At 37.2% G+C, this 144,179-nt stretch overlaps 8 protein-coding genes across 11 annotated transcripts in view; 2 read left to right on the top strand and 6 right to left on the bottom strand.

Annotated features, from left to right (window-relative positions):
- The window catches only part of LOC119788665 (protein LEG1 homolog), a 3,463-nt gene extending 1,385 nt beyond the window's left edge, over positions 1–2,078 (bottom strand). The window contains exons 1-4 of the mRNA XM_038293226.1: positions 1,661–2,078; positions 1,482–1,568; positions 1,329–1,402; positions 1,144–1,248 (exon numbers count right to left, since the gene is read on the bottom strand). Coding sequence (XP_038149154.1) covers positions 1,144–1,248; positions 1,329–1,402; positions 1,482–1,568; positions 1,661–1,958 — 564 coding nt within the window. The 5' untranslated portion in view covers positions 1,959–2,078. The remainder of the gene's footprint in view (positions 1–1,143; positions 1,249–1,328; positions 1,403–1,481; positions 1,569–1,660) is intronic.
- A 3,486-nt stretch (positions 2,079–5,564) lies between these two features.
- stx7l (syntaxin 7-like) lies at positions 5,565–15,898 on the top strand. The gene is made up of 10 exons (XM_038293311.1): positions 5,565–5,717; positions 9,347–9,439; positions 9,545–9,614; positions 9,759–9,849; positions 9,959–10,096; positions 11,500–11,540; positions 11,656–11,746; positions 11,849–11,921; positions 14,402–14,484; positions 14,873–15,898. The coding sequence occupies exons 2-10, from the start codon at positions 9,355–9,357 to the stop codon at positions 14,966–14,968; spliced, it is 768 nt and encodes a 255-aa protein (XP_038149239.1). The 5' UTR covers positions 5,565–5,717; positions 9,347–9,354; the 3' UTR covers positions 14,969–15,898.
- A 45,669-nt stretch (positions 15,899–61,567) lies between these two features.
- On the top strand, positions 61,568–64,153 carry LOC119788691 (CCN family member 2-like). Its single transcript, XM_038293283.1, has 5 exons — positions 61,568–61,833; positions 61,949–62,165; positions 62,261–62,512; positions 62,601–62,812; positions 62,914–64,153. The coding sequence occupies exons 1-5, from the start codon at positions 61,771–61,773 to the stop codon at positions 63,208–63,210; spliced, it is 1,041 nt and encodes a 346-aa protein (XP_038149211.1). The 5' UTR covers positions 61,568–61,770; the 3' UTR covers positions 63,211–64,153.
- A 2,631-nt stretch (positions 64,154–66,784) lies between these two features.
- Positions 66,785–81,082, bottom strand: chga (chromogranin A). The gene is made up of 8 exons (XM_038293230.1): positions 80,792–81,082; positions 80,503–80,552; positions 77,379–77,472; positions 71,181–71,249; positions 70,970–71,056; positions 68,985–69,233; positions 67,971–68,386; positions 66,785–67,489 (listed from the first exon to the last, which is right to left on the bottom strand). Exons 1-8 carry the CDS (start codon positions 80,835–80,837, stop codon positions 67,406–67,408), a joined length of 1,095 nt encoding a protein of 364 aa, XP_038149158.1. The 5' UTR covers positions 80,838–81,082; the 3' UTR covers positions 66,785–67,405.
- A 6,101-nt stretch (positions 81,083–87,183) lies between these two features.
- On the bottom strand, positions 87,184–95,541 carry si:dkey-177p2.18 (phospholipase B1, membrane-associated). Of its 3 annotated transcripts, none has more exons than XM_038293289.1 (16): positions 95,426–95,541; positions 95,187–95,251; positions 93,124–93,214; positions 92,946–93,004; positions 91,346–91,413; positions 91,174–91,217; positions 90,961–91,081; positions 90,737–90,788; positions 90,572–90,652; positions 90,420–90,485; positions 90,244–90,335; positions 89,387–89,468; positions 88,874–88,975; positions 88,564–88,659; positions 88,213–88,284; positions 87,184–87,550 (listed from the first exon to the last, which is right to left on the bottom strand). In XM_038293289.1, the coding sequence occupies exons 1-16, from the start codon at positions 95,478–95,480 to the stop codon at positions 87,434–87,436; spliced, it is 1,263 nt and encodes a 420-aa protein (XP_038149217.1). In that variant the 5' UTR covers positions 95,481–95,541; the 3' UTR covers positions 87,184–87,433. The 3 variants fall into 3 exon arrangements, with proteins under 3 accessions (XP_038149217.1, XP_038149218.1, XP_038149219.1); XM_038293290.1 differs by having other exon boundaries at positions 95,187–95,291; positions 95,426–95,533; XM_038293291.1 differs by having other exon boundaries at positions 95,187–95,261; positions 95,426–95,523.
- Positions 95,542–96,376: 835 nt separating this feature from the next.
- On the bottom strand, positions 96,377–106,087 carry sel1l (SEL1L adaptor subunit of ERAD E3 ubiquitin ligase). The gene is made up of 21 exons (XM_038293267.1): positions 105,544–106,087; positions 105,362–105,399; positions 104,742–104,928; positions 103,926–104,093; positions 103,657–103,762; positions 102,879–103,041; positions 102,726–102,779; positions 102,577–102,636; positions 102,406–102,487; positions 102,143–102,297; positions 100,935–100,991; positions 100,769–100,837; positions 100,457–100,534; positions 100,289–100,351; positions 100,071–100,158; positions 99,826–99,974; positions 99,576–99,741; positions 99,410–99,484; positions 98,989–99,161; positions 98,079–98,207; positions 96,377–97,924 (listed from the first exon to the last, which is right to left on the bottom strand). Exons 1-21 carry the CDS (start codon positions 105,653–105,655, stop codon positions 97,652–97,654), a joined length of 2,445 nt encoding a protein of 814 aa, XP_038149195.1. The 5' UTR covers positions 105,656–106,087; the 3' UTR covers positions 96,377–97,651.
- A 1,359-nt stretch (positions 106,088–107,446) lies between these two features.
- arhgap18 (Rho GTPase activating protein 18) lies at positions 107,447–131,475 on the bottom strand. Its single transcript, XM_038293293.1, has 18 exons — positions 131,102–131,475; positions 122,168–122,396; positions 119,277–119,406; positions 118,603–118,682; positions 118,316–118,480; positions 115,341–115,395; positions 114,783–114,907; positions 113,890–113,961; positions 113,682–113,775; positions 112,302–112,393; positions 112,011–112,088; positions 111,747–111,906; positions 111,584–111,666; positions 111,077–111,283; positions 110,799–110,933; positions 109,262–109,383; positions 109,129–109,184; positions 107,447–109,013 (listed from the first exon to the last, which is right to left on the bottom strand). The coding sequence occupies exons 1-18, from the start codon at positions 131,221–131,223 to the stop codon at positions 108,922–108,924; spliced, it is 2,097 nt and encodes a 698-aa protein (XP_038149221.1). The 5' UTR covers positions 131,224–131,475; the 3' UTR covers positions 107,447–108,921.
- Positions 131,476–135,652: 4,177 nt separating this feature from the next.
- On the bottom strand, positions 135,653–141,262 carry fkbp6 (FKBP prolyl isomerase 6). 2 transcript variants are annotated; one of them, XM_038293234.1, is made up of 10 exons: positions 141,229–141,262; positions 141,016–141,082; positions 140,054–140,171; positions 139,879–139,968; positions 139,598–139,800; positions 139,205–139,324; positions 138,923–139,120; positions 138,643–138,752; positions 138,420–138,517; positions 135,653–135,951 (listed from the first exon to the last, which is right to left on the bottom strand). In XM_038293234.1, the coding sequence occupies exons 2-9, from the start codon at positions 141,073–141,075 to the stop codon at positions 138,436–138,438; spliced, it is 981 nt and encodes a 326-aa protein (XP_038149162.1). In that variant the 5' UTR covers positions 141,076–141,082; positions 141,229–141,262; the 3' UTR covers positions 135,653–135,951; positions 138,420–138,435. The 2 variants fall into 2 exon arrangements, 1 of the variants encoding a protein (XP_038149162.1); XR_005281500.1 differs by lacking the exon at positions 141,229–141,262 and having other exon boundaries at positions 138,386–138,517; positions 141,016–141,178.
- Positions 141,263–144,179: the final 2,917 nt, after the last annotated feature.

Raw genomic sequence — 144,179 nt, 5'->3', positions numbered from 1 at the left:
AAGGACGCACATTGACCATTAATGATGAACAGTACGGCTCATTAACTTAAAATATCATCATCAAGCTTGATTTATTTAAGTAGCTCAAAGATTAAAATTTAACTCAATACATTTATATCAATACATTCCATACATGTATTTCTGTATTTACTTCTGATCATTGCTTACAGTGGATTTTAACTCAAACAAAAAAGCAGTGTAAATATGGAAGGAGTGTTTGAGAGTTTTCCCCTGAAAAAACAGGGTCAGTTAACCAGAGATGGGTCTTCAACCAGTGCTGCATCCATGCACTGTGGAAAGCTTAGTGGAAGGAGAATGTGGGTTGAAAAAGCTGCTCACCACAGAAACAGGCATGACAAAATTGTGAAGCAAATTCAAGTGTTTTGAGGAAATAGATCAACTGTGATCGGGCCTCTAATGTTAAGCTACTCCTAAATAACAAATAACATCCAAAACATAGGACTGGACATCTGATCGGTTGTCCAAAGTTCATTTAGTTTGCTAAGCCAGCACCTGGTGTTTGTTCACTCTACTGACATATAGGCAAAAATACCGAATAACCTGATTTAAAGGCAACAATATCACTGTGCTTTATTGGCCAGTGAAACTAGACCCACACCTCAGACAAAGTCTATAGGATATTTTAGAGGTGAAAAAACACCAGATCCAACTGTGCAGATGGGTTGAAGGAAGGTTCTCAGAAACCTGAACTTCCATGAATCCTCAGCTGAGCCACAGGGAAGTTTCCACCATGCCACACTGCACTGATCTAGTAATTCATGCAAAGGAGCCTCGACTAAGTAATGGGAGCTTAGACTGAAGGCTAACATTTATATACTGAAGATAAGTTTTTGTAAACTAAGCCAATAACTTTCAGTTTTCATAGCTGTTAGCCAGAATTATCCAGAAATAATAGCTTTGAATGTGTCCCTTTGTCTTCATGGACGACCCTGTCTGTCATATACAAGTTTGACTTTTTAATTAAATCAACAAAATCGATTAACTGTATATTTATTGTCAAGTGGGAAATATCTCCATTAATTTCTGTCTGAGACTAATTCCCTTTATTGAATTTGAAAAACAAATCTGTCTAAAGTGTAATTTTTGATCATGTATAAAGTGGTTCCAGAGGGCTTTAAATACCTGGAAAAATGCATCCCACTTGGCCATTGCATCAGGGTAACTGGTTGAACATCCAGCATAGGTAGTACAAAAACCCTCTGCACCAGCAGGTGCCTGCATCTGGACCTGGTAACATTATAAGAATCATTGCAGTTAGCCTTATCAATATGCATGCATCTTGTAAGATAGCAGAAGATCAAAATAACCTGAATGTTTTCTCCCAAGAAACCTTGTTGTGCAGCAGACAGGAAGGGAAGTGATGAGGAGAAGTAGGTCATGCCTGAAATAAAAAAGGCCTAAAGAGTTAGCAATCTCTTCTGTGAGTGCTCTGAGTTGCAATGTTTATCAGAAACACTTACAGCCCCACAGGCTCTCAGGTGAAATACACATAGTGTCTCCTGTTTGCAATCCGCAGGTTGTTATACCAGTTGGGTCACTAAGGCGACCTGCAGAAGCATAACATTTAAATTATATTTTGAACTATTTGACACTTTCTAAATAGTAAAAACAGGAAATAAAAGACAAATTGCCAACTTACCTGAGGTTAGCATCCATCCAAGCTGCAATGGTAGTCCCCACATGGGATTCTCATTGGGGTTGGTTCCCAAGTAGCCAATATAGGGGTCTGTAGCACCAATCATCAGACGGTACAAACTCTGGCGGTTCAGATAATTCCAAGGATTCGGATTCACAATCCCATCCACCATAGGTAGTTCATTGACTTGGCTGGCTGTTTGTGACCAAAGGGTTGGCATGCCATTTTCCAGAACCACTGCAGAGCTGCTTAGAGTCACTGCCAGAGCAAGGAGGAGGCCAAGGGTCGCAAGACGCAACATTGTTGTCCTCTGTGATGGAGAACAACTGAGCCGGGAAGAGTGCTCTCAGGACTGAGAATAGTTTAGGATGACAGGGTTTATGTACTCTCTCTCTGCTTACATTTCTATGGCCTCAACTACCACGAACAAGCACGCATACAATCACTGTAACGGTCCTGTCTGATGGTTTGTGGTTCAATGGACTCTAACCCACAAAAAGATAAAAAGTTCCAAGTGCATACAGGTCAATACTGTCCAAATATACAGCCTAGTGCAAAGTACATGTGGCCATAATGAGTCTTTTTGATCCTTTTAGATACAACATTTTATGAAAACAGCATTTAAAAAAGTTTAGACCACAAGCTTTTAGGAAACCCATTTGGTCAACTAAAATAAGACAATTATAAAGGCAACCCAGAGCTGTTCTGTAGGAAGAAAGGACAAATGAAAAAAACCAATCTATCGATCCGCCTCAAGCTGTCAAAACAAAATTTGTTTGGATTTAAAAGACATCAAAGTATGTCAGAGGTTATAGAGTCCTGAAATGCAGACGGATCCATTGATTCGTTAAACTCCTTGAACTTTACAGCGCTAACTCTGCACCTGCACTAAACTCAGACCACACGTTTATTAAAATATACAAATACTTTATTTAACAAACATTAATTAATCTGGACACAAATACAAAAAAAGGAAGAAAACAACTTAAAAACATTTACCTTTAACAACTTATTTCAAAGATTGGTTTAATCATTATTTATTTATTTCATTTGAACTAACTTGTTTGTTTTGTTCCCAGGACAGTAGCCTACATAGGAGCACTAATAGCTTTATTTGGTCTGTTCCTGTTTGGCTGTGACGCCATCCTGGAGAAAAATATCAGCTGTGCTGCTACCATCAACACTTTTGTTTATAGAAGTTGGAGCTCGGCCTTTTTTTCAGTGTAGTCCTGTTTCTCTGGCTGTCACTAACTGTATGTCCTCTCTTCACATGAGAGCTTGCTTTGAGCTCTTCTGTCTGGCTGTATGTTTCCTGGACAGGGCCGGCTGTGGAGCTGGTTTCCATTGCCTTCTGTATCTCTGCTTCTGTCTCCTTGAACCTCAGGCGACCTCGGCAGATGACCGCTAACACTGATTCCAATTCTGCTGGAGGTTTCTTCCTATTAAAAGGGAGTTTTTCCTCTCCACTGTCCCGACCAAGATGCTTAGTGTGAGGGATTGCCTTTGAGTCAGTGAGTTGATGCAATCAACTGGTTTTCCTTAGATGGAAAACTTTGAATAAATTTGACTGTATGATCTGGTTTAATTGTATAGTGCGTTGAGATGACATGTGCTGTGAATTGGCGCTATATGAATAAACTGAATTGAATTAATACTAACAATATAAAACTTCAATCTGTGCCTCCATTGTCTTCAAATGTTTCATATATTCAGTTTGATATTTTATTTTTTATTGACCACAGGTTTGGTTTTATTATAACTGAATAAACATGTTTATATTTTGTGTATTTTAAACTGTATTTCAAAAAACCTTTTTTTATCTTATTCATCACTTGTATGACATGTTTTCTCTTCTCCTTAGGCTGTTTTCTAAGGAAGAGGATTAGAGCCACTGAAAAAATAATAAAAAAGGAAAAAAGTTGGAATTCTAACTTTAATCTCAGAATTCTGACTTTAATCTCAGAATTCTGACTTTTTTCTCAGGGTTGTCAGAAAGAAAGTCAGAATTCTGAGTTTAAAGTCAGAATTTGAGATTAAAGTCAGAATTTTGAGAATAAAGTCAGAATTCTGAGAAAAAAAGTCAGAATTCTGAGATGAAAGTTAGAATTCTAAGATAAAAAAAATCTGAATTCTGAGATTAAAGTCAGAATTCTGAGAAAAAAAGTCAGAATTTTGAGATCAAAGTCAGAATTCCTAGAGAAAAAAAAAATCAGAATTCTGAGATCAAAGTCAGAATTCTGAGAAAAAATAGTCAGAATTTTACGGGGAAAAAAATCAGAATTCTGAGATTAAAGTCAGAATTCTAAGAAAAAAAAGTCAGAATTCTGAGATTCAAGTCAGAATTCTACGGAGAAAAAAAAATCAGAATTCTGAGATTAAAGTCAGAATTCTTAGGAAAAAAAGTCCCAATTCTGAGGAAAAAGGTCAGAATTCTGAGATTAGTCAGAAATCTAAGAAAAAAAAGTCAGAATTCTGAGATTAAAGTCAGAATTCTACGAAAAAAAATCAGAATTCTGAGATTAAAGTCAGAATTGTGAGAATAAAGTCAGAATTGTAAGAAAAATAAGTTAGAATTCTGAGAAAAAAAAAGTCAGAATTGTAACATTAAAGTCAGGATTGTGAGAATAAAATCAGAATTCTAAGAAAAAAAGTCAGAATTCTGAGAAAAAATAGAATTCTGAGATCAAAGTCAGAATTTTGAGAAAAAAGGTCAGAATACTGAGATTAAAGTCAGAATCCTAAGAAAAAAAGTCCGAATTCTGAGATTAAAGTCAGAATTCTATGGAGAAAAAAAATCAGAATTCTGAGATTAAAGTCAGAATTCTAAGAAAAAAAGGTCAGAATTTGAGATTAAAGAAAGAATTCTGAGAAAAAAAGTCAGAATTTTGAGATCAAAGTCAGAATTCATAGAAAAAAAATCTGAATTCTGAGATCAAAGTCAGGATTCTAAGAAAAAAAGTCAGAATTCTGAGAAAAAAAATCAAAATTCTGAGATTAAAGTCAGAATTCTAAGAAAAAAAAGTCAGAATTCTGAGATTCAAGTCAGAATTCTACCGAAAAAAAAATCAGAATTCTGAGATTAAAGTCAGAATTCTTAGGAAAAAAAGTCCGAATTCTGAGGAAAAAGGTCAGAATTCTGAGATTAAAGTCAGAAATCTAAGAAAAAAAAGTCAGAATTCTGAGATTAAAGTCAGAATTCTACGAAAAAAAATCAGAATTCTGAGATTAAAGTCAGAATCCTTAGAAAAAAAAGTCAGAATTGTGAGATTAAAGTCAGAATTGTGAGAATAAAGTCAGAATTGTAAGAAAAATAAGTTAGAATTCTGAGAAAAAAAAGTCAGAATTGTAACATTAAAGTCAGGATTGTGAGAATAAAATCAGAATTCTAAGAAAAAAAGTCAGAATTCTGAGAAAAAAAAATAATTCTGAGATCAAAGTCAGAATTTTGAGAAAAAAAGGTCAGAATACTGAGATTAAAGTCAGAATCCTAAGAAAAAAAGTCCGAATTCTGACATTAAAGTCAGAATTCTAAGAAAAAAAGGTCAGAATTTGAGATTAAAGACAGAATTCTGAGAAAAAAAGTCAGAATTTTGAGATCAAAGTCAGAATTCATAGAAAAAAAATCTGAATTCTGAGATCAAAGTCAGGATTCTAAGAAAAAAAGTCAGAATTCTGAGAAAAAAGGTCAGAATTCTGAGATTAAAGTCAGAATTCTGAGATAAAAGTCAGAATTTTAAGAAAAAAAGTCAGAATTCTGAGAAAAAAGGTCAGAATTCTGAGATTAAAGTCAGAATTCTAAGGAAAAAAAAGTCAGAATTCTGAGATTCAAGTCAGAATTATGACTTTTCCCCTCATATTATACTGAAATAAAATTTTAAAATAAGTTAACTTTTTTTTCCAGTGGCCCTAAACCTCTTGTGTAGTTTTCGGATCTCTGACACCTTGTGTTTGATCATTGAGGCCGGGCAGACGGCCTGCAGCTACAGCTGCAGCAGGCATCATGTGACAGGGGAGTGGCTGGAAATCAGGAAACACTCTGCTGCTGAGAACCTCAACAAAGGTAAATTGCGAAACTCGTCCGGGACCGAACCGAACCTGACAGTGACAGGGCTTCACACGTTAGATGTAGAGCGAGCTTAGATAACCGCAGCTCACTGCGGCGGAAAAATCCGAAAAACCCCGCAGGTTGCTGGGATTTTACAACTCGCTGACTCGCTGTTGGCTACATGTTCGTACCAGCTGTTTTAACTGACATAGTTTAGACATAACTACCTGGTAATTAATGATATATTATGTTTTTTATTTAGTTGAGCAGAGAAACTCCTCGCGTCATTTCCGCATTCCCGTCGCTTCCATAGGGACACATGACAGAAAGAGCCTAAAATATGGCGCAAATAACAACAGAGCTGACATTTTATGGAAATCAGTATCATAAAATGCATTTACAGGCTGTGACAGGGTAGCAGATGGGGCCTTACAGGCTGGTTCGGTCCTTATAAGTTACAGGAAGTGTGCATGGCTGGCCCACAGTATGACTCCTCCTGGCCAAACCCTGCCTACTGAAAACTAATTCATATTTGTTTTAATTCTTGGAGCTCCTCTCCAATGGGCGCCATTCAGTCTGCATTTTTAATCTACCTTTAGTTTAGTTTAGCTACCATTTTAAACCTTTTATAGGGCACTCAGTGAAAGACATAATATCTAAATTAAGTAATTTTCTCTTAAAATAAGTGAATTTTTTCTTGAATTGAGCAGGTAAGTGGGACACTGCAATTGGAATAAGAACATTTACATTTAAAATAAGGGGGAAAAAAGTGCAGTCTCCTATTTCAAGTGCATAATATCAAATAATCTGATTGGATAAAAATGCTCCTTCCACTGGGAGATTTACTTATTCACCTACTCAAATTAAGGGTAAATACACTTATTTTAGGACATTTTCACCAATTTTTAGATTTTTTTATAGTGTGTTATTGGAATCCAGGACAATACCTTATTATCTTTATAACATTCCAAAAATTTATATTTTGAATGCAAAAATTAATATTAATGTAATAACAAGAAACACCAACTTGCCTTATTAACCCTTTAGCTTTACTTTCTAACTTTTTCATTAGCTTTTTACCTTTTTTTGACTTGTTATTCTTTTTTCCAACTTAATTTACAGTAGGTAATATATCATTCAAAGGCTAATCTAATTGGTCAAATGCCAAAATAAGATGTACAGCCATGTAGCAGTATCTTTGCTGAATGGCTGGATATAGATCTTGTACTTCTAGACCTCACTGAGGGACAGGGGGGGCTCCAAAAACGATAACTTGCCTTATAAAGGGTTAAATACATGTAACTAGGTTTTGATTGTTTATTTTAAAGTAAGTTCCTTTTACTGAGTGAAATTGTAAGGGTTAATAATCTGCTGTTGTTCTGGCTCATACTGATATCAGTGTTTATCAAGGTTGCAGATATTTATTTTCATACCTGAGTGAATTAGGTGATGAACAGAATAAAATGGTGATTGGATGGAATGATCAGGTTTCACCATGGGATAATTGCAGGAAGCTGTAGTTTTTACCCAAACAGAAGATAAAGCAGTTACGATATCATCACAGTTGAGTTCATTCCAGTTTTTCTGATCTTTATCTGACATTGTTTTTCAAATATATACAGCAGTAGTGAATTAGAGTACTGGTATGTGCTGGGTGGAAAAAAAGAGGAAGAAGTTAATGTGTTTAATGAACGAAAAGACATTGTGAAAGTGCTTACTCTGACTATTTTATCAAAAGACAGCTGGCCAACTTCAATGATAAAATGTTTGCCTGATACACTGTTATTTTTAAGTTGTAAAGATTATCAAATTTCCTTTAAGATGTTGTATCATATAGAAGGTAACAGGAAACAAGCATTAGTAGCCCAAAACATTCAAATGAGACTTCCATTGTTATCTACACTGACATCTAGTTGGGATTCTGTGGATTAGGCATAGGTTACTATGAGATTATAACAATTTGATTACCATGGGGAAAAATACCTCTGCTTCAGTCTATCCTGGTTTTTATGCAAATATTTACCACAAGATGTTGTAACATGATCTTATTTCACATTTAGCCACTAGGGGCACTAGACCTGTAACAGATAGTCTCTCTCTTTATTTTAGAATCTGATATTTGGGTCAAAACTTGCACAATGTTGCTTTATTGAGGTTGTTCCCAACAACCTCAATAAGTTGTTTTATTCATGCTGATTTTGCAGTTTTTATCTTATTCATTTAGATAACTGTTGTCATTTTGCACATCTCTGATTTTGCTGCTATTTTAAAAAATCCATTACTGTAAAAATGTCCATAGCGGTGTATTTCTTATGTATAAAGGTGCACAGTATTTATATTGTTAAAACACTTTACAGTATAGTATTTTATTAATTATATTTTAAGTCTTCACTATTATGTTATTCTTATATACTTTTCTAAGGTCTGCATTTCTGTGACCATTTTTTTTATAATTCTATTGCTGCTGTAGATACCAAAATTTCTCCATTGTGGGACAATGAAGAGATTTTCTATTCTATTCTATCCCTTTTAGCTGAAGCCAAAAACAACAAATCTTCCCTTGGTAGCATAAATTACACTATATGTTGTTTTTTTTACAAATAGATTTAATAAAACATTAAGAATAAATGATTTTAGTCAATTTAAGAAATTACTGAATAAAGCAGTGGTCCTCAGAAACCTTATCCTGCACATTTCAGGGGTTTCCCTGCCTGCACATTATTACCTGATTTCTTTTTACCTTTTTGCCCGTTTTAGAGCACCAAATGCAACCCAAAGCTTGCCAACAGTGGGCCTGGTTTTTATGGGCGACAGTGGCGTTGGATGGAGGAGTTTGCCCTGTAATCGAAGGGTTGACGGTTCAAGCCCCGACTCCGACTTTCATTGTCGTTGTGTCCTTGGGCAAGACACTTCACCTGCATTGTCTACTGATGGTGGTCAGAGGGCCCGGTGGCGCCAGTGTACGGCAGCCTCGCTTCTGTCAGTGAGCCCCAGGGCAGCTGTGGCTACAATGTAGCTTGCCACCATCAGTGTGTGAGTGTGTGTGTGAATGGGTGAATGAATGTAGTGTAAAGCGCTTTGGTCAAGTCTCCTAACTTGAATAAAGGCGCTATATAAGTACATGCCATTTACCATTTACCATTTAAGTCAGGACTATGATTTCCATGTCTGGAAATGCTTCCAATCAGCTCAATCTTGTAAACCTCTCTAAGTCAGCTGACCACCACTTTGCAGTCAGAAGTAGGTAGAAGGGTAGTGGTGCTTTGCGCTTATTTAGCTGAAGAAAACTGATTTCTATTTTTTTTAATCAACTTATTAAAGTTTTAACATACTCAAGGAATATCTACTGTTGCTCCAATGGCTATCTTTACTGCTGACAGAACACAAAAGCCTCCATGGGTATTTCATATAAGACTAATATCTTTCTAGAAGCCTCATCTAATAAGTTTCTTGCAAATAAATGCTTACGATATCTAAAGTAACAGCTGGTATTAAACCAGAATAGACACTGAAATGCATTGCACAGATATGGCTACATGTTAAACAACTGTCATGTGTTAGTCATGAGATTACAAGAGTGTGATCACTATGATAATTGGCTCTCAGCATGACTTAATGAATGAACTCTGCCTGTGCCTTTGCAGCTTTCACCATGGCGTACTATGCTGGGACTCCTGAGGATCCCAATGCTTTGGTCCAGAACATCAGCTCCAACATCCAGAGGATCACGCTTCTGAGTAATGCAGACACATTGTGATCAGCTGTACTAATATTTAGTTAACAGGCTCTTTGCTAAAACTCTCTATATAAATCATAATGTATTTCCCCTCCTTCTTGCACAGCCTCAGAGCTGCAGAGAGCAGTGCACCTGCTGGGTACTGACCAGGACAGCAGCCAGCTCAGACAGAATCTGTGAGTTTATTTAGGATTTGTTGGAGTTTCTTATCTGAATATTTAACAAAAAAATAGCTTAGAAGTATATTAGACCTAATAGTTTACCAGAGTACCATGACAAAAAGACACATCTTGAGAATATGAATCCTTTTTGTGCATCAGTCAACAGAAGCAGCAGCAGGGTAACCAGCTGGCAAAAGATACTGATAAACTGATGAAAGTCTTCACTTCTCTTCCAATTGGCCCAGACCAGGTATCAAGCTTCTGAATTCCTCTTCACCATCTGCTTTTATCTGTAATAAATAACAGAGACAGTGTCTTCATTCTGTATTGATATTCATCTGTTTATGGGGGGATTTTAGCGGCAAAGGAAGCTACAGAAAGAGCGACTTCTGAACGACTTCTCCGCTGCTCTAAACAGCTTGCAGAAGACGCAGCGGGAGGCGGCCGACAGGGAGCGGGAGTTTGTGGCTCGAGTCAGAGCCGGCTCAAGACTATCGGTAAGTAAGTGGTCTTCTCACTGGGTGGCCAGCTGAGATGATGGAGCATCAGAGTTTTAGAGAATCTTGGTGGACCAACCTCTCCTCTAGAGATTGCATTGTTTAAAAAAACCCATAAAACTACTGTATATCAAAATAAATGTTTGCCATTTTATGCTCCTTTTCACATCTTTGCACTGCCAGGCTTTTGATGAGGGTATGCAAAAAACAAAACAATCGGAATGCCCCTCACAATATCCCCCTCTTATTCAGTTCAAGTCATTTAAAATCTCACACTCAAAGCAGCACAGAGAGGTTTTCTGTACTGATACAATTAAACATTACTTAATTAATTGAAACGGTGAAAAAATTTAATTAGATCTTCTTTACATTGGCTTCAAAATGGATCACAACATAAAAAATCATCTGGAACATGAATGCTCCCTAATGAGTCCACTACATGTGATGAAGTGTGGGAGGGCTTTGTGATGAGATTGATCTGGGTCTTGGGATTTTCTTGTTGGTCCCTTTGCAGTAGTCAATTCTACATGAAATGTGGCTGAATATTTGCAGATAAAACCCGTAACTGGCCCCAAGTCCTGGAGATAAGGCTTCAAGCTGTAGTAAAGGCCCTTACCCCCCCAAATTATACATTAAGTAACTGGAATACCAAGGAAAAATGTGAGTTTTTCTTCCTGCAGTTCAAATGTCAAAGGAATATTTTGCTCTGTGAGCGAGAATTCATGTCTCAATATTTAATAATAAAGAGATATTTCTATAGAGGAGAGGACAAAACTGTTCAGTGTTCATTCTGGATGAAAAAAACCAGGTTAAAAATATAGAAAAAGTGCCTGATTTCTTCTAAGTGAAGTCTTTGTGCGCTGGTAAAATCATACCAAAGGACGTTGCCACTTTGCTGAGGTGTATTGTTCTCCACAGTAAGCTCTAAAACTGATGGAGGTGCAGAGGCCACTCACAGTTCCAGGGACTATCTACTCAATTCCATCCTGCTAGAAGCAAAAATACTTCTGCTTTTCTACATTCCCTAATAACCTTTCTAATAATGGCATATAATACCGGATGTATTATATCTTCAGGGTTTATCATCAGCTCTTGTATCACTTTGCATCATGCAATAAGGCATCTAGGGTTGGATTTCCTTGTGGGAGCCAACTTGCTTAGCAACTCTGTTCCCGCTTTGCTTATCTCACCAGAGAGAGAAGTCTCTGTACAGATTTGGTTCATTTATCCAAGTAGAATCAGTGACTTTCTGCTTTAAATAGCTCTTTAGGGATGATACCACTGTTACTGAATAAGGGTATATCAGATTAAGTTTTACACGGATAATAAACTTTGTACTTGTTAAATCATTGTTTGGCTTAAGAAAAAAAAGATGTAAAATCTGCACTTTTGTCTTTCAACAGGGAGGTCAGCCTGATGACGGCTTTGGAGATGTACCTCAAAGGTCGAGTCAGAAGCTTTTAATGATTTTTGTTTTAGATTTTAGTAATGCTACGTCTTCTACTTTTATTATAGTAGTGAAAATTGAAAGTAAATTTTCTTTGTATGCATTTATAAAGTTATACCCAGGTGCAGGCACAGACTGAGGCCATCACTGAAGAAGATCTGAGACTGATCCAGGAGAGAGAGTCTTCTATCAGGCAGCTGGAGGTAGGAGCCACAGATTAAGCTGGAATAACTCTTCTGTTCTGTGACTCTTTGGTCGGAAATATGAGCAACACCTGATCCCTCCTGTTCTTTTGAAACTTTTAGTCTGACATCACAGACATAAATGACATCTTTAAGGACCTGGGCATGATGGTTCATGAGCAGGGAGACATGATAGGTGAGTGTTAGTCATTCTTTTTGCTGATTATCTTCTGTTATTCATCTTCAAGGTTCAAGAATAACTGAGTGCAAGAGAAAGAACCACTTGAGATTTTTTTAAAGATAAATTTAGGTTAACTATATATAAAGATTTCAAAAATGGCATATCGTGTCCTAGTTCTACTGATAATAGTAAGGTTTACATAATAACATAACCGGTTCTGCCAGAAAAATTGTCTCATCTGCAGGGCCTCAGATTTTCCACAGAATTTAGGTTTAGGGACTGAAATGTTTGTAGAACTCATCAGTTTATTGAAGTAAGCCACCTATTATGTAAAAAAAGCTCTTGTGACTTATGTTGTTTGATTAAATTACTTTCAGACTCTCATTTATTAGCTGTGTGTTAGGTCAACAAATAAAAGTATGATTTGAGATCAAACCAAGGTCAAACATTAAACTCTTCACACATATGGCAAAAAAATCCTAACTTTCAATCAAAATGTAGGAATATTGCTGTAGTTCAGTTCGTACTACAGTATGTGCTTTTCATGCTGGGTCTAATGGAGGTACAGTTTTGTGTTTTTCTTTTTTGTGTGTTTTGAATGATCATCAAAATCATTTATCAATCAAAAAATATCACAAAAATAAAATATAAGAATTTAGTAAGAAAAATTGTTCAGCTCCATGTCGAGGGTATTTCATTTAAAAAGTCTAAACAAAGCTAAACTGAACTAAGTCACTCTGTACACAAAGACAAAAACAAATTAAAATGGTTGAAAATCTTAATAAATATAATGATGCAATGATATCATATGGCACAGATTTTATGTTTGAGAACGAAAGTTTTCCTAGAAGACTTTGGATTTACATTTTAACTAATTGGATTTGTTCAAACCAAATCACAAAATGAATCAAAGTGAAATATAAAGCATTATTTCATAAAATAATACTTTACTGAATTATTTCCTTCACCAGAAACCAATAACTTTTTCGATATTTGATTCTTAACCTTCTGTAATTTTTCATTCAAAGAATAATTGATAGTTTTTTTCAGCTTCTTGATTATTAAGACAATGGAGATAATAGGTAGCAGCAGTGGAAGCTGCTGCTCTCTGAAACAAGAGAGACTCAATGGTGCTAATTAAATCCAAACGTCACATATTGGATTAAAAAATATTGATTGTAAACTCCAGAAATCACTAGAAGAACAACTGAATGATCACTTTTCCCTCTGGACTCATGAGGAAAACCTCCTTGCCGTCTGGCCACTGTCTGTCAAAAACCCTTTAGTATGTTTGCCAATCTGCATCGAGCAGCCAGTTTCACAACCCGCCCCCTGCTCCATAGACCACCTAAGAGTTTTAGCTTCACTGGAAGTGACATATTTTGGTGTCTTATCCAATCAGAGCTCTACTTTCTTGCTGCTTACCTCAATAGACCGAGGCTCAAACCTCTGCAGGGATTTCTCATAGAGGCTGACAGGCAGCTTCCAGCTGCTCCTCAGCGGAGGGGAGATCATGTCTTAGAACGGAATATACAACTGGTTAATGCTAAACTACTACATTTAGCATTACTACTAAATGTAGTAGTTTGTCTTAAAGGGCTCATAGTTATGGTTTTAGCAATAAAGGTTAATGAGCATATTAGCAAATGCATAAACATTCAAACCATGTTAGCGTTAAAATCCTTAGTGAAATAAAGTTTGTCTTAACTTCATAAACAGCAGCAGCTCCAAACATGTTAGTATTGGGTTGGGCTACCATGTAGCTTGCTTTAGGCTAAAATAAACAATCGAAATGTTCAGAAACTCTCAAAAACTTATTTTTAGCTGAAAACTCTTTCCTTTACTTTGCCAGACATGTAACCTCTGTTGATTTTTGTTTTGGAAGGCAGAGAAGTCTTCAAATTTCAGAAAAAAATAGCTTAGATTTAGAGTTTGATGATTTAGCTTGGAGGCTAGTGGGATCCTTTTGGTCTTCTCCCATGTCCTGGATCCAAATCTGGGACTTCTGAGTAACTCCTGTAGATTCAGAGAGAATGTTCCAGTTTGTTTTGCAGCAATTTGTTTCTGGCATAGCCTGCAGATAACTTAAAAAAAACAACAACAAAAAAAACAACAACACCCAAATCCTCGCTAACAATGCTTTTGGAAAACGACATGCCCTTATTACTACAATTTCTATTGTTGATGGATGGTGTAATATATAGGGGGCCTCATCTGGAATGGTGGCCCTTTGGTTTTCAATTCTTTTGTGTCACATTTAACTTGTCGTTATGGATTATTAATACATTTTGTTTTAGAATAACACTAATAGTTTAAGTCACATTTAAAAAGTTATTGTCACATGGTTTGAATAGGTATTACACTAGTATTACACTAATGAAATTTAGTGTATTTGCAAAGAGCAGAGATGGTTCATTGGTAATGATTGAGACCAGCTCTTATACTCTGTATTATTTATGAAAGTGGTATAAACCTGTTACTTCTATGCTTTTCAGACAGTATAGAAGCCAATGTGGAGAGAGCAGACACCCACGTCCAATCTGGCACACAGCAGCTTGCACGAGCAGCAGACTATCAGGTAAACTATAAAACAGTTGAAGGACAGATGTAGCAGAAATAAATTCAGGAGAAGAAAGTTTAACTAAAGAAAGCAGAAGTTTGATCATGACAAAGCCATTCGGAAGCATGATTCTCCTTTCCTAACAGCATGCCCTGCGTCACGAAACACTATTAGTCAGCTCGATTTCATATATAAGACTTAGTCACAGTGTCCTGACTCATAAGTATTGTGGTACACCTTTCCTCAGGGTTCCTATGCAGTCTTGAAAAGTAGGGAATTCAATGTTATTACTTTTCATATCTAGATGATGATCTTTATCTTTGATTCCTGCCTTAAAGACTAAACCTAATTATTTGTTTGATATAATCCCATTTAAGATCAAATTTGTTTTGTTATTTTTTCTTAGCGGAGCTCCCGTAAGAAGATATGCATCCTGATGATCGTGTTGGCTGTTGCTGCTGTTGTAATAGGACTTGTCATCTGGGGAGCCGTGAAAAAATAAAACCTTCTTCTCATCGCTGACATAGAGAAACACGATTCCTCTTATCTGTAATTATCCTCTTAGCTCACCTTCTTTGACCCACCATGAAATGAGTCTGCCTTATTTTTGATAATTTCATTGTGGATTCAGTGAATGGTTTGTCTAATTTCGATGATACGGTTTTGTTTTTTTATTGACTCAACCACAACTTTTGTCAGAGTTTCCCTTCAAATTAAAAATTAGTTTTTAAGATTAGAGATGTCTCATTGCAGTAATGCAGTATGGAGATTAATTATCCTTGTAGTTCTTCTCCCCATCAGTTTTAAATGGATAATACACACAAATCAAATTCGAATTATAATCTAATCTCTGTTATATTCCAGAAGAAAAATTCAGCTACTAAATTCATATACAGTAGAGAATGCATAAGTAGCACATTAACCTAAAATGAGCTTATTAAATCTAAATAAAAAGCTGCCTAACACTCCAGACATTAGGGGACAGATTTGATTGTTAGGTTATTTGTGTTTTTTTCCCAAATGATAAGGTTTTTAAAAGAATGTTGTTCTTTTTTGTCAATCAAACAATGTACATACTCTCTATCTTGTACATAATTCACCTGGTAACGGATTAGTCATTCTATGAGATGCGTTTTTATACGTGTGTGTGGTTTATTGTAACCTACGTACATACGACGCGCCTGTACATCTTTTCAATTATATGATTTCTATTTGCAGGTTTAAGTTCAGATTACAATACTGAATAAATTACAGAACAGAAAAAAAGCACTGGTTGTCTTTTAATAGATGCAAGCGATGTACAAAGGGATAAATTAAAAAAATTGTGAAAAGGGTTTAAAGGTTATTTTCACCCAGGACAGGAATATACAAAACCCAAAACCAGAAAAGTTGGCACGTTGTGTAAATCGTAAATAAAAACAGAATACAATGACTTGCAAATCCTTTTTTTTTTAACCTATATTCAACTGAATACACTGCAAAGACAACATACTTAACGTTCGAACAGGTAAACTTTGTTATTTTTTGCAAATATTAGCTCATTTGGAATTTGATGCCTGCAACATGTTTCCAAAAAACTGGCACAAGTGACAAAGAAGACTGAGAAATTTGAGGAATGCTCATCAAACACTTATTTGGAATATCCCACAGGTGAACATGCTAATTGGGAACAGGTGGGTGCCATGATTGGGTATAAAAGCAGCTTCCTTGAAATGCTCAGTCGTTCACGAACAAGGATCGTTGAACAGTTTAAGAACAACATTTCCCAACAAGCTATTGCAAGGAATTTAGGAATTTCATCATCTACGGTCCGTAATATCATCAAAAGGTTCAGAGAATCTGGAGAAATCACTACATGTAAGGGGCAAGGCCGAAAACCAACATTGAATGCCTGTGACCTTCGATCCCTCAGGTGGTACTGCATCAACAACCGACATCAGTGTGAAAAGGATTTCACCACATGGGCTCAGGAATACTTTGCTTTGCAGGGCCCGAGCTCATCTAAGATGGACTAATGCAAAGTGGAAAAGTGTTCTTTGGTCTGATGAGTCCACATTTCCAATTGTTTTTGGAAACTGTGGAGGTCTGGACCAAAGAGGACAAGAACCATCCAGACTGTTATAGGCGCAAAGTTCAAAAGTCAGCATCTGTGATGGTATGGGGGTGCATTAGTGCCCAAGGCATGGGTAACTTACACATCTGTGAAGGCACCATTAATGCTGAAAGGTACATACAGGTTTTGGAGCAACATATGCTGCCATCCAAGCGACGTCTTTTTCATGGACGCCCCTGCTTATTTCAGCAAGACAATGCCAAGCCACATTCTGCATGTGTTACTGTACAATAGCGTGGCTTCATAGCAAATGAGTGCGGCTACTCCCCTGGCCTGCCTGGAGTCCAGACCTGTCCCCCATTGAAAATGTGTGGCGCATTATGAATTGTATAATACGACAACAGATACTGTTGAACAACTTAAGCTGTTCAACAGTACTCTCAAGCAAGAATGGGGAAGAATTCCACCTGAAAAGCTTAAAAAATTGGTCTCCTCAGTTCCCAAACGTTTACTGAGTGTTGTTAGAAGAAAAGGCGATGTAACACAGTGGTAAAAATGCCCTTGTGCCAACTTTTTTACAATGTGTTGCTGCCATTAAATTCTGAGTTAATGGTTATTTGCAAAACAAAAAGAAGTTTCTCAGATCGAACATTAAATATATTGTCTTTGCATTGTATTCAGCTGAATATGGGTTCAAAAACATTTGCAAGTCATTGTATTCTGTTTTTATTTTCGATTTGCATAACATGGCAACTTTTCTGGTTTTGGGTGTGTGTGTGTGTGTGTGTATATATTTATATATATATATATATATATATGTAGATATATATATATATATGTAGATATATATATATATATATATTTTTTTTTTTTCTTTTCTTGATAATAACTTGCATTTAATGAAAACCTGAATTTCTGTTAGAGAATTTGAATTTTTTTTATAAGATCATGAAAATGCATTTATCCAGAGCACAGTAACAGGGAAGTGATCAGACCCTTCAGGTCTCATTGTTTAATCTGGTGTTTCTTATTTTTCTATTGACAGTTCTCAGTAGTTCCTCTATCAGGTTCAGATCAGGTCAGTGTTCTGATCAAGTAAACAGCAGCAGCACAGAGTGTTTTGGTATCTTTGGCATTGTGGGCCGGTGCCAAAGTGCCTCAATGAACCAATAGTCATAGCTGATATGACATCCCAAATCACTTTACAGCTTAAGCGGTGTAGCATCTGTGCCTATTCAGTCTCCCTCCAGACTCCGTGGGTTATATTTTGCATGCCAGGGTACCTGGCTATAACTCAGCAATGACCAGGACAGCATGCACAATTCACATGGAATACCTGAATTAAAAACCACAAGATTGTTGATTAATGTAACGGCTTTGTTCTCAGATGATAAAAGTCTACAGTAGTTTCTTTAATAGAATCAGTTTTTCCCAAGTTTATTATTAATAGGTCAACCAATTAAGTTGGCAGTCATTTCTGTTCTCTTTATGAACAGAAGTGTCAAAAGTATTCATGTTTATTACTCAAGTAGAAGTGTAAATCCTACTGTTTATAAACAGTTTTGTAGAAGTTAAGAGTATCAGCTTAAGCTTTTTACTCAAGTAGAAGTACAATATTTTAAACTAATTACTATGTAAAAGTAATGCATTAAAAAAAATGTTAGACGGAAGCTTTGCTGCACTACCATTTAAAGGAAAAAAATTAAATTCTACACTTCTGGATGATAACTTCCATATACTTCATTTTCTTAGTTTTATATCTAATGGTAAAAATGTCAGATTTAGCATCATCTTGAAAATATCTATTTTGGTATGTGGCGAACCAGAAGTTGGTGCACTACTGAGCCCAACCACAATAAAAATTAATTGTCTGGAAGAAACAAATTATTTTTATGGGTTTTAATTTTTTTAAATACTAACAGGCCATAATGAAAGTGAGCTTAAATAAAACAAAAACACAAGTCTCTTTTTTTAAATGTAAGGAGTAGAAAGTAGAGATAATTGCAAAAAAAAAAAAAAAAAATGTAAAGAATGGAAGTAAAAAGTTGTCTAAAAAATAATTACTCCAGTTACTTGACAGCTCTGATTCTGAAAATAGGCCTATGGCAAAATAACCCCAGTGTTGTCCAAAGATTGATCTATATGCCTATAGTTGAAGCCGTACAGAAAACCTGTTTTTTATTTAAAGTTTGGAATTTTCTTCTTACAAATTTAAAGGAAAGTCATTCACAGCAGATTTCTCTCCTTACTGGCTAATATTTGTATCTTTCCTCTCCTTGTGAAATTTGAACTACAGGGCAACAACTTTGTACCGTTATCCAAATTAGTTAGGCGGAGAAAAAAGATTAGCCGGATACTTATAATACTGCAAAGAAAGATGCACAACCTTTCTGTTTTTTTTTTAACAATGTCAGATATGGAATGAGATTACATTTTTTGTGTTTAAGTTAGTTAGGTTTACCCAAGTCATCATTATTTGCTAAGTGCCAGAAACATTTAAGATTTTTTGTAAAAAATGTTATTTTTTGAAATCAGAGGATTACACACACCAAGACTATGATATGGTTAAACTTTCTGAGAAAGCCCAGGTGACGTTTTAATAGCTTAACGTCTGATTAATTAGCAGAACTTTACTTAATCGAAGTAACAGCTGTAGTTATTCTTTACGGCAACAGCTGGAACATTCTGCCTTTTTTTGGTACAATATGAGGGGAAAAAAACAGCAAAGATATTAGGAAGAAAAATGTGAATCTGATCTCTCAAATGTCAGGGAGGGAAAGTTCCTATTCTTTTTGAGCCATAAATAGACATTTTAAGTAGATTTTACACAAAGACTTCTATTACTGCTTGTTCTTTAAGCCTGCAGAGCGTTACAAACCACTCTGTACATTATGTACTGTCCTTGTTTATTGTATGGATTGAAGGAAGTAACGTTCATGAGAGGAAAAGAAGTGGGAGCAGCCAGGAGTTAGCTCATGCATGTCAGAGCAAACAGTGTTGGAGTTGGACTCGGATGTGGAAGTAACAGGCTGCTGTGACGCAGGAGGCTAACTTTCCTTGGCAGGATGAGAGATGAGAGAGAAATGAGTCTTGAATTCGTAAATACACCGCTCTGGCTGGACGGGGAGGAAATTGGCATCAGAAGGACAGGGAATATTGGGGCTGGTAAACACAGAAAGTTTCAGGTCGTTGTAAAGAGTTGAGCAGGTTTTTCCTTCCCAACCAAACTTTCACAGCAGTGGAAGCTCAGAAAAGCTTTGAGGGGTTAAGAATCACTGACACCATTTACACATGTTTGTTTTTAACTAGATCATTTTATAAAACACGTTTTCACAACAAAGACCTTACTGGTTTATTTATTTATTTTTTAGCAGCAGGGTTCAAATTACTTTTTTTTGTGTGTGAAATAAGTCCAGTTTCTGTGCTAATTTGGAAGGTAAGTTTATTTAGAATAAAATGTCATGAAGGCATTTTAAAGAAAGTCTGAAGACATCTTTTGTGACAGACTGGAAAAATAAATCATCTGCACAGCACTAAGCTCACTGACATAAGGTTTGCATTTACGTCATTTTTAAAATCGCAAGCTGCTCTTAGTTTTCCTTCACACAGGGGAGCAAAAGGTAATTCTTATTTTTCCTCTTATAGTGAGTTAAATGCATGTATTATAATGATCTCAATCTAACCATGAAAGTGGCAGAAATGTTCTCACAATGGTGAGCTGCAGCAGTGCTCCAGACTTATACACTGCAAAAACGATCTCAAAAGTAGTAAAAATGTCTTAAATTAAGGGTATTTACCCTTGATTTGAGCAGGTAAATAAGATGATTTGCCAATGGAAGGAGTTTTTTGCAGTGTAGAGAAATGATCACGTCTATTTATTTATGTAAACATGTGACACCAGCCATATTAGTCTGCCAGCATCCACCTTCATGACTTTGCAGTATTTCAATTCAGCTTTAGTTTCTGGAGAATTTACCTGGAGAAGTCATTCCTTCGTTCATTTCGGATTTATGCTTGGATTCAGTCATTTGAAACATATCTTCATTTCCAGTTGTCATATTATCTGAAACCTCTGGGAGGAAATGTGACAGACATTTGTGACAGTCTATTGTTTAATCCACTGCACATGAATATATTTCTTTCTGCCATCCTGTGAAAAAACGATTGCCATTTTTAGAGGGTTGTCAGTTGCTAAAAAGGAGTTTGGGATATTTTGTCCAGGTCTGAATATTTTCTTAGCTAGGGAATTTTGTTTTTGGGATCTTGTTTGTTTTTGTTTTTGCTCCAGTTAAGGAAAGAATAAAGCAGATAGCTGTCACACATCCTGAACACAGACAGAGCTTTCCAGAAATTCTTCCAGGCACTTTGTTTCCTTTGGCAGCCATTGGCAAGTTTCCCTCTTTTCCCTCATCTGTTAAAGATAAATATTTTCACAGTGGTTTGTCACTACTTACCCTCCAAAAGTGGAAATGAAAGTAAGACCCGAGATGTTGTGCCACTAATCCCAGAGCAGTTTTCCTTAAGCTACTAATCATGTTTGTCTGCAAAATCCAATGGATAAGTTTGGGTTTAACCAATGTTGAAGCAGGCCTTCTTGAGCAACATCAGTCCACAAATATACTTTTGGAAGAATGACCATGAATTGCCATAAACACAACTCTAAAACTACTTAAAAGGCATGCCAGAAGAAGCTTTAAAGAGAGAGATATTAGTTGTAACTATTAGTTGCAAGATAGCAGCTCAAGAGTTGCTATCCTGCAACATTTGCTTGTATCTGTTTCTTAACAAACCTTAAACAAATAACCAAATTTCCTCATAATGTTGTCAAGCGCCACAGTGAACTGGTGACTGGCCTTTAAAGTTGCAGGATAGTAGCTCTGTAGAAATGGACTTGGGTGTCCCTAACCTAAGGGTGCAAACCTTAATTAGAGGCCTCAACTTAATTTAATCATCATTACAATTCATAACGTTTATTGCCTTGTTGAATAAACCCTTAACATTGAAAAAATGCTTTAAAAGTTATGGATCTGATACCAAGAAAAGCAGGTTAATATGCATATTTTTTGTAAACAATAATTTTTAGGTAAGTAGTACAACATTTTTCATAATAAGAGGAAAAAAACTTTGACATGTTTTGTAATGGTCTGTTTCGGTGGTTTACTCTATTAGGAGAGTGTACTTTTTTTTTCAAGCAGCACCAATAAGTATTTCCTGACATTTTGTCAGTGAACGCTTCGTATTTAATCTGTTTTAGGCTCTGTAACTTCATATTCTTTTATGAAAGTTTGTTTTAGAAACACAATCCAACTTTTATTGCAGTGTTGGACTAGTGTCTAAGGAAATTATAAGGAATAATGTGAAAAAAGTGGCCACCAGAGGGCAGTGTTGTTTTTCTGAAAGACTTACAGGTTAAATAACCCCCTTTAGGCACTGGGATTTAATGTTTTCATTTAAAATGGCTCCACTAAGCAGTGGTGCAACAGTTTTCCCAAAAAGCCACATATCCTACCTGCAAAAGAGTTAATAAATAACACAATCTTTTTTTTGTAACTGAGATTATTTTCTGTAGTTCTATAAAGGAGGATGATAAAAGTCATTCACTAATCAGACACTAAAGGCTTTGATTTTTTTCACCTGGCAGACTGTTTCAGGCCTGATCTCCCTGAACGGCATCTAGGACTGGAGTTCCCTTCAGTCCCATTGAAGCTGATGTGCTCCTGATTGTAAAATGGATTCACAGTCTTCTCTAAGGCTTATCATTTTCTGGAAAAACTGCATATTAGTAATGTATTTTTTTCAACCATATTCCTCTTTCCTGTCAAATTCATCAATTTCTTTGGTTTGCACGGAGATCCTGCAGATCTCCTTGCAAACTAAAACTCTTTTTGAATTTTTTTCTTACCAGAGAAATTACATAAATGTATGCAATAAAATATAGTCATGTCTGTGCTGCACACCACATCAGTCCAAACATGCATAAAAGCTTAATTTTTAAGCTCTAAATGAAATACTGTCTGTTTTGTTGACACCATGTGTAAACTTTCCTGTGACTGATCTCTCCAGCACCAGTCCACCTGTAACACCCTCAGAGGTGTCCCGAGCTGCAGAGGGCAGCATTCCTACCTGAAACCCAGGAATGTCAACTTTATTTTGGAGTGAAGCATGAGGAATGTACTGTTTGCTTTGAAAGTGTCCTCTCTGTGTGGTGCATGAATATTTAGAGAACAGTCATAAATAAAGATGAGGTACAGCTGGCGCTGATGTGATGACACCTGGCAGCATTACACAAAAATGTGCTATTAGGGTTTGGGGATTTAGAGGCTTCTATTTATTCTGGTAAATATTGATGTTTTAATTGTGAAGGAAGTAACACTCAGCCATGAAACAGACTGTTTTATGTGTGCTCTTTTCACTCGACATTCTCTGATGTGCATGCTTAACCGTTTCCTTCAGTTTAATTTACGTACATTTTTGCAATTAAGTGCATTTTGCTGCAGTTCTTTCTTGTGCAGCTGGAATAAGGAAAGCATGAATGGTTCAAGGTCATTAGAAAGCACCCCTTGTTCCTTTAAAAATCCGAAGAGCCAAATTCGGCACTCAGTGCAGCTTAAGCAAAGCAGAGAACAGGAAGCACAAGTTAACTTTTAAAAATACCAGTGATATAAAAAGGTTCTCAGATGCTGTTAATCCACCAAAAATAGAGATAAAAACAAGGTTTGCTGGGAAAAGGGTTCATGGGACAGTCAATATTCTTGTTGCCCTAATTTAAGTAATTTGCATGGCCCTTACCTGTTTGGGATGGATTGGTAAAATATCTAGTTCTGAAAGGAGAAATATAGGTAAATTAATCAAGCTTTTCTAAAGTCAGTTTTTGTTTTCATTCACCTCTCTAGTAGGTTTAATAAACCATTTTGGTTTTGCATTATAGACAATTTGTCTTATGAATAAGCATTAAACAGGCTGGAACAAAAGCTGTGAATTAAACAGGCTACAAAATGTCTTTAATAAGGAAATGAAATGGTCAACCAAACAAACGTAATTCATGAGATTGTGTCTTTCTATTATCAATAATTATATTACAATTGTGAAAACTATAAATATAAAAGAAAACACAAAGCTTTGTTTTATAAATTTTGGTAATGGTGAAGTACCTAAAATGGTGACGTTACAGGGTTGGTCTATGCTTCAGCTAGCAATTAAATACACTGGATATACCAGCATTACATCACAACTATAAAACCCTTAAATATTTGGTATTATGGCAGAGGAAGCTGAAAAGACACTTTCTAAATCCCATTGCTTTTGCTTTTGAGCCCATTCGCCGTGTGACTCCAGTTGTGATAAGGAGAGAAGAGGCAGTTACATAATAAAGAATCCACCAATCTCCTGGCTCCAATGCAATACTGCTAGACATCTAACCTTGGTGAAAGCAACTTATTGAAGTTCAAACAATATCAGAATCAAGATGACAGAGGATTTGAATGTTTTTCAAGGAAGGCTGGACTGAATTTTGCAGAAGTTGTTACTCTTCTGGGATTTAATCATACAACCCTCTCCCTGGAGCTTACAATATTGTTATGAAGCATTAAAATGGAAATGCTTTGATATAAGAGGTAAAAGGAACATGTGCAGATCGGTTTGACGCAGCAGTGGCTGATATAAGTAGTACCCAAAGTATGTAAAATACAACCTTTGAAGGAAGAAGATGGCTAACCTTCAAGGAGATGAGATGCTAGTGGTTGATTCTTGGCAGCTCAGAGCAGGAAACCCAGAATATAGTCCACACAAGGCCTTTACTCATTGATGGCATGAGGTCTGAGTCTCAATTTTGAATGAGACAGTCTCATATTAGGGTCAAAACTTGGCATGGATCCATTCTGCTTTGAGCAAGATGTTTCATTTTTTAATAATGGCGGTATAATGTTGTGGGAAAGTTTTCTTGGCTTACTTTGGAGCTTACAGAACCAAATGAAAATTGTTTAAACATCATAGCTTATCTGAATGTTATTGCTGACCATGTTCCTCATTTTATGACCACATTGTTCCTACCTTCCAAGACTAGTTCCATTCTTTCATAGCAATCATTTCACTGCACTCTAGTAACCCATAAAGTCAGTAGATCTCAGTTCAGAACAGTTTGTACCATTGAAATGTGGTGGAGTTAGGGTCATGCATGTGCACGTGACAAAACCACTGTAGCTGCCTGATGCTATTACATCAGGCAGCCTGATGCCTGATGCTACCCACCGGCTATCTGGCTGCTACCCACCGGCTACCTGGCTGCTACCCACCGGCCACCTGGCTGCTACCCACCGGCTATCTGGCTGCTACCCACCGGCTACCTGGCTGCTACCCACCGGCTACCTGGCTGCTACCCACCGGCCACCTGGCTGCTACCCACCGGCTACCTGGCTGCTACCCACCACCTGGCTGCTACCCACCACCTGGCTGCTACCCACCGGCTACCTGGCTGCTACCCACCACCTGGCTGCTACCCACCGGCTATCTGGCTGCTACCCACCGGCTACCTGGCTGCTACCCACCAGCTATCTGGCTGCTACCCACCGGCTACCTGGCTGCTACCCACCGGCTACCTGGCTGCTTCCCGCCGGCTACCCACCGGCTACCTGGCTGCTACTTACTTGCCTGTTGAAGCAAAGCCCAAGAGATTTTTCCAGTCAGCAGGAGCAACGTCCTTTTCCACAGACGGCGAGGTACTCATGGTGTCCCGGACGGGCGAGGCGATTAGCGGAACGGAGCTATCATGGCCCGGGAGCGGCGTGTCTACCTGGGACAGACCACGCACGCTAGCCACGCTGCGGCTACATTCCGGACTGGCACATCATCCCCTGACGGCTCCAGTCAACCATGGCGAGACCGGACCGCACCACAGTCGACCTATATACGGACGCGGATCGGCCATATCCCACAGATGGGGAGACTCCCTCACCAGCTCGTATCCACCCGGACCCCACCATGTTCACCTGCTGCAACTCCGCGGCGCTCAATCAGCACGTCATCAGAGCATGCCCAATACAAGGACTAATAAGCCACAATACCGGAGGGCTGGAATACGCGGAGTGGATTTCAGTCTTCTTCGCTCTTTCCCAAAATATAAGCCAGCCTCCAAAATAAAAATGGAACTCTTCAACACCCAATCACTAACAAATAAGAGCGGCCTGATATCTGACCGCATACTGTACAAAAACATAGATATAATGTGCCTCACCGAAACCTGGCACAAACCAGGGTCGTATCTGACATTAAATGAAGCTTGTCCTCCAGGATACACCTACCTGGAAAAGGCTCGGACCATCGGCCGTGGAGGAGGTCTTGCTGTTATTTATCACAAGGACCTAATTATAACTCCCCACCCACTGCCAGAGCTGACAACATTTGAATGCCTTCTCTTTAAATGCAAATCACAAATAGAAATAGTTTCAATTCTTCTCATTTACCGCCCTCCCAAACCACACCCCCAATTCATAAATGAACTGCAGGATCTCCTGACAACCCTTTGTGCAACAGCCAAAAACACACTTATACTGGGGGATTTCAATCTACATGTAGACTCCCCCACTAATCGCCCCGCTGCAGAATTTCTTGAACTCCTGGACTGTCTACATCTTACACAACATGTCACAGTACCAACACACACCAAAGGCCACACACTGGATCTGGTTATTACAGACAGTGCTTCCATCACCAATCTGCAGGTACATGACTTAGGCATGTCAGACCACAACAGCATCTCCATGGAACTGTCCTTAGCAGGCCCGTACAATAAAACAAAACGTCAGATCCATTTCAGAAACCTAAAAGCAATAGATGGCAACCTCCTCAACCAGGACATACAAAACATCTCACTTGACCCACAGTTCACATCAATTAATGGATCTGTTAACTACTACAATTCCAGCCTCCATAATATCCTGGAATCTCCTGCACCTCTAAAAACAAGAACAGTTCACTTTTCCAAATCAGCCCCCTGGTACACCATAGAGCTCCGCAAAATGAAAACTGCTGGCCGTGCCCTGGAGCGGAAATACACCTCCACTGGACTACAAGTTTTCAGACAGGCTTACCGTGAACATCGAACATCATATGTCAGAGCACTCACCACAGCCAGATCCCAATATTTCTCACAAAAAATCTCAAACAGCACTGGAAACCCAAAACAACTATTCTCAACAATAAATTTTCTGCTCAAACCTCCCACACATGCACATGTCGATAATAGTACTAGTCAGTGTAACAGATTTATGGACTTCTTCAAAACAAAGGTAGCATCAATCCGGTCAGCCTTCCCTGTTACAGCCCCATCACCATCACCCGCTGACGGCAGTCCCTCAACCCAACACAATACTTTCTCAGTTTTCTCAGACGTCACGCAGACAGAGGTGGAGAAGATCTTAAAAAGCATGAGGCCATCCACCTGCGTGCTGGACCCTCTCCCCACTGCACTACTAAAAAATCACATCACAGCCATCAGTCCATTAATCACAGCAATAATTAACCAGTCATTACACTCCGGTCAGGTTCCTCCAGCTCTCAAAACTGCAGTCATTCGCCCCCATCTGAAAAAGCCCTCACTCGACCCTGAAATCCTGGCCCACTAGAGACCCATTTCAAACCTGCCATTCCTATCCAAAGTTCTGGAAAAAGTTGTAGCAGCTCAACTCCACAGTCATCTTCACACCCATAAACTATATGAAAAATTTCAGTCTGGTTTCCGATCAGCACACAGCACAGAGACAGCCCTGGTCCGCGTCATGAATGACCTACTCATGACTGCGGACCAGGGCTCACCATCACTCCTCCTCTTACTGGACTTATCATCTGCCTTTGATACCGTTGACCACACCATCCTACTCCATCGTCTTCAGACCACAGTTGGACTCTCTGGAACCACACTCAACTGGTTCCAGTCATATATCACGGGAAGATCCGAATTTGTTGCCATAGGACAGTCCAATTCATCACCCCATACAGTCAGCTGCGGAGTGCCTCAAGGGTCGGTCCTTGGGCCGACCCTTTTCACCATCTACATGCTCCCACTCGGTCAGATAATCAAAAAACACAAGGTATCTTTTCATTGTTATGCAGATGACACCCAGTTGTACATAAAAATGGACTCCACTTCTCCCACAGTTCTGCCATCTGCTTTTCACTGCTGCCTGGAGGAGATAAAGACATGGATGGCTGAAAACTTTCTACAGCTCAACAGCAGCAAAACAGAAGCCATTCTCATTGGCACCCCACACCAAACCAAGTCCTTCTCCCTAAACAGTATCCCTATCTTCGGTCAAAACATCCCTCTGTCCTCATCTGTCACAAACCTTGGTGTCAAATTGGATCCACATCTCACGTTTGACTCCCACATACGTCACCTCTGCAAGGTCTCTTTCCTCCACCTCAGAAACATCGCCAAACTCCGCCCCTCCCTTTCCCAACCCGACGCAGAAAAGCTAATCCATGCCTTTGTCTCCTCCAGATTGGACTACTGTAATGCCCTCCTCGTCGGGGTCCCTGGCAAAAGTCTACAAAAGCTGCAGCACATCCAGAACTGTGCTGCCCGGGTCCTGACGAGGAGGCGCAAACACGAACACATCTCTCCAGTCCTCAGGTCCCTTCATTGGCTGCCCATCCAACACAGAATAGATTACAAACTTTGCCTCCTCACTCACCAGTGCATACATGGAACTGCCCCGGCTTACCTCAAGGAACTCCTCACACCTCACACCGCCTCCAGAACCCTCCGCTCCACCACCTCCACCCACCGACTGCACCAGCCAAGAGTCAAGCTCTGCACAATGGGAGATAGGGCCTTCCAGGCAGTTGCCCCACAACTCTGGAATGGCCTCCCAGAGTCCCTTAGGGTCCCACAGAGTGTGGAGGCCTTCAAGAAAGGCCTCAAGACATTTTTATTTAAAAAAGCCTATGAACATTAGTTAGTATTTTATCTGTGTGGTTTTATGGTTATTTTACTGTTTTGTTTTTACTACGTATGTTATTTTACTGTAATGTCTCATTTTAACTATGTATACCGTTTTTATTATACGGTTTTGTTTTAACTATGAATTTTGTAGCACTTTGAGATTTTTTTTTTAAATGTAAAGTGCAATACAAATAAAATGTATTATTATTATTATTATTATCAATCTGGATCAACCATGTTGCTAATCTATTTTAGGAGATGTTCTCATTTCTTAAGATTAAAGGAGATCAATCCTAGCACCTACAGGGTGTACCTACTGAAGAGGCCAATCAGCAGCACCATCTTGTGGTGGCTAAAGGAAACAGTAACATAACTGGGTATTAAAACTAATGCAAAATGATTAAGAAATCAATAAAAATAATCTACTGCACTGAATCTTGGTTTGTTCTGGTTTATGTTCTGGTTTTCTATGTGTACAAACTCTGCAACTTCAAAGGTGTCCAAAATAATATATATATATATTTTTTGTCTGGCATGGAAGGATGAAAATTTCAATATTCTATGTCTTGAGTATAATTCATAGTTAACCTCTACAACTCATTACACTTGTTCATGTTCATGTACAACAACTGTGTAAAATGTCAGATCTCTAGTCATAAGCATTGTTTACAAATAAGCTTGCTATTAGATGCTGAACAGAATATGATGCCAAAGGGTCCCGGGACCAAGCAGTGGGAGCTAAGCTAAGGGGTTAGCTCCTACTACCTGTGGAAGGCTTACCTGATGTTTATCCCCTATGTTTGTCTCTGGTTTCATTGTCTTTTAAGTTCTCTTTTTCGCTTTCTTGGGCTGCAGCGGATGCTGCGATGCCTCTCCCTAGAGGGTAGCAGGGAGAACAGTCCATGGTGGGGGTGTGAGGGGTCATTGATGATGTTATGGGCTTGGGCCAATGAAAATGAAAGGTCTCCTATGGAGGGAAGAGGAGGGAGCCCCGATGATCCTCTCTGCTCCTCTCATCACTCTCAGTCTGAGGCACTGCAGCCTCCACCCACACAGTGAGACAGCTGGTCAGAATGCTCTCTATGGAGCTTCTGTGAAAGGTTGTGAGGACGGGTGGGGGCAGGTGGGTCTCCTCATCCTCTGCAGGAAGTACATGCGCTTTTGTGCCTTTTTGACCAGTAAGGTGGTGTTTACAGTCCAGGTGAGGATGTCTGTAATGTGCACCCCCAGGAATTTGGTGCTGCTGACCACCTCTACAGCTGGGCTGTTGATGAGCAGTGGAGCGTGGTTAGGTTGGTTCTTCCTGAGGTTGACAATGATCTCCTTCATCTTCTCCACTTTCCAATCAGGCTGTTATCTCTGCACCAGTCCACCAGCTGCTCCAGCTTCTCTCTCTAGCCCAGGTCGTTGTCATCTGAAGAGGCCCACCAATGTGGTGTCATCTGCGAACTTCACAATGAACAGTGAACCTGTGGGACGCAGTCAGAGTGAACAGCAGGGGGCTCAGGACGCAGCCTTAAGGGAGCCTGTGCTTAGGATAATGACATCAGAGGTGTTCTGTCCGACCCGGACTGACTGGTCTGTTTGTGAGAAAGTCTAGCAGGAGTTACAGAGGGCTGTATTGAAGCACAGCTGTTCCAATTTTCTTATCAGATGCTGTGGGATGATGGTGTTGAAAACTGAACTTAAGTCCAGGAAAAGCATCCACACATGGGTGCTCTTCTCCTCCAGGTGTGCCAGGCTCAGGAGAAGAGCAGTAGAGATGACGTCCTCAATGGAGCGGTTCAATGGAGTGGTGAAATAGAATGGGTTGAAAGTTGGGGGAGACTGGAGATGATGTTTTCTTTAACCAGCCTTTCAAGCACTTCATCACGATAGGAGTCAGTGCGACAGGCCGGTATTCATTGAGTGAGTTGACCTGTGGCTTCTTTAGGACCGGAATAATGGTGGCAGAGTTAAAGCATGCTGGCACTATCGATTGGTCCAGCAAGGTGTTAAAAATGTCAGTGAAGACACCAGCCAGCTGACCTGCACACTCCTTCAACACCTGCCCAGGTATCTTATCGGGGCCTGGTGTCTTTATTGGGTTGACTCTCGTCAGAGTTTTCCACATATCAGCTGTGTCAAGGTTGAGTGCCTTCTCTCCCTGATGTGGAATGGCTTTCACAGCTGGAGTGCTGGTTAGTGCCTCAAACCTTCCAAAGAAGTTTTTTATTTCATTTAGGAAGTCAGCATCAGCTGCACCCACCAGGGGAAGGTGTGTTGTAGTCTGTGCACAATTAGGCATACATTTTTTCCCCACATTTTGAAGGTCAAGGTCTAGTGAACAATGCACTGATTTATTCCTTTGCACACAAGTAAAATTAAAGGGGGCTTTCTTGCATCTCACCTTTACACTTAGCTGTACTTCAAGTATGATGACTTAAATACCACTCTAGTTTGCTCTCCTGAAATCATCTCCTATAAATACTCGAGACTATGTGTATAGGAAGTGTTACCAGAATGAAAGAATGCATGAAGACAAAGTGGGGTAAATTCAGTCTGACCTACAGACGTCATAACCCCACTGCTGGGGGGGAATAAAGAAGGACTAATGGGAGTGGAAACGGAGAAAGGCAGGACGGTAATTCAGGAACGGACGTGTGTCTCCTAGGTGGCCATGGCGTTGTGCTGGAAGGATGTGGGCACCGGTCAGACCACACACACATATACACAAACACACATGCACAACTTAACCAAATCGTAGTAACAAGGTCATGCCTAACTGCAGTTTGTATTATTGTTGTGCAGCAGTACGATTTAACTTTGTGGTGGAAAACCAGAAAATTTGGATTGTGGATAAGTATACTAAGGTATTTAAATCTCGGTTTCTGTAATGGTGGGTAATAAACGAAGGGGTGTATGTCTTGGTGGGACTAGAGGAATTTGGCCTGCAGCAGGAAGTTCCTGTTAAACCAGAGCTGAAGATTCTGGACAGAGCAAGAAAAACATACCAGAAGAGTTTGCCAAGCTGCGCTCCATTCAAATTGTATAATCTGAGGCAGTAAATAAACCAGCTCAACCTCATTTTCTGTATTTGAGTCTCATGATTTTATATTTCAGTACCTTTTCCAATCTAAGCTAACTCGACTATATGAAGTGAAACATTTTTCCATTATCTGTCATACTGGCAATTAAAAGCAGGATATTACTGCTAAGTGACCCTTTCTAAGAGCAGTAAATGATTTTTTTCCTACTAATTTGCAGCCATGGAAAGTGTTTGACGTCCGATGAAGACAAGGTAAACGGCAAAGGAGATGTGAAGAGCACAAGCATGTTTGAGTAAGCAGGTGGGGTTGTCTGGGTCAGGGGTTGTCAGGTCATGACATTGGGGTGTTGTGGTGGCTGGGTGAAAAACAGTCGGCAAACAGTTTGCCACTGCAAACATGCAAACTACATGAACAGCAACGGACAGAAGATTTAGTGTAGAAGGCAGAAGAGGCGAGCGAGGAAAGTAAAATAGTGAAGGGGGAGGACCTCAGGTTTGTTCACAATGTTGTGATATGTTCGTCATGTTCCTGCATGAGTTGGAAAGAATCTCCCTCTGCATCCGAGAATCTAACAAGTGATTTTATTGTTTAACTTAAAAAAAATCAAAAAACCTCATTATATTTTAAAAGAAACTAAAGAATATGAATGATAAGTATGACTTGTTACCTAGAGCAGCTTCCATGCTTTTCTTATACTTTTCTTCTGGATTCCCAAAACAATCGGAATACTTTTCATTTAGTGTTTCAGCTAAAGAAAACAAAAATATATAATTAATCCCAAACGGTGTTTTAAATAATCTTTATACTGTGATTCCATTTAAACTGCTGATAATTAAATTCAGTTTAGAAACCTAAAAAAATGGACAAAACAGGATAGTTTTAGGGATCAGTTAGAAGATACAAAACTGTGTTTTCTTTTATATATATCAAGATACAATGTTTAAAACCCTTAAAGATCCCATATTATGATACATTTAAAAATAAAAAAAAATATTAACAATGAGGCTGCATAATCTGTGAGTAATTGTCTTCTCATATTAGGCAGATAGGCTTTACCAAAAAATCTTCTTATTCAGTCCTCCTTTGGCTTTCCATGACCCCGTCCTCCTGAGCGCCGCGGCCCCCCGCAACCATGACAACCAGTCAGAGTTCAGAAGGTAGCCTAAGAGCTTGGAAAATATATTAGATGAAGGCTGGAGCTCAACCAATGGGCTGCCACAGACCCCTCTGGACAGCTTATTTCCCCTTATGACATCTTAAGGGGAATGTTTTTCAAATTAAGGATTTTGAGCACACACTAACTATGAAGTGGAGAAAGAAAGTTTTCATTTGTTAGTGTGACGGCCCTGCTGTAAGGCAATTGGCTGCTAATTTATTATCAATGCAGTTCCTAGATTGTGGGAGGTGTTTCTTAATACGTGGCCACCTGGACGGTATTAAGGGTTGCCGTTCCACCCATGAGAAGTTGTGTCACTGTGGTACCAAGTGTCAATGAAGTTCCAGGTGGCTTAAAGCACCAGTGGCACCGTAGTTACATAGAGGACTATAGAGCACCAGGGTTGATCCAGGAGACTAGCCAGGGTTAGGACCCAACCGAGTCCTGGGTTCAGTCAGGTCCAAGCTGAGAGAAGACCAGGGGGAGAGGTCTTCTCTCTGCCTGGAGGTTCTGGAAGCGCATCTTAGGCTGCTTTTCATTATACCCGAGATTCTAACTTTAATAAATGCCTCTAAAGGGATAAAAGCATTTCTGGTTGCCATGTCCCCCCCCTGTTTTTGTTGCGGCCATTTGAGCCGGGCCGTAAAAGTTACGCTTAAGGACACATATGACTGTTAGAAAATGTTTATAAAGTGAACTTTACATAATATGGTACATTTAAAGTAACCTGACTCCACCAGATGAATTTGCTCCGCATATCCTTCTGGAAACCTTCCGTTTAAGTAATTTTGGGAAGGGGCGAAAATACTGGTTAGCTGATTGGCCTATGTTGGTGATAGACGGGCCAAATAAACCAATCAGATCAACGAAGCATATGACGTAACAGAGCGACGAAGAAGAGGAGCCAAATGATAGATCGAACTCTTGCCGAAAACAGTCGGGAGAAGAGCAAAAACATCTTTTCCTTTGAGAAAAGCCTCCAGAGCAGTGTTTTGCTCTTCTTTCAGTGAAGAAATACAGTATAATTCCGAACTTGCTCGATAGCCACGCTAACGCTAGTTTCATCGGCTGAAGCCGAATCATGCTTAAACCTCACACCAAGCACCCCTCACACCAAGCATGCTTGTAGCGACAGTGAGGAGGAAAAAAAATCCCTTTTAACAGGAGGAAACCTCGAGCAGAACAAGACTCAATGTGAGCGACCATCTGCTGAGTCCGACTGAGGTTCAAGGAGACTGAAGCAGACGTACAGAAAGAAGCAGAGATACAAATGATAACTGTCAACCAGCTCCACAGGCGGGCCCCGTCCAGGAAACACACAGCCAGGCAGACGAACTCTGAGCCAACTCCCAGGATGAAGAGATCAGATCCAGCCAGTCACAGTCAGAGAACCAGGGTAATGAAGGTATGGTTTCCTTGACGAAAAAAACAAACAAAAAACCCCCAGACATTTGTATTTTTAGCTGCTTCCTTCCACCACTGCTTTTCACAAAAAATAATGAATACCAATAATCTATGCATCAGTCTAAAATGCTATCGAGAATAAGACATCATGTGCATACTATGAAGCAAATAGATTTATGAAAACAACAAAGAACAGCATGTATCCATTCAGTGTGGTGGTAGGTTATTTATAACCCAGTAGTTTCTTTCAGTTTATAAATATTAAAGATTAACATTTCTTGCTTTCTGCAGCCTTTTTTCTGGTGGTTTTAAATTGCTTTTAAAATACATGCAGTAACTGCATTAATGGATCCATTGATCTTTTAGAAAAGAAGTACTTCAGAGTTTTTAGGACTAAGAAAAATTAAAACATCCCACTTTAATGACTTACCTGAAGGTGTATCAGATTGTTCTGATATATATTCTCTGGGGCCATAACAATGTATATGTTTACTTCTAGAAAAACATAATGGTACGTTTCTGCACTTTGATTTCTTCTGTTTAGTTTTTAAATCTACTTTTTACAGTCAGAGGTGAGCAACTTGTTACATTGACTTGAGCAAGTTTAGAAAATGTTCTTTTAGGAGTAGTTGTACTTTAGTACCCTTATTAGTTAAGTCATCATCCTGTGAGAGTCTCGCTACTCCTACATACTTGAGTAAAATTTTTGCCCTCTCTGCTAACCAAGCAGGACTTTTGCTTTTTGAGAATGGGTGAATAAGCTCTAAACAGTTTGTTGGTCCAAGTTCTTTATCCTTTCCTTACATATATATATTCATCACCTCATTACTTACTGTATAGATTGGTTTTATGAGTTTATAATGAAAAAAAAAAAGGTTTATTTTGCCCAAATTTGTATATCTATCTGCATTTATTTTCATTTTGTTTAATAGTTTAAAAGACCAATGTTTACAGAATCTGTCTGATTTCATATTTTAAGCATTAAATAAGAGCTAACATTTAATCAGTACTTGCGTTTCCATTTCACTAAGTATTTTTAAAACTCATTCTTGAGTAATTTTCTGAATGACCATTTTCAGCTTTTACTTGAGTACAAATATTAAAGTATTGCTACTCTTACTTGAGAAAAATCCTTGGGTACTCTACTAATCTATCTGTGAAGGAAGCACAACTGCCTAAAGGATCTAAATAAACCAGCTAAATCCATGTCTCTATTCAGGTCAGATCAATCCAACCCTCAAATGCACAAATTAATCTCCACATCAAATCGTTTTATTTTTTGCCTCTTATAGATCTTTTTTTTTATCTGAAGAATATTTAACAGAAACACATGCTCTCTTTCATTAACTTCCCACTTCACACATTGAAACACACAGGTCAACACACATTGAAACCTACTGGATGCTGAGTGCAACCGCGGCATTTTACCCTTGGTCTGGCAGGCAGCTTCACTGGAGCGATTTTCTGAAAATTCTTTATAGCTGAAAGAGAGGGAAGAAGGTCAGACTCACTTACCAGAACAACAAATCTGTAACTCTGTGCCTCAGCCTTCTCATCAAGCTTCTTAGTAAAAAGCAGCTTACTGTATATTAAATCTGAATCAACAACCCAACATTTAACAAGGTTTAGGCAACAGTTGTAGTGACAGTAACTGGTGACCTCCAGGATGTGTCCCGCCTGTTGCCCATACACAGCTGGAGATAGACACCAGCTCTCCTTGCAGCCCCGCTTGGGATAAGTGTGAAAATGGATGGATTTAGTAGTGACAGTAGGCTTTGCCTGCTTATCTTAAAAGGCAAACTGGCTCTGGTTTCTAGCTGGGTAATTCAAGGAATTAAAATTAAAGCACAGATTAAAGGATCAAAGGTGGTAGTCATGTTGTATTGTTTTTATTTAGATCCATGCAAAAATATTTTTACCTTTGAATGTTTTACCATTTTTTTATGATGCAGAAACGTTGTGTATTTTTACCTCACCTTTATTTGAAAAGAACAAACATTGTAAAACGGACAGGAAATTAGATTTTTTTTAATCAAATCTGAAGAAAATTTGTAATCCACTGAGTGTTTTTAAAAAGGCTTGAAACATTTCTTTTTAGCAAAACTTTTGGTCCCCTTTAGATTTTTTTTCTCTTTTTAAAACAGCTTTTATTATGATTATTATTATTATATATATTTTTTCATTATTATTATTTTTTTATTTTTATGTATTTCTTTTTTTATGCTTTTCTTTTTTGTAGTACTTTGAGGTCTTTTTAATGAAAAGTGCAGTATAAATCCAATGTATTATTATATTTTTCAATTTGTCTTCTACAAATAGATCTGACAAACAGGATGGCATGTCTGTAAAATTTAATTTCTAAGTAATACCAGAGACTCTTCATTTTATTTACTGTAGGTCTAAACCTCAGAAGGTGAACCTTTACCAAGTTTTAATTCTCCTGCTGCCCTCATTGGGTTTTCTTTGAATCAACTGTATTTGCTTCCTTAGACTTTTATTTTATTGTCATTTTGTATGCACAGAGTGTAAACCAAAACAAATTTCGTTGCATACAGCTTAAAACAGTGTAATTAGATTGTAGTTGGAATAAGATAAACATACCAAGATAAAGTGCAGCAGTAATTAGAATGTACCCAATGTAGGAGATAAAGGAAAACAGTGTAAATAATGGTGCAAAAGATCATTGTACTGAAAAAGTTCAGTGCAGTGCAAAAAAATAAAAAATACGGTGCAAAATGCGGTTGTGTCTTGTTTAAAAAGGATTATAAAAGTTCAGCACCTCGGTAGTGCAAACAAATGATGCAAGTGTGAACCAGAGTCCAGTTCAGCAGTTTAACAGTTGGATGGCAGCGGGGGAAAAGCTTTTGCAGGACAATGCTAGATCTGCAGCGGATCCTGCAAAGTCTCTTTCCAGAGGGCAGCAGGGAGAACAGTCCATGGTGGGGGTGTGACGGGTCATTGATGATTTTACGGGCTCAGGAAGCGCAGTGCTGGGATCAAATGTCTTTAATGGAGGGAAGAGGAGCTCCGATGATCCTCTCTGCTGTTCTCACCATTCTTCTTACGTTCTTCCAGTCTGAGGCGCTGCAGCCTCCAGGTCATATAGTGAGACAGCTGGTCAGAATGCTCTCTGTGGTGCTTCTGTAGAAGGTTGTGAGGGTAATGCTTCCATAATGTCTCACATTAATTCTAACCGGCTTTTGCACCCCTGCAAAAGAGAAACATCCCCCCTGCATAATGATGCCACCACCATGTTTGTCAGTGAGGGTGTTGTGTATAGCACAATGTGAAATGTTGTTTTTGTTTTTCTACAAAATGTGCTTTCCATGTGGGAAAAAAATCAGAGTGCTTTCTTCTACAAGTTTGAGGTGTTCCCTGCATGGTTTGTGGTATATTCTCCCCCCCCCCCCCTCTGATTATTCCCTCCTCGTACAACCTGTCAATTGAAGCAGACACTCATGTCTGGGTTGCTTTAAACCTCTCTACAGCTGTATCCCTACCTGCTGTGTTAGTTGGCCTTCATGCTGCTGTTTGTCAGTTAATGTTCAGTAATTTTCCTCGAAGGTTAAAGTTGATAGGTGTTATGTGATATATGAGAAAAGGTTCATGGGGCATGAATACCTTGGGCATTGTGTAACTACTGAAAGCACAGTAGGTTTATTGTGTAGCTGTCTAAAGCAGTGTCCAGTGTCAGACCTTGAGCGGAGGAGACCTGCATGTGTTGGATGTTTTCCCCAGTTCAGCACACCTGAATCAAACCAATTGTTCTTTACCAGGCCTCTGCAGTACTTGATGACTTGGCGAGGAGTTAATTCAGGCACCCAGGGTTAAGCTGTGTTGAAGCAGGAATGGATCTAAAATGTGCAGAAGTCATTTCTCCACAGGACAGATATATCATCTTAAAAAGAAGTTGGCGGTGGTGACACTGACAGTTACCCTCAGGGGTCTGGCACAGAAACAGGCCGTTGCTCTACTATTCAAAACAGCTCTTCCTTCATCCGGCAGAGTGTTGCTCTGCTCAGACCAGTCTGAACTGCCCCTCGCCAGCACACGGCCGCCTCTGCATCAAACGGTATTTTTAATGAAGTGGTCAAAAGCTATTGCACAAACATTCTAAAGTAGCTTAGGTCAACAGCGTCCCTGAGCCTGTTCTGTTAGCAGGAATGCTCCTGTGCGCTGCAGACAGGCCCCTCTTTGTTTTTCGTTCCAGCAGCCTCACGCCACAACGCACTGTACAGGAATCCTGTTTGTTTTCTTTCTAATTTCTCTACCTAGTTCGCTCTGATGTACAAGCATGTGCATGTGCTCACTGTGCCTAAAGGTGTGCAATAAGTGTGCATGTGTTTGAATCAATATGGCAACAGTATGGCTCATTGAGCTTGTGCTCATTATAAGGCAGTGCTAAGGTTCACAAGCTTTAAAGTGGAGCACATTGAAGAAATGCATTTACTGTATTTCCAGCCAACAACATGATGTGTAGTTAGGATGTAAGAAAGTCCGGTAGATGTCCTTAAAATCAAAACAAACTGATGTGCAGTAAGTGTTTGCATTTCTCTTTTTCCCATTCAGGTTCTTTTTAGTTAATCCTCTAATTTATTCCATGATCTGAAATTATTCAAAACCTTTTTTGTTTTTTTTAACGCCCTTCATGCTGACCTGACAAGCTCTTAACGCCTCCTCTCTGCCTCATTAAGCCCCCCTTCCCCTTATCCTGATTTTTAGAGTTAACTGACCAAACCAGAGGAATTTCATTATACTCAAAATCTTACACAACAGTTTCAATCAAGCAGGCGTTTTTTAACAATAAAAGGAGACTTGGTAATTCCTCTTTCAATGACTTCCACTGTCTGGAATATATCAACTGTAACCCTGGTAATAAGGGTAACAGTAACCATTTCCCCATAAATGTAAGCTAGAAGGTTTCCTAAATACTTTGTGTGTCCATTAAAGGAAACCATCAGATAGATAAACTTCATTCAAATAAAATTAAGATAATATAAAAGATATATTTTTGTTTTTTATTCAAGGAAAAAATCTAATTAATGCTTTGACTTGGATTATGCGTTAATAAGTTTGTCTGAATTAAAAAAATGCTGTGTTGTATTAATAAGATTGATAATAAAAATACCCTAACTAACCTATTAAGATGGAGGGGTTGCAGAGGGGGGCTGTTGCTTTGCAGGATAGACCGTCCTAGCTTGGAATGATGTACAGGTAAATCTGCTTCCTTTGCAAAGTCCAAAACATAGATTAAGTCAAACAGCAAAATTTTATTAGACTACAGTCATTTTCTTTATCATTCATACTGAATAAATTAGAACATTGCTACATTTTTCTTTCTATTGTCAGTAACATGCATGCAGAGTCAACAATGCAAGGCAATAGAATGTCCAATGTTGCTAAATGCTCATTCAGGAGGGGTGAACCCTGCAAGTTAATGATTCAATGCAATCAGTTTGGCTTTTCTCTCAGGGGCCCAAATGCTTCCTAAGGTGCCCTCTACAGAGGTAAGGCTATATGTGCCTTTTTTTTTTTTTTTATTCCGCCCTTACCCTTCAAAAAGTCTATGCACACCACTGACTTTAGGGATGTTAAGCTTAATGTGTTGTGTTGACTTTTTGACACATGCGGTTTTTAATGTAAAAAAATAAATAAATAAGACCAGAGCAACTTGTTCAATTCGTATTGTCTTCTGACCGATGCTGTGTGGACTCAGGAGAAATGTACTTAAAGTTTTGCTGTGGCAACTTATCCATAAAACTGTTGTCAAGTTAAGAGATTGTTCTGAGCTTTGGATCTCTGTAGCTGCAGGAGGGTTATCCTGTTTTTGTAGGTCTACAGTTTTACCATGCTCTTTAAATTTACATATGACTGTACAAATGAAAATGTTTAAACTTTGAGATATTATTTTCTAATATTCCAAACTTCATAACTGTCAACCTGAGCTGCAAGCTGTGTTCCTTTGCCCTTTGGTTCTAAAGGCAGCAAATATAAAAATCGCTGTTAAGAAGCACATCTTGGACAAGCTGCTGCTGCAGAACTACATGCCTGTCTCAAATCTCATCAGTAAGATTATTGAAAAAGTTGTGTTTCAACAAGTAAATAACTTTCTAACAATGACCAGCTGCTTTGATGTCCCCAGTCAGGCGTCCGTGTTCACCACAGTACAGAGACCACCCTTGTCAAGGAGTTTATTTACATCTGTTTATGTGCAGAATGTGTTCAACACTGTTAATCACTCTATTTCTTAGAGGGCTTGGAAAACTGTGGCGGCCTTTCAGGTGCAGCACTGGACTGGTTTAAATACTAATTGAAGGACAGGGACTTCATTGTCAGCAGGTAACTTTACATAGGAGACCACAAAATCACATGTGCCATTTCCCAAGGGTACATCTTAGGGGTCCTATGCAATATCTCTATGCTCCTCTTAACTCAGTTTTTTTTTTTTTTAGGAAAAACAAGATAAGTTACCATAACTATGGAAACAACACAGCAGTATAGATGCCTTGAATCTGAAGTCACAGATGACTAGATGTTCAAATCTAGCCACGGACATACTAAAGAACATCTCTAGGATTGGAGGACTAATGTCTCAGCAGGACCTTGAAAAACTAGCTCTTGTATTAATCTTTAGTAGAATTGATTACTGTAACCATGTCTTCACACACTGCAAAAAATATCTAGAAATAAGTTAAAAAATTCTCAAATTTACCCTTAATTTTAGCAGATAAATAAGATGATTTGCCAATGGAATGAATATTTTTACTCCTAAAATAAGATAATTAAAAAATATGCACTTGGAATAAGACAAAGCAGTTCTTTTTTCTTATTTTAAATGTAAGTTGTCTGTAAATTGGCAATTGGTATGTGACTTACCTCCTCAATTCAAGAAAAAAATGCACTTAATTTAAGCAAAAATTACGCATTTAGATTTTCAATTTTTTGCTCTGCAGGTCTGTCCTAAAAGGTTGCTCAGACAGCTTTAGCTGATGCAGAATGCTGTTGCCCGCATCAACACTAAGAAAATTAAGCACATCATCCCAGTTCGAAAAATCAACATCACTGCCTTTCTGTCTCTCAGAGAATAGATTTTAAAATACTTCTGTACATTATGGACATGTCATCTTAGCTTAATAATTAATTTTATCTCTTCAATTATTGGTATTAATGAATTATTTATCTTATAGTTGTCGCAGTACTGAAATGTATATATATATATATATATATATATATATATATATATATATATATATATATATATATATATATATATATATATATATATATATAAACTTGCCTTGGTCTCAATGAAGCTGTTTGTTAACCAATGTTTTCCAATAGACTTCTAAAGCAACAGGTAGATTCATAAGAAGAATAAATATCACACCTAGATGGCCTTCATTAATGCTGTTACTCCTGAAGGAGATGTTTGCACTGCATTAAATTGAGAGGTGTCAATGTAAAGGGGAAAAAAGTTAAAATCTATACCACACCTCTAAAAATGTTGTTCAAAACATGTCTGGAAAATGCAAAAAAACTGACATATATGAGTCCCGTTTCTCTCCAAATCAAAATGATCTGATATGATTTGCAAATTTCATCCCCAGAAAATATATTCAGGTTCATAGTTGTATTAATACAAAGCAGGAAAATATAAAGGCAATTATTCATTAGGTATCTTTGAAGGCACAATGATTGGTAAGCATATATCATTCTCTTGCTATTAAAACCTTTCTTGTTTTCACAAGCCCATTGCTGTCTGACTGCTTTTACTACTCAGTTTCCACCAAGCTGAGGAAATGCCTGTTCTGGGTTGTCCCACTAAATGCCACATATAGGCGGCACCTTCTACTGCCACAGGGTGAACAGCTCTGAAATGCACCTCCAAAACACTCAACAGGGCGGTGTGCCGTGAAAATCCTGCACCTGCACAAACACACTGAGCCATGAGAGAAGCCCACCACCCTCTCTGCCACACTAAACCACATGTCCAAAAGGCAGGAAAATAACATACCTGGGAACAGTTACCGTGAGAAGCAAAGGTAACAGAGAATAGAGTTTCCCACAAAAGCTTGCACTTCCAAAACATCTACAACACTAGTCTGCACATATTTAATGAAAGTCAGTTGTGCAAGTTTGCAGACAAGGCGTCCCGGGTAGAAAACACCTTAGACGTGTGATATAGAACAGAGATCTTACTGAAAAAGAACTGAAATGTAGGACGGGTGGAGTCGCAGGCAGAAATGGAAAATGTTGAAAGTGAAATCAGATTGGGTGAGAACAACGACTTGGAAACTTTGTGGGTACTGTTAAGTCAGACAAGCGTGTAAAGGATGAAAGGAAAAATGTGTTATGACCAGGAAGGCTTCCGACTGACCCACTCAACAAAACACCTACCTGTCAGACGAGCCCCGCCAAAGGATCTTCCCACCAGGACAAGGCCTCACATTCACACAGCATCACATGACACCCCATGGTTACGTAACTGCACCCTTCAATCATTCTACTGTAAGGGAGACCCCCCAAGGGGCCCTGGTCATGCATGCTTTTACAGCACGAGAGCTCCCTTTCTGGCCAGTGGGCCTCCTCACTTAAGCTTTAGAAGCTCTTTACATTTGGGAAAGCTCCTCGGAAGTTATTTAACCTAAACCGAAGTCCTGTATCCTGGGTTTAGAAACAGATTACTGTGAAATATGTGGAAAAATTAGAAAAAAAATAGATAGAGGGAGAGAAGAGCTATACTATGCACAATGGATAGAAGTATACTGTAATCATATTTTACAATTGAGTGCACTAATCCAGGTTTTAGGAATCCAAGTTTGGGACGACTGAGTTGACAGGTACCTAAGTGATGAGCTGTTTATCACCTGCTTTACCTCCGCTCTGACAGAGCTGTATCTGTATGATGGCTACATTCAGCTGGAGAAATACAGTGAGCTGACAGCTAATGATACATGACTCACATTTGGTTGTAAGACAGCAGGATAAAGATCCTGCATTCAGGGGGATAAAGGCTTATAAACATTACACAGACTGATGAGTCATAATCCTTTAACTATGATGTTAGAATGCTGCTATGTGCCTGGAGATGAAAGTGGTGAATGTGTTCTTGTGGTGGGGGGTTGTTTCATTTACACTAAAGCTAAAGTGAACACATTAGCACCATAGTTGGATATAAACAAATCGCTACACATGATTTGCCATTTCAAAAGTACAGCATGAGAGACTCTTTGGCAAGACAGTTTTAAGTCAACTCTCATAAACTTTAGTACACTTTTCCAAGTAAGTGCAACTAACCAAATTTTTTTCCAAATAGGTCAAATATTTCTAAATCCAGCATGTTAAATAACAGCAGTCTGGATGCATCAGAAGAGTAAAACAGAGAAGCTTTGATTTAATGGAGCTTTATACTAATTCAGCCAAATTCACCTATCATGCACTTTATACCAGATTAGTAGCAACTCTCCCTGTCAAAGGGTAAAACAGCATCTAAACCTCCTGATTGCATGATGACTACCATATTCTCTGAGCCTCACTTTCAACCTATGGTCTGTGCAAACCTGAGACATCTCCAAGGCCATTATGAATTGATGTCCACTAAGCAGACATCAGTAGCAGACATGGTACATATTCTATTGCATCTGAGACAAAAAGGCAGTCTACCCCTCTGTTTTATACCTTGAATGAACAGCCAACACATCTTTTTATACAATAAAGCTTTGATTTGAAACTTTTTTTTTCTGTTTCTTTTGGACATAATGAACAACACACTGGTGTTAAATAATCACACTTTGAATGTTCTTTACATAATTTCCACATCAAACAGTGTTGTTGTCAGTCCAACCTTGTAGTGCAATGAGTGATTTGGCTGAAAATCAGTGAGTTCTGTTTACCACCTAATTTCTCAAAAGGGAAAATTATAGGAGGTTTAATACATCTTAGTGGAGGTGAAGTCTCACGGTCTCTACTTGGAGGTAATCCTCTTGACTAAGACTTTTTGGTTTCTGTCTTTCAGTGGGAGCCAAAGTTAGTGTTTTAAAGTATAATTAGTATAGTTAAAGGGCTTCACAAATGAGCCGTGGGTAGCACTACTGCTTTGCAGCAAGAAGGTATGGGGTTCAATTCCCTGCTCGCGATCCTTCTGCATGGAGTTTACATGTTATCCCTGAGCATGCATGGGTTCTCCCCGGGTATTCCAGGTTCCTTCTACAGTCAAAAAACACGACTGTTAGGTCAATGGCTTCTCTAAATTCTCCTTAGGTGTGATTGTGTGCGTGAGTGGTTGTTGTTCTGGTTGTCTCTGTGTTTCCCTGCGAGATACTGGCGACCTGTCCAGGGTGTACCCCGCCTCTCACCCGTTGACAGCTGAAGATAAGCACCAGCATCACATGACCCCAGCAGGGATAAGTGTGCCGGAAAACTGATGGATAGTATATGTCACCCCTTTCACATTTTAATAAAAGAAACCACCAATAGTATTTAAATATGAAATGTAACAAGCACAGATATAACCGAGAGGAAGATTAGTGTGAGGGCGAATACAGAAATCGATTAAACAAGAAGCCCATTTAAGACAACCACAATCCTCTACTCTATAACCACAGCTCTGCTGTGGGAATAGCCGTTCGAATTTAAAATACAGCTAACTACCTTATTAAGAAACATTTAATTTAAATGTTTATTTATTTATTTATTTTTTGATTATGTATTATTTCCTATTTTAAAAACAGGGCACAAATAGAAAAAAAATGCAAAGTTTTGCTAAGATTTGAGGGGTTAACATTGTGATTTTTTTCTCTTCACAATGCAAAAACTATGCTTTGGCACTGCAGAAACAGATTAGACAATTATCCTCAAATTAAATTTAAAGTTTATTGTGCTGTGCAACATGTAAATAACTGAAACATGAATTAAACATCAAAGTGAATTAAAAGCTACTCATCACCAGAATAAACTTATTCAAAAAAAAAAAAAAAAACTCGTTGACTAGAATGCAATCCCTCACCAAGTATGCTTAAAGTGACAGTGGAGAGGAAAAACTCCAGCAGAACCAGACTCAGTGTGACTGGCCATCTGCCGAGGCCAACTGAGGTTCAAGGAGACAGAAGCAGACATACAGAAAAAAGCAGAGATACAAAAGCCAACTGTCAACCAGCTCCACAGGCGGCCCCGCCCAGGAAACACACAGCCAGGCAGACGAGCTCCGAGCCAGCTCCCATGTCAGAGGATGAAGAGAGCACATCCAGCCAGTCACAGTCAGAGAAACAGGACTATGCTGAAAAAAAGGCCAAGGTTTAAAATCTATAAACAAAGGTGTTGATGGCAGCAGCACAGCTGATATTTCTCTCCAGGATGGTGTCACAGGCAAACAGGCCCAGACCAGAAAAAGCTACTATGAGAAACGATGAGAGAGCATAACGTTAGAGATTGAACTATCAAATTCAACAGAGTGGGAGAATAGAGAGAGAATGAAGCAGAATGATGAAAAAGAGGTTCCTATGTCCTTTAACGGTCTAAGCCTATAGCAGCATAACTATAGAGATAGTTAGGATAACTTAAGCCACTGTAACCCTAAGCTTTATCAAACAGGAACGTTTTAAGCCAACCCATAAAAGTAGACAGGGTGTCTGCCTTACGCTCTAAATCTGTAATGTTTCAGGATCTTGGTTGTAGAGTAGCTGCTGTGCGAAACACATAATGTCAGCTGATGTCAGTGTCCAACCTTGGTTCAGGTGATATGGGCTTACAGTAGGTATTTTTTTATATTATAGGTTCTCTGTTATGTTTCCATCATCTTTGAATTCTGCCCTCCTTGGAATATTCTTAAGGCTTCATATTTCACTATTTTCTTCTCTATTATCTGATTCACCATCATATAAGGTTGCAAAGGTAATTAAAGAATGTCCATCTTTTTTTTATTGAGTTATTTCTGACATAGGTTACAAGTCACTAAGTTAATTAACACCATATGTTAGGCTAAAAGAAACCGATCAAATAGCTGTACTTCATGATTTTTTGCTATGCATGTATGATAGATTGGGTCAGCTGTGGAGACTGTTTAAGGGTTTGTTCTTTATTCTCTGTGTTACATACCAGAAGAAGAGTCATACAACAGGTAGTTATCTTAATCATTTACAGCTCAGTTATAATTTATTTCAATTCAGAGCAGTCATAAGATTTTTTTAAAGGTAACCAATCTAAAGCATTATCACAAATTGTCAACCTATTGTCAAACTTGATTGACAAATTCTCCACATTGTGAATTAATTGCTATAAGAAGATTCCCTGATTCACTTAGGTGGATAGCATGTTTCTTGTCTGTGCAGACGCAGGTAGGAGAAATGTGTGAAACTTAATATTGTCTGCTGGTGCTTCGACAGCTAGCTGAGTGATGACCCTTTCCTGCGTCATCACTTCCTCCTCACTTTAGCGAGGAATTCACCTTCGACTCTTCCGGATTTGGAATAATCCATGTTGTTGTGAAGAGGATGTGGATGATGGGAAGATATTTTCCACTGTCAGTTCTCTAAGAGAGACTGCATTGCTGTAGGGTAAACTCAGATAGCAGAGTAAACAGTTGGACTTTTTCCCATCATTTATCTTGGGGAGACAGATTGTCTTCTTTGTTAGTGAATTTCATGTGACACCCTGGCAAACTTATCCAGCTTATTTTTGACATTTTCAACAAATGTAGAGTTGTTATATTTTAGGAAAAGGTGAGATTGGGGCTATGCTAACTTTGATCTACAGGTTTATAGTTACATAGACACTGAAAGGAGATGTGATCGTGACCAGAGTGAGAGACACCTCCCACAAATATGCGGGGAAAAAGGTGTAGACTTCAGTCTGACCTTGCAGCTCCAGACAGATGGCAAATGGTCCTATGGTTCCAGAGGTGCAGACAGACAGGGAGGGGTCCTGTAAACCACTGTGCAGAAACTTCATATCTGGAAGCAATTAGTTCAGATGGAAACCCCTGGCCAAATCATTTCTGTGCAGAATAGCAAAATCCTTTTAAGAGCTTTTTGGGAACAATTTGATCTCCGGTGTTAACAGCAAGACCACAAGTCAGGGAAAATCGACTTTCACCATCATCACTAGCAATCCTCCTCTACTTTATTTTACTAAACACACCTTTGTGTACACTGATCTTATACAGTAATATTTTTACAGCTGTTTGTCGAGTATGAGCAGCCCCTGAACTTATCTTTCACCTTTTGCACACTACATTAGTCATCTGAAAACAGTTTCCTTCTGCTGTGTTCAGCAGTAACAAACCCCTCTAGTGTTGACTTTGAGCTAATGTTCGTTCTCTCTCTTAGGATCACACAGATGCTCGGGTTAATGCCAGAATGTCTGACCAGGTTTCCAGGGTAAAGCCAAAAGCACAGCAGTTGGTGAGATGCCCTCATGGCAAACCTCGCCAGTAAGAGGTTTTGTGGCTTGAACATCATGTTCCTGTTTTGGAGAGTTCCCCTTTTCTGCTGTTTGTGCCAGAATACGTTGTTAAATATGTGAGCTGGTTTCATAGCTTAGCCACATACACAAATAATGTTATTAGTTATGCAGCTGTCTGAATATGTTTGCATTGGATTACATAATGGAAAACAGGAGTTTACATAACAGAAGAACGGAAAACCTTGTAATAAGTACCATAAAGTTAATCAGCTTGACCCCGGGCAAGAAGACATCATGAAGAGGCATCAATAAATGTTTATATGAAGAACAGATTCATTTAAATGCTGTCTGGATCTTTTCACCCTGTGTTTATTCATCTACTCCAACTCTGGAGAGGTTAAGTCTCGCAGCATTTTCCCAAAAAATGATGTCAGGCTTGTATCAGCTACAGTTTTATAACAGCAATGATGTCTTGCAAATGAAGCTGCTGGTGTTGAACAGACATGGCTGCTGACCAAGAAAGCTAACAAAAATATATGAGCTGCATTAAGAGGAATGTCGAGTTCTGAAGTTGAGTCATGGATTTAAACTTGGTGTGTGCTCTCTTAAAAATGTATCTCATAATTCAAATTACTCCAGAGCTCCGGAACTGATTGTAAATCCCCAAGGAGCTATTTTTTTTAAAACACTGGTTCATTCAGTGGATGTTCAAGAGCTTTAGCTTACAACCAATACCAATATGGCTAATTCTGGGCTTTCTGTATAGAGTTTACATCTTCTAATCATTTATGGATGGGTTTTCTCCACCCACTCAGGTGGAGGACCCATCAAAAGTGAACACAATTGAGATTATTCAATAGTTGACATTTGTGTACATTAGACAACTGTTATAGACAAAACATCAGTGTATTCATAATTTAAATGAAAGATTGAATAACTCTTTTTCTTTCCTTGTGCCTATAATCGATCTAAAATCTCTGAAGAAGAGTGCATTTCACAAGTGTGGTAACGCTTTTATTCAGAAGATAGAGAAGATAGAAAACTTCAACAGAAATATTCTCATAAGGCTTTCAAGATCACACGTTTGGGATCTGATAGAGTTTTACCCCAACAATTAAAATGATTTACTCACTTACTGCAACACAATTACATATTCTGCAATTATTACAGTGGGGCTGGTATCTATCTTGAGCAATCTATAGGTAGATAGCATATGTACACCTTGGAAAGGTCACATGACTATCACAGGTCAAAGAAATACAAACATGTAGAGGCTTAAGGGGAATTTAGTGACATCAATTAACCTAACAATCATGTTTTAGAGTGGGGGTGAGCCAGTGATCCCAGAGAGAATATGCAAAGTCCATGCAGATACAGTATATCCTAGGCTTAGAATTGAACCAAGGACCTTTTTGCAAATCAGCAGGGCTACATCACTGTGCGGCCCACAAATTAACTGTTGGTAAATTAATTCATGGTAAAATGAATATTATTAAATATTATTTTTTAACATTGTGGCTCATTAAGAACATTTATTTTAAAATCTTAAAAAGTGAATGGAGTCATTTACAGAGTTCTGGGTGCAGAAGCAGATAAACAGCTGGTGTTTTTAACAAGAATTTATAAAACAGAAACTGGTCAAAAAGTCAGATTGCTTTAATGCTGTTTGCAGAGTGACTGCAAACAAACTGCAACGAATGGAAAATACAAGAAGTTTGCATGAATCTGCAAGAAACCACAGCTCTCCCATGGTAGACCGGTAAATAACCATCCCCTAAAACAGACAGTAAACATGTCCTCTTAAAAAACACAATTTGACATCTCAGTTGCACCCATAGTTATAAGGAAAAAAATATTTTGATTTAAAAGAAATCCTTTGAGACTTGTAATGACAGAAAAACGCCCAGGCTCTATTTGATGTTGAGGAATGTTAAGGTAGCATTTTGACCTAGACTGTGGCACATCACGGAGAGAAACACCTGTCCGGGAAGCAGAAACCCGGCCTGTTTTTTTCGCTGCTGGGAGTACATTTACCTTGGCAGTGAATGAGACGAAGCCCCAGCGTGTGATTAAAGCCGATGTTTTCACCCAGAGTTTTTACAGGAAGCTAATTAGTTGAGGTATGCAGTCGTGTGCCCAGTTAATGTGAAGGAACTGACATTCCTGCAGTAAAAAAGCTGGTGTGTGTGTGTTTACATTAATAGGCTCATATCTGAAAGTCACAACACATTAAATGTAGAATGAATTACGTTTGGTGACAAATGGGAGAAGTAAAAAAAATATAGTTTTTTTTATTTTTACAAATAATACATGTCTATTGTCTATTTTTTTTTTTTTTTTTTTTTACAAATAACATCTAAAATGTGCTTTCTAAATATGTTTTCAGCCTCTGAATCAATACTCCATGCAGTGGCCTTTTATTACAATTACAGCTGCAAGCCTTTTGGTGTATCTGTACTAGCTTTGCACATTTAGAGACCATGTTTTTTGCAGATTTTCTTTCCAACATAACTCTAGAGCATTTCAAATTTTGCAATAGCTCCCCAGCTTAATTTAAATGTGAACTGGATGAGTCAAACACATGAACATGTTTTTTTAAAGCATTTAACTGCTGCTCCATATGTTAATGGGTTCTGCCCTGATGAATAGTCAACCTTTGACCCATGCTAATGTCTTTGACAGGGTTTTTAACAAGCGTTACCCTGTAGTTAGCTCAATCTTTCTTTGCATCAAGACTGACCAGCTTTCCTGCCCCCTGAATCCATTAAGATAAGCATCCCCAAAGCATGAAGCTGCCGCCACCATGTCTGGTCATGTGAGTTTGTGTTTAAGGTGTGTTTTCAGGGTAGCTTGCAGAGTTAGCTTTCTACCACACGGTTTTGCATCCAGGCCAGTTAGTTGAATTTCAATCTAATCTGAACAATTTGCTCCTTGTCACGTATTGCACTTGCTGCATATTGCTAGAATGTTTTTGTATGGCTTTCTTTTAACAGTGCCTTTTTTTTTCTTGATGTTTTTCAACAAAAGTTAGATTTATGTATTGATCAACTAAAAAATGTTCTGCTACCAGAGGGGATGGGATAAAAAGTGCACATACTGCTTTATATATATTTTCCTCAACTTTAAACAAGTAGAGGGTTGTAAAAAGACAAAATCCTTAAAAATCAAGGGTTTTAAATTTGAATTTGACAGTTGCAGGTTACAGTACCGGTTTGCTCCAGATGTTTTTTTTTCTCTCATAGCCCAAAAGCCAGCAGATTGGATTAACAAATAAAGGAAAGATGCTCTCTAAGTTTCTGACTCTGTTGTTTTAACAGATAAATTGTAAAGAATTCCATCTGTTAGGTAGGACTGTTTACTGTTTATTTACTTCGGACTAAAAGCGATATATGATTTTTTTTATTATAATAAATGTTGTTAAATAAATACATTAAGCAACCTGTGTGGAGCTCTGTGTGCGGGCTGGGCTGTATAAAAGGATGTCATATGTAAAGTTGAGGCCATTTTAAGGGTCACAGGCACTTTGTGATTCTAAAACTGTACACATTGTCTTTTTTGTTTTTATACTTATCATCACTGACTGCTTCTTAAGTTGGAAAGATTGCTGACCTATTATGTTCAATGGGAGGTCCAAAGGAGGAAACTTGCAGGGTAAATGTGTGGAGAATGTTCAAAATTAGAAACCCTCTTTGACTTCCAGCTGAGAGGTCACAGAAACAGAGCACAGGCTGTCAGAGACCCACATGTAGATGTGTTTTGGTAAAGACCACCTGACTTCCGTACCTCTGTGTGTGGCGGTAAATCTGCAGCCGGGATGAGCTTCTCTTGTTTGTTGAAAGAGCTACGGCCCCTAATTCTCATCAGTGTTTCTAGTCTAAACATCTTCCATGACTGCTATATAAATAGATAGTTTTCCCACTTTCTCTTTCTGTTTTTGAAATTTCAGCCACCGGTCAGCTCTTCTCGTTATATCCGTACAGATGTTTCCTGGCTTTTAGCTTTTGCAAGTTTCCACCTGTGATTTTTCCTTTACAACCAGTTGAAAACGATTTGTCCAGAGGTAGTGAAACTGATATCCCTTTGACTTTACCATAACAAAACGATTAAGAAGAATTTTTTTACTGAAAACAGCTATCCACCATCAAACAAAACCCATCTGACATCAAAAATACATCATATCTCAGCCCATTACCCAAAGTAATACTAAGCCCAGCTATTTTGTTCAGGCTGTGCGTGAAAAAGTTTAGGTCTCATGCGTGTTTCCAGGCTCAACATTTTCCACTGCTCTGTGCTTTAAATAGGCACACTTTCCATCTTCACAGTTCATCTGCCCACCAACCCCATTGTTAAATCTCAATAGATCACCACAGGCTCCAAATCCGTTATTAGTTTCCACTGCTTGTCTCTTCACGGATGAACCTCAGAAAATTTCCATCAGCCTCCAACCCTTTCATCTGTCAGAAACTGGCTTATGCCTCCTTCATTGTTAAATGTCCACAGATCGCCATCCAAAACATTTAAGACTTTCCCCCCTTCAACTGTTTTTGCAGACTGGCTTCAAACTGTAAAAGTAAGCAACTGTTCACTTTCCCAGACTTTCTGTGATTTGCCTGTTTTGCTTCACCGATCAGACACAAATATTACAAATGATACTGGAATGTTATAAGCTTGGCCTTCCTTAGCAGGATCGTATTCTGCATTCTTTTAGTCATAACTTAAGTTAGTAAATGTAAAGGGCCTAATACATGGATAAATAGAATAGAAAGTTTAAGGGACTTCTCTGCTGCTTGCAGTCGCGAAGCCTTCCACTCTAAAGTAAAAAAAAAAAAAAAAAAAAAGTTCAAAGTGGGAAAAAATATGCAGGCAGGAAAATCATTTTGAGCTCTGGGTCTCATGTTCAGTTTGCACAGTGGTATATAGATGGCTTGTTTGAAGTTAAAGCCATGGAACATTCTTCAAATAGCTTGCCAGCAACCACTAATGGAATTCAGTTTAATTCAGCCAAATGTAGGCAACACAAGTTAGGCTTCAAATGTGGAGCTGGTTTGGGAAAAACCCACCAGGTTTGCATGTCTGAGATATACCTCTGCATACACAGATTGTACATTTATGTAATGTATATTTAGAGAGTTAGCGGAGCTGAATCAGCAGAAACAGATCTTACTTTTCATGAAGGATGCATTGGTCTGCATTACTGTGGATGGACCTTTTAAAGTAGTGACTGAGAGAGTAATTGTATTTAAATAATAGGAAGCTTGAATAGGAAATGTGAATTAAATAAAACAAAGCTATTATTAAAATATAATAATAAAGTTGAAATAAAATGTTTGTTTCAGATTTTATTTTTGATTTTTTTTCCTTCCTGCAGAGCTGTGAAATCACAGGAGGGTATGACTACACCTCCACTGACTGCAGGCAGTGTTTGGGAATCATGGAAACAGTGACGGGATGGCCCACAAGAAGCACAGAGACTCGCTCTGTAACGTCACCGTGGAGTTTGACGCCACGATCCATGGAGTGCCGTGTAGTTTCCACTTTCTGACTCCTAAAGTGAGACTAAATGAGGAAGGTGTTGTTGTGAGAGACAAAGTCGGTCTAAAAGGTGGAAAACCCCAGCTGGTTTGCTTTAGTGGTCTTGTGATGTCACACAGGAACTATGAATGGGCATGAATGTGATGAGGCTATAACTGGAGGGTAGTAACTTGTGTATATCTGGACCAGGATAGGAGACAGGCCTGGGCCTGTAAATACTGTCTGAGTCATATGATCTCAGATGTAATGGTGACCTGAGGTCTAATTTAGGATTCAATCTCTCAGTTTTTACTCTTAGTTTGTATGCAGGTGCCAAGGATTATAAGCTTATCAGACAATGAAAGTTAAATCAATATAATATATTCCAGTACTGATTGATACTTTGAGAGGGATTAAACCCAATTCCATCAAAGTAACTCTATACATTTAGACATCTTGATGAAATTCAAGCCAATTATCAGAGTGGAGATGATTGAATTAGTTGTTACCCACTAATAGAATATAGTTAATTAGTTACTTTGAAGAGAGTTTGTATGTAAATACAGTATTAAAAATCTAATCTAATCTAATATAATAGATAATAGAGAGGTAACAGTATGTTTTACAACGACCAGAAACAAAGAATCATACTGCAAAAAAAATAATAATAATTTCATTCCATCAGTGAGGGTTAGGAAAGGATGCTTAAATTCAAACAAGTTGACCAAAAAGGAACATTTAGAAATGAGAAAAATGCTAACTTATCCAAAGTTGCAACATTCAGATGACAGAACACACCGAAATATGGATCCATCCTGCCTTCGATTAGGAGTTCTGACTAGTGGTGAAATGGTGATCAGATATTTTCTTTCCATACTTTGGGTCACTTACTGTAGTACCAATGAATCATTGTTCAAATACAACCTTGCAGACCTTTGGATCTTTATGACCACAGTGTATCTATCTTCTAATGCTACTTCCAGCTCGATAGTGCACCGTATTACAGTACATCATTTTAAACTGGTTTCTTGAACATAACATTGTTGCCTTCTCAAGTGCCCCCCAATGTGATATGATTATGAAGGTGCAGCAAATAAATCTGTTCAACAATAACTGCACAAAATAATATTGATCAAATCAGTAGCCTTTTAGGCATCTTATTGATCTATTACACTAACAGTTAAAGCAGGTCTAAAGATAACACAGAGGTCCTGTTCTAGCTAGTTGATCTACCATGACGTACATATAAAAATGCCCTTTAGTCCATATAGGTAGGTTCTTTGGATGGCAGGTTGTAAACTTGTGCAGACCAGTTTCTACATGTTTTACACAACGTAACCTTCCATGCCTATCCCATGGATTTATTTAACTGTTCAAGGGAGCATTTCCAGAATTAAAACTTTAAGGTTTGGAATTACAATGTTTGATTTTAACGTTAGCTCTTGGTCTGTATGTTTTTTTCATTTACAAGGGGCCGGCTTCTCCAAAGCTGCCACCATTGTGTGTTTTACTGGTTGTTACAGATGTATCTGGTAGTCCGTTAAATGTGGAGATAAAACGTCACCCAACACAGAATGACTCATTTATCAAGTACAACAGATCAGATCGTTTACTTCTTGAGAATACTGATGCCAACAAGTATAAAGTTGAGCAGACTACCATTATATCACCACCAGACGTCTAGTACTGATTTAAAGCTGAAGCAACTCTTTTAGACAAATACCTCCATCTATACTTAGCCCTAACATATCCGACTCTACCTCACACAGAGCCCGGTGTTTCTTTTGGCCACCTCAACCATCCTATCCACACAATCACATCTGCAAAACAGAGGGGATACATCTAGTCATACAATATTTAGCACAGGAATTCTGTTAGTTTTACAGGCAGTGCTTAGACAGTCAGTGTGCAAGCAAAATCATGACAAAAATCAAGAATGCAAATTGAAAAATGTGAAAACTCAGTTGTTACCAGCCAGCTTTGGTCATTTTGAACCTGTCCTTTTCATGTAGGTGAATGAGCCATCTGTACAATATCATCAATACAACAACTGCAGACAGTTTTCTTTAAAACAGACTGTCTCTTTGATGAACAGATAGAAGACCTTCTACCTTAATAGTAAGCTAGAAAAATACACATGTTCATTCTGCTCCTTAAATATCAACTCTTCTTTCCTTCTAAGTTTTTACATTTATACTTCATGTCTGTACACTGTGAGCACTTAAAGTAGAATATACAGGTGCTGGTCATAAAATTAGAATATCATGAAAAAGTAGATTGATTTCAGTAATTCCATTTAAAAAGTGAAACTTGTATATTATATTCATACATTACATACAAACTCATATATTTCAGATGTTTATTTTGTTTAATTTTGATGATTACAAATGACAACAAATGAAAATCTCAAATTCATCATATCAGAAAATTAGAATATTACTGAAGACCAATAAAAACAAAGGATTTATAGAAATGTTGGCCAACTGAAAAGTATGAACATGAAAAGTATGAGCATGTACAGCACTCAGTATTTAGTTGGGCCTCCTTTGGCCTGTATTACTGCAGCAATGCGGCGTGGCATGGAGTCGATCAGTCTGTGGCACTGCTCAGGTGTTATGATAACCCAGGTTGCTCTAATAGTGGCTTTTAGCTCTTCTGAATTGTTGGGTCTGGTGTATTGCATCTTCTTCTTCACAATACCCCATAGATTTTCTATGGGGTTAAGGTCAGGAGAGTTTGCTGGCCAATTAAGAACAGGGATACCATGGTCCTTCAACCAGGTACTGGTAGCTTTGGCACTGTGTGCAGGTGCCAAGTCCTGTTGGAAAATGAAATCTGCATCTCCAAAAAGTTGGTCAGCTGCAGGAAGCATGAAGTGCTCTAAAACTTCCTGGTATGTGGCTGCGTTGACCCTGGACCTCAGAAAACACAATGGACCAACACCAGCAGATGACATGGCACCCCAAACCATCACTGACTGTGGAAACTTTACACTGGACTTCAAGCAACGTGGATGAAGTGCCTCTCTTCTTTTCCTCCAGACTCTGGGACCTTGATTTCCAAAGGAAATGCAAAATTTACTTTCATCAGAGAACATGACTTTGGACCACTCACCAGCAGTCCAGTCCTGTTTCTCTTTAGCCCAGGCAAGACGCTTCTGACGCTGTCTGTGGTTCAAGAGTGGCTTGACACAAGGAATGCGACAGCAGAAACCCATGTCTTTCATACGTCTGTGTGTGGTGGTTCTTGAAGCACTCACTCCAGCTGCAGTCCACTCTTTGTGAATCTCCCCCACATTTTTGAATGGGTTTTGTTTCACAATCCTCTCCAGGGTGCGGTTATCTCTCTTGCTTGTACACTTTTTTCGACCACATCTTTTCCTTCCCTTCGCCTCTCTATTAATGTGCTTGGACACTGAGCTCTGTGAACAGCCAGCCTCTTTAGCGATGACCTTTTGTGTCTTGCCCTCCTTGTGCAAGGTGTCGATGGTCGTCTTTTGGACAACTGTCAAGTCAGCAGTCTTCCCCATGATTTTGTAGCCTATAGAACTAGACTGAAAGACCATTTAAAGGCTTTTGCAGGTGGTTTGAGTTAATTAGCTGATTAGAGTGTGGCACCAGGGGCCATCAATTTTGAACCTTTTCACAATATTCTAATTTTCTGATGATGAATTTGAGATTTTCATTTGTTGTCATTTGTAATCATCAAAATTAAACAAAATAAACATCTGAAATATATGAGTTTGTATGTAATGTATGAATATAATATACAAGTTTCACTTTTTAAATGGAATTACTGAAATCAATCTACTTTTTCATGATATTCTAATTTTATGACCAGCACCTGTATTGCCATTTGTTCCATTAAAGCTGATTCAGAATCTGTACTCAACTTCAGTTTGATTAATCTTATTTAATTAATTGTAAATTTGCTGCTGTCATCTTAAAGAACTTTAGTTATAAAAATACATTTATTCCAACAATACATTAAGGTTTGAAGTAAATCAGCTTACATTCCAACATGATCTCTCTTGTGAAACAAAATTTGAGCATTTGTAAGAAAAGTCTTTCTTATCAGTTCAAAGACATATAATAAAAAATGAACTACTGTGCTATGGTTCTGTACTTATATATATATATTTATTTGTTATTGGTAGTAAGAGGATGTGTTTTAGACTGAATTTATGGGATTGGTGTAAAATGAACAAATTAATGAAAAAAATTAGCCAACTGTCTTCTAACAACTTATTAAAAATGAGCTAAATATTTTTTTGTAAAAAGAACCAATAAAATACAACTTCACTGGTTGTCTGTGTTGGCCTTTTTTCCTTTCCAACTTTTTTACCGACAGTTTGTATAAATTCGCACGCTTCCACTTAAGGCATGTGGAGAAGCCCGCTTGTTGTGAAGCACTCTTCTTTGAAATCCTTTAGGATTATCAGGTCGATTTTTATCTAAAACTGAATCCAACCTTTGAGTCCTCAGGGGCGATGAAGACAAAAAAAAAAGAAAAAACATAAATAAACCCTTTCATTGTTCCACCATGGGGAAATTTACTCTCTGCATTTAACCCATCCCCTTGGGGAGCAGTGTGCTGCCATTGTGCGGCGCCTGGGGAGCAGTCTGAGGTTAAGGGTCTTGCTCAGGGACCCAAAGTGTGAGAGAGGGGGAGAGGGTTTTAATCATTTGAAAACCTCATGCAAAGGCTTCAGGACACATATGACACTTAGAAAATGTTCATAATGTGAATTTTGCATAACGTGGGTCCTTTACATGATACAGATGCAACTGTTAGTGTGCACTCCTCTTTAACCCACAACACAGCCATAGTGGCATATATAGTGTATCCCAGTATTGCCTGTTGAGCATATTCTACATACACCAAGCATCATATAAGATGCACCTGGGTTGTGCTTAAATAGATAGGAGCATTCTGCACAACAGAGGTCTTATTTTATATATAATTTACATTTTATATTTAAATAAATACCGTCAACCTTTTTAAGAATCAGTTAATACTAATAAATCCTAATAGGCTTTTTTGTACAATTGCAAATAAACAGAGAGTGAGGGGTTAAATCTCATTGCACTTGGGGTATTTTTGCCTCTGAGAAGTTATTTTTTTAGTTGCTTTGTTCAAAGATGTTTGTTTTTTTTCTGTGTTTTTTGCATTGTCATTGTTATTGTGTGAGAGAGATAAAATGCACGTGGTAACCGTGACAAAAAACAAACCGAAACACAAACAACAAACCATGAGAGAACATTCATTAAAAACTCTTTTTTTTAAATGTCCTGCAGTGGAAGATAAATGGACGGCCTGACAGCAGCTACTGTAAATTACTCAACATGCGAGATAACAGCCCATGCCATGTCTGGGTGTTTTTTTGCAGTGTGGCAGGAGCACGTTCCATCATCAAGCTGCTTCCGTTAGATATCACTTCATGTCCTAAAGCTGCGCTGAAATGCAACACACACATTTTATTTTAGAAGCTTTAGAGACGCACAGGACTCCCTCACACGTACGCTACACTTTCACTCAAAGCAGTGGTCAAATGCTCAGCCAGAGGTTTTCTACTGTACTGAGCCAGCACAGAAAGAGAACATATCCTTTTTAGGAAAAGCATAGACGTCCTTATATGGGGATACTTCCTGTCTAGTAACACCCAGTCTGCTGGCTTGTTTCTTACATTCTTTTCCTTCAGCTCCTTGTTTCTCTGGGAGATTTTCATTTCCGATTTGCTGGCTGGGGCAGGAGCAGCGCAGCGTTTCAGTCTAGCCCGTTGTGTGATCCCCCCCTTTTCTTAAAAAAAAAAAAAAAGGTAAAGAAAATACACAAAGCTCTGTCTAGGTTCTTTCCTGCAAACCTCTGCTTTGAATCTGATGTAGTAAAATAATCCTGGCCCGAGACGTGGCACACCTGGTCTTTTCAAGTCCATTACAGACTAAACCTCATTAGGCAGGTGAGAACTCAAAGAGCATGTAGTCTTTGTTCCTGTGGCAACTGGCATGCATGCACTTTTACTCTATTTGACTCAGGATTTCTTATTTCCCTTCAACCTTGCTCATTCTGCAGATTCAAGATGTCCTGCTAGATGTGAGATAAAATGTTCAGTTCCAGGTCAAAACAAAGCACTCTTGACAAACTGATTCCCCAGTAAGGAAGTAATAAAAACATCAGGATATTCAGATGTTTAATACTCCTTTGGAAGTAACTGTTTAGACTAGAATATGTAATTCTTTTTTTATCTTTAACTCAATAGTCTACAATAGCTTAAAGGTTTGCACAATAAATAGTAGTCGAGCTAACTTTGGCAGAGTTTCATATTAATTTTAGATAAAAATGGGAATCAGAGTCAGTTTTGTACTGAAAACCAGAAAAAGTGCAGAAGCTGATGGTACTTAATGCCAGATTCATTCTAGTTTAAAGTGTATGGAAAGTTGTATGACTTGTAAATTCAGAGTATACAATCAGCTTCAAACCTAAACATCTAAGTAGGTAAAGTCCACATATTTGCATTGTCATCTTGCTATGAAAATAGCTCAACTGTGGGGGAATAGAGTTTGGTTTCAGAACAGCAAACAAACAGCACCATGAAAAATAAACAAAATACACCCGGCATGTTAATAATAAGGCTTCCAAGTAGATTAAACAACAGCCTACCCTAATGCAACAGTCCATTAAAACTGATAGGCCTCATGTTTGCTCTGGAGGAGCTACAAAGAGCCACTGCTCAGGTGAGTGAGTCTATCAACCACACAATAATTAGTTGTGCACTCCATAAAGCTTGTGTTCATGGCAATAAATAGGCTACTGTTAAAATTTAAAAAAACAAGTTTGTGTAAGAAGTTGGTCAGATTGGGTCATATAAAATTGTTTTGATCTTTGTTTAAATCTACATCTGTTGGAAGATAAAGCAGCACATATATACCATAGTACATCATCCCATGTGCAACTATGGTGTTGACAGCATCATGCAGTAGTGATGCTTTTCTTCAGTGGAGAGACCCTGCTGAACTGGTCAGAGGTGACAAGAAGATGGATGGAGCCAAGTACGGGGAAATCCTGGAAAAGCAAAATTTGTGAGAGCCTGCAGAATATTACAAACTACAGGAAAAGTTTGCCTTCCAGTAGACCAAAGAATAGAGGCACACATTAAACTGAAATGGTTTAAATTAAAGCAAATTCAGAGGTTACAATGGTCCAGTCAAAGTCTATATCCGAATATTAATGAGAATCTTTTATCTTTGCTAAAATGTCAAGATTCAAATAATTTGGGCTGTGCAAGAAGAGTTTGATCTAATGAAAAATGCATGAAAGAAATGTATTTTTACATAATTTAAAAATTAATTTACCTAACTAGCCACAAAAACTCCATAAACTACGTATGTCTACTTTAAAAGTATGACTGTTCAGTTTAAAGGCACTTAAAAAGCACTGCAATATTAAAAGATATGAAAAGTAATCCAGAGCTAGAATAATGAACATAAAAAAAACACGACAGATACAAGGATTGATATATCTAAATATAGCAACATTATATTAGAATCTTAAATGGACAGAAATAAAGATTTAGATAATCAGTTTATCAAAAAAATAAATAAAATGACTGTATTTATTTTAAAGTTGCTTAAAGGGACAATATCCAGGATTTATAGTGACGCTGTGTGGTGAAGATTTAGACTGCAGCAAACTAAATCTTGTTTCCACTTTTGGGAAAGCAGGAGGAACTGAGGTGGATCATAGAAACTCCTATAAAAACAATAGTTTTATTTAGGAAAACTATTCTTGAATTGTTCTCTGCTGAAAAAAAAATCTAGGTCAAATATCATAAGAATGAATACTCAAAATTTGATGAATAGATCACAATATAGAGATAATAACCTTCGTGCATATGACTACAGCAGTTTCCCAGACGTGACCGCATGAGAACAGAAGAAAAAGCCTATAAAGTGCCATTTTTCCATGCCTATTTACTGGAATGAGCACCTTGACAGATAACCAGCTCAAGTTAATGGCTGAAATGATTTCCTTTCTGTAACCGCTTAGTGCTCATTTACTAAAGTACCACGGTGTCTGTGCACCTTTGAAGCCAGGGTTCTGGAATGCTGTTGTGGTCTTAAAGTCTTAACCACCTGCTACACATCAAACCGTTTATTTTATGATTGCATGCTTATGCATTTTAATAAGCTTCCACTTGTTGTTTTTTTACACTGTTCCTCCTGTCATAAAGAGTTATTTATGGCTCCACTTTTGAGCTGTACCATCTTTTCCACCTTTTTCTTGTCCTTTTTATAAAAGGTATTATTTATAGGTTCTGGCAGCCTGTTTGTGAAGTCAGTCTTCAGGAATTCCCAGTGTGGGGTCCTGAGATTTTTAAACCAGACTTATCCTCCCATCCGAAATGAAAGCTTCTCTAAGAGAGATGGTGTTGTTTGGCTTGAGCAGCAGAGTCTTGCCTTCAGACAGCAGGAATGTGGGATGTCTGGAGTGGGGGTCAGGAAGTGAGGAAAGAATGCCAAGTATGTCCATGTTTGTCCAGGGCTGGCTCTCCATTCAGCCCCCAGTGACGTGACGCGAGGGCCGGGGAGTATAAAGGGAGGTTGAGCATGCAGTCAGAACTCAGATCAACTCCTCTACTGAAGCTGAACCCCAGCTTTCACTAAGAACGGAAAACAGAGAGACTGTGACCGGAGCAGCAGCTTGACAAGAGATCAACTTGATCAGAAGTTTACAGGCTCAAACTCTGAGACGAAAGGAAGACTTTCTCCAGGAAGGCTTAGGAAGAACCTCAACTTATAACTAATAACTACAAACAATGTCTGCTGGAATGAAGAAGATGATCCTTCTCTCTGCGCTGTGCATTTTTTTCTCATACCTGGTAAGCAAAAACAAATAAATGATGCTTTCAAAGTTGACCTTCTAAATATATGTTACAGTTCTAAATTTCAATGTCCAAGCATGATAGTAACCTGTGCTTGTGTCTTTGATCCCAGGCTGCAGGTCAGGAGTGCAGTGGCCAGTGTTCCTGCCCCTCCACCCCGCCACAGTGTCCCCCCGGAGACAGCCTAGTGCTAGATGGATGCGGCTGCTGCAGAGTCTGTGCCAAACAGATGGGCGAGCTCTGCACTGAGAAAGACGTTTGTGACCCCCACAAGGGTCTCTACTGTGACTGTGGAGCCCCCACTAATAGACGCATCGGAGTGTGCACAGGTAAGCCCTTTGACTCTTCTTCACTGTTCATCACATCAGACATCCTGAAAATAGGAACTACATTGTGAACTTTTTATTGTATTTTGTACCTGCAGCTCGAGAGGGAGCCACGTGTGTGTTTGGTGGCATGGTGTACAAAAACGGAGAATCATTCCAGAGCAGCTGTAAGTACCAGTGCACCTGTCTGGACGGGGCAGTGGGCTGTGTCCCGCTCTGCTCTATGGACATCCGTCTTCCCAGCCCAGACTGCCCCAATCCAAAACGCGTCAAAGTGCCTGGGAAGTGCTGCGAAGAGTGGATTTGTGAATCTCCTAAAAAGAACACCTTTGTTGGCTCTGCTTTAGCTGGTAAGTGAAAAAAAAGAAGCAATTTCAGACAGAAATAAGATATACAAAGAGCAGTCATCTAATCATGTGTGTCTTCATCTGTTTACAGCTTACAGAGAGGAGGAGACCTATGGTCCAGATCCTAATATGATGAGGGAGAACTGCCTGGTTCAGACTACTGAATGGAGTGCCTGCTCTAAGACCTGCGGACTTGGCATATCTACCAGAGTCACCAATGACAATCACGAATGCAGGCTTGAGAAACAGACTCGGCTGTGCATGGTGAGGCCATGCGAGTCCCAGCTGGAGCAGAGCATTAAGGTGAGTTTTTGTTCAAAACATGCCTCTTGGAAAAATTTTAAGAACACAATATGATGTATATCACCGACAACATCCCCTAAACCCCCATTTCCTCCTTACAGAAAGGAAAAAAGTGCATCCGCACTCCCAGAGTCTCCAAACCCATGAAATTTGAGATCTCAGGCTGCACCACCACTAAATCCTACAGGCCAAAGTTCTGTGGAGTCTGCCTGGACGGCCGCTGCTGCACCCCACATAGGACCACCACCCTGCCCATGGAGTTCAAGTGCCCCGACGGGCAGGTGATGAAGAAACACATGATGTTCATCAAGTCCTGCGCCTGCCACTACAACTGCCCTGGGGAGAACGACATCTTCGAAGCAATGTATTACAAGAAGATGATCGGAGACATGGCATAAGCCACTGATGGACAATCCGAGCTTATGACTTGAAAACAAACAGAACTCCATCTCGATTTGCAGCTCAGTATATATGCCTTTTGAAAATGTAATTTTCCCATTGAAAAAGTAGCCCGACAGACTGAATGGCTCAAGTACATCAGTCAGACAGACTCAGACAAAGGGCTGCGTTGCAGCTCCAAAAGATTTATGCACTATATCTTTTTATTTTTTTAAATGACAAACCTACTGTGTGCTTTCCACCCAATCTAGATTATTTTTCTTGTTATGAATCCATCCATTTCTTTCCTTATGCATATTTATAGCATATTTAAACGCTGACCTCCTCTCTAAATGAAGTGTCTAATTAGCCCTGCCTCTCCTTGAGTCCAAAGAGCAGACCTGTAAACTCTTAGCAGCTGTAGAGGGAGCATGCCGACCACAGCAAGCCAGTGTTCCACTGTCCAAACAGGTCTGAATGTGTCCTTGTGTGAGTGTGTGTTAGTGCAGGGCTGAATGTCAGCCTTGTCGATGTGTGTGTGTGTGTGTGTTGTTACAGAGTGGAGGAAAGGTCAAAGCTCCTGTCCTATAAGTGGATGGGAAACAAAGACGCTCGCTAAGCTTAGGGTTAGACATGGAACGCGGTTGCAATGGCACTGAGAAAAAAAAGTAAACAAAAGGAAATGTGTTGACTGTAACTAATTCAGGTCTATTGTATAACAAAAAGTAGAAGAACAGACTGGAAGGATTGTATTTTCATTCCTTTTTCATGTTGATTTGTAAATGTTGTACATATTTGTACAGTTTAATTTAATTTAAGATCTCAGTTTGTTCTGCGCTTTAAAAGTCTGTCTATAGTGTATGTTGTCAACTTTATTTTTTACTGTTTTTATTGAGAAGTGTGACAAAAATGTTGCATGTTTCACTGTGTAGCAGGAAATAAAATCTTATATTTTTATAAAAACTAGCTCTCTAAGTGTTTTTTCTTTTTCTCAAAACCACTGGCCTTTTACACATGTCACATTATACCCACGCAGGTCAAAGCAATGTATTTCTGATTAATGTGATAGACTGAAAAATTGTCATCAAAATAGATCAAAATAATGATGATTGTGAAAGGAAGGTAAAACGTTTTTAGTTCTTTTTTTTTTCCTGAGTACTACTTCAGTACTACTTCATCAACTTTCTTTTTCCTTGTTATTTGGTAGCACATTCTTAGTCATTTTATCACAGCTTTTGGATAAGCACCATGTCCATTACACCTGAAATAAGACACAGATTTACCTTAAACTCTATCTAACATCAACTTTTAGATATAACTTTATTTAAAATGGAAATAGAGGAAATCAGTAAAAAAAAAAGACTGGTTCTTCTTTTCAGAGTACAAAACGTTCCAGTACAACCATAAACCATGTTTAAACCTGCTCCACTGTCAAAAAGGGGGGACTGAAATGGGTTCATATCGCCATCTGGTGCCTAAGAAATCCCCTGCATTGTAGGAGGCACCACCTTAAGAAGAAGCTGTTGCCTTTTACTTCAAATGTGGCTCATAACTTCCTGACACTAGCCACTCTGTGATGTAGAGAAAAAAAAAATGCTTTTTTAAAACTTCTTAAGACTAGAGCTCATCAAATCTTGACATGCTGGGTTTGATTTTGGTTTTAGGCAAAGACAAAAGTCTTCCCAAGGTTATAAAGGACCTGAAATAGAAACCAATCCAACAACCACAACCGCATCAATTACCCTTTATTTTAGATAATATGTGAGACTGCTATCTGTTACTCATTTGTCCTAACTTTTTGTATTATTAATGAGTAAATCGATATGTGCTCACTTAAAATAACTTAGGAAAATATATCCTAGAAGGGAAAACTTTAGATATTCTATCCCTTAATTATTATTTCTATGTTTAACTGTTTGGGTTTAACTCTGTAGATGTTCAGTTTCCCAAGAAGCAGATCAGAATTTACATGGTTACTCTCACAGAACAGAGTAAACAGGCTGTGGTTCGCTAATTGCACTGAATGACACATCTCTAGGTCCCTCGCCTTTAAATAGGGGGAAACCTGTTGGCTGAATAAAATACTCCACAATTTAGACAAAATTCACAAGCAAAACATGTTAAAGCATTGATGTATGTGACTTAAAAAACAAGTCAGGAGCAGCTCACTACTTCAAAGCAGGCTTTTGTATTGAATTAGTCACCGTATATAGGCAATCATTTCCTGAAAACTAAATTTACATCAAATTAAAGTAAATTGATTAGAAATTTCACTTTAAAATAATGCATGATATTTTGGATTTTGCTTGGAGCGCCAAGTGGTTACAGTAGATTCCTGGTAATACATCAGACATCTCGGTCCAGAAATGTGCAGTTCTAGGAACAGCAAAGATACTGTGCAGAACCCTCAAGTTCCCATATATATATATATATATATATATATATATATATATATATATATATATATATATATATATATATATATATATATATATATATATATATATATATATATATATGTATGAATGACTTAATGCAAATACCTTTCTATTTAATGTCAGGAAGTTAGGATATGTAAGATAAAGTAAAATTAAACAGAAAAAAAATATTACTTTGTTACTAATTTAATGTTCTACTGTGAACTCCATCATCTGCTCCTTCTGAACAAGCACAGTTACATTTCATCCATTTCTTGGGCAAATGCAGCTTTGGGGAAGTTTTTGTGCCCAGACAAAACTCACTGTTTCTTTGTGATCAAATGAAGTTTGGTCAAACTTTACATTAAAAACCTGGAACTTGAACTTGAGGATAAATCTTATATAGATCCTAAATGTAAGAAATGTAAACAATTTTGGTATTCAAATATTATTTTCAGATCTATAATATTTGCAAGAAGTCATGCGGTTTTGAGCAGGAATCACTATTTAATAGCATAGCATCATGAGGTAATGCAATATCAGGTTAGTGGAAAACTGCTTAATTTGTGCAATAAATCATGCATTTTCAATTCTGCTGTGTGTCTTTTAACCTCTATTTGGAGCCATGTTTCTGCCTGCCTGGTGAAACAAAGACACACACTTCCTTCAACCTTTTGCAAACTGCTTCCACAGCTTCTACTTTTAGTCAAGCACCCAAATGAACTTCACCTTTTATCTTCCCTCACTGCAAAGCACCAAAAATAAGCAAAAACAAGCAATGCCTATTTTTCTTTTCTATTCAAGTCATCCTTATCCTAAGGTAAATAAAAAAAAATAATTTCAATGCCAAACACTGAGGGCTGAAATGTGCATTGCGCCTGGATAGATTGTGTCAACAGCCAATGTGTCATCTGATGACTCATACTGCTAGATTTAACACCCACAAACAAACAAAAAAGTGAAAACTTCACCTACTTTCACGGGTGATGCGTCTTTGCAGTAGGATACTAGTCTCACTCCCAGTGTAACAGATTCCTTTATAAGCAAATATTTGTTTTGTGTTGAAAACTTCCAAAAGTGACGCCCTGTGGAATGTTAAATATGCATTAAGCCTCTTCACATTCATTAGTATTCAAAGTTCATCACAAAATATAAAGGATTTATCAAAAAAAGAGACTTCAGGAATCAAATAGTTTATTTTCTTAGAGAAATCCATTACAGTGTTAGAATACAACTCAGTCAATTATCTGCTAAAAATCTAAACTTATTGCCTTGGCTTGATTGTGGTTAGCGATTTATCACAATATGGAACAATTTGTGTGTTCCTTTTTTTTTTTTTTTTTCTTGTTAAGCAAATTATCCCAGAAATAGACATATATATACTTAAAGAAAGCTTTAGTGTAGAACCTCAGCCTTTATCCTACCTGAATTAGTGCCAGTCTTTCACATCAATCATTTTTAATCTGACAAGCAGACAAGATGCATGTGCAGGATGACTGCCATTAAACGTAAATATATCATAAGGAATTTGCCTTTGCAATGTTGTTTGCACATGAGAATGCATACCCTATGTGGTGTTAGTATGTGGCTCTATGCTGTGTGCAACTCTATGTGAGAGAAAAAAAAACAATGTCAAAAAAAAACAAAAACAAAGAAGCAGAGCAGCATCTTAGAGGAGAAACATTGACAGATAAAACCTTATCATACATTTGCACGCTCTATAAAAAAGCCAGACGTCTGGTGAAGCGCAGGAGGAGGAGGAAGGCTAAGGCTGTCGGAGTTTGAGCCACTCTCCTGATTAGCCTCGCCCCAGCTGGTGCAGTTTTTGGGCAACATTTTCAAGCTCCGTCTCGATGGCAGCCAGGCTTTCAATCTCAGGCTCCTGCAGGTCAAATCACAGCAGTAATAAACATGCAATGCAAAGGATGTATGTGAACCTTTAATCATAAGCAAGCAAACTCAACATGCAGAGTAACCTTCTTTCCTCTGACTCTCATGAAAGCTGTTTCTCTATTGATCTTATGATGAAATCAAGTAACAACAATAACAAGTTGTCTTTTCTTTTTGTATAGACTTTAGCCTTTAGTTTAAAACCATTCCGAAGCCATTACACGATACAACAGCTCAGGATCTAAAAATACACGCCAAGCTTTTTGTAGAATGAGTTACACCTTCATTCTTCATATATTACTTTGATTACTAAAGTTCAAGAAGGAGGTTGTGTATTTTTCTGAAACCATAAGTGGGTCTAAAAGTACCAGAAGAGGAGGTGAGGTTGAAGGATGGATGGGGAGGGTGAGGGAGGTAAGAAGGGGGTGTAAAAAGAAATCTAATGCAACGTGTTTAACAAGAGCAAAGCCTACCTCTGACTTTCTGGTGGCGCTCCCTTCTTCCTCTATCACCTCCCTCTCCTCTAGTGTCCTCCTAGCTATCATTTGTAATTCTCTCTCCTCTGGACTTCTCTCTGGATCTCTTTTCTTCTTCTTCTGCTCCTTCTCCACTTCTTCTTTTGAATGGAGAGATGTTTGCTTCTGGCTGTCAGGCTGAGGTGCTTCCTCTTTTCCAGCTTTCTTCTTGGCCCTCTGGGTCAAGTGATTAAGGCTTTCCCTGCTCCCTCGTTTTACCCCATTGTATTCCCGCTTTTCATCCTCTGCCTTGACATCATGTTTCTGTGAGAAGAACTCAGACCTTTTGTCGCTTTTCTCCTTCTCTCCTGTCTCCCCCATCTTTTGCTCCTGGTTGTCTTTGGATGAATATCTCTTTTTATCAGAAGGATCACCTGGAAATATCATACACAGTCGTTAGGGACGAATAGAGGCGTAGCAGTCCACACTGTCAGCAAGTTCCTACTTTAATAAAGCATCCATTGCCAGCTGGCAGCATTGTCTTCAGAAGTACCGTCTTGCTTTATATGGATGAATGCTAAGTGAGCCAATTTTTATGTAATATATTTCAAATTTATGGAAATATATTCTCAATTCCTGATGATCATGGTTTAAGATTAACTTCCAGCCAAAAATATGTGCATTGTCTCATTTGAATCTTATCACATGGACAGGTTTAATCAATTCTGTTTGTGTGCTGTCAGTCTGCCAGCCATATTGGCTCCACTTCCCAGAGGGAAGTGGAGCCAGAGAGAGTAAAACTCATCATGTATATGGAAGCTCTTCCATCAATCAGCCAGCAGTACGATGGAAGCTGCTGCCATAAACAAAGCCGTGTGTAAGCTCTCTCTCTGCATGCAGTATTAAGCTCTCCACCTTTAGTCATTGGTGCATATTTATTTGTCTCTTTATGTCTTGACTGAAAAAATAAATCTGCCAAGTTGAACTATCAAACTATGAATATAAAAGTTCAGGTGCAGGACACGATCTTGCCTTTCTTATCCTCCATTTCATTTTCCTCTTCTGAATTCTCCTCTGAGCTTGTTGTTCCAGCATCAACATCTTCAGCCTCTGTAGGTGTCTCATCTTGATCCCTCCTCACATGCTCCTCTTTAGCTTCACTGTCCTCCCGTGACTCTTCCCTGGTTTCATCTTTCTCTTCTCCGCTCTCTCCTGCCCTTTCCCTCTGGGATAGGATGGACCGCTCGCCGGGGCCTCCCAAAGCTTCTAACATGGATCGATCTAAAAAAAGAAATGGGCCGGGAATTTAATTCACTTAAGGAGATTGATTTTCCTGTCATGTTAAAAGCTGTTACCTCCACAAAGGCAATATAATACATGCCAGGTATATACGCATGGTACCTTTCAAAATCCTCTACTCTGATGTCAGCAAATTCCACCTGTTCTGAGATTAACTTTTGCATTAATTCCTGCATTTATTGCCCGTTTCCCTGTTTGTGAGTTAATGTGAGTCTGACTACAAACAAATCAGATAAGGTTTGAATGTGGGAACACATCATGCATGTCCTCATTCTATTCAGAGAAAACATCAAGAGACTTTCACTTCTTCGCTTTTCACTTTCTGACTCTGGAAAGAGGAAACAATGAAACCTTTGTCAAATAAACATATGGGAGTCTTCAGCTTTTGTCACATACTGCTTGTTTTTTTTTTCCAAAAAGCCTTATGATAAAAGATCTAAAAACTGTAGCTTTCTTTTGAATTAAAGGCCTTCACTTTCACACCACTAAATAAAACCAATTTCAATCAATTCAAATTGGAGCGAAATACCATTTTTAAAAAAACATTAGGCTAACACCAATTATAGCCTTAATTGAAACGTAGCTGATGTAGAGAAGCTGCTCAGAGATGATGGAAAGGTAGAAAGTGATAAATACAGGGCAGTCCTGGAAGAAAAGCTATTAGGGCATGAAAGAGACTGACACAGGCAGCCGAACAGCAGCCATGAAGATATGAACATATGACAGAACTTCAACTGAACAGTTCAGATCGAAGCCTAGCTTACATTAAAACGGTCCAATGTGAATCCAATTTAAAGTTAAGATTGTAATTTGATGTTTACTGTTTTTCTACATCCAATCTGTAATGTTGCAACGAGGAATGAAAAATGTTTGGTCTCTTGATGTGCAAAACTACCTCTACTTTATATATCTATATACATATATATGTATATATATATAGTTAAAGCTGAGACCTCCAGAAGTAGCCGACTAGCTGACGTGAAACCACAAGCAGGACAGTATTGGTTGAAGGAGCTCAGGTAAGAAAGGGCAAGACCATGTCTACTATTAAAGACAAAATAATAAATTTTAAACTGAACTCTGAAATGCAGACAGCACCAGTGGAGGGAAGTCAGGATAAAAGAAGAGCGGCAGCCGTCTGAAACAACTGGATACGTTCAAGAAAGGACTGGCTGAGTCCTTTCTGAGAGCCTTACAGTTGGTAAAGCTTTGCAGCTTTAATAAAATCTAAAATACACACATCATTTTCCTTCCACCTCACAATGATTTGTCACCTTTGTGCTGCTTTATTGCATAAGATACCAAAACCAGCTCATCTCAGCAAACTGGAACAGGCTTTCCATTGAGGCTCATTTTTCAGAACAAAAGTACACTTTTAACTAAACCTTTGAGAGGCAATGAAACATTTTTAAACATTAATTCTTCAATAAAATGTGTTTTTATTGGTCTAATATAATTCTAATTCTAAATATTGGGGGTTTTATTAGCTGTAAGTTGAAAATCCTCATAATTAACAGATAAAGCATTTAAAGCTGTCTGGCTCTATTTAATCCCGATAAGGAACCATTTAATTATATATATATTTTTTAAATTCACCTGAAAAATTCTAATGAAATAAATTTCCAATAAAAAAAAATGTTATTTCTTTTGGTTGTTTGCTCAGTTGTGAAAAAAAGGTTAAATGCTTTTTAAAACTCCCTCTTTGCTTGATCACTCACCAGCGCCATCAGCTGTAGTATGGAGAGATTGCCTGGTTGGAGCTGGTTTATCAACGTATCTCTGAAGCTGAGTCCTCTCTTGATCACCTTAAAAAAGTAATGAACGAATGATTTCATTTCAATATCTCCAGCTTGTTAATCCACTTCATCTGCATCAATAAACAGGCACATTCAGGACACAAATATTCACTGTTACTAATCAGTGACTCACCTTGAGCAGCAATCTTCTGCAGCCCTTTTAGAAAGTTATGATGACGGAGGATAGTGAGTAGCTTCTCATCTGCAACAAGCAAATGCATGATATGGTTCGAGCCTATTTTAAAACAACATGAGAGAGGAAAGTCAATAAAAGGTGATTTTGCTGGTAGTAAGTCTTTTCTACTTTTTTAGAGGACTCAGCAAATCGCTTTGGGGATTTCATCGAAGTTAATTGCCTGTGAATTTACTGCTTTCAAAGCAAGAACACAATGGGCCGGATCTATCAAAGGTTTGCGTGTATTAAAACGTGAGCTATTTCACTGCGCACGCTAAAAAATGTAAAAACTGATCTATCAACAGCGTGCTAAAAGGATTTGGTCTTTAAAACGTGCTAAATAGCGCCTCTTATCTATTTAGTACTTTTTCTGCAATGAATATGCAATATGGGGCGTTTACACGCTAAAGTGCGTCTTGTGGGAGGAGAACATGTAAATATATTAATTTAGCACTCGCAAAGTGATTTATCAAACCTGAACGCAATTTTGCTAACGGTATCTGACTCTATATTTAACACGTTTCAAAAGAAGGTGCAAATGGTCTGTATGCGTAATTGCGCACACATGGCAGCGGTTATTGTCGCAAGAAGGAGACATGGAAATAAAGCAAGGAGACGCAGAGAACGCATTTTTTCACTCCGTGTGAATATTTTTGCAATGAACGAGGAAACGATCATCAAAACATATCGTTTATCCAGCATTGCCATTTTGGAGCTGTTGGGGGAACTCCGAATGGATTTGGAGCCAGCCACAGGGAGGACCCACGCAATACCAGATATCACAAAACTCCTTGCAACATTGCACTTTTTTGCATCTGGGTCATTCCAGCGTACGGTTGCAGCGAGAGCTGGGATCTCCCAATCTCGTTTTTTCAGAAGTGCTGTCCGACGGGGTCGGGGTTCTCCCCCTGCGCCTGTGGAGCAACGTACCAAATGCTGCGGGGATCTCATCCACAGTCACAGGCCAATACAAAACACCTGTTTTTTTTTTTTTTTTTTTTTTTTACTGCAGCACATACCACCTTAGGGAATAAAGGTTGCCAATTTATATATATATATATATATATATATATATATATATATATATATATATATATATATATATATATATATATATATATATATATATATATATATATATATATATTTTTTTTTTGTTGGGGGTCACTGTAAGATTTAAATTTCTTAATGCACTAGTTTGTACAGACTACAAACTACTTTGCCGCAAACCACAAAACGCGCAAAACCATCATTTAAATAGGGCGTCTCCAACAGTTTTGCACCTTCCACCAGTTACGCAATCACTCTTGTTAAATCACCCGCAAACCATGGTTCAGCCCCTCGCGCAAAATTCCAGTTTGCGAGCGCAAATTACTGCACGCAAAATTGGATCTTGATAAATCCGGCCCTATGAGCCAAATGATTCATTGGGCCGGATTTATCAAGGATTTAACAAAAAAAAATAAATAAGTAAATATATATATATATATATATTTATAAATTGGCAACCTTTATTCCCTAAGGTGGTATGTGCTGCAGTAAAAAAAAAAAAAAAAAAAAAAAAAACAGGTGTTTTGTATTGGCCTGTGACTGTGGATGAGATCCCCGCAGCATTTGGCACGTTGCTCCACAGGCGCAGGGGGAGAACCCCGACCCCGTCGGACAGCACTTCTGAAAAAACGAGATTGGGAGATCCCAGCTCACGCTGCAACCGTACGCTGGAATGACCCAGATGCAAAAAAGTGCAATGTTGCAAGGAGTTTCGTGATATCTGGTATTGCGTGGGTCCTCTTGTGCCTGGCTCCAAATCCATTCGGAGTTCCCCCAACAGCTCCAAAATGGCAATGCTGGATAAACTATATGTTTTGATGATCGTTTCCTCATTCATTGCAAAAATATTCACACGGAGTCAAAAAATGCGTTCTCTGCGTCTCCTTGCTTTATTTCCATGTCTCCTTCTTGCGACAATAACCGCTGCCATGTGTGCGCAATTACGCATACAGACCATTTGCACCTTCTTTTGAAACGTGTTAAATATAGAGTCAGATACCGTTAGCAAAATTGCGTTCAAGTTTGATAAATCACTTTGCGAGTGCTAAATTAATATATTTACATGTTCTCCTCCCACAAGACGCACTTTAGCGTGTAAACGCCCCATATTGCATATTCATTGCAGAAAAAGTACTAAATGGATCAGAGGCGCTATTTAGCACGTTTTAAAGACCAAATGCTTTTAGCACGCTGTTGATAGATCAGTTTGTACATTTTTTAGCGTGCGCAGTGAAATAGCTCACGTTTTAATACACGCAAACCTTTGATAGATCCGGCCCATAGAGAAAGACTCCCTCTGTGAATTACAGCAGCAGTGAGAAGTGGACTTTCTGCTGACCCACAAGCAGCATTGCACTCCGTAGGCAGCAGCGACTTCTGCACCGAACTGTGCACTCTTTTGTACAATTCTCTGAATCCTCCTCCGTCTCTCTTTTCTTTCCATCCATCTGGTGGTGTACTGTTTCCCTGGATAACTGAGCCTGTTCTGGGCGCTCAAAAAGAGCTGCACTAATCGATTTTTCTCAAACAGCAAGGACAGCATGAAGGTAAAACAATGCCTATGTAACTGAATAGTCCTGGCGACCATGATGTGTGTAAAGCTCTGCAGCAGATCTTCATCCAGCCGTGACCGTGTCAATCCATTACCTTTTGGTGCAGGCATTGTTCCCTCTGATGCAATTGAAGGTTATGTAGTTTTCCAGGCAGTTAATAGTTTCAGTTAGATTTTAGCACTAAGGGGCAGTTTCTGTAGGAATAGTGCGGGAAAAGTCAGGATCTCACTACATATAGATATTGCCCTTCATGCTTTAAGCTAAAAATAAAGAGCATTTGTAACTAGTTATTGTAAATCTCAATGAAAAAATTTGTTTTTTTTATGAAGAAAAACTAAACTCCTGTTTTAACAGCTCTCAATATTTGAGATTTTTAACTGGAAGTTGAAATGCGATCCAGATTAGATCACCCTCCCCCCTGCAAATCAGTAGGTTCAGATTATGAACCAGCTCCAGTATAATAAGCTGAGCATGACCATGAACTGTAAGCCTTATCCCTCATTTAAACACTACACTGATGGCTCTTTTCCAGATGAACACAAAGTGAGGATAATTAACCAGATAATTCTGCATTAAGACCAACTGACTTATGAGGACAATATTTCTGCACACATCTTTCACAGAGTTCTTGGAATCATTTCATTGATATTTAAGCAAGGCTGTGGGCTAAGCTACAATTACTAAATCAATGTTTCTTTAGAGATTTTTTTTAGTTGCTGTAGTTACAAGAAAACTGAATTAGATTTGAAATATTTTATTTTCTTTGCAGTTTTCATCAAAGATACAGCTCTTAATACAAGCAAACCTTGCACATTAGAAATACAGTCCTTTTAGAAGAAGGCTGCAAATATTCCTCATTTTAATTCCAAAATCTCTTCAAAGTAAATACATTTTATATATTTAGATGCTCTGTTAACATTTCTCTAAAAAACAACAAATACCAACCTGCCTTCAGGGGATTTAGTGGCTTTCAAAGGTCTAATTATGGATATAACTGAGACTAGGATAATAAAAGCTCTGATTAATCATTTTGAAGCGTTTTCTTTAGATGTAGCTTTGTATTTATTTAATAAAATTCAAATAAATATAAGCAAACCAGTTTCCAGCCAAACAGAACAAAATAAAAAGATGCAATAACCTAAGTGCAAAAGTCTACACATCCTTAAAGTACTTTTCTAAGGCATTTTCGGATTTATTTTAAGCAATCAGTGTTCTTGATATCACACCCACCATCAGCTGTTCAAAACTGTCTTAGCTTCAGATATAGTCTGTTGTCTTTTTCTCATTTCTTCATGTCCCTTCTACCAAGAGAGCTAAAATGGTTTCACAAACAAAAATGTACATTCTATGTTGTTTTGTTTTTTAAATAGTGGGCGAGATGAGCTTCTAAGATTGTAAGATTGAGTGCACTATTGATAACAAGTACAAAAAGGTTCTCCCTGTCCCGTTTAAATAATGATTTTGGTTGTGCTGCTGGCTGTCACTATTGAGAGTTTGAAAGAGAAGAGTGTACATTTTGGGTCTCCTGAAGGCAGCCATAATTTTCAACAGTACAGGGCACAAATGGCAGGTAAAAAAAAAAAAAAAAAAATGATCCTCTATGTCATTGTGAAATGAAAAATGAATTAGACCTATTGACTTGACTATAAGAGGACTTGGAGTAATCTCTGGCATCTAAAGCATTCCAACTATCTCAACCAGTCAGTCATTTGTTTTCAATTTGTGGAAGCAATATCTATCACAAACATCCAGCATTTTTATTTTTTCGTAATTATCATTTATTGATATTTATATTTATTTATATATATAAATAAATATATATATATATATATATTATATTTATTTGCTTTTAATGAATCTGATTTTTTTTCTTTTATTCAAGAAATTTTACAGCATTTAGTTTACAAAGAGAACAAGAAATGGTTTAGCTGCATAACAGTGGACGAAACGCCTGTTTTATATTTTCTTACAAATATTCATCATTAATAATTCAAAACTTAGATAACAAGAAAAAGAGGAAAGTAGCTACTGCAGATTTACAGTGAGTTTCAGCACCACAGATTGCCACTGATTGGCCATACAATAGAAACATGAGGAGAAGAGCTATTTATTTCATTATACAATATACTTTTTTTCCCTTTGTAACAAAGATGAATCTGTTTTTTTCACTGGAGTATCTCACATAAATCATTATTTGTCACAAGCTTCTTTTTCACTTAAAATGATCCATCCATCCATTTTTCGTCACCCTTATCCCTGTTGGGGTGGGGCGAGGGGTGCTGGTGCCTATCTCCAGCTATCAATGGGCGAGAGGCAGGGTACACCCTGGACAGGTCACCAGTCTATTGCAGGGACTTAAAATGATCATTTTAATTAAAAGTATTAGTGGAAAAACAAAAAGTGGCACCACACTGTACCCCACCTCTAAAATGGACAGTACACTAGAAAAATATGTTAATAGCTGTGATGGTGTACAGTTCAACAGACAATATGTCTCTAAAATAATCCTTTCGAAATAATGACCACTGACATTTTTGAGCTTGCAACTGACTTTCAAACTTGCTAAATATAGGTGCAGAAACTTAACTTGCAATTCATTTCAAGTTTGATTCAATTCAATGCAGGTGGTAAGCAAATACTTTAGCATATCCTATTCCAACTATTTAGCATGTTCTGATGATCAACAGATAAGCTAATTTCTGGCACCTGCAGTTGTTCTCATTTTAGAGACATAAACACTGTGTCCACTGGTGTGTGCACAAGGTTGGTAGATCAGTAATAATTGGAGACAATGTTAGACAACAGTGACATTATAGAAAATATGCATTTCTCCAAAATTAATAAAAATATAGGTTTAGAGAATATCCAAAGAGACGTTCATCAACACTAAAGGACTTGCAGTAGTTCCTAACATTTTTTCCAGTTTTTTGGACAAAGAAGTAGGGCTGAAATATAGAAGCCTTTTCTTTGAAGGAACACGTCCAGGCCACCTGGACTTACATCTCCCAAAACCTTGCAAGAAAATGTTCTGATGAAACTAAACTTGAGAATTTGAGCCATAATTATAAAAAGTCTGGTACAATGAGTCACACCCAAAGAACCCCATTCCAATTCTAAGACATGGTGGAGGTTTTTTTTTTTGTCCAAGCAGTTGAAATCATAAAAAGGAAGTTTAGACCCCATGCCATCAGAAGTCTATCAGAAGTCTAAATATGAAAATTGGTTTGATTTTTATGCATGTTGATTGCAAAACCTTAGGAGGATTTCGTTGGAAAAAAATCTTTCTCTTTATATTGCATGGTTCAGGACAAAACTAATTGGAAAAGGTTTTTAAAATTTTACAATAACGTTTTAATATGAAAAAATAGCATCTTAACAGGGTTTTTGATCAGTTTTAAAAACCCACTGCAGCTGATAGAAGCCCACAAACCATTTCAGTGATGCAGACTTTTTTAAATGCTAATTTTATGCTAGAAACTGCTGATTGCTTAAAGAACTCTTCTTTGCATTTCACAGTCAACATACCAGAAGTGTTTATATTCTTTTAACTTACCGGTTTTCAGGGTGTCTAGACATTCCTGACTGACAGGAACTTTCTTCGGTCTTGATAGTACATCCGCCAATGCCTCAACAATGCATTTCATCACCTGTGGATGATGAAAATTTAAGGCTTAAAAACATTTACTTTTGCTCTTTGCAGTCAGTATCTTGCATACAGAAGATAGCTGTCTAGATCCTCTTTTTTATGCAAACAAATGTAATATACCAACAAAAATATTGTGACCAGCACCACTTAGTAAGATTAGTAAGAAAACTACAAAAACAATAAAAAACAATCTTGAGATATTCTATTTGTTTAGGTGAAATGTAGTATTGACACAGCAAGAAGCATCTGGAAGACAGAACATTGTGCAGTTTAATACTCCCTTGATTTATTTATATATTTATCACTCCAACTGTATTCATTTTTCATGATCTTTTGCCAAATGAAAACCATTTGCTGATGAATGTAAATCCTTCGTGCTGCTGATAAAATTTTCCTCAGAGCTGAGTCATATGCAGCCAAGATTCACTGAATGACCAAGACCTTTAAATGAAGTAGGTGAATGAGTCGATCTAAAAGAACAAAAAAAAAAAAAAAGAACAGTGAGGCTATCACAGGTTTTGGATTAAACTAAAAGCTATTTAGGGTGCATCCAACATTGCAGTTCTTAAATTGATGCAATCCTAAAACATTTTAAAACAGTTCAAGTGAACATTATCTTTGCACCTACTTCCCTTCTGTATCATGATACTATAATCAAAGCAAAAAGTTAAGATATAAAATGAGTTAATCAATATAGGCAAGGACTGTTTATGAGAAAATAGCAATAAAAAGAGATGCCCATTCTGGAGACATTCTGTTGGGAGGGATAGTGCAATAATAATTGCAATAAATGATTTACAAACAATCTTTAAATATGTATTTAATCTACTTATAACAATAAAGGTCATTGTATGTACCTAATAATTACACCTTTTAAACTACTCAGACATTAACTGCCATTGTCTGAATGTATAGTTCTCTGTAGGTTGTTTAAAAGTCTGCAATTATATTGTTTCTTCCTACAAAAATATTTTTTCTCTTCTGTTACTTAAATGTGTTTCTTATTTTCAGATTCTTATTTTTTTCTCCTTGGTTTCCAATTATTTCTTGCCCAAATGTATTACCTAATATAATGCTGGCCAGTTTGTTTGCTTTTATCAGTTTTTTTAAGGTGATGGTGACTAAGGCAGGAGGAAAAATAACTGATGAGTACATGGCCGCAGGAAGTGGGGGTGCTGCAGCACTGGCGAGATGGAGACTTTAAAAAAATTTATTAAAAAAACTTTGCAAAATTTATAAACTTCTCATAAATATTTTATTTTACTGTTACATGTATTTAGATTTTATTTTAATTATTTTAAGGCCTAGTCAACACAAGTTCACAGAAGTTATGTTGTCATGGAAAGGTCAAGCAAGCTAGAGCATGTTATCCCTCTTGCGACAGCAGACTAGTAAATGTCATTATAATCTAATGAAAGAAACAGGGAGGAGATATGGCACAGAAATGCATTTCGAATTTATCCGCTCATGAGAGACTTTTTCGCCACCACCCCAGAGCGCACCTGAACATTTGGACACCTGTAACTAGGCAAAACACCCTGCCTGTAGCTCAAAATAAGAGAATGGTTCTGCCTCCCACATTCATATCTATTCATGCAGTTTAAAGTAACCATTGCATTTTTAGAGTTTTATTTTGATCCTGTGTTCTTTATGTAATGGAAAACTGTTCAATAACGTTTAAATAGTTTAACAATATAATTATTTCCTTGTGGTTTGAGTAAAAGGATTTTGGAGTTAATCAATTGTGACATGATTACCCTGACTCAGGTTCATGCCAGCTGACCAAATCTATGTTGTTATATTGTTATTGTCAAGTTTAATTAATAGCCCATATATTCACCTGATAACTGAGCTTTTTCTTTGTGTTACAGACCCTGGTTGCATGCACTGAAGTATATATGACAAAGTAGTCAATCTGGGTGTGTGTTTCCTGGATGGGGCTGCCTGTGGAAAATGTTGACAAGTTCCTTTTTTTCTCTGCTTCTTTCTGTATGTCTGCTTCTGTCTCCTTGAACCCCAGTTGGCCTCGGCAGATTGCTGCTCACACTGAGCCTGGTTCTGCAGCTGGTTTCTTCCTGTTAAAAGGGAGTTTTCCTCTTCACTGTCGCTAAAAGCATGTTTGGTGTGAGGGATTGCCTTCAAGTCAACTAGTCGTTGCAATCAACTGGTTTTCCTTAGATAGAAAACTTTGAATCAATTTGACTGTATGATCTGGTCGAATTGTTTCTGAAGAGTGCCTTGAGATGACATGTTGGGAATTGGCGCTATATAAATAAACTGAAATTAAATCTCAATCTATTTGATTATCTCTTTTTTTTATTGTATTTTACAAAGGCCTATAGGCTAATAGGACTTTTGTCCAAAACAGGAAGAGATTTTTACAGCACCCCTGTTCAAAATTAGTTCCAGGCTACCTGGATGAGGACCAAGCTTGGTTCAAAAGAACATGTCTAGCAGATTTTATTGGAGCTGCAATGTAAAATAATGGATTTCTTGCTATTTTTACCCATCTACTAGAATGCCTTTGGATATTCTTATGGCCTCTAGCTCTTTTTACAGTAGCACATTTTTTCAGCCTGATTCACAACCAAGAGCAGCAAGGACAGTTAAGGCACCAGAAATGCCCCTAATAAGCCCCATACTCCTTGTCTTTGGTTATATTCCAGACTAATAAACTCCTCATCTAGGCTGTTTTCTTTTCTTTTATTCAATTGTAAGATTCCTATTCTTGAAGAAAATACCTTTGCTCTGGGAGATGATTTCATGACAACATAAATCCTGCTATTCAGTGCGCATATAAGCTCCCAATTAGTATGTATAGATTTTGTGATTAAGGTGCTTCAGGTTGAATCGTAAAGGATCAAGTAAGTCTATTACTGCACAGCTTTGCAGAGTAATACGCAGAAACATTGGGTCATTTTTCAAATTAGAAAAAATAGCTCTTTTTTTAAGTCTGAAATTCAGACAAAGTGTTACTAGATGTGTTATGTAAATCCCTGTTTTTATCACAGATACTGTCAGATTATCTCACCTCTACGTCCTCATTCTCCAGCTGACTTGAAGTCACCGGCAATGACAGAACTGCAAGACGAGAAAGAAACGGGTTGTGTTTAAAACCGTCTCTATCGAGCTGTTATAACAGCAGGTGTATCTAGAAAACAAAGGTTGTAACAAGGCTGAATGTGAGCAAGGTGCCGCTGGATTCACTCCGTGTCTGATTGGAGACCCGCCGCCTGTCGCTGTCCTTGGTGCTGAACCTCTGCAGCAACGTCTTTTTTAAAGAAGGGATCTTTCAGTAAGGATTATCATGTATTTCTTACCGCAGTTGGACAAAATAGTGAGAATAAGCAGTCCTCTCCCGATCATGTTGAATACGAGGTGAATTAAGCTCTCCAGGAATAAAGCAAAACAGCGAAGCTTTCTTTTCTGGCTTGGATTTTTCTTTTTTAACAGAATCTTGGAGATAAGACGTCGAATCACGGACGCATTCTGTGCAAAAAAAAACTTGGTCGTCTTTCGGTATTTCTGGAGAGCTGAATTATTTTTTTATTACACCAGCAAGCTGGCAGCTACCCGTCCCCCCCGGTCTCTCTACTGACACTTCACCGCAATAGCAGCGCCCTTATACGGCTAGGTGGGAGGAAATGACATCATCTTGGGACGGGAGGATGATGTCGCTCCTCGGTGGGTTTGAAGGGCGTGAACAGGTGGAGATCAGCCCAGGTGAGAACAATAGTAATGGCTTCTAATCGTGTCTTTGAAAGCGCATATTATTTTAGTTTGGTTTTCCAGCGTTTTTGTACAGTTTGGTATGAAAAGGTACATTAGGTTTTACAAATATTTGCAGATCTAAAAACAGCAAATCACAACAAGTAAAAGCTTAACCCAGGTAGTTACCCAGTTTGATTTTTCCTCTCAATTGTATTTATTTGTCAAGGCAATGCATGTAAATGACTAAAGGGCTTCTGCAACAATAAAATTGGCCTTAGGATCCGTTTTACATATTAGTAATTCGCTGCAGTGCGTTTTATTGATATTTTCTGTGATAAATACATATCCATTGGGCAAAAGATGTCAATTAAATATCAAACACTGCTATCAAATTGTTATCATAATTTACTCATAATTTACTCACAAATTTTTTTAATGTAATTTTAACATGAATCCATTGATCATTAGTATATAGAGTAGAGCATCCCTTTAAAGTAATGCATCCATATGTAAAAAGTGTAACATATTTGTCATCTAAGGCACACCTATGCACTAATCAATGGCAAAGGAGAAGTGCTTACTATTACAAATTTAGACTGGTTTGTGAACAAAATTTGGGGGAAATGGTGATATTGGGTATGTGAAAAACGTTTTAGAAAAAAACTAAAACCAAAAGTGTTGCATTCATATTTTTGTTTATTGTAAATCGTTTTATATAGGAAGAATAATTTTAATTTAAAGTACACTTTTTACCTTGTTAAGTTCTTTGAGAAAATTCTAACGTGCACAATACAAACTTTTGATTTATATCAGTGAATAAACGGCAGCACAAACAGCAAGGATCACCGCGGGGTTAAGGTTGTGTAGAAGTTTTAAGTACGTTTACCTTATAAAGCATTATCCCAGCATTTTTAATCAGAGTTCGGAGCTTAGTTCAAGCTTTTGTTCTAAACTACAAAGAGAAAGGTACAACAGAATCACCGATAATAGTGTGGCCAGCCAGCTAGACTGACACATTAGGAGAGCCACAATCAAAGATGCATCTCAGCTTATGGAAACATCAGGGGTCCATTTCATGAAGCACGTGTAACAAACTCAGGTTCAAATTCGCAACTCTAAATTGATCTAGCTTAAAGTCAGGAACTCTGAGTGTTCGGTTTCACAACGGCTGCAATCAGTTAGTTCAATCAATTTTAACTATGTCCACTCAGAGTTAAGCTCATGCGTAACAAGTATGAAAAACCATTATGACTGGAGCACCGATTCGACGAGTAACCATGACAACAGGCAACAGGAAGTGCATATTTCACCTGACTGGAACTAGAGATTTTAATGCAGAAATACAAAAAATAAAAAAGGAGAATGTGTTTAAAAGACAGAGAAACAGCTCTGCAGCTGCAAAGGAGAGGAAGATGGAGAAGGAGAAGATTGTTGCTCCAGTGAATGCATCTATATGAAGCGGGCTATGGCAGGCCGTTTTTACATTTATTAAAATCACTCTCCTCTCTGTTGTTACATTTCTACTGTAGATCACTAAAATAAGATTCTACCTGATCAAAATCACACTCCTACACCTAACTGTAATGATATATTTTCTAAATCAAATTTTTGTAAACTGAATTTTAGAAAGTAAAAAAACAAAATGATGCAAGTAAGAATTAAGTTTTATATATCTAGAAATGTTTACACATTTTAATTGGCTGTTCTGACATTTATCAGCTTGAATGAAAATGTATTTATGATATCTGAAAAACATTTTTTCATAGTTAAAATAATACAAATGTTGACCGGTAATATTGGGAATATGGAGATCTGAAATTAATTTGTAGACATCCAGAAGGTTTGTTCTAGATGTGGAGATTTTACTTTTGTTTGAATGGTCATTTAGACAAAGGAAAAACTTTTTTTTTCAGATATGAGGAATACATATTCAGTAAAACTAGATCATATAAAAACGGCTTGCCATGAGGTTGTTACTGTAAAACTATAACAGGATTATTTCTGGAATGGTAGTAGATCAATGTATCTATGTAGGTGAAATCTTCTGGCAGCAGGTGAGGATGAAGAATAAAAGTGTTCTAATATATAGAACCTGTGCATCATCTCATGGGTCTCTCCTCATGTTGATTCAGTCTTCTTTTGCACAGTAAAGGGTCTGTTTGCAGACAAATGGGGGTTATAAGTGGCTATCAGTCCCATAATATGGCTTCAGATTGTGCCAGTAGGCTCATTAGGTTGTTATCGAGTGAATCCTAATACTAACCCTAAAGTAATTCCTTTTCCCCTGTGGAATTAATGAATCTATTTATGTGTGATCTAAAAATAATTCAGTAGTTTTTTAGATATTGAAATAATAACTAAATAAAAATAAAATGAGACGCATTTATCTATATATTAAACAAACCAAAGACAGGTAATATCATGCCCTGTCGACAGAGTTGTAGAACCCTCTGCCTATAAATATTTCATACTCTGTGAAAAGTGCCGATCATTCTTTAATAAAAGTCAAATGGACATGTAACGGACCTAGTGATGATATATATATATATATATATATATATATATATATATATATATATATATATATATATATATATATATATATATATATATATATATATATATATATATATATTTTTTTTTTTTTTTTTTTTGAACAGTATGACATTAGATATGATCAGTAAATAGACATGACAGTATTGCAATACACTGCAGGCTGACTCGCATGTTCACGCATCAATTTATAAAACATTCATTCATAAAATTATCTTAAATGTAAATGCAAACAAACATATGCTGGTTTATATTCAACAATAAAAGCTTTGCCAATTTTTTCTACTCTTCAGTTCCAATCTTTTCATGTTACAACAACAATTTATATATATATTTTTTTTTATTCAGAATTTTATGATTGGTCAAAAAAAAAGCAGCCTGAAAATAAAAAAATGTCATTACCTAATTGCTTATGTGTTCTCAGGGAACAAAGATATAAATCAGAGCTATCTAAAGCAGCTTGCTTATGAGATGTACTCTTTGCTGGCAGCTGATCAATCAAAAATGTTTCCAGGGTGGGAGCTGGACCGCCTGCCACTTTTTTTTATTTCCTGCAGCACCATCCACAGATAACCCCAAAGATCCCTTTATGCTTCCTGAACAGTAATAAAGACCCACCTGCGTCAGAGACAGATCCATATTGTTCTGCAGAAACCGGCGGTGGGGTTTTTTAAACATGAAGAGGCTTTTCTTTGAATGGGATCATAGGCTCATTCTAAAATCTGACAGCTAAGTGGTTGATTAAAATTCATCATGATGACAGCCCCAGGAGGAATAAAGAAAGCGGAGAGGAGGTATATATTCCAGATGCAAACTGATATGTGTGGGGGAAAAAAAGCCTAAATAATTGTCCCTTTTTCTTTTAAAATGCAGAAAAAAATAAACAAGGATATTAAATGATGTATCTCCATACAAACAAAGTCACATAATGTCTGGTGTTCACCCATCACCTGTTACTCTGTCCAGCTCATCCACTTTATGTGCACACATCCTAGAGGTAAACGCACTAAAAGCTCAGCCAAACCAATAAATCTGAGCCAAACCTAAAATAGCTTCCATTTGCTTTGGTATTCATGATAAACTGTTTAACCACACAGCTCACCTAGATAGTCTTACAGTGTCATTGTTTAAAATACAGTATGTACAAATGATGGCTCTGGGACTTTATCTTCCCTGAAACTGACCTGCCCTTTGTAGTGGCTTGCTGTGTGCATTATAACACAGGTTCTGCAGAAAAGAAATTAAAATGTGTCGTTACAGCTTAAAGAACTTAGGAGAAGACATGTGATTCAATTGCATTAAGCTTAAAAAGAGCGAGCCGCCTGAGCAGATATCTGATGGATAAAAAGAATGACTGCATTCCCATATTTAAATGATTTTTGCTGAGTTTATGGAAAGTTAGCAGCGCTTCTCTACTGGAGCCGGCATAGTAGCCGGGGTCTTATTTATTGAGAACACAGGCCTTTCAAAAGAATTAATAACCTTTCAGGTTTGAACATATTGTCTTTTTGTTACATATTTCATTATAATTTAGTTGGATTTTCATTTAGAAATCAAGTCAAATTAACATCTAATAGTAAATTGAAACACAAAGTGAGTCATTTGTACTCAGCCCACTTATCTCTGATATCAACAAATAAAACATTATTAACAACTATATGTATGTATGTTCTGTGAAAAACATGAATGTTTTTTTTTTTAGAGAATATTAATAAACAATAAGATTTAAAAAAAAAAAATGTCACCAGAATGGTTATGTAAGCAGTTGTAAAGCATTTATGGCGGTATTATGCTGTGGAGGCTTTTCTTCAGCGGGGACAGCGACATGGATGTATGGATGGATATAGCTAAATAAAAATGAACCATGAAGAAAACAAGATCACAGAATATTCAGGTTTGAGAATCACTCAGACAGGCTTCAAGTCCAAATCTGATTAAGGAGTTGAGGTAAAATTTGAAAGTTAACTTTTAGAGATATTTCCCGTCCAACCAGATAGAGTTTTAGCTATTAGAGTAATAAATAATTAATTACATAATAAATCAGTTCCCACAGCTTTACAGTTGGTAGATAAACCCTTTAAAACCACCAGATGTAATCGTAGTAAAGGTGGATCTAGAGAAAGAACAGTTTCAGATAAATACATATGCCTGCTATACTCAATATTTCATTTGTGAATTTATTGTGATGTATATTGTCCTACCTCCTTACAAATATAAAATCTATGACATGAAATCCTAATAAACGTTGAAGTCTTTGCACATTAAGAGTTGTAAATATGGACAACCTTTCTGTGAGGTCAACATACCATATTATCCTAAGCTCCAAAATGATTGTAATAATGCCATTACCTCAATTTAACAGTTTTAGACATTTATTAAGATATGTGTGAAATAAATGTTCCCGAAAGCAGATGATACATAATTTCTCCTCTTTTATTTTGTGAGGAATGCAGATATGATCTCAGGCTGATTCAGATTTGTGATTGTGACTTAATAATGGCTGATCAATAATTATATTGACACAGAGATCCTAAAGTTAAATAAAGAAGAACCAGCTTAATTCACACCTGGTGAGAAGTTTACAAAATCTACTTCATGAAATGAAGTTCATCAAAATTTTTGATTTCTTAGTTAACTATATAAAATGTTTTTGCTAAAGGTACAAAGGAGGGTTTTTATTAATTTTTGAAAACACTCACCCTCTCCACTTAGAAAAAAATCATGCACAACCCTGTACCCGCTCCCGAGAGGGAATGCCTATTAAACCCGTGTGAGAGCGTGCACAAGCTAATTTCTCCTCGTGCACGCTCTGTTTAAAAGTTGTTTGCATCGCTCATACAAGCCTACTTTCCAAAAGAAGATTTGCAATTTTTCCACTATGTCAGACTCACCGCTGGTGTCATGCCAAAAAATACCTGCCTGGCAAGAATTACCTAATACTCACACACTGATGAGAAAACGGGTTGAAATATGAAATAAAAGGAAATATGAAATAAAACTTTTAAACATATTCCTAAGGTTTTGTCAAAAAATTATATAGTATGGTGTTGATAGCCAAAGTGGGAAATGCCACTGTAGCACATCGACTGAAATTTGTCTCCATACAAGTAAAAGTTGTATACATTTTAATTTATCCGTGCACCAAAACTCTGAATTTTAGGGATCCATGCATAGGAAATATGAAAACAGTTGGACTATGTTTAAAAGTTCCCCTTTCTTTCATATTTCAATCAGTTTTCTCATCAGTGGTGTGAGAGAGGAGGTAATTCTCAGAAGTCAGGTATTTTTCAGCGTAAGGGTAAGTGAAAATGGGGACGGGCAGGTAGGACGGCCTTATGTAAACATATCACCAGAATGATTGACAATTAGGAGCACCACTCATTCTGATGATCCACCTAGAAAAAGAACATCCTAATTAAAGATAGTAGAATAAACAAGTCCACTGCAATTAGGTGCAAAATTTAAATTTATTGTGGATTTATTTAAAGCAAAAACCAAATTATACATGCAGACTCAAGAAAATAAAAACACCTAACTAATATTTAGATAATATTTGTTGTTAAAAGTAAAAACCTGAAAGTGAATGCTGTAAAATCCTTGATTGTGGAAAAGAACAGGTTAAATGCCTCATTGAATGATTATGACCTTCATTCCCAAGATAATGTATATAAAGTTGTGAGCAGAAAATCAGATGTTTTTTAAGCCACATGAAGCAGAAGCAGAAGGATGATGGCTGCCAGGGTTTTAGCCTTGGAGTGAAGTAGATGCTGACTGGACTTAGCTGCGACCGGGCGTGTGAAAATATATGGGTGGTCCTGCAGGCAAACAAACAAAAAAGAAAAGAAATTATTCTATAACTTAATATGGATAAAATTCACAGTTTTTATAAGTGCTGACTTTTTTTTCACATTGATTTTACTTAATGGCTTGTTTTTCTTATGTTATTTGTTGTTTTCCTGATTCAATACCAGCAGCTGCTCACAAGCTGCTGTAAAGATCATCAAAACACTGCTTAAATATCCAGTGATAGATTTCTGGATTTTCTTTTTCTTTTTTTTTCTTTTTTTTGTTAATAGGGCTCATTTTCAACAGATTTCCAGATGTGTATAATCACAGAAATTACCACAAGGAAAGAGCTAAAGGGTGAAGTTGTTGTAAAGAAACAAATAGATAACTGCCTCCATTTAAACATTGGATGCAGACAATCAGACAGTTTTCCAAGATCTGGAAACACAGCTTTATTTCAATAAAAAATAAATAAATAAATAAATTATATATATATATATATATATATATATATATATATATATATATATATATATATATATATATATATATATATATGCTTGTAACATTTTAATAGTCATGTTCATCATCTGTAACTGTCTGTTATTAATCAGTGATTATATGGGGAAAACTTTGCTGGGTCGGGTTTTAGTCTGTTGTGCCTGGTTTAAGGTGCCACAATGGGACTTACCACTGGTGGACAGATGAGGCTGATGGGTTCAGAAAAACTGCTCACAATCATCTTCCCTCCCTCAGGCTGAAACTGTGTACAGGATACAAAAAATATGTGACAATATGCTGCAGCTCAGATTTTACTTTAAAATAAAAAGATCATTTAGAGTGAATCCTTTGGTTCATAGATTAAATATAGCAGTGATATTTAACAATATAAATGGTTAAGATGTAAGGGATGATTATTCAAACATGAGCTGGAGCTCCAATGGTAAAAAAAATTGGTTTGAACCATCTTTCTGTTCAGTTCAATTCTTTTGTAGCTGCACATTTAGAAACATACTACTTATAAGTTAAAGGATTAGTTCACCATGTTGTTCCACAGTCCTTTTGCTAGCTCCTCGTGTCCTTTAATGGTGAAGTGGAAGCAGTCATGAGTGAAGAAGTTCATATCAATCCTCCCATTCTGGCCAAAGGGATAAAACGCCTTTTAGATTCAGTGATGAACTCTAACTAATCACAAATCAATCCACAAAAAACAGAACTCCAGTTGTTTGAATAGGGATCCTGGGGATTTAATTCTCTGTGCAAACGTTCACGCTGATACATCTCCTGAAAGCTGATGCTCAAATCACAACAATATTGTTTTCTTATTAGCTCCCTGCTGTGAAGCCGATTACCGGGAGGCGAGGAGGGTCAGCGTGTTTCAGAAAGGGCTGAAGAACAACAGCAAAATCCTCCCTGAAGAAGCGGTCGCTATACAAAAGCTCCTCAAGTCTTTTCTGCAAAAATAATAAAAAATAAAAATAAAATAAAAATAGATTTTCAGTCATTTAATTAGTCATTCACTGGATGACAATCATGCAGCCACCTACATTTCTATAACATGTGATTAAGATTGTATTTTTTATTGCAACAATTACAACAGAGGCACCTACTGCATCAGTTTATGCATTTATTCATATTTAGCACCTGATTCATTAATACTGCTAGCCATCATGATCTATCCCAAAAAGAAGCATAAACAGATAAACAAATAAGCAAATACGTAAAATCGTTTCTCAGTGCAGAAATGGTTTATATGTATTCATTTTGAAGCTAGTCCAAACCATAAAATCAGAATATGTGATAAATATCAATTTTAGAGAAAAACATAATTCTTGATGTTGTTCAGTGAGAATGAGTAAAGGCACCTGAAACTCCAGATTGACTTCAACAAGCTCCTGAAGTTCAGGAGATCTGGAAACTGGCTCTATCAGGCAGGAGCAGAAGGACCTTAAACAGGCAGAAAACAGGGCAAGGGAACAACAGGAGTAAAGTCTTGATAGAGAAGCTGTTAATGTATCGTAGATAAATTGTTTAGGACTGATCAAAAAAATAGATAAAAAGACTTTGCATTTCTTGTACTGCCCAATCCTATAAACAAACTTTACAAAATAAAATGCAGTATATCCTAAAAAATTGATTATTACACATTTATAACTTTAAATGTGATAAACGGTTAGTAGATTGCTTATGTATTTGACTTACTGGCTTTTAAATGTGTACACAGCCATCAATAATTGGTTAAATATTTCTTGATAAGTAGCAAAGAAGCAACATCCCTTTTTTATTATAATTATTTTTTTTATTGAACTGGTACTTTTACTGACTTAAGACACACTTTTAGGCTCAAACCACACCTTTTTAAAAGGACTGAGATTAGAAGCTTAATGTAAACCAACTTTATCTATTTAAGCAAATATCAAAAGTGGGTGTGTGGAAGAATTGTGCTATTAGACCTCCCAACAGTACCCTAGTTTCATCCATCAGACCAATGCTGTCACCCTAGGTTGAATATTTGGTTAAGAAATTGATGAACAGTCAAAAAAACCACCAAGGATTAAGACGACGCGAATACTGCTGCAATGAGTGTCAAACTATACCCGCATTTCACATTTTTAACGATGAATTGGAATGCATAAAATAAATCGCCTATCATTATCCCATATGCTTGTATTTACACTGCAAACCGACCAGGTAAAGGACATCCTGATTACAACAGGCTCACCGCTGTAGAAGACACCCAGGGGTGGGCTTCTGTACCTCTCTCAAAGTGTACATGGGTAGGATCTGCACCACGTTGACAATCATACGAGGAACCTGAAAACACACCACTAGACCTATGAGAACGTTTACTTTGACAGATTTATAGGTGCAGCCGAGTTGTGTCTCATTTTACTTTACCTCATTCATAAGCATTTCAAGAGAAAGGGTCATGTAGTGAATGAAGTTATCCACTGAAAACATAGTCTAGAGGGAGAGACAAAGGATATTAAGAAAAATGTTTTTATTCTGAATTAAATTCAGCGTAAAAAGGAAAATAACTACTTTACTACCTTATCTTTGCAGTAATCACAGATGTCATTCATGCCCATAAGAATAGTTAGAAGCTTCCAGTCTTCTTCAAAGTTGAGGCCCTGAAGAAGAAACAAAGCACAGTCTGCATGAAAGACAGCTCTAAAACTTTCTTTTTAGTTCAAAGGCAGTGTGCCCCACACTACCTCATATCGCCTCAGAGTGTCAATTAATTCTCTCGTCTGTCCAGGGAGGTTGCTAAAAAAAAAACAACCCAAACATGAGATAGAGTCAGATATGAATTTGTTAGACCTGAAGCAAAAGTATCTATCAGAACATGATATGAACAGCATCGGATAGGTTGATATCGTCACTCAGACACTGCCCGTTCACCTAGAGATTAGTGTCTGTTACAGGGATGTGGTCTTACAAGGTGTTGTGTCCAGTCACAGCCAGGTTAAAACCCGTTTCACTGATATGAGCCTGCATCCCATGGATAGTCTTTCCAGGAGAAGCACCAAGCAGATTGGGATTGAATAGTTTGATGATGTCTAAAACACATAAGGAGGAAAACTGTGAGGAGAAAAAAAAATCTGGTTTAAAACTGATTAGACAGGAAAGAAAATAAAAATACACAACTTACTGGCCAAAGTTATCACGTCTTGAAAAGTTCCATAACCTCCAATACTTTAAGGGGGACAGATAATATTATTGGCTCAAAAGAAAATTAAATAGTTCTTCTGTCAAACAGCTCATGCATTAATGTATTATATGCTGCAGGTAAACATTTACTGATCGTAAAGGGTAAATCTCACCTCCATGACACATGGCGAAATTCTATAGGGATTCCAAGCACAGTTGTGGCATTAGCACCTATCGCTGTCTGAGAACAAATATTCAGAGGGGATCCGTTACCTTAGAGTATTAATTAATATCTTAACATTGAACAAAGGTTTTCTGTGAACTGCAGGGTGCTAATAGGACTACATTGATACCTGCTTTTACATTCAATATATCTATACATATGGAAAGAATTGTTGCAGCCCATATTTATTGTAAGAAAACCCCACAGTGGTCACATAAATAACTTTAATGAGACAAAGGTTATAATTTATTAGGAAAACATATAAAAATTTACAAATTAAAGTCAGACCCTACTGTTCAACCATGCTTCAACGGAATGATTTTAAACAATTGGCCTGGACAAAAGCAATGGTAACCCTAGAAAAGACTAATGTGATCAAAGGGACATGTCAAATCAAGGAGTGTCCATTAATCACATCACAGGTGTCTATAATCTGGTAATCAGTCAGTGGGCCTATATATATCGGGCTACAGGTAGTCATTGTGCTGTTTGGTGACATGGTGGTGTGTACCACACCCAACATGGACCAGAGGAAGTAACGGAAAGACAAGTCTCTGAAGATTAAAAAGACAAGCATATTAAAAATTAAGACTTTAAAACCACCTCTAAGCAGCTTGATGTTCCTTTGATAACAAAATGGCAACAAAACAACCCAGAATCAAGATGAAGTAACTTCAGTATCTGATCACACTATCGTCACTGTTTAAGCTAAGTTGGACTTAATTGGAGAAAACCAAGGAAGACACTATTGTTGAAAACAACTCATAATAAGGTCAGACTGGAATTTACCAAACCACTACTGATGAGTCACAACACCTCGGGGGAAATATCGTATGGACAGATGAGACAAAAATTGAACTTTTTGCTAAGGCATATAAGCTTTGTGTACACCCAGAAAAAAATGAAGCATATCAAATAATGATATCTATTGTGAAACATGGAGGAGGCTCTGTTATGCCATGGGGCTGCTTTCCTTCATCTGGCACAGGGTGTCTTGGATCTCTTGAATCAGGGATTCTAGAGAGAAATGTGCTGGCCAGTGTCAGAACGCTTGATCTCAGTCCCCGTTTATTGATCTTGCTAAGAACACTGAGGAATGCCAAGAGGAGCCTTCTATGAGCCCTGATCTACATCCTAATGAGCATCTTTGGAAGGAGCTGAAACATGCTGTTTGGAAAACTCCCCCTTGCAACTGGAACAGTTTGCTCATGAGAGGACGAAAATACTTGAAGTCTCAGTAATCGTTGCATTGCAGTGATTGCCTGAAAATTCAGTTATGGTACCATCGTTTTTGTCCTGGACTGATTCAGGGAGTTTATTTATTTGAACCACTAGGTCACCACCCCCCCTTAAAAATCATTCTGTTGAAAAGTAATGTCTTGACTTTAATTTATTTATTTTAAAAGAATTTTTTATTTTTTTTGGTTTACTTTTGTCAGACTTAATTTATTTCTGTGATCTTTGTGGGTTTTTTCATTAAATTTATCATAATAAAGTAGTTGAACTTGAAAAAATAGACACTTGTTAAATGTAAAACCAAAAACACATACTGTTAGTGAGTCCCCCAAAGCGGCAATGACTTTAATATCCGCTGCCTTCACAAATTCAACTAACCAAATGTTGGAGGGGGAAAAAAACACAAAAAGGGGAGAAAGTCAGTGGAATCTAGTAAATCTCCTGTTCTAGGATGACTGGTTGAAAGAGGAGTAATTTGGGACATGAACGTACCTGAAGAGGGGACAGAGGGAGAGGGGGTCATGTCGGGGCACTGGAACACAGGATGTTTAAAGCTGATCGGGCGAGTTTTCTCAGGAAACTCCTGTTAGGTGAAGCAAAACATAGCAGCCTAATTTCTTTTTTTGCCTTGAATTATCTTAAGGCTCGTTTTAAATAAAAATATCTCCTAAACTTAAAACACCGAATTAATGGCATTGTTTTAAGTCATTTTATTAATTTACGGTTTTTGGAAATTTTGAATGAAAAAGGAAACTTCCATAATATAGATTAATCTCACGGGTATATAATTCTGTTAATTTGGGAGATTATGGATTATATCAAACAATATAATTAAATCTTCCAAAAAAGTAGCTTTGAAGGAGTTGAGGAGCATGATTTACAGCTGAGCTAGAAAGGTTCATTTCTCTGTAAGTAGTAAAGTAAATGGTATCTACAAAGATCTTTAATATATCCAAGACACAATGTTCAACACAGAGGCATAATCAGCAAAAAAACTGGTCCAGGATGCATCAAACAGATATGAATATTGGCATCGGTGCCGATATTGAATCGGTGAAAAAGTGCTCACTCCATAGGGGTAGATCTATTCAGTGCATTTCTATAATAAGATTTAATTAGGTTAAAAATCTTTTGGACAGCAGGAAAGTTGAAACCTTAATGGGCATTTTTTAAATGTAATAAATACAGTCATTTTCAATCCTTAAAGTCCCATATATGTTTTCAGAATAGAATTTATCCTGTAACATATTTTACTGTTTCTGACCATATATTAATGCATGTCAGTCTCTATGATAAATCCCTGTTTAAATTTGAGCCTCTGTCTATAGAGGTAAGCAGCGAGGCAGTACAGCCCTGATTGGTTTATATGCCAAAATATGTCACCTCCAGTGAAGCTAAACCTCTTAGGGGAACTATGTAGCAGGGGCGGGTGGAGAACTGGCGGCTCGATGCTGATTGTCCAACATACTTAAGGATTTTGGACCGACAGTGGCCAGACAGAGAGGTTTTCCCCATGATTCAAGAGGAAAAATTGATCATTCAGTCCGAACAGTCATCTTGTGCTGAACTTTTGCCTTGGTTTCTGGAGTTTATCATTTCAAAGCGCTTCACAACAGCTATTTTCACCCTTTGTAACGATGAGTTTTATGTGTTTCAACATTTGGATGTAATTAACACCATTGAGCCTCCGTGTTTCAGAGAGCAGCAGCCACAACCAATTCCTGTACATATTTTTGAACTATAATGGTGTCTAAAAAAGTATCTGGATATGCAGATATCCAAGGTCAAGAATTGGATCAGAAGTGAAAATAGTGGATCCGTGCATTCCTATTTGACAGCAGAGGGCAGCATAAGGTCCTATAAAATGTCCTGGTAGATGGCTGCCTTGACTGTGGACTAACACAAGCAGAAACCTTTCCTGACTGTGGAAATTTCACAGTGGGCTTTCAAACAGTTTGTATTCTGAGCCTTTCACCATGTGAAGAGGACTTTTAACCACAGAGCAGAATCCTAGTTTGATTTCTTCTTAAAGAAGACATTGCCTCTGGTTAAAGTGTTGCATGACATGAGGAATGAAAAGTAGAACATTTTAAAAACTGCAAAAAAAATCTTCAAAATTTGCTGTTATGGTTAAGGTTCCTCCTGTTGGGTCTCCTCTTTTCCTCCCACTCAACTTTCCATTTGTATGATCAAACAAACCCCGTAGGGTCTCGGTGACTGTTGGGAGGCTTTCAAGTTCTCCCCATAAGGTTTCATCTTATAAAAATATAACAACAGTCCTATTTCCAGATCTCAGCATTCCTTCTGAAGTGATTTTATGGTTTTCATCAGACATAAAAAAAACTAACAGAAATAAACTCACTTTACGTATTGAATCGAAGTTTTCCTTTAAGAGATTAATCCAAAATCAACCATTAAACTTCATTGAGGTGAACCTATAACAAATATTTTTTTGCACATATGATTTTTTTTAACTCAACCTAGTATCTTCATAGACAGGCTTTTTATCCCATAGCACCCTTGTTATTTTGTAAAATAACTTAATTAAACGGTACCTTATTTAGAGCCTCCTTGCTGTAGTGTCGAATCCCCTCTTCATACTCCCACCACCAGTCATTTCCTTTAAAACACTTCAGTTCTGTCATTGTTGAATTACATTTCTAAACAAATGCACAAAGCTATGATTATGAAACCTTTCTCCGTTTCAAAACATGTAGTTTTTCGTTAATGCTCTTTTTTAATGAAGAGGGGCTAAAACAATAACAACTACAGGCCTGCTTGTTCTAGCACTTACCTTTGACAGAGCAGGACAGGAACACACATGCCACCGCCATCAAAAGCCCCTCCATAGCTCTGCTTATGGAGCAGTCAATAGGTCACCCCTACAGACTGCACAATGTGATGCTGTTTTTTTACAGCTCTGTCACTTTGACCAACCGCCCCCAATACAAGCTGAAGGGCAGCCAGCTGGGCCAATGACAGGTGTTGGCTCCATAGTATGGACCACAATGCTGCAATGTCTTATTTAAGTCAGTTATTTTGGGAGCCACACTTTGAAATGATGATAGTAACCAATCTAAACTGAGAAATAAGACTTCCCATTCATATTTTAATGCTTGAAATTTAAAACTTTTTTGCCTAGATTTTAAAAATTTAGTATGATTATTTTAACAAAAAAAAAGATGGTTAACCCTTTATAGTCTGTTTTTGATCACTTGCATACCCCTTACAAATTGAGTCCTACCTTTCCTCATGAGGTTTAGAAACGCAAGATTGATATCCAGCCATTCAGCAGATACTGCTACGTGGCTCTATGTTCTTTTTGCATTTCACCAATTAGATGAGCCGTTGAATGATTTATTACCTACAGTAAATTAAGTTGAAAAAGTTAAGAAAAAAAGGCTAAAAGGTAATTGAAAAGTTTAAATAGTTCATAAGCCAGTTAAAAATGTTAATGCCTGTATCAGTATTAGTACTCTAAGGTTATGTTGTAACAAAAAAAAATTTGTTACAAGTTTCTTTCACTCTGAATGTTTTTCATTAATTTCCTATAGAAGTACCTTAACACATTAAGGCAAGTGACCATTTCTTGTTATTACATTTACATTAATATTTCCCATTAAATATGCATTTTTTTTTAAGTGATAAAAGTAATGAGGTCTTGCCTTCCAATAACTCCTGGCTTTAAATTTCAAAGTATTTCAATGGGTGATCCATAAAGGGTTAAATCAATGACAACCAACAGTCAAATATCCATTATCATTTATTAATCTGTGTATAAACTTGTTTTTGTGATGGTAAAAATCCAGTTGTTCCAAACCAGTTCAGAGAGGTAACATACTGGTGAATCCTCTTCCTCCAGATGCCGGCTGCCCTGTTCTTACAGTTCAGCATGTCATGCAGACATGTCTGTTATTTTATTAGCTTCTCCGAACCAATAGGATCATAACAGATCTGAGAAGAAACTTTAAAAATCCTTTATGATGCAACCATGGTTTACTCCAAATGAATTCAGCTTTAGAAGTGTAAGAATGGGTCCAGAACGCCATTTTTGATCTTTTGGGTAGCAGCTTTCAGAGCATATGAAGCCCTGTAACCCATCCAAGAAAAAACATAAATAGAAAATGTAGGGAAGAAAAATAACAAATCCATTTGCTATGCTCATTTTTCTCCAATTAGCGGCTGTCTAAGAAACATTAACCCATCATAAAATAATGAAAGACAGTGAACAGCATATTATAGGTGAGGTTTTCTTGCCCTTTAATATAGATTTTAAAACCAGCATCATTCTTTAATAAAATTCTCACATTTTCCTTGTATTTTTGATGCCAGGTTTTAAAGGCTCCTCTGTTCCTTGTTTAAAACCAAACTATAATCCTTTCCACTCTGGAACTTCTACCATTTATCGTGTTCTACATCATTCCCCTTTCTGATCAAAAGCACATGGATTTAGCATGTTATAGGAAAGGAACTAAAGCTGCATGGATTCCAGCTGAAAAAACGTAAGCTAAAATGAAAACTGATTCAACAAAAGTTCTGCAAACAAAAAGCATTATCTTGTCCTTAACTACTAAATTAAATAAGATAAATTTCACAATCCTAAGCTGAACTATTTTTTTCTTCTAAATGTTACTAAGGATTAAATCAGATTCACTTCTGAACCCCAAAACATTTAAGAAAACAGAGAAGTATGAGAGGAAACTAAGCAAAAATCAGATTCCTTCTAACCAGCAGACTTTAAAATGTTTTTAATCAGAAAACTGAAATAAATTTTCATGAAGCAGTGGTTACCTCTGGCAGAGTCCTGAACACAGAAAAAAAAAAAAACAAAAAAAAACAGTCTTAGATCCTGTGTTTGTTTTCATCACCTCTCAAATGGAGAAAAGCTGAACAGTTTCAGCAGCCAAGAGTTTTCTAATGATGTGGAAGAGAGCAGGCAGTGGGAGACATGCTCCAAGCAGCAGGTTTTGAATGAGTTCTGCCTCAGTCTTTCCCTCGCCTTGCTCCCTCTGGGCTCCTCTCACTGATGCTCCTCCTCTTCCTCAGCTACTCCTGGGGCTGCCGTCTCTTCCTGATCCTGAGGCTCTGCCTGCGCCTGTGGCTCCTCCTGAGCAGGTCTTGGGGGGGGTGCAGGAGCCGGGGCAGGGGGGCGGGGTGGCATGATGATTTGGTGTTGACGCTGCCTGTAGGCTATGACTGTACCCAGCAACAGGGCGATGACAGTCATGAGGTAGAGGTCCCACTCTGGGCCTAGAAGCTGGTCCAGGTCCACCTGAGAAATCAACTCCTTCAGCTTACAAAGATTACGCACAACGTGGAATAGGAAGGGGGGGGGGGGGGGGGGGGGGGGGGGGGGAATTGAACAAACGTAATTAATCTCATTTATCAGGGCATAAAAAGATGCATTGGAGTTAGGCCTAGTGGAACACGATGCTACAAACACCTACATTAAGGTCTTGCAGGTACTGCAGAGTGTAAACCAGGCCCAGTTTACACAGAGCCAGGAAAACTGGGACCTGAGCATCAGGACTGGCTTCAGCAGCCATGTCGTAGAAACGCTTGGCTAAATGGATGTCCTGCAGACAAAACAGACATCATTAATCAAGTAAAAATAAAACAAGACAGGCAGCTTTATAAATCCAACTCAGTTATGGATGTGATGCACTAAACCGTAGTGAAGTGCTTACATAGGAGGCTGGATAACTGGATAGAAAGTTCCTAACAACTGGTGTGAACTGATTTTGACTGAAATGTATTATAACCATGACTGAACTGTAATGAATCATTTGTTTCTTTTAAAGGTGACTCAGATCAAAATTATAGATTGATAAAGTAACATTATATCAGGGTTCATACTGGAATGAGTAACTCTAATTTAATGCTCTGTAATGCTCTTAGAAATCATTTTAATGCCATCAACACGTACCCATGACTCTCATATATATCATGGCAAAATACTTCGTCATCTTTACCGTCGACAGGCTGCAGCCATGTCCCGAGATTCCTCGTCTTCCAGTCACTTTTGTTTATATTTGCTTATTGTTTATATTTTCTAGCTTTTCCTAAGCCTCGAGCTTCCTTTCCGAACATACGGCTTTACGATCAACCGGAAGCAGTTCCACACAAACACGCGGAGACAGTTAAATCTGATATCTGACAAAATTCTTTTTATAAACGTTGTTTTAAATAGAGATTTCAAATGCCACAATAATAACATTTAATGAATTTTAATGCCAATTAAGGCCTTAATTTAAAAAATAATAATCTAATGATTTTTAATGACCCGCGGAAACCCTGTAAATAGAATGGATAACAATAACAAATACATAGATCTGTAAATATGCAGCACACACTCACCTGTTTGATACCCAGACCTTTTTCATGCATGTAACCCAAATTAAACATGGCCTGGGCGCCGTTCTGCTGCTCCGATGCAAGTCTGTAGTGAATGACCGCAGTCTCATAATCCACATCTGTTCCATATCCGTAGAAATGATAGTCTCCCAGTTTGATCCGAGCCACGGTGTAACCTTGACAGCAAATGAACAGCTGTGAACCATCAACCCCTTATATTCGACCTCCACAATTAAAACATAACAGAAAAGCAGTGTTAAATGTTAAAGTGGTATATCTGCAGCTTCAGTTTCCTGTACTAGCCAGAGCAAAATAAGCCTTGTGTGTTGTCATGCTTTACAATGAATTTGACAAATAGTAAACATTTAACTTGATTAGGGGGAACAAACAATCACAGAAAAACATCAGATAACCATGTGCTAACCTTGGGCTGCGGCTCTTGTCCAGTGAAGGAGAGCACGAGGGTAGGTTTCGTTGTCGCTGAAGATATTTGCCCCTTCTGTTAATTAAAAAAAACCCACAGCAAGAAAAACATGTCAGATTCACTCATCAATAGTCTGGTCACCTGATTAAAAATAAATATATCTTACTCTGGTCCAGAATGAAGGCTACGTTGCTCTGCGCCACTTCATAGCCCTGCTCTGCCAGCAGCAGGTACTGAACCAGAGCAGCGTCGGTCTCACCCTCCTTAAAGCTGCCATAGGCCGCCATAAGACGCTCTGACCAACGTCCACGCTCGCATACATTCTTAAAAAGCTGAGTGTTAAAATAAAAACATTTCAGCACATCAAGAGAGTGATCAAAGCATTTTATTACATGTAATTCAGATGTGCAGCATACCTCCACTGCAGTGTGGCAGGAGCGCATTACTCCGGTGCCAGTAGCGTGCATCTGGGCCAGATTATAGAAAGCCAAGATGTGGCCGGCCTGTGAGGCCAGGTTGAAGAACTTGAGCGCTTGTTTATAATCCCGCTTCACACCAATACCATCTGCAATAAAGCAGGAAGAACACGAGAGATTTAAACGAGAAACAGGAAAAATGGCAAAACCTTAAACTGAATTAACTGCAATAATTTCCATCTTACTGTAATACATGGTTCCAAGCTGGAGTTGTCCATCCACCCAACCTTGCTCTGCTGCCTTCTGAAAGTATTTCAGTGCCAACTCATAGTTCTAAACATAAAATAAAAGCAGGTTACTACTGTAAAACAATTGGTTTCTATAAAAGTCAAAACAGTCAAATCTCTGAATAGATTTGAAGATTTGAATAGAAATTAGTAGTTCAGTTAGCTGTGTCTCTTACCACAGGGACGCCCCTCCCATACAAGTACGCCATGCCCAGTCCACTCTGGCCCACTGGATTACCCTGAACGGTACAGATAGGATTAAAAAAAATAAATAGAATTGATTGAATAAGGACCAGCAGATTAAATGCATATACTATTAAAGAAGTGTTTAGGTTCATATCTACCATGTCAGAGGCCTTTTTAAAGTACTGCAAAGCTGTCTCGTTGTCCTGAGGGAGAAACTCGCTGCCTTCTGAATACATCTGAGGAGGAAACATTCAGGGAAATAAAACGATAAATTCTGTGAAAACAAATCTAGTGGCTAACTTCACTCTAGCAATGTTAGAGTCAAGAAATGTGAACAAAACATTGGTATTAAAGAGGAAGACTATTCAATGCAGGTTTCTTTCAGGTTTCAGACTGTGATGATCTGTACAAAACATAAAAATGTAAAAGAAATATACAAGAAAGAGCAAATAGTTTTTAATCACTCCAACCTTGCCAAGGAAAGCCATAGCATGTGTGTTCCCAGCATTTGCAGCCTGTGTGAAGTAGTCATACGCCCTCTGTTGGTCAGGAAGCAGCAAAAACATGTTAAGCAGAGGGAAACACAAAGCTGTGGTGACTTGGTGTCAAATATGTTAACCGAAGGCAAAATGTTACCTGATGATTCTGCTCTACTCCACGTCCACCATGTAGATGGAGCTGCCCTAAACCAACCTAAAAATGTAAACAGATTAACAGTATTTCACATAATCTCAAGTAAAACTGAGATCTACTTTTTGGATGGTACTGATCCATGTTGGCAGCAGGGGTTCAAATGTTCCTTTGGTATCTGGTTAAGCTATAAATTGCTTTGCAACAGTATGGAAGGCAACTGAGATTTTTCCACATGTTGCCTTGTCAAAAAAAACAAACTTTAATGTACTTTACAGCAACTTTAGCACATAATTGTAATCAACTGGTGTTAATCATGTAAAACCCAAAATAAAAGCATAGAATTCATATTAAGATCCATTAAAGCCATCTTTTAAAAATAAAAGCAGGTTTTCTTCCAAGTTTACTTGATGTGTAAGATAATCCATCTTCCCATCAGCTCTGGGCAGGATTCCCTGAACCGGTAGAAAATTTACCTCTGTATGATGGGAGGGGGTGAAATATTTCAATCTAATCTGCCTAATCATTATTCATAAAAAAAAAAAAAAAAAAATTTAATAATAATATATATATATATATATATATATATATAAATATATATATATATATATATATATATATAAATATATATATATATATATATATATAAATATATATATAAATATATAAATAAATATATATATATATATATAAATATATATATATATATAAATATATATATATATAAATATATATATATATATATAAATATATAAATATATATATAAATATATAAATATATATATAAATATATAAATATATATATATATAAATATATTGACTCATCATCATAGTGTCTGTTCATTAATATAATTTAAGCTTATTCAAATTCAAAGCTCCACAAACTCCATATCAAAATAACATTTCTAATCATTCAGCCTGATTGACATTAGTTGTCCAAAGCCACAGAATGGAAAACATATACCCATGAAGCACCAGGCCATGAGTAAGCTAACTGAAAGGTTCAACATTTCATGATGCTTCTCCTTTTCATAGCACCTTCTTCCTCATGCGTGGTCATTTTCTTTATGCACTTGTCTAAAAGCATAGAAGTCTGTTTTTGTACAAAGTGTGGAAAAGTTCCGGAGGTATAAACTTTAAGTCTTCTTTACCCAAAGTACTTATATTGATGATTTAGAACAGAAGGAATGCAGATGAAGACTGAAATGAAATACCTGAGCTTGAACGTCTCCCTTCTCTGCCAAAAACTGGTAATACTGGATGAGGTCCTCCTCCAGCATCCCACTGGTGGAGCCCGGGTTCTCCACCTCATCCAGCAGTCTGATCCTCTGCACTGCGGAGCCCCCCGTCAGCGACACGTCACTGGCCACTGGAGGTGCGGAAGGCCGGAGTAGGAACATAGATAAAAAAAATAAATAAATACCCTCAGAGGTAAAATGAAACTGCACCCATATGAACTATAAAAAGAAAAACTTACCGTGATTTGCCACCACTCTATAATGCGTTAGTGCTGACTCACAGCTCTGGGGAACTCCCACACCTGCCCAATACCTGTACCCCTAATCATAATGCAGGAACATTTTTAATTTATTATGAAAGAAAATAACATGTCTATCCGATAAGCAATTAGATGAACAACTCAACTCACCAGAATCATGTGAGCTATTAAGTTTCCACCCAATGCACCAAAGGTATAGTAAACCAATGCCTGGAAAACATCAGCATAATGTGTGAGAATTTACTTATGACTGGATTTAATGTGAGGGATGAGCCTGAATGTCAGAAAGAAACAAATACCTTGGCTTGACTTGAATTAACTCCTAGTCCTGCTGCATACAGGAAGCCAAGAGCCTAAGTAGAAACAATACAAATATAGTTAATATTAAAGCTTTACACAAAACTTAAGAGTCATTTAAACCGATCTGCATTTAAGCTGTGAGACATTTTTACCATCTGAGCTTTAGGTGAGCCTTCCACCGCAAGCTTCTCAAACATCTCTCTGGCTTTGGTGATATTTTGGTTCATGTAGTCTCCAAACAGCATGGCATACGCCACCTTCTCTGTGGCCTTCTGGTGACCTTTTTCTGCTACCTTCAACAGCTTTTCATACAACCTGAGAAAGAATTGCATCCAATTCAATCAAGGATGTGCAAAGTTTCATTAGCTCTGGCTAGTAATTAGAACAAAACAGAGGGGAGGCATTTTAATGTCTATGCTGCTAGAAAAGGTTGTGGTCAAGATTTAGCCAAGAGCCAAAGTTGATGGTGATTTTAAACAGGAAGACCAGTGAAAATTCTGGAGAAAGGTTTTATGATTTGATGAGACCAACACTGACTTACTTGGCCAGGGTGACTGGAAGAGTTAAAATGAGGCTTTCAGCCCTGACTACCACTAGTCCTGATACTACTGGCAGCCAAACAGTCTAGACCCAGCTATGACTTTCAGGACAAAGATCCCAAACACATGTCAGACCTAGTTTTAAATAAACTGATAAATAAGGCCGACATGAAACTGGGAATCTCTCCAACATTAACCTATAACAGTCTAACCCACTGCAGGAAACGTGAACCCAACACTTGCACGGATATATCAAATGAATAAACACTGGACTTAAGATTTAAAAAAAAAAAAAAAAAGAAAAGAAATTACTAAATTCTCATGAGGGTAATATTAATATTAGGTCTGGAGATCTAAAGTTGTATCATCAGAATGAAAGCAATAAACTTACTCTTTTTTCTGAGTTTTCCTGGTGGAGCCATTAAGCGTGCGTAAAACTGTCTGATACTGCTCCTCTGTCTCTTCAGCTTGCAGTCTCTGCTGCGCCTGCTCCTCCGCTGAGAGAAAGAAGTTTAAAAGGAATGGAAATCTTTTACTGATAGAAGGAAGCCATAATAAACTGAAAGAAAACTACGATATGTTTATGGTTTCCCATCCCTACAACTTCTAAACTTCTTATCTTAAGTTGGAGGGACAGCTCTACCTCAGCTGAAAACTTACTCTCACAGAATCCCCATTTCTTGTCATGGTCATAGTCATAGGATGTTGCACACCATAGCCGTCCATCTCCCCGCCCTTCAGTGGTGCAGTCGGAGTACTCTTTTCCCTGGAAGAAAAATGGAAAGATGCAGGGCTCCCCATGGGATGTGCCGCCATTTACAAGAGGAACTGAAATATAAAAAAAATAAAGAGAAAAAATAAGTTTCAGTTATCATATTTTCCCTTTAAAAATGGACAAAACAAAACTTGGACTAAAGTTTGGAAAGAGAGGTATTATTAATACATCTTCAACATGTTATAAAAACAACGACTGTATAGGAACAGTGCAAGCAGTCCCAGAGTAAAATGGTGTAAGCAGCAGAAGCCACAGCTGCAGCAAGCTGTTAATATCTCATGAGGTTAAACCGTTTACCCATAGCAGTACTGCATAAACCCACATGCTGCTTTGCTTAGTGTAAGCCAGAGAGAAAGCAGGCCAACATGCTGGGAATTACCAAAGCTTACAACATAAGTGAAAGTTATTTTCAATGTTTTATCATTTAGGAGTCCCTAATTTATATTCAGTTACCACCCAAATGGCACAGTAGCACTTCTAAAAAGTACTTGTGGTTTTCTGCAGGTTAACTTATTATAAATAAATACTCTGATCAACAACTCTGATGTAGTGACAACACGGATATAAACTCTCAATTTTAACAAAGAGATTAATGCCTTAAATAGTAAATATATACACATAAATCAATTTATATCCTATACATTATTAAAAAAAAAAATTTTTTTTCGTTAATTTAGAAAACTAAAGTAAATCTCATTCACCTTCTCTGGGTTTTTCCTCAGGAGGAGGAGGCTGTTCAGGTAGTTCTTCCTTTTCCTCTGTCTCTCCAAGAGATTGTTTTTCCTCCTTCGATTGGGTGCCATCTAGACGGCGAGTCCCAGAGGCGGCTGCCAAAATTCTTGATACAATATGAACATCTTCCTCCTCAGAGTCTGGATCATGATATGACTACAAATAACAAGAGAGAAAAATAAAAGATCACCCAAATCATAAAGAGTTGGAGATCTGTTCAATACACTTATCTCATTTTCATGACTAAGCATCCTTTTTGTAAAGCAGAATAAAACAAAATTTGATGATAGTTGAGTTAGGACTGCAGGATAACAGTCAAACTTATAATATTATTGCAATACCCATCTCCATTATTCCATATAAATGATTTCCGTAACTTTATGGATGATGCTATATCATCTTGTTTAAACTACAATCAGTTTCAAGTAGTTATTTTTTTTAGCTCTATAATCACAGCCGAAAATGAAAACAAAACAAGCTTAGCTAAAAATCCCCTGGAGCACATTACATTGTAAACAGACACTTTAGTATGAAATGCTGGTCTTCCAATATGGTTTATTCTATTTTTAACAAAAAACTCAAAACGCACCTTTAACTCAGAGCCATCGTCCCTGTGTTGATCTTCGTCTGAAACATTAAAAGTACAGCAAAAAAAATACTTACAATGCTTCTCCTTATATCAAAACAGCAGCTGCTTGCGATTGGTTATCAAACACACTGTAGTTGGCTGCATTATTTCTACGAATAGAAGCAATTTAATTTGTAACTTACCTGCTGTCAACCCATTGATGGAGATTAGAAGGAGAATGGCAACAAAATAAAGCATTTTAGCCGTCCTTGGACCCCCCTTACAACTCATTGTTGTTGTTAAGGAGCTAACCATCTGCTAGCTGCAACCGCTGCTATTTCTATTACCAAACATTCGTTCACGCTGCAAAAAGTAGCAAAAAATAAACTGTCCCACACGAGACTGACCGAACAGAACCCAATGCACTACATATAAAGGTGGTTAATTTTAGCTCGCCCAGCTGTCAAACAAGAAAAGATATACCCCATGCGAGAAAACTAGCGAGCAGAGTATTTCAACTGAAACGACACAAAGCTAACAAGCTAATTCAACACAGTCGCAGAGAAAAATGACGAAATGTCAACCTAAGAGGACGTTTCCTTTTTATAAATTCAAGATTACAAGTATAATCAAAGAACTGAGAGTAGTAGAGTTAAAGTGCAAGGTTTGACACTTAAATAAATACATTAAAGTCAAAGACTATCTCACCTAGCTAACCGTATTAAGCTCTTACTAAAGATCATCACTTCCTACTCTAGAAATTCCACCAATCAGCACACGCTCTAAATGACAGCAGCCAATCAGAACGGGCCAAAAACCGGTTAGCGAATCAGAAGGATACACAATTATATTTCCAGGTGACGAGTTGGTCCACGACACCGAAACATGAGAGAGATAACAGAAAGTTGGGGATGGTTATTTTTGGGCCACTCTGGCGCTTCAGTTTCATCAGCAAATGAACAATCACTAACGTCTACAAAGATTATACAACCCATTTAGCCAAGATATGCTGTGAATTTATGAAATGTTGTACATCAGACATTTGTGAAACATTTTGTTTACATTAAAATACAGATAAATGGAGATATAAAGTATATAGTGGTGCAGTTTTCATTTAGATGTGTTTATTTAAGGGGAGGTCTCCATTTCATATATCTTTCACATTAAACATTTTGTAGAATGGGTAACTGTATTGTATTTTATTATTATATTTATTTTTTTTATCATTATTTATATATATATATATATATATATATATATATATATATATATATATATATATATATATATATATATATTATCCTGGATTATCTTAATGCAAACATTTAGATATATAGCAACATATCAAACCCTACATTATGTAGATTTTGATATTGTATTTACTATATTTTTTGTTTTATTCATATGGAATAGCCCTTAAAACATTTCTGGCAGCTTGTTACATGTTTCCTTAAAATGTCTGAAATAGTACTTCTAAAGCTGCCATAATCAGACATAAATGGTTGAGATCATGTGAAATAATGTGCAAATTCAGTAGTTACAGCAGCAGATGTGCTAACGAATCATTTGAAGTTTATTTACAGGCAGTCATGGTGGTGATTTAAAAGGCAGTTAAGACAAAGACATCATTTAGAAAACAAATCAGCCAACATCATATATTACAGAAAGTGACGGTGTATATTTTAAAACAAATCATAACAGTTCATCATATTCTTGTCAACTCTCCACAAGTTAGACATTGCAGTGCAGATATAGAAACAATTAGATAACTTGTAATTAAAGGCACAGTGTGTGCAAAAAAAGATCAAACACGTATCTTCTTTTCAGAAATAACACGTTTGCCAGTATGCAACAGTGCCTGGAGAGGCAAAAAAAGCCCCAAAATCATTATGTAAAAACATTTCACTGCATAAACACACTTGCATAAGCAAAAATGCAGTCTCTTTAATATTAAGGCAGCTGTGTTGATTGCACTGCATTCACATGTTAAGATACTCAAACAACCACGGATTAAAAGGTTTTACTCAAACGTAAACTTTCTCATTTATGACTTCGCTGCAGGTCCTTGCAAATCAGAGACTATAAGATTTTTATTAATTTGATCTATTTTTTTTTAATACTTAGAAAATATAACTAATAGAGGAGTTTAATCACCTGGACAAAGCTAGACTGAAACAACACCTTATTCCCTTTTCGAAATCTTTCTGGGAAACTTATCTAATACAACAAAATCCAACAAAGTGGTAATAAAATTACCTAAAAAAAAGGTTAAAAAATAAAAATACATAAATTATTCTCAAATTAACAAAAGATGAATGGTGAAAAAAACAACAATTGTCTACTAATTGCCTTAAATTATTGCACAACACCATATTATCTAATTACTGCAAATACATTAAATAGTAGCAATGAATCACATTATGGAAAAAGGAGGAAATTTTCCACCAGTGGAAAAAAATCTCTAAAAAGTGGTTTTCTCTAAATGTCCCTGCAAAAATATATACTCCCTGTGCAGTTCTTCACTTTTTAAATCACATTACAAGGAAACTTTATTGTGCCACCAGAATTTTAGGTGACAGACCAACTAAAAAAAAAATGTCTAAAAAAATAGGTTCTGAAGTGGAAGGAAACAGCTACATGTTTTGAAAATAAAATAAAATTAAGCTAATTGGTAATCAGGGCCCCTTACTTTGATACCTTTATGTAAACCTATTTAAACCTGTTGTTCTATTAGTCCCAATAGGTTTTGGAGAAAACATCAGGCATTAAAAAGCATCATGGAGCCCAAGAAACACAATTGACAAGTTGTGGAGGAGCTCAAAGTAGAGCCAGGTTAGAAAAAATTATCCCAAATATCAAACGTCCCAGAGAACTGTTTAAACCAGTTTTCCCAAAACAAAGAGATTAGACAGAAATTCAAAACTAAAAATACATAGCTGTCTACTTTTAATGACAGTCTGGGCCATGAGCACATTATTCAGAGATTTAGTGTGTTTCTGAAGGAGCTGCAAACCCCGCAGCTATAAGGTCACATGCAGTCTATTAAAAATTAACCTAGACATTATACTGGACACCTCATCTCTACTGGTAAACAAGGTGGTGGCAGCATCATGCGGAGACGTGTCAGAGTGCTAAAAACAGCATTTGAAGCTAACGAGGCTCTAAAAACTATTGTGTCAGGAAGGTGAAAAAAATTAACCTCTTTTCACAATTTCTTTGTCTAATCTCCAAATTTTTGCAGGACTATCACCTCAAGCCTCAATAAAACAGTCTAGCTTCAGAAAGGCAGCATTGGTAAAAATGTAGGCGGCATTTTAAAGAAATCTCCCTGGGAATAATTAAAATGCAAAGCACTTTTGAAAAGGATTTTTCAGTCAAGTTTTCCCCCCCATATAATGAAGAGCAATCGAACTGCCCGCTCCTCTCATAGATTCCAAGGCCAAAGCCCCTTCTTTCCGAAGGGGAAGCTTTCCGAATGCCTCCAGATCCTGCAGAAGCTTCACAGAACCAGCTGCCTCATTGTGTGAGCAGAAAACACAGAGCAGTCCAGGATCCAGCAGGATGAGAAGGCAAACCAGAATTTATCGCTGTACTGGTTTGATGACCCACTCTGCTGCTGGGTTCAGCTGGAAAAGATCTTGCATGTATGTCTCCTCATCTAAGCATCTCTCCTCTTAAAGAAAAAAATATATACAAGTGGATTACCATTAGCTGTATACAGTTGTATAAAAGAGAAGCAAACAAACAAAAAAGCAGCTCAATGAAGTAGAGCTGGGAGTTAAACTTACTGATGTTTCCACCAATCTCATAGAGACACAAGTCTTCTTTTTTCACTGACAACGAACTGGAAATAAAGGAAGAGAGGCCTGCAGTCAACTTTTTATTGCCTCAAAGAGGGTCAAGTATAATTGAACAAGTTACCTTTCTTGGCTGAGGAAGCGAGTTAATACATCAGCAGCTTGCAAATCATCTGTAAGCTGAATTGCCATAGATATTTTACTGAACTGTGGGGCTTGAACTCGAATAAATCCCTGTGGATTCTCCTGGTAATAAACAGACATGTGCAGAGTAAGAAAACAAAACCTTAAAGATGAAATCACACATAAATACAAGGTTGTAATCCTAAACACTTAGATGAGAAATTAGAAACAAATTCTTCCTTTAATTCACCTTCACAATCTCTTTGCTACATTTACTCTCATAATCATCACAACAAAATCTATTTAAGGTCTTCCCTTAAGGCAGTGGTTCCCAAAGTGTGGGGCGCGGGATGCGGTATGGATGAATGAAGAAAAAAAAAAAAAAAAACAGCGCTTGCTTGACTGAGCATAATGGACAGTTGTGACACTGCAACCCAGATTTGAGAAGATCTACAGCAAAAAGCAGGCTCACTACAGCCACTGAAAAGATGGGAGGATTAAAGTACAAAGAAAAAACTCTCAGGGGCCTATTAAATGTTTTCACGCCATTTTGCACAGAGGCTTTTTTAATGTATAGATTATAGCAAAGTTAAATATTGTTACAAAAAAAAAAAAAAAGAAATATGTTTAAAATAACACAGACAACAAAGAATCCTCTTCTAATCTACAGTATAGAACTATTAAAAAAATACAGTTACACAAAAGTGTTCCACTGTAAATATGGTGTAGTTTATTTTGTTGCAACCTGAAGTGTGAAATAAACTTCAGTGGAGTTTGAAAACAAAATATGTGTATAGATTTATTATATCTGGTTGAACGATGTGTGCGCCCAGTTGATTTTGGGGGGGGGGGGGGGGGGGGGGGGGTATTTTATTTTAATCCAAAGGGGGGCCCAGAAGAAAATCTTTGGGAACCACTGCCTTAAGGTATTATATAAGAAGTCTAAAAATTAGCCATCTAATATCTTCTCTTGCAATAGGCCAATCACATCAAAGATAAATGCACATTGGTGAATCATATTTTAGCATTTTTTGACTGAAAAGTTTTGAAGGAGGGGTTTAACTCTGCACTGCAAATGCCTATGAAGTGTAAACTACTCAAAGGTGCCCTTGGAATTCTACATCATCGCCACTAGATGTCACTGTTTTTCAACAGACAAATATAGCCTCCATTCTGTTTCTTAAACTGAACTGTTGGGATTCTTATTCCCACACGTGTTGTGTGTGATCCCAATTAAACTCTTAATAATATAGTATTATTAATTTAATATAATTCTTAACGTTAAATATAAAAAAACAATTTCATTTTGTTGCCAATATTGTCCCTGTTGGCACTAACTTCCAAACTCTAAAAAGATTTTAAAAATTACTTCTGAAAATGTTTAATTTGTCCTGTTTCCAGTTAAACAAAAATTTAAGAATGACAGGTACCCAAGGCCATAATTTTTATACAAGTGTTTTTCATTAAAGCTACCAATAGGTATTTTCTAAAAATAAATTATTTAAAGCAACTTAATAAGAAAAAAGAACCTTTCCCACCTCTGGGATTGTTTTGTCAACTGGTCTGTCAATGGTTATCTTCTTCAGCAGCTTCATTACAGCTCTCTCCCTGTTTAGTTTCCGGTGGTTTTCCATATTTTGATGCCTGACTTGAGTCAAGATGAACTTTGGGATCTTAAGGAGATGGTAATAAAGAGATAAAATTGTCTTTAAGTACAAGCATTTTCCAGAAAAAGCTTTTCATGAGCAATCAGCACACTTAAAAAAGAAAAGTGTGTGATTTACTAATTGTGTTCTAGTTTACTATGACATGTTACCGTCCAAAGGAGGTTTTGGTATCTGATCAGCAGCCGGATGATGTTGGCTGTACTGGTTGCCATGGAGAGCTCCTGCTGCTCTGTCACCTTGGACCGGAAGCCTTTGAACATGAAGATGTTGGGTGCCATGACAACAGAGACATTGTTGAGAGTCATCTTGTTTTTGGCCTGCTGGTCAATCACACGTTGTAAAAACTCAAGTAGTGCCTGCAATAGAAAGTTTAATACTTTAAAGATAAGGCATCAGTTTCCTCTTTAAACTTTAAACTTTTTTCTAAAGAGCTATAGAGTGGTTTTTCTTCATTCCCATCATACAGTATCTATTGTCTTATTTTAAATCTGTATTACAAGTTTCCGTCCCTTCACTGTAATGCATGCATGCTATTAATACTATTGTTTAAATAAACTTCAGGTTTTGAAAGTAATTCTCTTTATCCCAGTTTCTTACTTATCCTATATAACCCTATATACACATGATGCTATAAAAATATACTTGCGTAACTCTACCTTTAATGTATCTCGATTGGCCTCAGGCAACAAAAGCACCAGCAGGTTCAAAGCCTGGAGCTGCTGTTTCCTTGTGGGGAGCTCTTTCATAACACAAAACAAAACAGCATGGTTGGACCTCGCAGTATATCATAAACATGAGGGAAATAGATCAGATACATACTGTTGACAGCGATAAAAGCATTGAGGTACTCCACAGTGAGCAGGGGATGGGGTAGCTCCCTGATGAACAGCTTTAAGAGGCTTGCAGCGTCATGCTGCTTCACCTGCTTCCACTGAAACGTCCCCTCATAAAAAGACAACTCCAACTCCTGGTGCAGGGTCTAAATTTGGGTGGAGTTAAAGCAGCAAGCAGGCGACATGAGTTAAGGTGACATCTAGTGTAAATAATTTTAGATATTCATAGTGTGTATATACAACAACATACCTTGAGTCTAGTAGCTACTCCAGGGATCCGCAGCAAACCTTCGGCATCTAATCCTTCTTCCTCTACATGTCTAATAAGCTATTGAAAACAAAAAGGTAAGGCTTTAACAAACACCTCAAGATTAACAATCTCATGTTTAGAGCTGATGATCTATAGCATCTTCACAGCGCAGGGAGCAGTGAAAGTTTAAAACCACATTACAGTTTGTAAAAGCTAATAATAATTTCCTTCATCCCTACTGTGGCCTTCAAACGTCTCTAACTAATGTTTTCTGACTGTCGGAATGCGCACCTTCTGCAGTATAAGTGGCACTTTGGTCCCAGGAACACGGCGCTGGTCTTGCTCCATTAAAGTTGCCAGAGGAACAGCAAACAGGCCGCTTTCTACACACAAAAGGAAAATAAAAAATGTCTTTAAGAACATAAAAACATGGGATAAGGCCTTAGAAAAGTATTCACAACCCTTGTAATTTACGTTACGAATGCAAATATCAATAGCACTCATCTTTAATTACCAGTTGACAGCTTTTAAAGGTTCCTATAGAAATTTATTGAGGTGATTTACCGTCCCCATGGCTTTAGGGCCTGGACTGAGGAAGAACCTTTAAACTTTCATTCATTTCCATACCATTCATTTTTCACTAAAAGCCTTTTTAAGATGAAGAAAAAAGTAGACATCACAGTTGCATCTCTACAGTCAGTTCATTAAGATTATGAGCTTTGAAATATGCCCTCTGTGTTTTCAGAGGAGCAGTGCCCAGGTTCCAAAAAAAGTTAAAAAACAATCCACTGCTTTTATTCCACTTTGTTTTTTTACTTTTTTTGGAATGACTGTGACCTGGATGACTGAGAATCTTTATCAGCATTAATTTGTGGCTCAAGTGGTTTGTGCAATCATTTTATTAATAATAATATAAATACTTAAATGTGTAACTCATGCAATTTTTAATAGGCTAAATAGTACTTCTAATACATAATTAACTTTTTAATGCATTTTTAAAGCTATATGTAGGCCCTGTTGTTTAATTATACCACAAATTCAGTATATACCTTGTAATACAATACTTTATAAAGAAGATTTGAATAAAATGTTAATGGACAATATTGATGTTAAATTATAAAACTGGAAGGAGACGGGGATTCAGCTTGGATTCAGTCTCTCAGCTCACGATGATACTTTTCATTTCCTCCTTTGACTCCACTGTTAATGCATCTTCTATCTAATATTTGCCTATGATTAAACAGTAAGGTATCAATTCCCTGTATTTGCAGACTCACAATCTGTTTATTTTTTGTTATTCTAAAAAATAAACTTGTGAACAAAAATATTTTCTGTTTGTGCCATAAATGAATCAACAGTATAACTGAAGCTGGTCATCATCTATGCTAACTTATCAGCTGAAACAAAAACAGATTAGTCTTTAATACATGTAAAGGAGTAAAGCCAGTGGTATATACTTTTGACTGCCCCCCCACTGGACTGAAGGAACAGTGCACTTGTTCTTAGGCTGACATAAATAAATGGTCCCTAGCCTTTCTGACTTACAGAAAAAGGAGAGGCTCAAAGTTAATCCTGAGACTTTATATATTCTTTTTTTGATTTGGCAAATGGTTTTTAATCAGCTTAAAAAATCTAAAAGGTTTGCTGTACATGTGTAGTGGGAAACCCTACCTTTGCTTTTCACTCTGCCAGGCTTATTGGCCTTGACGTCAATCCCAGCCGTGTCAAATAGGGCGGTCATCTCTACAAGCACAAGTCTGCGTACCTGAAAGGATTTTAAATGAAAAACAAAAACATGGATTCAAAGCTTTTTTCCTGTTTTCCATCCAAAACATGTTCTGAACCTATCTTTCAACAGATCCTTGCTGCAGGGTTTTACCTTTTTCATATCCAAAGGAGACAGATCTCCAACTCTTGTCTGACCCGTTTTATCCCGAAGGAGCTTAAAGTTCTGAAGAAAGAGGGAAAAAAAAGAATTTTTTTTCAGTAACTGGGCGTAATAATAAAAAAAAAAAAAAACATTTAAACCAGTTGTTCATTTGGTAAAGAGAGAACAGAAATAAACAATTTCTGAATCAAAGAAACCATTCTCTGCAATACAAGCATGAACCACTAGATGTCACTACAGCCATTTTACTTCCTGCTTATAATCAACATGAAAAATCTTCTAGAAACTATTTCCTTTGCCCCTAATGATATCTTTAACAAAAAAAAAATATAAATAGCATTTTTGCGCAATCATTTAATTTACTACAACTAAAAATCACTTTATAGATGACATTTGTCACTGATGTGACTTGAGCTTAGAAAAGAACAGAATTTCTGGGATCAAGAAGTTCGATCCAAGGATACAGCAGAGCTGTAAAGGTAAGGATTGTAAGGACTCCTACATAGTTTCATTTTTTTCCCCCATGATGTCACACAAGGAAGATGATGTTGCCGTTATGCAAATGTTAATTAACCCATCGTAAGCTAAAAATGCCACAACAGCATCATATGGGCTTCACCAAATTATTTAAAGGAATTTTACTGAATGCATCTAAGCTTCTGTATTGGAAAAAAAAAAAAAAACATAAATTTTCTCTGTTATGATTTTGGCATTTAGAAAATAGAAAGCATAATATTTATCCTGAAAGGCCATTTGACGTCATAAATTATGCTTGGTATCTATTTGAAGTGAGTATGCCTCAATCCAATGTATAAATGACGCACTGAGAGTATGAGTATATCTCTGCTTACTTTACAGTCATGGTGTACAAGTTTATGACTTACTGGTAGTTTGTCATCAGGTGAGTTAAGGCTGCTGGTGACCTTCAACCTCTGATTTTCATGATTAACCCGGTAAGAGAGCGCTTGCTCTGAAAACGCCACTTCTACGTCCAGCTCTGTCTCAGTTTCTGCAGAGAAGTATGGGAAAAAAGATAAAAGAATACGAATAAAACAAGTAGTTTGGTTTAAATACCTCTAAAGTGATGATTTAACAGGACTTTGAAGAGGCGGGCTAAAATAATATGCTTAACTGCTGTTTCCTCTCACGGTATATTAGTCATTGCAGCAGACAAAAAGGAAGTAAGAGGGTTCTGTTGACTTCAGACTAACAGAAATGCTATATTTAACTAAGACTATGCTCACTTTTTTATAGATATAAATACATTTATCAATCTTGAATCTTTTCTTTGATATATCATCCATTAATGGCACCTGGTCTCCAACTCTGCAGGTAATTCTGATTCTGTATTAATTAATTTAGTGATGTATACCATTGCATCAAATAAAACTACTGCATGCTGACTGATCCTGAGTGTGTTTTGATCAAAACCTGCTCCTCACCAGCAGTAGTTGCATCTTTTTCACTTCCATTTTTTGGTTTTGGAGGCTCTTCATCCTGCAGCAAATATGACAACAGTGAAACATAAACGTGCAGCATGAAGGGTGATAAACAAAGAATAAACTGCCATATATGAATACAGCTTAATTATTAGGTTTCAAGGAACATTTTCAAGGGATATCTGGGGCATTACATAGTTAAGGTATAAAAACAGATTTATTTCAGATGAAGTTATTTATTTGAGATATTAATTTTGACCATTAAAACTTTAAAAGGTTATATAAATATAAAATCAGAACATTACATAAAACCAAAAAAATGATGTTAAAAAGAAAATATTGGCCTACTTATAAGTACGTAAATGTCCTGCTGCACTCACAAAACCTTAGATATGTATTGTATCTCAAATAAGTTATTACAACAATTTTTTGTTACCATGTTACTAAATGTTTTCATGGAATTATTAGTATTAGTATTCCTTCCTGCAGTGTACACACATGGTCTGAGCTCCTTAACGCATTTTCACGTTGGTCTGTACTCACTTTTTTTTTGCAGCAATTTAGACATAAAAGTCTGTGTCTTGTATTGAGAGGGCAGCAAGTTTACAGGCTGTACACTGACTACTTGATATTTTACCAAAGTTTCCCGTTTTTAGTGTAGACCTATGGAAATATATGATGAAATATCACCATAAATGTTAGAGATGTACTTTTTAGTAAGACACAGTACATTGAATCAATATAGTCTAAATGCTACATAAAAAAAAAAAAAATTAAAAAAATTAATGGGTCAGGGTTAGGTTGGAGATCCTCTGGCCAATCAAGCTCTCTGTGATTGTTAAACCAGGCATTCCTCATTTTCTTCACACGCGTCAGTGCCAGTAACGTTGGGGAAAGAAAACTGCATCTTTATAAAGACTGTGAGCAAAGCAAGGCATGAGTTGCTCTCACATATTCTGGTAGACATCTGCTCTGAGTTTGGACTAATAAGCAGTCAGTAGGTAAACATGAGCAGATGACATAACACCCCAAATCATCACTGACTGCTAAAACTTTAAACTTGGCTTCAAGGAACTTGGATTAAGTGTCTCTGCATCCATTCGACTTTGGGTCCATGATTTATAAATGAAAAGCAACATTTATAATGTAAAAATGAAGCTTCTAGAGCTAAAAGGGTGACTTGACCAAAAGGATTGCAACAGTAACAGCCTATGTCCTGAATATGTCAGCATGTGGTGGATCTTTAAGCTCCGATCCAGCCTGTAGCTATCCTTGATGCTATCTTTCTCACAGACTTTTTCCTTCCACCAAACTTTATAGCATGGTACACATCAGGTCTGAGTCCTGTGAAGTACACCATTGATAACAATTAATAATATTTATTAAGTGCACAATTTTATTTCTCTGATGTAATATTCTAATCTTAAAGGTTGCGTTTTATTAGCAGCAAGCCTAAATGCATTGTATTTAACAGAAAGGAAAGTTTGTCAATGTGTAGTTTATCTACTGTATATAGTGTGGGTCCCTTGGTGAATTGAGCTGCTGAAAAAAGTTATTAATGGAAATCATAACTGTGGAATGAAGACATCTCCATTCTAATCAACCCCAAAAATTATTTTATTTAAGTGTACATTTTAGTCTTAAAAGTCAAAGTAACGCAGTTTCTATTACTAGCCTAAGTCCTTAGGTAAATTAGAAGTATTAAGATAATTATGTTTTGGCTCACATGATGACTTTTTGAAACTAATTAGTTCCATTAGTAAAATTGAATCACACACTATAATAATCTATTCTATGCTTTGTGATAAAGAGTTCCTTTAAATATGAAAGTACACATTAATCCCTTCTTGTTTGCAAAGGCCCATTAATATTTTGAAACCTACAGTATTATTAATAATCAAGATACATAAGGATATTTTAAAAAGTATTTATTAGTTTAACCTTAGAACTATAAATATTAAATCTTTATTTCCTCTCTGCTGTAAGACTGGTAGGAAATCTGAATCATTCTCCTTTTATAATCTCCTATCAGGATTAGCCAAGCACTCGCTGCTTTGGCAGAGAGGAATTACTAAATTGTGTCAAAGGAACGTGGGAATAAAAAAGAAAACAACCATTTTATCCCGCTAACAGTTAAAAAAGTAGATCTCATTCATCGGGAACAGCTACTCTGTATAAAGCGGCAGCTTAAAAAAAAGAGGCATGTTGCATTAGAATTATTCATATTTCTGCCACATATGTAGACACAAAGGACATTTGAAGCTCCTGGTTGTTAGTTTTTCTGTTATTTGAGGTGTTTTGAACTTTTTAACAATACCAGAAATCTATGCACTTTGCTTTTCATTCACAAAACATTTTGTGCAGAGGCTGCTGGTCGATTTGTACAAGTTACTCATATAAAACTGTTCAATATTTTCAATCATCCATTTTAGTTGGGCCATTTTTTCACAAGACATAAATCTCACTTATTTAAGCTTATGTTTAGAGTTTGAAATTTTAGAGAAAAGAGGAGCTGTACAACCAAAATTTTTCACAATTAAGAGGATCAAATGAAAATGACCTATTCTGCTGTTTTTCTTACGCAACTCTGGAAGGATTAAAGGAAAGGATCATTGATTTTCTCAGGGACCAAATAGTTTGAATTTAACAAAAGCTTTTACACATAGATCCTCTTAGTTACCTCATAGTTACCTCAATAATCTGATAATTATCCCTTTGCATGAATTATTCATTCAAATATGAGGTTAGGCTGTAATTAAACAGCTAAATAAAGGTCAATATACAACTGCAAATTAAATTTATAGATCCAAGAAGAAACCTCATATTTCCTTTAGTAAAACCATTTCTTTCTCCACAATCGCTTTCGATATCTAAAGCTTTACTTCTAGGCTGTATATAATATATGCAGTGGATGTATTTCTCATTTAAACACACTTTCACAAACACATCCGTAAACAGCACATGGTCCATCACCTCACCTTTTCACGAGGTTTAAATATATCCCGAACATCAGGGAAGTGTTGGCGGTTGTGCTGGCGGTTCCGTCGCCGCAGCAGCGTCTGCTGGTAAGTCGACACACGGCGTTGTACAGCGGCAGCTTGCGTTCTGGTGAGAGTGGACAGGAAGACGGCGCTGTCTTCTTCCTGTCAACCGATCAGGACCAAAAAAAAAAAACGGAGCAAGATACCCGTTTGTTCATCTGCCTTTAGCACCTCGATTCTGACCGATGTGATGTGATGCATGTCCATGCTGTTTATAATCTAACCTGGTCTTCCGCTGCCAACGAATCATCAAAGAGCGGTGCTAGCCCCGCCTCTGTGAGCCAAGCCTCCTCATGCTCTCCTTCTGAAAGAAGAAAGGGTCACTTTTTAATTAATCCTGACATAAGAACATAATTAACAACTTCTAAAGAGAAAAGGACATTTTTTAGAGCAAACTCTCCTTCTTTCCTACACCAAAATTGAATGCTTGAAAGAAATATAAATGGATGAACTGGAGAATGAAAAATAATCATTCAGGAAGGAGTATACTTATTCTGCAGCTTTAAAGAAAAAGTTAATTATTTTAATAAAGCCTTAATTATCCAAATCAAGAAATAAATGTATAGAAAATGTTCTCAATAGCCTTTAGGCCAATAAAGATAATATATATAGAGATAAACAGTGCATGAGTTCTGGTTCTGCAACCAGCTTCCAATAAAAGAGATAAAACATTTGAAAACTTACTGCCAGCATGTTCCTTACATAAAAGGATAAAAAGGGCATTTTAAGTTTCATATCCATTGTTCAGATCGCAACTGAAACTGCGCACACATGCCTCAACTAGCTTGCCTCCATATATGGGATCACTGTTTAAAACAATCTACACTAGAAGACGGATCTATAGATTCAAGAAACATTAAAATGTTTCCATCCCTTTGATTAAAACCGTGTTTCCCACCTTCAGGTGTTTTCTGCTGCTCCTCTTCTTGAGCTTCTCCTTCTCCTCCTCTCCCTGGTCCTTCCCCTGAGCTCTTGATGTTCTCGATCTCCTTCCAGTAGTCGTCCATCTCCAGCTCATCTAGGGAGTCCTGTGTAAAGCGCATATGATCAGGATTTGGGACGTACACATTTGCAGCTTCAGGGCCTCGTTCCTTTTTCTGTACTCAGCTGAAGTTTTGTTCCTTAATGTTTTTCCACAAAAAAAAAAAAAAAAAAAAAGAAAAGCCCCTACAGGATCTCACGCAACAGGTTCAGGCTAGAACAAAAATACAACAAAAAAAAACAACAACCACAGCCTGTCACAACACGCTTCTGACAGAAACTATCAGAGTTCCCATTACCAGTACAAACAGATTTTTTAAAGAAATATCCTCAAATTTAATTACTTATAGCGAAATCCAAAGATTGATTTTCATAGAGCCATATCTATACTAAGAAACACCGGTCTTAGCAGCTATAAGATTTTACAAACACTAAACTCCCATCCAACAGGTGGAGCCCAACTTAAAAGAAATAAAGCTCAGTGTAACTAAATATTAGCATCATTTCCACACAGGAAATGAAATACATCTGTAACTTGGGCGAATAATCGATTTTTTTAATGAATAAAGATTTTGAGATTTTTTTTCCCCCACCAATCCACTCCTTGGACTTCAATAGCTAAGAATAAATAAATTCTCCTATTTTTGTTCTTAGATCTGTATTCATAACTGTTAAACTAGCTCACTGTGGGATTCGTCTATCTGGAAACATTTATTGCTTTATACTTTTGTTTTGTTGTGAAACATGATTGTTTTACAGCATTTTTCACAGCTTGCATTTTGTTGCCCTTTAAATTAAGATCACGTCCCAGAGGGGATGATTAAAGTCACAGCTACTTTTTCGAAAGCAGTATACATCATTTATATTTTCTATTATGAATCTTAAGAGAAAAACAAAAATCACTTAGTCAGAATTGGTAGGAAAAAAGAAAAATTATATTTTTAATCCATATTGCACAACCCGACTGTAACTGTATTATTATAGTAGGAAGCACAATTCATCCCTTCAAATAATTTGCACATGCTGAAACAGAAATACTCTTGCAGGTCAATTTATTTGCTTTTATTTTCGTGTTCCCCTGTAGTTGTATAGATAGTCAATGATTCAAAGAGCAAGATAGCATAAAAGGTATAAAACAGTGTAATTGGGTCAGTCATTGCACAAGACTTCTTTCCAGCAAGGCGCTCTGAGTGTGTACTGACACTATCAATGCACAAGAGGCAGCATTGAAAACATGTACATTACAGTCCAATCAATCCAATACACAATTTTATACTAAAATCATCAAGGTTTTTCTAAAATAAACATGAAAATTATTATTCATTAACAGAATTATTACATAATATAGCAAAGATTGATTTTGATAATAAGGGTTAGGGTTAGGTAATATTTTAATTTATATAAACAGGTAAAAGTTTTATAGCTCTACATTTTAAGGATGATTCGACACAGGTTAAATCCCTGGTTGTGTCAGGAAGGGTATCAGAATAGTCCTCATAGTGCTGGACGTTAAGAAAGAGGTAGGAAAAGGACACAGAAAGCTCCCTTCTGATAGTTTACCTAGCTTAGGGCCCCGATGGTCTTATCTAGCAACTAGAAACTATAATAACTCCCACAATCCTTTGCATGACAGAACAGCTCACCTCATGGAATTTAGAAAAATACACAATTGCTTCACATTTGGGGTGTGTGAAATATATAGATGTGCACATCTTCAAATGTTGAAGTTATATAATAAAAAGCTAAAAGCTTTAGCCATTTGCAGCATTTTTTTTCAGAAGGCTTTAATCCCAATCTAAAAGCATCATTCAATGACAGAGTGACATCCATAAGGCACATAGCTGTCCAGATCTGGAGTTACAGTTGGTTGCTTACCCACAAAAGAGTTCATACTGTGGACGCCATGAAGGTATAAGAGGAGCTAAAATCTTGGGAATGGGAAAAAAAAAAAATGAGAAAAAGCTTTACGGTTGTACTGTTGACAGAACAGCCCACAGTACTGACCCGGAGTGAAACCATTTATTTATGACCTGAAATGACTGCAGAACAGGATTTAAATGTGATGTTTAAATGGCAGTAAGACGTTTGTTAGATGGATATTAAAGATCAAACAGTCTAATTTCTGAGTCTGGTTCACACGGAGTCTGGTTCTGTTGCAGGTTTCTTCCTGTTAAAAGGGAGGTTTTCCTTTCCACTGTCACTACAAGCATGCTTAGTGAGAGAGATTGCCTTTGAGTCAAGGAGTTGATGCAATCAACTGGTTTTCCTTAGATAAAAAACTTTGTATCAATTTGACTGTATGATCTGACGAATTGTAAAGTGCCTTGAGATGACGTCTTGTGAATTGGCGCTATATAAATAAACTGTATTAAACTGAAATTGAATTTCCAGTTTTAAGCATTTTAAACCATCTTTAGGATTTTAGACTTAGTATTCCCTGGAAAATGTAGATCCAAACAGATAAAAGCCTTCCTGTTATTTGCTTAAAATCTTTCCTACTCGTTTAGTGCCACAATGAGTTGCTGCTCTCGTTCAGTGTTTAGAAAATACATTTTTCTTTTAGAGAGCGTGTTCTTTCTTTGTGTTTACCCTGACTTGTGTTTTTTAAATACTCACTGATGATCAAAGGTATATTATTTATCGCGATAACGATAAACGATACGATAAATGCCCATCCCTGATCCGCATCCATTCAAAAAGAAACTTAGGAGTTTCTTTTCCACAAATTCATAAAATCATCGGCAATAAACCTTCAACCCTGCAGTACACAGATTGGTTTATAAACAATGAAAGTTAAATTATGTAAACCTGAGAAAAGCTGCGCAGGCATGTGGGCCGTTGTCTGGGTCTGGGGTTGGGACTGTGCCTTGGACTGGAGGGATGGGACCCAGGGTGAGCAGCGGAGATGGAATTGTGGAGCAACGCTGAGTTGATGCTTCCTGTTCCTGTATTGCTGGTTGCTGATGAAGATCCATATCTATCTTCTGGATCTTGTGTGTTCTGATTCTGCTGAAGACTGTAGTGGCCTGTTTTTCGACTGTTAATAAAACAGAAACACGCACAGATAAATAAAAATGATAGCCATCCATATCTTTGAAAACATAACTGGAATTTTGTTACACTTGGAGCCATGCAGTGTATCATTTATAAATGACGATCACTTTTCCACAAGGATTTTATTGCCTGAGAGCTGTTTTAATCCAGCCATGTTTTCTTACAGTCCAATATCTTCAACACAGATTAGTGAGTGTGTGTCAAACAGGGGTGGGTTGGCCAAAGGTTGAAAGCTAAGAAAAGCCAACCAGCACGTTCAATTTTCAACCACACTGCTAATGAGAGTAACATCTGCCAGGAACAGGAATAGCACCTTTCCTGCATGTCGACCTTCGCTTTGCAAGATAAACACATCAATCTCAGTCAGTCCATAACCCTACAGAACATTATTGTTGCTTAGCACAGCTGATATAGCAGCTGGCTAGGACTAACAGACTTCATTTATTGGTGAAAACACTGGTGCACCACATTTAGTAAACAACCACGTTTGTGCATTAGTTTTCAAAATTAATGTGAACATTTATTTTATGATAGCCTTTTGTCATACTTACATGTTTCAGTTTTAATTCATGTTGTCAAAACATAAAAATAACCTGAATGGTTCCAAAAAAGCCTCCTCCAAATGATTATTGAATTTGCTAATGAAAAAAAATATCTAGTCTTTTTAACATCATAAATGATCTTTTCTTGTGTTTTTAGAAAGCTGAGCTCAAATTTACTAGTTATATTCAGGCCTTATTATTGCAAGATGGTAGTAAGAAATCACTAAAATGAAACCTGTCTTACAACCCACACCCAACTCAGGACAAATGGCTTAGGGATGCCATAGCACTTGAATCAACATATTTCTCACAGCAGACTGATGAGGAAACCAAACCATCCGGCACCACTGCTTGGTGTGCACCAAAAGACTGAGCTGCTGCTGCCTTCTTTCACAGAATTACATCACACGAGGGTCCATCATTATTATAATAATGCAACATATAACAACACATTTGTATTGCATATGTATTGTAAAATGTGTGCAGGTTTGAAAAAAACTTTTTGAAATGAACATTTATCTATTTTCATGCATCTTTATCAGTTGTGTCAATGTATTATGTATGTAAAGCAAAAGCAGTTAAACGATCATCCTTTAAAACCTCAGTAGGACATGTTGGGTCATTAATCATCTAGCTAATGATGATATATGATCTACTCTGCTTTTATTTTGGTAAAAGTCTGAAAGCCAAGTTTTTAAGAGACTTGGTCTGAGGATCTTTTGTGAGTTATTTCAGTCATCTTTAAGGTTACAAATCCATCCAAGGGATAAACTGACAGATTAAATAATTTCAAATCCCTTATAACAGAAAAAAAAACCTTTACATAAACAAAAGCAGTCAGTTCTGGCAGCAAGGATTTCCCTAACTTGTTTCACAATTGCACACAAGAAGTTGTTCTTTCCCTTCCCATGCCCTGCAGCTGTTGCAGAGCAGATGACGTAGTCGTAGCCTCTGTGGGGTCCTTGTCCTGCTCTCAGTCAACAGCTGCTGAAAGCGGGCTTTCACCTGTCACGTCCGTCCATTTGCATAATATCCTCTGCTCAAACACACTGTCACAAAGAACAACACTCGTCAGCAGGGCAGAGGAAGCATAAACATCAGAACTCTAAGTGTTAGTATGACTGGGGTTACCTAAAAGGAGGATTGATGTACTGTATTAATTAACTTGGAATTACCAGCAGAGAGCATTAATCTGAAAGTTCACACTGAGAAAGGCAACATACCAAAGCAGACCTTCTGCCAACCTTTGTTTACTTTAGAATAAAACACACATACTCGGATCAGACCTCTTACTAAGTAAGCTCTTTAGTTTCTCTCCTTTTAACTCCCTCTACTACTCCCATTTTTTTCCCTTTTTCTCCCTCCTCATGCTGAGACTTAGCCGAGCCTCTGTGACCCATCCTCCTCTGTGCTCATAGTTATGAAAACTTGATCCCATCAGGGCGCCCCAGTTCAAGTGATTTCACTTGTATGGAATTGCAAAAATGTTCCCCTTTTGCTGATTTATTTGACAATATTTGGTTTAAATCCAGTCAACAAACTCAAGCTCGCTCAAACACGAGAGAGTCGTTTACATTCAACAAGTTTTTAAGGTAATTATGGTTTAAACCTAAAATTAGAGACAAACAAATGGACAAAAACATCAAGCATTAATTTAAGCATTGCATGTAAACTTTAACAGAGCAGAACAAAAATCAAACCTAATGGATAAAGAGACTTGTTCATTTATGGGTCTGCTGGTTAATTTGTTTGAGAAAGTACACAAACTTTTCAACTTTGAAGACCTGAGATTAAAAAGATTTTCCACTGAAAGGCATTTATCTGAGACTTATCTTCTAGAAGCAACCAGTGTTTCACTGGTAGAGAAAAAGGACCAGATTTAACACAAGTTTGGGTAAAAAAAACAACAAAACAGGAATGATTAAATCCAACCAACCTCTTTTTGATCTGAATACTTCTTGTGCATCAAGGTTATCGATTTTAGCCTAAGACATCATTATTAAATAAAAATGCTTGATAATGGGGCTTTAAATCAGTATGTTTGATATCAATTAAGTCCAAAAAAGTGTGGCAGATATTCTTAACCCTATCCTTGTCTTAACTAACCTGATTAGGGGATTAAGTAACAATTATTTCCTTGTTTAAAAAAATTAAAATCACACAATGTACTCTAATCCTATTTACTAAATATATATATATATATATATATATATATATATATATATATATATATATATATATATATATATATATATATATATATATATATAGTAATCACTCATGAAACCAAACCACATTTTTAGGACATCACATTTTTCAACGCACTTCTTCTTTTTTTTTTTTTTTTTTTTTTTTTTTTACATTTTATATTTCAACGTCTGACCCTAGTTTGAGGTCATTTGCTTTCTTACCAAAAACCTGCTTCAGTTGTTTGATTGATATAGTTTATGAATTCATATAGTGCTGGGCAATCAAGCGTGATTGAAATGTAATCATAATTTTACAAAACACACTCTGCAAATCCCTGTCATCCAGTTTTGGTTACATTACCTTTAAGAGGACACTATGTTTCTCACTCCACCCCTGTAGCTGGCAATAATGTGCTTCAAGTGGGTTTGCTGCCAGCACAGAGGGAATGGGAGATGCAATTAGTGTGAAAATCTATGGCTGCATTAGAATTTATGGGATGCGTCCTGCGAAGGCCAGATTCGTTATGTGGCCTACAAATGCATCCTTCTTTTTGCGTGATTTTAAGGATGGGTCTGGTCTATCCTATCTGCACTTTGTTATCCCATGATTCATTGCAAATCAAACCAAGCAAGCTGTTCCGTGATCAGAGGAAAAAGGTACGTGGCGCTGAACAGTGATGAATGTTGGAAGTTCAGTTTAATGTCATACAAGTATGTGATTAGTCCCTGTCTGAAATGAATGAAAATTGTTGTTCTAATGGTTACTGAGTCAGATATGTGGCGGTAATGTTTGGTTTATCCAAAGGTTTTTATCAGTTACTGTGTAAATGGGTTTGGCTGTAATTTAAGGACAGATTCTAATACCTATATCTGCAGTGTGGGGACTATAAATCTGATAGGATTTTGATTTGTTAATTGCTATTTTGCTCAGTTGGCTTAAATAAGTATTTTTTGTTGTTGAATATAAAAGATTTTGCACATTTATTTTTTAATACAAACATTGTTTAGATTTACTTATATCTTTCTATCCCTTTCATAGAATAGAATAGAAAACCCCTTTATTGTCCCACAATGGGGAAATTCTGGTGTTTACAGCAGCAAAAAGATTATGGTCATATATATATATATATATTTTTTATTATTATTATTAGTATTTTTTTTTTTACAATTTTTATATAATTACTGCTCCAAGTTGGTTGCTCTGTCAGCTAAAGTGATGTTTTACAGTCTCTATACTCCAGTATTTATTTGAGTATTTCAGTATTTCAATAATCGATTATTTAGAAATAACAGAGACAATGCTTCCCTTGCAGTCATTCTGATCTGACTAAAACAAGGTTTTGCAGGAGATTTAAAACTCTGCTAATATATATATATATATATTTTTTTTTTTACTTTATTTTAGCAGCAGGGAATATCAGATTTTTTGTTTTAGATAACAGCATATACATTATGTCAAAACGATTTTTGTTTTAAATTAATTGTTTGTGTAAAAATTGAAACGAATGGTTCTCTGTAACCATCATAACAGACCTCATCTATTGAGAACTATTAGGGGTGTATTTCCTAAATGCCTCATATTAATTTCACATGTTCGGACAACAAAATTAGAAGTTTGATTAACTGCTTTCTATTGCCACAAGAAAAGTAAGTGAGAAAAATGTTAAACAATATGTGTATTAATTGGACAAGATAAATATTTTAACCTTCTCTTAGACATGTTGGAGATGACAGCCATGAGGCGTTATTTCACAAAAGATAGAGGTTTCTTAAATGAAAACAAATCTAAGACTGACTAAAAAGAAAATCACATTTAGGATCAGATTTTTTTTCTCTCTTTCAAGTCTGGGTTATTAAGTAATCTTTAAGACTCAGTAAAAACAAGCATGCAGGTAGATCTACTTTATGGGAAGCAGGTTATCAGCGCCTATAAAGATATACACCAAACACAGCTTTTCCCCCACATTTATAAGCTTACTGTAACCATATTACAGTATGTAACCATACCGTTTACTGTAACCTGAGAAAGGTTAACACCTGGGAAGAATAACACCTGAAAAGGAGAAGAGAGCTACGACTGTTAGTGCAGTTGATCTAGTCTTTGTACCTCCATCATCCACACACCTTTGATCAGCTGCCAACAAAGATGGAGGGTGTAAGTAGGTTGGTGTGTGTCTGCACGGAGAAAACCTTTTCAACCAGGAAACGGGGATGTCAGCCCTGAAGCGAACATAAACTGGGATCAGAACAAACAGCTTGGCCAGACCGTTCAACGCCAGTTTATTCAACTCATTGTGTTTTTCAGTATTCTGCTTTTTTTTCCGGTTTAGACTAGACCTGATATGGCCAAAACTTATAACATATTCACTGATTTTATTCGATACAATATAATTAAGATAAGCCTTAAAAAGCCTACAAAGATTGCTCATAGAAGAATTCTGTACAAAGTTAAGACAATTATTTTTACCATAAAATGTCTACAATATAAAATTTTTGAAATATTTCCTTTAAAAAATTTTTTAAAAACAAAACCTGGAACATCAGTTCATGTTAAATACTGTAATTATAGACTGGATTCTATATTTAATTATACAAAATAATTTACTGTCCACCTCTACTTTAGACCCAGTGATATAATATGTCCTGTTAAGATCTCACAAATTAAATGATAATCATGTGATTATGGAAGAAATAAGTATTTTGTTTGCTTTGATGGTTACAGTGCACCAGTTTCAGAAATCTCTTATATACTTTAAAACAAAAGAAGGGGAACGTATTGCTTATGTGTGGCATCTACATGCAGATCAACAGATGTCAGCTGGCCCATTTCTAGACAGAGCTCGCTCTGTAAACCCCTCAATGCAGCTACTGGCTCCAACAATGACCCAAATGCTTGAATACATCATCTGTCCTTCAGCTCTGATGAATCAATAACAGACAATCCATCCTTGTGTCCCACAGTGGGGCCTCCAGAAATGTTTCATAGAGGGGGGGCAGATAGGGCCACTAAAAACTTTGGGGTGGCACACTAAAACTAAAAGCCATAATTACAGGGTTGGAATCTACTATTGTTGTAAACATGCCTGTAGAAATCATAAAGACTTAAGTAAACACTGACTCATATCTTGGTTTATTTTTTGATTTTTATTGTTAGGTCGCTGGCTGTGCATAATGGGATGAAAAGCTAAACTGATGCTACTACAATCTACAGTGGGGCGGCCGGTGCATTGCACAGAGTGGCTGTGACCACCCACTGGAGACGCCACTGGTGTCTGAAAGAAAATTCCCAAATATTCGGACAGTTTGTCATTCTTGATCCTCCAATTTGATGTGAACCTTATTTAATGTGTTTCAGGATCTGAATCTATACAAGAGTTTGAGCTCAGCTTAGCTGGAAAACCCAACCTCTCTGCCCACCTTCCACACTTCCCCCCATTTAAAGGACAGTCACGTAGAAATATAACCCAAGGCTCCTTAGGTAGGATGTCCAGCTGATAAGACGCCAGAAGCTTACGGTCTGCTTGTTCTACGTTTCCTGACCTGAAGGAAACAATGGTCTCCAAACTTAGCTTTCCACAGGTCAGCCTAGACGCAACTCACACTCTGCTTACGGAGGTGAAACAAAGGAAGTCTGTAACGTGACACTTGTTTTTTTTTAAGCCAGCCATCTGGAGCACACGCATCTCCATTGTATATACCGCCACACTCACATGGGTAGATGTAGTCACATAAACCACAAGCTTATTTGGCTTTCTAAGCTTCACCACTTTATTTTTTGTCATGCAGAGGCCCCTCCTTGGATGAGGATAGAGATGAGCCATTTATAAAGTAGGAGTCTAACCGTACAGAACTATCGGGCCTCCATTTGCATGACCAAAGGTTATTATTGCCTATAAAATGCTTACATTTTTTCTACTTTACAATCAAGTAGCAATGAAGCATGAATGTTAAATGATAAAGGTGGAAAAACATTTTTAAAAAATGTTTGTAAACTAACTGGACACTTCAGTACCAGGGCTTTCCTGAGTTTTTGAGATCTTTTTGATTAATAGTAGAGGAAATAAGAGTTGAAATGTGAAAGGGAAGTTTTTTTAAATCAACAAAAAGTCCACAGAATAAACAGAAAAAAAAAATTCCAGCCAGCTCTGAAGGAAGATACTTCAGGGCTTTTTTCCTTCCTTTTAGGGTGATGACATGTTTAGCATAGCTGACATGCTTAGTCAACAAATATCTCTTTCCTCCAGCAGCTCAATGCTTTTGATAATCCAGACATACTGTGTTTGAACTGACAAAATACAGATTTGTTATAAAAGCTGTCATTAAAATTGACTCATTAAAACAACTCTAAAGGACTCCAAAGGAGTTTTTTTATTTTACAAATTAGACTGACAGTGTCATTTTAATACATATGGAGAGCAGTGTTGTATAGTAACAAAGTAAAAATACTTCACTACTGTACTTAAGTATATTTTGGAGTACTTTATACTTTCCAAGAGTATACATTTTTTTGAGAACTTTCACTTTTACTTCACTACATTTACAAACTTAATTGCATACTTTTACTCCGATACATTTTCAGTGTTTGGTTTAGTTACTAAGTAAAAAAATAAATAAATAAAAAAACGAGCCAGAGTGTTTTGCCCCCTACTGACTACAAAGTCGGGTCGTGCCTGGGCTTGTTCATCAACACCAATAGGATACGTCTTTTTCGCAAAGCCAGTCTAAATTTATCCTACACTTGGTTGTTTATATTATTTTAAGTAAATTTGACCTTCAAAGTTTATCAAAATGTAAAAAAATGTCATTCAAACTGCACTTTTTACTTATAGTTTTCACTACATTACTTGAGTAGATCTATTTTTACAGTAATTCTTATACTTAAGTACAAGCCATTTCAGATACTTTAAGACTTTTACTCGAGTAACATTTCAGTCAGTGACTTGGACTTTTACCAAAGTCATATTTTGGAGAGGTACTTGACTCCTGACTTTATACAACACTGAAGGAGAGTATAAAAACGTTCCTTTTTTTTAATATCAAATCTGTGTCAGTAAAGGTGATAAATTTAACTAGGACACTTAAATATACATTATTTCAAATAACACTATTGTAACCCTAACTGTATTTGGAGATTAGTGGTTGTCATCCTGCTGAAAGTTTTTTTCTAACAGGTATTCCTTAAGGATTACCCAATATTTAGCTTCAATGCTCCCATTAACTCTGACCCCAGTGTGTGGATGGTGTTGCTTCAAGCTGATGAACATTTTAGCTAAATGGAGGGTACTGTCTGTACCAAACAAAGTTAATGGTGTGTGTGTGTCAATATAAATATGAAATTAAATTTACAGATGTCTTTCATTTTGACACTTCTCCCCTTTATAAGAACAGTTACCTGCCTGACAGCTGCTCTGTTTACAGATAATCCCACCTGAGCTGTAGATCTCTGCAGCTCTTCCACAGCATGGCCTGATCAATGCTCTCTTTGCACAGTCTGTTCAAATCTCCTATATCAATTATATGGATTTAGGATTAGGACCTTAAGTAAAAGTAGAAATGGATTTAGCCCTGCTGGGGTTGGTAACCTTTGTTTAATGTGGAACTGCGCACATGGTCAAGGTGAAGGTGCTGATTAGAAATGAGGTAAAGGAAAAACATCAAGAGGCCAAGGGTGGGGCTGCATGTCCCCAAGAGGTGCAATAAAAGAGGGCCGCCTGTGGTGCAGCTGAGTGGGCTGTTGCTCCATCCTGCAGGGTGCACCCTTGGCATGCAGAGGAGAGCAACTTTCCTGCAAAGTCAGCACCTCAACACCACAAAATGAGGAAAAACGCTGGATTACTCTGACCTTTGCCCACTTTGCTCATAAACACACAGACACACGCAGCTTGCTTTTTTCTTTTTTTCTTTTTATCTCCGACTGGTGTAATTAATTATTGGGCCATTAGGGCCATAGTTCCCACCTGAGCAGTTCGGGCTCCCGGTCCGGTACTGGCGGGCAGCCACACAGTCCCGGTTGCTGTAACAGCACGGCGTTGCTGTGGTAACCCGTTAAAACCACTCCCTGAGGCTGCTGCCGACTCATGTTTCTTCTCCTTTTCTTCTTCCGTCTGTCCCACACACGACTGACATCCGATCTATAATCGATAGGTCACCTCCCGCTCCAGTTCGGGGTCTGTTTCGGGTCCTATGGGTGACGCCTCTCCATTGCCAGACCACTCTGCTACTGAGCCATGCGGACAAGAAGCTCCGCTCCGTCCGCTTCTTCCTTTAGTTTCCTCTGCTGTCTGTGAGCTGTTCCCTCTCTCCCGCAGCGGAGGATTGGCGCTGGATCGCCGCTGACCGCAGCTCAGGGATTGGTCGGAACAACAGGTCCGATTTATGGAGACAACACCGCCCCCACCTGGTGAAAGCAAGTACTGCGGCCTGCCTAGTTTACCTCAGTAGAGTTAAGCCTTTCTTTACTCAACCAAGAAGTTGATTTCTTACAGGAGATATGGTAAAACGTTAATGATAATAAAACTATATGAAAATAGTTTTAAATTACAGAAGTATTTTTAATCTACATTTTAGTATTTGAAATAAAATTTCGGATGATCATTAGGCGATCAGCTCCAAGTCTTTGGGAAGCGGCCCTGCCTCCATAAATCACCTCTCTGTTCAGGCCAGTTCAAATTAAATAATGAATTTTAAACACAATCTACCAGGGGTATCAATATCCTAAAGTTAATCATAGTCATATTGGTAATTTTCTCATATTCAAACACATAGGGGATTTTTCTTTTCTTCAATTTCATTTAGATTCATCCATCCCTTTTCCATCACGCTTATCCCTGCTGGGGTCAAAAGGGGTGCTGGTGCCTATCTCCAGCTCTCAATGGGGCGGGGTACATGCTGGACAGGTTGGCAGTTAAATTAACCTAACAGTCATGTTTTGGACTGTGGGAGGAAGCCGGGATACCCAGAGAGATACCATGCATGCTCAGGGAGAACATGCAAACTCCATGCACAAAGATCCCAGGCCGGATATCGAATCTGAAACCTTCTTGCTGCAAGGCAGCAGTGCTACCCACTGCAACACTTTGCAGCCATTTAGATTCCATTGATTTTAAATAAAAACATTTTTTATGAACCTCAAATGGTAAGTACATGTAACTCATTATTTGGCTTGTACCTAGGAACATTTGAACATACCTGAACTAACCTAGGTACATACTAAGGAAAATAAGAAAAAAATTATAAATTAGAAAAATTTGAATAATTGCTTGGTCGTTTCAAAACCCTTAATGTGCCAATATCTTTTTTCTTTTGCTAAACATGTACATTTACATTTTTTTTTCATAATATTTAGTCTTGTTTAATTATCAGAAGGTCAACAGGCTATTTAAGTATACAATTCAATTCAGTTTATTTATATAGTGCCAATTCGCAACACATGTTTTCTCAGGGCACTTTTACAGTTCAACCAGATAATGCAGTCAAATTGATTCAAAGTTTTCTAAGGAAAACCAGTTGATTGCATTGACTCATTGACTCAAATACAATCCCTCAAACTAAGCATGCTTGTAGCGACAGTGGAGAGGAAAAACTCCCTTTTAACAGGAAGAAACCTCCAGCAGAACCAGGCTCAGTGTGAGCGGCCATCTGCCGAGGCCGACTGGGGTTCAAGGAGACAGAAGCAGAGATACAAAAAGCAGCTGTAAAAGGCGGCCCCGTCCAGGAAACACAGAGCCAGGCAGACGAGCACCGAGCCAGCTCCCATGTCATTTGTGACCATGATGAAGACTTAGAAAATTCAGATGCAGATTGTAGCACTGTTTCTGCATGGAGTTTCTATGTTCTCCCTATATATATTTGTGAGTTCTTCCTGGTTACTCTAGCTTCCTCCCACAGGCCACAACATTAATTGTCCTCAGGTGTCTGTGCATAGTTAGACTTAGACAAACTATTGTGATATTGCATACATAGAGTTTATACAAAACGAAATTCTGTTTATACAGCTTTAAAACAGTGAATCAGCAGCAGCTTAGCAGTGAAAAAGCATTTCCATTCATAAAGTACTGCAGTGATCAAAATGTAACAGTGTAGGACAGACATGTGTGTCTATGTGCTATCCTGTGATGGACTGGTGGCTTTTCCAGAGAGACTTGTCCCTGGTGTTCATATCTACATATATAGATCTATATAAGCCATATTTTCTTACAATCTATTCAAATAAAACCACTAGTTTTCTCTAGATTTTTTATTTGCTTGTTTTGCACATATATATTGAACTGTTATACTAATAGAGGCAATAACCCCTTCATTTTGAGTTTTATAGCATAAATTACAAGTTGCTGTTGCCATGTACTCCAACAAGGGGCTCTTTTTAAAGACAGGCCGACAGCATCACAGATCCTCCACTGTATTTAACTGTTGGCAGGAGATGCTTTACATGGAAGTATTATTCTTTTTCCACAAATTTTACACTTAAATGTAAAATGAAAAGCTTTTTCAAGGCATGCCTTAAAAAAAAACTGTTTAACTGTGCATTTCTTTTTTTGGATTTCATAAAGAAACAAAAATATAAGTTTTTAAACATCGGGCAAAATAAATAAATTTTTATTATTTTCCTGCATTTTTTTTTGTGTCTGAAATTCTCCCGATTGGAACAGAAAATTTATTTGGTTTAAGCTTTTTTTTTTTTTTTTTTTTTTTTACCTTTACATGAATAAGCAAAGGGAATTGTGTTAGGGGAAGATATGCAGTTTTACAGCTACAGGAAGAGTGAAAGAAACCATGTAAGTTTATTCAGCAGCACATTTAGATAAGCAATGGTTGTTAAGTGTCTGAAACAATATTTAATTGCTAAATTATTCATATCAAGAGAGGTTTAGGGATTTCATGAAATTTTATCAGCCCCATACTTGGAGTTGAACAATCTTTCATCCAATTAAGTACAAATCATAATAGGAATTGGTATAACTACACGCAGTACAAGCAAAAAAGTATTTTATTTCTACAAATAGGCAACTGGAAAGTGATGGCAAACCGAGAAAGGGAAATATTCCAGTCCTACTTTGTAAAAAAAAATGTTTTTATGCAGAGCAACACAACATAATGAAGCATATTAAAGAATATGTTTGATAGAAAGCGAGAATGAAGGTGAAGTTAAAAGTACCACAGACAAAAAACGTTCTATGAAAAACAACTCATGGGTTCCAGCTATTAAGCCAGACATTCATGCCCACACAGATTCACACTCAGCTTTAAAACACGAACCTGCAACCCGTCTTTGACTTTCCTACCTAAGATGGAGGTACTCTGTGAATCTGGAGACCATTCTGACAGTCAGTCCGTCCGTCTTATAGTCCAACCTTTCCAGAAAATGTACTACAGGCCATGTGCAGCTAAATGTTTGTAAAACACTCACTCAGACAATGTAGCAAGTGGATTAACCAGCAAGGTCAATCTGATTTTTTTCCAGCTCCTCCCAGCCTCTGATCCTTTGTAATTAACCCTGTTGTCCCAGAACTCCCAGTTGAGCCTTCAATTCCCATCTGAATACATCTGACCCATCATCCCAGCTTCTCTGCATTCCTTTTTAAACAGGTTAAGTTTTTTTCTACATGAGATAAATAAGGAGTGGATTGAAGACTGATGGCTGCTGTCAAAACGAGAGATCATTCTAAATGAGATGATTCACAGCAAAAGTCCAAGTTCCTACTGTTTATGTTTACACTTCAGCTCTAAATGTTACGTAGATTAGCTGAGGCTCTACGTATAGCATGGCTCTGGTATGAACCTTATATTTGTTGGTACACAAAGCCACTTTGTGACCATTTTCAACAAACTAATAATCTCCAAGTGCTCCTCCTACTGGTGATATCCAGGCAATCACAAAGTTCTGTTTGGACCACTCCCATACGAATGGAGGATGGCTCCAGGAACAGGTTATTAAAGGTATTTTAGCCTTACAATTCCCTTACAGTGAATGCATTAGTAAATATAAAATATGTCCATTACTGGTACCCAAAGTTTTTATTAATCAAATGAAAAAAAAATCCAATTCTTCCAGAATACAATTTTCATTACATTTCCATTCCAGACAAAAGAAAATATTTTTAGGTTTTATGACCTTCAGATTTAACAAATTATTAAACATGGCATTAATCAGAGCCGTAAAGGCCTTATTCCTGACACCTAGATCTGCTTTAAAATAACTTATAAAGATAAATCAGTTTGAGATATCTCATTACTCTCTTTAAACATTAAGAAGCCTTTTTTGAACCGAAACTGGACCCTATTTCAGAAGAAAAGGTCCAGTTAAAAACAGTAACCATAAAAGTTTTTTTTATTTTTACACCAAGCTGTCTCTTTTATCAAAAACCCTAAAAAAAGACACAATAATGTGGACATTATGTTCTGCTGTTGCAAATCAAAGATAAACGATCTAATCTAAATATGACTCAACATCCTGAGTGTTGTTTTTTTCGATACACATAACAAGGAATAAAGTAGGTCACCACAAAGTGTTGTCTTGCTTAAATTTATTTTTTAGAGACCTGAATTACATTCCTTAATTAGCATTTCAAGAACTGAAAATGAAATCTGAGTATTTCCCTTAAAAGGAAGAACGATGAGAACCCTCAGGTGTGATTTGAGAACAGATAAAGAGAGATTAACTTTTTTTTTTTTTAACAGAAGTACAAACAAGAATTTAAAGCAAAGATCAGAAAGATCAAAGCATAACAAGCGGGAAATGAATAGAAACAACTTTCACTGGTGGAAGATAGGGGCAGTAGGCAAGGACCAAGATGTCAAATCTTGAGACCTGCAAAGGGAAAAAAAAAAGTATCAAAGTCATTTCCTTTAAATGCTCACATGATGCATGTTTTTAGTCAAAAGAGCCAAAATAATGAGTCTAAAATGGAAATGGAAACCATGAAAATTTTGGGAATCTGTGCTTTCAAACCAAGTTAGAAGGAAAAAGTTACAACTGTTTTAGAATAACTAAAATGTTTACAGTATATTCTAATAAAACTTCACCTTTAAAACCAAAATCCTTTAACATTAAAGCACACACACTCTCATTGGAGTTTAAAGATTTCTACAACATATTTCCAGTTTAATCAGAGAAGAAGGTGCAAAAGCATGAAACTTCCTCTAATAAAAACAATCCTACTTCTATCATCCGGTAACTGAGAACTGTTCTGATTGGCATCACGTCTTGCATCGTGATGCCCGTTTAGAAATAAAACTGGATAACTGTGACAAAAGCTAAAACAAATTCTATTATTGTTCAGTAAACAAGTTTTCCAAAGTCCGCTTCAGGCATTTGTCCAGCAACAACAAATGTTCAGAACCCCAACTTTTCTCATTCGGTAGTTTGTAAATATATTGACACTTTTAATCCCATTGAAAACCAAATATAATTTATATAGATTTTATGATTTAATAGGTCAACTAGAAATGTACATAAATATATTAGATAAAGTTAGGAAGAAAAAAACAATACATTTACCTATAACCACAATTTTACATAGAAAATTAAGCAAAAACCATAAAAAAAAATGACAACTAAAACAAGACTACCATGTTTGCTGGCGACCACTTAGATACAAATGGAAAAAAGGTATATGTATAAATCTTTGTATGTTTATATCTATAATAATTTAAGTTTTAGGGTAAACTGGAGTTTTATAGGTAAAATGATGCTGTTAACAGATCAGACGGAGCTGGGAAATGTAAATACACAGCAGGAAGGACATCGGATCTATGTCAGGATGGTAAGTCTGACCCCTTTCAAGCACACTGCAACTTATTTGGTTTTAAGAAAGATAAAAAATAACTAGATTCAGAAAAACAAGGTAATCTATCTTGTTTTAAGAGTTATATCAAGTCTCTGACACTATCATCTTTATTTAAGAAATCATTTTGTGTAAAGTTATCTGCCGCATAAACAGATAACTTCACTTACTTTGAGTACCGTATTTTCTGGATTATAAGTCGCTCGCGGGTATAAGTTGTAGCAGCCATAAAATGCATAATAAAGAAGGAAAAGACATATATAAGTCGCACTGGAGTATAAGTTGATTTTTGGGGGACATTTATTGGATAAAATCCAACACCAAGAACAGACATGTCATCTTGAAAGGTAATTTAAAATAGAAATAGAAGAGAGACAACAACAGGCTGAATAATGTACGGTATGCTAACCTTACATGACACATAAACAACGAACTGGGACGTGCCTGGTATGTTCACATAAAATATTAAGAGTTATTCTGATAACTATAGAATAAATAACATGCCAAGACGTTTATCAAACATTTCATGTCACTACAAATTACTAAATCCAATCAAATCTTCATCCTCTGTGTCACTTTAAAACAACTCCTCTAACTCCGAACTTTCTTTCTGCTACTCGATTGCCGCTTTCTGCTTCATATTTTTCTACTTGCAGCTTTTAATCTGCAGAATGTGATTTTCTTTTCTGTGCCATTTTTATTAAGCGCCTAATGTCAATGTTGAAATTATGAATACAGGCCTAGAGCGCCCTCTTGCCGTTTAGTGTGAAAATAACACGCAAAATGATACAATAATGCGTTAATATTTTCAGATATAAGTCGCTGCATAAGTCCGTATAAGTTGCACCCCTGGCCAAACTATGAAAAAAACCGTGACTTATAGTTTGATAAATACCGTCCAATATCCTCTAATTTGGGGTTTTTCTTTTTTCTTGTATTTAGATACCAACATTTTGCAGCGTGCTCAGTCACGATATAAAAATGCTGTTATACACCCCTGTCTTTTATGATAGAAACAAAAGAGTATTTAGTAGCGAATAATGTGCGGGTATGGAATTTGTTGTGCAGATGTATTTCTGTGATTGACATTAGAAATCTTAGATCCAGTGTTAAATCTGGTGGATTGTTGCATGTGTCCATCTCTTCGACATGTTCTCTATTTTGCATGTAGGCAAAATATCTAATCTCTCTCTCTCTTTTTTCTTTTCTTTAATAAAGTCTATATCTGTGGAATGGGACAAATAGTTTTTTGTGTCAAAAGATTCTCCTAACTAAGCCGTGGGTCTGCATTGAAGCAAGCTGCCCCTCAGTTTCTCTCAACAGCCATGTCTACGAATTGTGAGAAGTACCATTTTGTAACCGACTTCTCTGCATATCGGAGTGACAAATTGTAACAATGTTCAGGGGGTTACGGATGCTTTCCAAAGGGACATGTGTAAACATTATTTCAGTTTTCACCTTTCAAAGCGGAAAGACAAACAGGATTCCTCACCACAATCAGAGGTTGGTTAAGTCTGTACTGGGCTCCTTAGCTTACTAAACATCTTCAAGCACATGTCTTTTTCTTTATCCAAGCTGTCTTTAAAGGCCCTGAATAAAAGAAAAAAAAAAAAAAGACAAAGATGTCCTGTAAGGTTTTAGTTTTAGGCTATCAGATGAACTAACCAGACAAAATTACTGAAAGCAATGGGAGCTCTAAAAGGATAGCAGCTTACAACGCTACTTTCTTCAGAAGGTTGTTGATGTTGCTGTCTAACGGCTTTTTGGACTGAGCAGCCATGAGGCAATCCTGAGCGCTCTCGTACTCACCCAGCTCATAGTAGGCCTATAAGACAGCAATCAAAACCAAACAAGCAGTTAATAACTAAACGCTCACATGGATATGCTCTAAAGTTAAGACTAAATCTTCTTGAAGCATGGCTCTATACAACAGATTTATCTCCCATATTCCAGTGAATATGAGCAGTTTCTTTTCAAGCTGAGCTGCAGTCTGACCTGTCCGCATCGGAAGAGAGCCTTTGTGTTGGCAGAGTCTATTTCCAAGGCCTTCTTTCCATATTTGAGGGCTTTTTGGGGACTCTCCAGACGAAGTTCTGTGAAAGAAAGGTTCAGATAGAGTGGAAGCAGGGCCACGTTCATCTTCTCCGTTTCCAGCTCACTTTGCTCGTTCTTATTTCTCAGAAGAGTTACTGCCTGTTGGAAAGGGAGGGCACTAATAAGCCAGGCATTTTACCTAATTATGGGGCACTGACTGAAATAAGGGAGTCTTTACAGCACCTGTTTATAGCGATCCTTGGCGTGGCCATATCGGCTTTGGTTGAAGCAGCGGTTCCCAAAGCTGCGGAGTGTGTTAATGACTTCAAAAAGAGTGGCCAGAGGGACACTGTTCTGCTCCTCCTGAGGACAAAAGCAGAAAGATGTAGAATAATAGTTTAAACATGTTAAAAATAAAAAGGGATTAATTTTTCTGCACATCTTTAATCCCAAAACAAATACTGCCATTTATTTTTGGGGAATTTCTATGAGGACTACTACAAAATCAGGTTTATAATCTAAATCTTGAAAAATAAGAGTAGACAAAATCTTTTACTTTTAAAAACTGTACAGATAACTTGAATTTAAATGAGAAAAAAAATGCGTCATGCATAGAATGTTGTAATGAAATCCCACCGGACTCATGCTAATAAACTCATCCACTTGACCCGAATCGAGGTAGTCCACAATTTGAACCTCATACAGAACTGTAGCGGCAGCTGGGATGAGAGGAGGACAGCCCATTTCTCCATACGCGTACTGAGGGTCGAACAGGAACCGGGAGAACTCTCCTTTCTTCATGGTCAACAACCCCAGTTCCAGTCCGGCCAGCGTCACATCTGGAAACTAAGGTTTGTAAGAAAACGTGCATGCTAGGAAATAAAACTATATATTCCTTTAATAAGCTAAACTCATACCCCTTCCCAACTTCATCATCGGCGGATACTTCAGGTGAGCGGTGCTTTCAAAAGGGTGACTAGAATACTCCAAATATCCGGAGTAATACACTGAAAGGCAATACAATATGATAAACACCAGCTAATAAATAAGGAACAAATCCCATAAGACTTTAATTTTTCCTCCTGTAGATACTTATAACTGATGCATTTAGGGGCACAGGTGGACCCTCTCCAGACCGGACCACCTCCTTCAGGATCCCTCCATCTCCCAAGATGTCATACATGTGTAGACCAAGCTGCTCAAAAGGACTCTACGAAATAGAAAGGGACAGATAAGATGTCTAAAACACAATCCAGATTCATTTGGACTTTCAAAATAAAGCTAACAGACACTCTAAATAATAAAATTGCAGTCTTGTTGACTTTGTAGAAGACTAGGGTAGGGTTTCATACTGGTCCTACACCAGTGATGGGGAATATTTACACATAAAAAGGGAATGATGCTTGCTTTATCATTTCAAGCTCATATTTATCTTATTCTTATTTACTTTTAATAAACAGTTTACACTTACTTGATTCTAACTAAATGAAAAACTGATGCTTTCTGGACTTGACCTAAAGTAATAAAACCCTTAAGTAATGATCAACTCGATCTGCCATTAGCAAATATTACTAATCTCTATTTCATTACTATCTGAGTAGTTTTTTTCCATCCCCAGCTTGAGAAAATGCTAAAATAGAAAGGAAAATCCTCAACAGATACTAGGAACAATATTGAAATAAGAAGGTAGAAAAATACAAAGCTTTATCGTTTAACATAATTTCTTTGGTGCATAAAACATTAATATTACGAGTTTTTCCAGCAATCCATTAAAAATATGTAAGCTCCTCATTTAAAGCGAAGCTTAATTTGTCAGAATTTGCTTTGAAGGTTTGATTTTAGCATTAATGCTAACTTTAGCGACAACCGGCGCCATATTTGCAGTTACTAAAGAAGAATCGGACAAAGTAGAGTTGCTCACAGAGAGCATAACCGAGTAATGTTAACATAAAGTAAGATAAATAAGTTGCATTGTATTGGTAGGAGACATTTCTCTAACATAAAGGCCACATTTGATGTCACGGGGAGCTAATTAGCCCAACTTGTTGACCTACCAGTGTGCTAGTCGTCGTTAGCCGCATCCCCATGCCTGTTATTAGCCCGTTTCTTGACATTTGGCTGCTGTAACAAAAAAACAAACACCTTCGGACTTAACCGGAGAATGTAAAATAATATTACACAAGATATAGAGAAGAATGTTATATTTTTGGTAGCTATTTTTACACGTTCAAGTTGAGGTAATTTGTTTAATATCTCTAGGTTCCTACCAAAGACATTAATACTGGTTCTTCTTCCTGTTTAATGATCAACCACCTTAATGAGATGCAGGATATATACTTTTTCAATACTTTTTACTTGTTTAAAAAATATATACATAAAACAATTAATATTGATGCTAAAAAGTTCATATGTTTCAAAACAGATGATTCAATTTCTTATTTCAATGGCTTTAAAATCAGAATATGTAAAAAAAAAAAAAAGAAAAAAAAAAAGAAAGAAAGAATGCAATAAATCTTGGAAAAAAAATCAAAAAGAAATACAGAAAGAAATAAAGATGTAAATAAATAAATACACAGATAACTTAATAAATAGATCAAAGTAATACACATATGAATGTACAGGTGCTGGTCATAAAATTAGAATATCATGAAAAAGTAGATTGATTTCAGTAATTCCATTTAAAAAGTGAAACTTGTATATTATATTCATACATTACATACAAACTCATATATTTCAGATGTTTATTTTGTTTAATTTTGATGATTACAAATGACAACAAATGAAAATCTCAAATTCATCATATCAGAAAATTAGAATATTACTGAAGACCAATAAAAACAAAGGATTTATAGAAATGTTGGCCAACTGAAAAGTATGAACATGAAAAGTATGAGCATGTACAGCACTCAGTATTTAGTTGGGCCTCCTTTGGCCTGTATTACTGCAGCAATGCGGCGTGGCATGGAGTCGATCAGTCTGTGGCACTGCTCAGGTGTTATGATAGCCCAGGTTGCTCTAATAGTGGCTTTTAGCTCTTCTGAATTGTTGGGTCTGGTGTATTGCATCTTCTTCTTCACAATACCCCATAGATTTTCTATGGGGTTAAGGTCAGGAGAGTTTGCTGGCCAATTAAGAACAGGGATACCATGGTCCTTCAACCAGGTACTGGTAGCTTTGGCACTGTGTGCCGGTGCCAAGTCCTGTTGGAAAATGAAATCTGCATCTCCAAAAAGTTGGTCAGCTGCAGGAAGCATGAAGTGCTCTAAAACTTCCTGGTATGTGGCTGCGTTGACCCTGGACCTCAGAAAACACAATGGACCAACACCAGCAGATGACATGGCACCCCAAACCATCACTGACTGTGGAAACTTTACACTGGACTTCAAGCAACGTGGATGAAGTGCCTCTCTTCTTTTCCTCCAGACTCTGGGACCTTGATTTCCAAAGGAAATGCAAAATTTACTTTCATCAGAGAACATGACTTTGGACCACTCACCAGCAGTCCAGTCCTGTTTCTCTTTAGCCCAGGCAAGACGCTTCTGACGCTGTCTGTGGTTCAAGAGTGGCTTGACACAAGGAATGCGACAGCAGAAACCCATGTCTTTCATACGTCTGTGTGTGGTGGTTCTTGAAGCACTCACTCCAGCTGCAGTCCACTCTTTGTGAATCTCCCCCACATTTTTGAATGGGTTTTGTTTCACAATCCTCTCCAGGGTGCGGTTATCTCTCTTGCTTGTACACTTTTTTCGACCACATCTTTTCCTTCCCTTCGCCTCTCTATTAATGTGCTTGGACACTGAGCTCTGTGAACAGCCAGCCTCTTTAGCGATGACCTTTTGTGTCTTGCCCTCCTTGTGCAAGGTGTCGATGGTCGTCTTTTGGACAACTGTCAAGTCAGCAGTCTTCCCCATGATTGTGTAGCCTATAGAACTAGACTGAAAGACCATTTAAAGGCTTTTGCAGGTGGTTTGAGTTAATTAGCTGATTAGAGTGTGGCACCAGGGGCCATCAATTTTGAACCTTTTCACAATATTCTAATTTTCTGATATGATGAATTTGAGATTTTCATTTGTTGTCATTTGTAATCATCAAAATTAAACAAAATAAACATCTGAAATATATGAGTTTGTATGTAATGTATGAATATAATATACAAGTTTCACTTTTTAAATGGAATTACTGAAATCAATCTACTTTTTCATGATATTCTAATTTTATGACCAGCACCTGTATAAATCCAGTAATAAATGTTTTGGTCATGAAAAAGGGTAATTTTCTTATTTATTTCTCTATTTATGTATTTATTTTTCTGTTTTATATCCTATTTGTTTTTTTATACATTTATTTATATTTTTATTTCTTTACATTCTTTTATTTTGAATTCTAATATTTGGTTCCCGCTGTTTTCTATATTTCTACGTCTCTGTATGTTGATGAAGAGGGTGGTTCAATTATCTTCAGCATAACTGGTTAACTAAATCGGTTAAATAAATTTGTAAATAAACAAAAAGGAGAAAATTCACTAATAAATACATAAGTAGAGAAATACAAGAAAAAATTTACAAATGAATTGTCCTTTTTCATGACAAAAATATATGTATTTATTTATTTATACATTTATATATGTATTCATTTATTTTCATATTTAATATTTATTTAGATTTGGAAATTGTATTTGTTCTGCATGAATATGATTAATAGTCTAATTGTGTTTTCAAAATAACAGAATTTACACATGATTTCATACTTTTCCATCTGATTAAATAATTTTATATTCATACAATCCGAATAAACAGAATGAAAGAGAATGGGATGGCTACTACCCTCCAATGGAAAATGAAAGCAATCGTTGCTATGGCATATATATATATATATATATATATATATATATATATATATATATATATATATATATATTTCAAAGAGGACCTTCCATTTTTTTATTATTTTAGTGCTTTTCATATACGAGCTTATCAGTGTGACGAAGATGCAGCAAAACAGTGGAATTTACATTTGGAGGAACGTGTTTCCTCTGCCACCAGGCTGCTGTTACACCTGCTGCCGAATTCCGGCCAGGTTGCAACTGATGCAGACTCGGTATTTAAGGGCTGAACGGTCCACTTGCCCTATCCACTACGTGCTTCGAGATGGCACTTAATGTGGCGAACCCTCCATGGGAACGAGCAAGCAGAGAGTTAGTGCTCAGGCTTAGTGCTTA

Source organism: Cyprinodon tularosa, unplaced genomic scaffold (assembly GCF_016077235.1).
Source record: "Cyprinodon tularosa strain WSP-4 unplaced genomic scaffold, ASM1607723v1 ctg323, whole genome shotgun sequence".
Taxonomy (NCBI): Eukaryota; Metazoa; Chordata; class Actinopteri; order Cyprinodontiformes; family Cyprinodontidae; genus Cyprinodon; species Cyprinodon tularosa.
The sequence above is the reverse complement of the archived record's forward strand: the minus strand, read 5'-3'. Positions and strand labels throughout refer to the sequence as shown.

Coding starts and splice junctions, on each gene's coding strand:
- fkbp6 (XM_038293234.1), bottom strand. CDS start 141,075: ATGTCAAGAAACGGGCTAATAACAGGCATGGGGATGCGGCTAACGACG. Junction 140,172..141,015: donor TAACGACGACTAGCACACTG/GTAGGTCAACAA, acceptor TCTATTTCGTAG/AGTCCTTTTGAGCAGCTTGG. Junction 138,518..138,642: donor CTTCTGAAGAAAGTAGCGTT/GTAAGCTGCTAT, acceptor TCTTTTATTCAG/GGCCTTTAAAGACAGCTTGG.
- LOC119788691 (XM_038293283.1), top strand. CDS start 61,771: ATGTCTGCTGGAATGAAGAAGATGATCCTTCTCTCTGCGCTGTGCATT. Junction 61,834..61,948: donor GCATTTTTTTCTCATACCTG/GTAAGCAAAAAC, acceptor CTTTGATCCCAG/GCTGCAGGTCAGGAGTGCAG. Junction 62,513..62,600: donor TGTTGGCTCTGCTTTAGCTG/GTAAGTGAAAAA, acceptor ATCTGTTTACAG/CTTACAGAGAGGAGGAGACC.
- chga (XM_038293230.1), bottom strand. CDS start 80,837: ATGATCGGGAGAGGACTGCTTATTCTCACTATTTTGTCCAACTGCG. Junction 80,553..80,791: donor CACTATTTTGTCCAACTGCG/GTAAGAAATACA, acceptor CTCGTCTTGCAG/TTCTGTCATTGCCGGTGACT. Junction 68,387..68,984: donor TGAAATGGAGGATAAGAAAG/GCAAGATCGTGT, acceptor TGATATTTCCAG/GTGATCCTTCTGATAAAAAG.
- sel1l (XM_038293267.1), bottom strand. CDS start 105,655: ATGGTTAGCTCCTTAACAACAACAATGAGTTGTAAGGGGGGTCCAAGG. Junction 100,159..100,288: donor ATGGGAGGGGCGTCCCTGTG/GTAAGAGACACA, acceptor TTTTATGTTTAG/AACTATGAGTTGGCACTGAA. Junction 97,925..98,078: donor AGTACCTGCAAGACCTTAAT/GTAGGTGTTTGT, acceptor AATCTTTGTAAG/CTGAAGGAGTTGATTTCTCA.
- stx7l (XM_038293311.1), top strand. CDS start 9,355: ATGGCGTACTATGCTGGGACTCCTGAGGATCCCAATGCTTTGGTCCAG. Junction 10,097..11,499: donor GAGCCGGCTCAAGACTATCG/GTAAGTAAGTGG, acceptor GTCTTTCAACAG/GGAGGTCAGCCTGATGACGG. Junction 11,541..11,655: donor TTTGGAGATGTACCTCAAAG/GTCGAGTCAGAA, acceptor GCATTTATAAAG/TTATACCCAGGTGCAGGCAC.
- arhgap18 (XM_038293293.1), bottom strand. CDS start 131,223: ATGAGTCGGCAGCAGCCTCAGGGAGTGGTTTTAACGGGTTACCACAGC. Junction 114,908..115,340: donor AAAAGATGCAACTACTGCTG/GTGAGGAGCAGG, acceptor ACTTCTCTGCAG/AAACTGAGACAGAGCTGGAC. Junction 113,776..113,889: donor CTCCTTTGGATATGAAAAAG/GTAAAACCCTGC, acceptor AAATCCTTTCAG/GTACGCAGACTTGTGCTTGT.
- si:dkey-177p2.18 (XM_038293289.1), bottom strand. CDS start 95,480: ATGGAGGGGCTTTTGATGGCGGTGGCATGTGTGTTCCTGTCCTGCTCT. Junction 91,414..92,945: donor CTTTGGGGGACTCACTAACA/GTATGTGTTTTT, acceptor ATTTGTTCTCAG/ACAGCGATAGGTGCTAATGC. Junction 91,218..91,345: donor TTTCGCCATGTGTCATGGAG/GTGAGATTTACC, acceptor TCCCCCTTAAAG/TATTGGAGGTTATGGAACTT.